At 52.0% G+C, this 136,775-nt stretch overlaps 11 protein-coding genes and 1 pseudogene across 13 annotated transcripts; 7 read left to right on the top strand and 5 right to left on the bottom strand.

Annotated features, from left to right (window-relative positions):
- Window positions 1-5,235: 5,235 nt before the first annotated feature.
- On the top strand, window positions 5,236-7,026 carry LOC132083030 (chymotrypsin-C-like; annotated as a pseudogene).
- Window positions 7,027-27,946: 20,920 nt separating this feature from the next.
- Window positions 27,947-29,441, top strand: LOC132083023 (chymotrypsin-C-like). Its single transcript, XM_059487532.1, is given in 8 exon segments — window positions 27,947-27,986; window positions 28,104-28,195; window positions 28,284-28,381; window positions 28,464-28,589; window positions 28,706-28,842; window positions 28,926-29,071; window positions 29,231-29,410; window positions 29,412-29,441. Coding segments are annotated over 8 exon segments (849 nt in total).
- A 16,912-nt stretch (window positions 29,442-46,353) lies between these two features.
- Window positions 46,354-48,326, top strand: LOC132083025 (chymotrypsin-C-like). Its single transcript, XM_059487534.1, has 8 exons — window positions 46,354-46,393; window positions 46,512-46,603; window positions 46,692-46,789; window positions 46,870-46,995; window positions 47,077-47,222; window positions 47,295-47,440; window positions 48,059-48,211; window positions 48,309-48,326. The coding sequence occupies exons 1-8, from the start codon at window positions 46,354-46,356 to the stop codon at window positions 48,324-48,326; spliced, it is 819 nt and encodes a 272-aa protein (XP_059343517.1).
- A 1,497-nt stretch (window positions 48,327-49,823) lies between these two features.
- CASP9 (caspase 9) lies at window positions 49,824-56,449 on the bottom strand. The gene is made up of 10 exons (XM_059487563.1): window positions 55,806-56,449; window positions 54,660-54,879; window positions 54,203-54,283; window positions 54,010-54,041; window positions 53,312-53,488; window positions 52,549-52,638; window positions 51,734-51,881; window positions 51,208-51,387; window positions 50,920-51,029; window positions 49,824-50,296 (listed from the first exon to the last, which is right to left on the bottom strand). The coding sequence occupies exons 1-10, from the start codon at window positions 55,935-55,937 to the stop codon at window positions 50,204-50,206; spliced, it is 1,263 nt and encodes a 420-aa protein (XP_059343546.1). The 5' UTR covers window positions 55,938-56,449; the 3' UTR covers window positions 49,824-50,203.
- A 2,108-nt stretch (window positions 56,450-58,557) lies between these two features.
- Window positions 58,558-69,951, top strand: DNAJC16 (DnaJ heat shock protein family (Hsp40) member C16). Of its 3 annotated transcripts, none has more exons than XM_059487636.1 (14): window positions 58,558-58,750; window positions 59,852-59,918; window positions 60,788-61,118; window positions 61,364-61,548; window positions 62,682-62,786; window positions 63,374-63,532; window positions 63,883-64,013; window positions 64,169-64,352; window positions 64,523-64,705; window positions 64,924-65,000; window positions 65,252-65,332; window positions 65,420-65,518; window positions 65,956-66,123; window positions 66,533-69,951. In XM_059487636.1, the coding sequence occupies exons 1-14, from the start codon at window positions 58,590-58,592 to the stop codon at window positions 66,927-66,929; spliced, it is 2,328 nt and encodes a 775-aa protein (XP_059343619.1). In that variant the 5' UTR covers window positions 58,558-58,589; the 3' UTR covers window positions 66,930-69,951. The 3 variants fall into 3 exon arrangements, with proteins under 3 accessions (XP_059343619.1, XP_059343620.1, XP_059343618.1); XM_059487637.1 differs by having other exon boundaries at window positions 65,953-66,123; window positions 66,536-69,951; XM_059487635.1 differs by having other exon boundaries at window positions 65,953-66,123.
- Window positions 69,952-70,372: 421 nt separating this feature from the next.
- AGMAT (agmatinase) lies at window positions 70,373-73,302 on the bottom strand. Its single transcript, XM_059487600.1, has 7 exons — window positions 72,911-73,302; window positions 72,590-72,792; window positions 71,803-71,851; window positions 71,472-71,667; window positions 70,979-71,158; window positions 70,636-70,720; window positions 70,373-70,529 (listed from the first exon to the last, which is right to left on the bottom strand). The coding sequence occupies exons 1-7, from the start codon at window positions 73,267-73,269 to the stop codon at window positions 70,456-70,458; spliced, it is 1,146 nt and encodes a 381-aa protein (XP_059343583.1). The 5' UTR covers window positions 73,270-73,302; the 3' UTR covers window positions 70,373-70,455.
- Window positions 73,303-74,588: 1,286 nt separating this feature from the next.
- On the bottom strand, window positions 74,589-84,078 carry PINK1 (PTEN induced kinase 1). Its single transcript, XM_059487441.1, has 8 exons — window positions 83,764-84,078; window positions 81,617-81,916; window positions 80,574-80,677; window positions 78,780-78,962; window positions 78,242-78,405; window positions 77,149-77,276; window positions 76,164-76,400; window positions 74,589-75,777 (listed from the first exon to the last, which is right to left on the bottom strand). Exons 1-8 carry the CDS (start codon window positions 84,076-84,078, stop codon window positions 75,517-75,519), a joined length of 1,692 nt encoding a protein of 563 aa, XP_059343424.1. The 3' UTR covers window positions 74,589-75,516.
- A 1,148-nt stretch (window positions 84,079-85,226) lies between these two features.
- CDA (cytidine deaminase) lies at window positions 85,227-87,556 on the bottom strand. The gene is made up of 4 exons (XM_059487316.1): window positions 87,365-87,556; window positions 86,977-87,088; window positions 86,676-86,733; window positions 85,227-86,045 (listed from the first exon to the last, which is right to left on the bottom strand). Exons 1-4 carry the CDS (start codon window positions 87,537-87,539, stop codon window positions 85,932-85,934), a joined length of 459 nt encoding a protein of 152 aa, XP_059343299.1. The 5' UTR covers window positions 87,540-87,556; the 3' UTR covers window positions 85,227-85,931.
- Window positions 87,557-90,824: 3,268 nt separating this feature from the next.
- Window positions 90,825-92,105, top strand: FAM43B (family with sequence similarity 43 member B). The gene has a single exon (XM_059487538.1). The coding sequence runs from the start codon at window positions 91,037-91,039 to the stop codon at window positions 91,925-91,927; it is 891 nt and encodes a 296-aa protein (XP_059343521.1). The 5' UTR covers window positions 90,825-91,036; the 3' UTR covers window positions 91,928-92,105.
- Window positions 92,106-93,294: 1,189 nt separating this feature from the next.
- On the top strand, window positions 93,295-97,044 carry MUL1 (mitochondrial E3 ubiquitin protein ligase 1). Its single transcript, XM_059487644.1, has 4 exons — window positions 93,295-93,447; window positions 93,546-93,633; window positions 94,606-94,726; window positions 95,696-97,044. The coding sequence occupies exons 1-4, from the start codon at window positions 93,328-93,330 to the stop codon at window positions 96,414-96,416; spliced, it is 1,050 nt and encodes a 349-aa protein (XP_059343627.1). The 5' UTR covers window positions 93,295-93,327; the 3' UTR covers window positions 96,417-97,044.
- Window positions 97,045-99,394: 2,350 nt separating this feature from the next.
- On the top strand, window positions 99,395-101,817 carry CAMK2N1 (calcium/calmodulin dependent protein kinase II inhibitor 1). Its single transcript, XM_059487578.1, has 2 exons — window positions 99,395-99,655; window positions 100,458-101,817. Exons 1-2 carry the CDS (start codon window positions 99,496-99,498, stop codon window positions 100,526-100,528), a joined length of 231 nt encoding a protein of 76 aa, XP_059343561.1. The 5' UTR covers window positions 99,395-99,495; the 3' UTR covers window positions 100,529-101,817.
- A 13,014-nt stretch (window positions 101,818-114,831) lies between these two features.
- Window positions 114,832-136,199, bottom strand: VWA5B1 (von Willebrand factor A domain containing 5B1). The gene is made up of 21 exons (XM_059487611.1): window positions 136,046-136,199; window positions 135,628-135,789; window positions 135,060-135,282; window positions 134,740-134,882; window positions 134,372-134,503; window positions 133,991-134,115; window positions 130,833-131,009; window positions 127,886-127,996; window positions 127,223-127,425; window positions 125,375-125,489; window positions 123,690-123,875; window positions 123,284-123,479; window positions 122,173-122,360; window positions 119,602-119,782; window positions 119,099-119,416; window positions 118,278-118,415; window positions 117,590-117,718; window positions 116,536-116,610; window positions 116,110-116,179; window positions 115,766-115,889; window positions 114,832-115,548 (listed from the first exon to the last, which is right to left on the bottom strand). The coding sequence occupies exons 1-21, from the start codon at window positions 136,182-136,184 to the stop codon at window positions 114,832-114,834; spliced, it is 3,852 nt and encodes a 1,283-aa protein (XP_059343594.1). The 5' UTR covers window positions 136,185-136,199.
- Between the last annotated feature and the right edge of the window lie 576 nt (window positions 136,200-136,775).

Below are 136,775 nucleotides of genomic sequence, written 5' to 3'. Positions count from 1 at the left end.
GAGGGTCTCCCATCCGCTTTCACCACTGGGACCACCTGAGTGCAATTTCCACACTCATATGTGGAGCTCTCATTCCCGCCTCTCATTGAGACCTCAATGTGCAGACTCTGCGTCCCGCACACGACTAGGCTCAGGCCAATCAGGATTCCCACCAGGCATACTCCTCTGCCTTTGCCTCTGCCCCCTGGGGTCCCACCAGCGGTGAGAAAGACCATCTTCACGGCAGCAGGAGTATTCTTTGGGGAACACGTTCTCAGACCTGGCCGCATACCTCCTTTTAAAAGCACCCCACCATGAAACCCTGGTGGCATCAGAGCTGCACGGTACTATGATGGATTTCTGGCAGTTCACATCCAGAATCTCTACTTTTGATCTCAGCTTCCCACGCACCCCATTCTGAAAAATTTGAAACCACTCCTGCGAATCTAATTCAATGATTCCCAAATTTGTGGCTAAGGTTAGGATTCGGTCAGTCAGCTTTAGCTCTTCCTCCAGACACTGGGTGCACAGCCCCTTCGGCCACTGTCCCCTTCTACAGTGAACAACAAAAACCTCTTGACAACATTCACACTTAAAGTGTACAAATGGATAGCATACACAATCAGACAATATACAACTTATCTGCTCACCGTCAGTCATTTACTAGGACATTGGAGTCTGAGTTTCAGGTCGCCTGGGGAAGAAGTGACCATCCAAGTGGAAACACCACTCGGGCGCTTCCTCCTGATGTTCGATTTTCTTCACCCTAGACGCGTGTGTCCAGCCTTTCTCTGCTGTCCAAATGGCCGTGTGTGTTATCAGGAGCACAAGAAAGGGACCTTCTCAGTGAAGAGAGAGGGGCACCTCCTTCCACACTTCCACAAGCACTCTGTCACCCGGTTGGATTTTGTGGATAGCAAATCCCAGAGGAGCACTCTGAGCCACTATCTGCTGTTTTCTGAGTTCCTGCAAATTTTTGTTGATTGCAACCAGATACGGTTGAATCTGACAGTCGCCAAACCTGGGGTGTCCCACTGACATTCCATGTCTACATGGCATCCCATATAACATTTCAAACGGCGAGAGCCCCGTCTCCGAATGAGGCATTGTTCGGATATTAAGCAGTGCCAAAGGCAGGCATTTCAACCAGGACATCCAAGTTTCTAAAATCAATTTAGATAACTGCGCCTTCAAGGTCTGATTCATCCTTTCCACTTGTCCTGAACTCTGGGGATGACATGGAGTGTGGTATTCCCACCGAATGCCTAGCGCATCAGCCATCTGCTTAATAATCTTCGATGTGAAACGTGCCCCTTGATCTGAATCAATGCAATTCACCACCTCATTTTGGGGTACAATTTCTTCCAACTATTTTCTGGACACCATCTGAGCCGTTGCCCGTGGGCTGGGAAAAGCCTCCACCCAATGAGTTAATTTGTCTATGATCAAAAGCACAAATTTGAATCTCCCCACTTTTGGCAACCCTGTGAAATCAACTTGAATTCTTTCAAATGGTCGGTACACCACAGGGCGGCTCCCCAGGGCAGCCTGTTTTGCCCTCGATTTGTTAACTCTCTGACAAATCAGGCATCCTTGTACCTCCTGTTTGGCCAATTCATAAATTCCTTTGCACCCGAAAAAATTTCAGAAATTGTTCTGCCAGGGCCTGTGCCCCCCAATGTGTTTGCTGGTGCGTCTTCCTCAAAATCCTCCTGGTAAATCCTTTAGAAACTAGTTCTCTCCCATCAGATAATCTCCACTTATCTTCTTTCAATTCACCTCCAATCTTCTCATAACATTCGATCTCTTTTTGGGAGGGCTGAGGAGGATCATCGGGGACCTCAGTCCCTTCAATCTCACCATCATCAATGCCGCAGTTTTGGCTTCCTGGTCCACCAAATTGTTCCCCCTGGTCCAAAACTGAATTCCTGCCTGGTGTCCCTTCACATGGACCACCACAATTTCCTTCGGCCCCCTTAGAGCTTCTAAGATTTGCCGGATTAATTCTCCGTGCATCAGTCACCTTCCCCTAGTGTTGATCAGCCCTCTTTCCTCCCAAGTTTTCCCAAACGTGTGAACCACCCCAAAGACAAACCTAGAATCTGTAAAAATTATTCCCTTTTCCCCTTTCAGTCCCTTCAAAGCCCTCAGAACTGTGTACAATTTGCATGCCTGTGCCGACCAACTAGCACTCAGGAGACCTGCTTCAATCATCTTTCTCATCTTTCCATCCATGACTGCGTATCCTGATTTCCTTTTTCCCTCGACTTCTCTGCTTGATCCATCCACAAACCATTTTTCTCCCTCATCCAATTGTTTGTGTCCCAAAAGTGAGTATTGTGGACTTGCTCAGGAGAAACTTGTGGGAAGTGTAGAAAAAGCTAGCATATAAAATGTTTCAATTTTCCCTTACAAAGCAATACATTTCCACTAACTAAAATTCCTATAATCTGATAATATACTCCTTTCTGTGCTGTGCTTAGCTTAGACCCCACTTTAGATGTAAAAGGCACAGCACAACTTCACACCAACCGAAACCAAACCCGAATCCGCTACTGATTTCCAAAAACCGCAGTTAAGAAGAAAAAACACCCAGATTTTAACCCTGCACAGCACAGCAGCCTGTGCAACTTTTAAAACTGCCACTGGCAGAAGCACAGAATTGGAACTCACCACACCACGGGACAGGCAGAGCCACCTGCCCTGCGGGAAAACCCGAAAGCCACACCTCGCCGCCCCAAGAGGGATCAGAGCCGGCCTGCATGGTGCTGCTGCGAAGGGGAGGGGCAGGCAGAGCCCCCCCACTCCCTCTGAGCTGGCATCGTGCCGCTGTCGCTGCCGCGCAGGGTCTAAACACGGCACAGCTGCGCCTCTTGGGGCTATACCCAACGCGCTATCGCTTCTGGCTCCACGGGGCTGTGCAGCCTTTCCGTGCTCTAAATAAGAGCGAAAATGAACAAATCTCTTGTCAGAGACTGGTTTTGAACCTCTCACCTGTTATGAGTAGAAAAAGCTACCCATTTTTTTAAAAGGTTGCAGAGTTAACGGGTTGGGCCAGTTGCTGCCAGGGTGGAGTTCTAACTGTTTCTTATTGTAATCACCTGTCATTTTCGTTAACTACCTGTTGTTGATGGTTAAGAATTCCCCCATTTGTTGAGTGACACCCTGCTGCTTCCTGGAGGATGGCACCCATATGGTGAAGGGGAAGGGACATTCAGTCTGCATGCAAATGACATCGGATCCAGCATGCAATGGGAGGGACCTCTCACCAAACCTAGCAAAAAGCCTCTAAAACAATGAGACATCAAAAAGTTGATGAATCAAAGCAATGTCTAGACATGAAGAACAAAATCTAGTAGCCACCAAGACCCTTTTTTACCCCTCACCCTAACCTAAAAGATGTCAGCTAGACAGAGGATCTTGAATGTTGACCCAAAAGGTAAGGGAATGTCCTGATGCTCTCGTGACGACAGAGCCCCCAGCTCTGTCCACAGACCAGCAGATGAAGCTGCACTCTTCTTCCTCCTCCTCCGAGTCACTCCTGGGATCTGCAGCAGCCTCAGGGCAGACGTGTCGGCTCTCCCCACCTGAGCTGATCACTTTTAATAAGGGCATTAAAAAGGAGAAAGCTCTCCTGCCTTTGTTTATTTCACCACCCCCCTATGGAGCAGAGATAATCACCCTCTCAGTGTGGTCGGTGCCCATGTCTGGCAGGGTCTTCTCTTCACCTGAATAGGACTTCTCAGGGCAGGAGGATCTACCCCATTTCCCCTCTCGGAAGGTCTGCAGACCAAAAAGGAGCTGCACTTCCCAGAGGCACAGAATGTCCTCGAGTTTTTTATGGATTAAATCCCAAAGTCTCTCCTGGAAAGCTACGTCAGCCAGAGCTCTGCCAGTAGACGCCAAGCTGCCTTAAAGTCTCCCCGTGGTCTTCTGATGCTCCGAGAGCTACGGAGTGTCCCTTCGGGGCTGCAGGATTGGAGCAGCCGCACGTTTGGGTGCCAAAATATTGGTATTACCAATATTGCATATGGGACATGCCTTAGCTTGTCTGGGCCCTGCAGCTGAACCAAATAGTGGTTACTGTGGTGATTCACCCCAGAGACACTTTTGGCTAGCTTGATGTTGCAGCTGGGCGTGTGGAGACAAGTCCAGGCATGCAGGAGCTCTGGTGGTGGCTGGATGGAGCTTCCTCTCATGGAGGGGCCACTCCTCAGCTTTACATCTGGCGGAGAAGCCTTAAGGCAGTAGTGAAGGAAAGAAGTTGGTTCTGATGGAGGGTTTCAATCCAGAGCTTTTATTCTGGCCCTCGGGCCTCTGCAACTACTCCAACAGAACTCCCACACTGTGTGCTTCCTCGGTCTTTTACCCAGGGGAGGGGAGGAGGGAAGGGGTAGGGAGCCACCAACCAGGTACGGGTGGAGAGGTTTTAAGGGACAAGGGACACCTGGATGGCCCAATGCCCGACCAGGGGAAGAGGGCATCTTGGAAATTGCCCAATCACTCAATGCCGTTCTGTGATTGGAGGGGTCAGGATGGGGAAAGGGAGGGGGATTGACAAATCTGGGAGGGAATCTTCAGGGGAGGACTTGAGGTTCTGAGGTAAACCATGAAATCCCACCACAACATGGCAGCCTCTGGCAAAAGTAGCCACACATGTCCAGGTGCTCTTCTCAAGCCACATGTGGTCATTGCGCCCCCCATATCTGCCGTGGAGCACCCACCACCAGCGAAAGATACAAATATACAAAAAGAACACCCAAAAATAAACTTCTACAGTTATCTTCAAACCATAAACAAAAAATCTAAAATGACACATAAAGCAAAACAAAAAGTCACCCAAATCCTCATGCATGCAATTGGCAGTCATACATGGGAGAGCCACTCACCCCCAGGCTTTCCTGAGTACAGAATGTACCACTGGCACCCACGACGATGCCACATGAGCCGAGGCAGCAGCCAGGAACAAGCACCCAGACATGCCAAAGATGGGTACACGAGGTGAACAAACACTGATGAGAGCTCAGAGATACTCAATGATAAGCACTTCAGGAAAGGGAACACCTTATCCCTGGGCGACTGAGGGGCTGGGGGCAGAGAGTGTCATGGGGAAGTCACTGCACGGGGCTGGGGACAGCAGGGCTGCCCAGCCCCTCACTGACAGCATCATGGGCGGGGGGCTGCCCCAGGAGGGAGTGACCCTGTGCCCCAGCAGGGACCCTGCCCCTTCCCAGAGCAGGGCCAGGTGTCCCTGCCATGTCCAAGCCATGTCCCAGAATGGTGCCAGCACATGAGGGGCAGATGTGGCCATTCCCAGGCAGGACCATGAGTGTGATAAGAGCAGGTGATGGGGCTGAGGAGCCGCTGTGCCCAGAGCGTGGGACAGTCCCCACGTGTCAGCAGCCGGCAGGGACACTCCAAGGTCTCCAGCAGTCCAGACACTATAAGAGGGGTGAGCAGCCCCACCACTTCTTCTTCCCTCTGCACAACCATGCTGGGTGCTGTCTGTCTCGTCGTGCTGCTGGGCTACGGTAGGTGCAGGACATGGGGAAGGGTCAGGGCAGGGAGAACAGGACAGGGGTGCCTGCCCTGGCCCTGGGCACGGGCACAGGCAGCCTCTGATGTCCCTTTGCCGGGTGTCCCACAGCCTACGGATGCGGTCAGCCGGCCGTGCCACCACAGCTGAGCTCCCGCGTGGTGGGCGGTGAAGACGCTGTAGCCCACAGCTGGCCATGGCAGGTGAGGGGCACAGGGACCGGGATGGGGCAGGGATGGGGACAGGGATGGGGACATTCCTGCTCTGACCCTGTGCCTCTGCCCTCGCAGATCTCGCTGCAGTACAGCCGCTCTGGATCCTGGAACCACTATTGCGGCGGGACCCTCATTGCCCCCAAGTGGGTGCTGACAGCTGCCCACTGCATCAGGTGGGTGTTGGGGCACTGGGGGGCATCTGTGCCATGCAGGTAAGATATCTGTGGGGACTGACACTCCCTCTCTCCCTGGCAGCTCTTCCCTGAACTACCGCGTGGCGCTGGGCAGGCAGGATGTGTCAGAGGCTGACGAGCCTGGTTCTGTGGCTGTGGCTGTGGAGAAGATCATCGTCCATGAGGATTGGGATGACTACTACATTCGGTAGGGGTTGGGTGCATCACGGCTGGGTCATGGGTTGTGTGGCCATGGAGCCTTGTTCTCCTGCCCAGGGACCCTGTTCCCATGGCCAGGGACCACCATGGTTCATGTCTCCTTGCAGCAACGACATTGCCCTGATCAAGCTGGCAGAGGAGGTGCAGGAGACTGACACCATCCGTATTGCCTGCCTGCCAGCTGCTGGCAAGATCCTGCCCAACAACTACCCCTGCTATGTCACCGGCTGGGGAAGCATGAGGAGTAAGTGGGATGTACCTGGGAGAGTCTCCAGAAAGGGGATGCAGGCAGAGGGTGTGAGGTACAAGCTTTGTCTCTCGTTGCAGCCAACGGGCCCCTGGCCACCATCCTGCAGCAGGCTCTGCTGCCTGTGGTGGACTATGAGACCTGCTCCCAGTGGGACTGGTGGGGCAGCACTGTAAAGAAGACCATGGTGTGCGCCGGCGGCGACGGCATCACCTCTGGATGCAACGTGAGTGTGGGCACTGCATGTGGTGGGAGCCCCAATGGTGTGGTACCGTGAGCACTGGGAGGAGAGGGGATGCAGCCATGGTGGTGGATGGCCAGGAGGGATGAGGGGAGTGTTGGCAGGGTGCCCAGGAGCAATGGCACAGAGAGTCTCTCTGTCTCTCCGCGCAGGGTGATTCTGGGGGCCCCCTGAACTGCCAGCGTGATGATGGGATCTGGGAGGTCGAGGGCATTGTCAGCTTCGGCTCCAGCCGGGGCTGCAACACGAAAAGGAAGCCGACAGTCTTCACCCGGGTGTCTGCCTACATCGACTGGATCAACGAGGTGGGTGCCTCTTCCTCTGCTCCCCACCCCCACACAGGGGCTGTTCTTGCCCCACTGAGGTTCTTACCGTGCCCCCCTGTGTCTTTTTGGCAGAAAATGAGCGCAAACTGAAGACGCGGCACTGTGGAGATACCACTGTTGATCAAAATAAAAGCAAAATATGCTGAGCTGGTCTTGCTGGTTTTTTGGAGGAGGGGATTTGGTGGAGCTGGGGACACATATACAGGGCTGGCCCCGCTTGTGTGCTGGGGAAAGTGGCCGTGTTGTGCACTGGAGATGGGCAGGACTCTGCAGAGGCTGTTGGACACATCCTGCAAGATGCTTCCAGTCCTCAAGCCATGGCTGAGGCATGGCCCTTGAGGGTTGGCAATTATTTTGGTGGGAGAGGGGCTGGGCTTTGTCCAGGTTATTCAGGGGAGCTCCAGGGAACCCAGATGTCTTTGGGGACGATCTGGAACACTTGGTAACTCCCAGGGTGTTTTCGGGGACCTCACTGGCACTGCCTAGATGAGGACTGACTTTCAAATGGAGCTCTTGAGGGAACTGGGTTGGCCTTGGGGAGCTTGAGAGTCTGACTGGTTTGGGAGGCGTCAGGGGTGCCTGCAGGAGCTCTCTTGGAGACAGAGCCCTTGGTAGCTGCATGGCACTGCCGGCTACAACAACAGGACCTGTGACATGGCCCAGGATCAGAGCATCTTACCATGGATGTCCTTCTGTTTTGGCTGGAGGAACAAGGTGGGTGATGGGCAGCGTGCAGAAACCCCAGCTCTGGGGTTCCCAGGAGGAGCCCGGGCTGCCCTGGAGAAGACTGGGATGTTTTCCAGGAAGAGGGCAGCGTGTTGCTGGGAGCAGATGTGAAGGAGCTCTTCAGTAAGGGGGGATGGGTGCCACACCATCAGCCCCTGAGCAGAGCCATCCATCACACCATCATCCCATCACAGCTGCTGCAGCCCAGTCAGGATCCTCACGGTGTGAGGAGGAGGAGCAGAGCGAGCAGGGACGGACGGCAGCAGCTCAGGCTGGGTGGGGGACGTGGTGGACGGTGCCGGGTTTAGGAGCCGTGGTGCCACTGGACCATTGAGCAGCACTGGCACCTGTACTGGGGCCCAAGAGCACTGGCACGAGCCCTGGCACCGTGGGACCCATCTGGGAACTCCCCAGGGACCCTCTGGCACTTGTCAACCTGACCAAAGCTTTAGCAGGGGAAGAGGGATGCAGGGTGGGAAATGGTTTGGATGGACAGGAAATGTGCTATGGCAAAGGAACTCTACAGATCATCCCAAAGGCAATGAAAGGCCTGCCAGTCAGATGATGTGTGGAGGTGGCTACTCTGCACAGCAGGATGGGGCCAGGTGCTTGGGACACTGGCGTGGCATTGGCAGCATGATCTGCTGGCTCGGCTGAAGAGCACCAGGCTGTCTGTGGGAAGCTGGGCAATGTGGGGTCCCCCTGTCCCCTCTGTGTGTACCCACATGTGCCATGGGGACAGTTGTTTGGGCTGGGAGTGCAGGACCCTGGTGTCACAGCCTGTTGTTCATGTTCTTGTGCATTGTGTCCCATCCTCAGAGGGGCTTCGGTGGATGGAGGAGCCTTGGACAAAGGCCCCAGAGTTCCTCAAGCCTCTCTGCTGGTGCGTCAGCCCTGCCCCTCCCAGCCAGGCATGAGCATCCCCCCATATTGCGTGTCACTCCAATAACCAGTGTCGCCTTGCCCAGGAGATGGTGAAGAGTTGTGATCCCTCTGGGAGAAGAACCTTTTTCTAACATCCAGGCTGTCCTTGGCCACAGCTCCAGCCGTGCCTTCGGGCCCTGTCTCTGGTCACAGAGAGCAGAGATCAGAGCTGCCCCTCGGGAGGAGCTGCAGCCTCCAGAGAGGTCTGACCTCAGTCTCCTCCAGCTGAACAAATTGACTGACTTCCACCTCAACTACTTTTAATCTCTATGGCTGCATAGAGTTTCATGAATATTTGTTACACTTACATGTTAATTGTCAATTATTGTTATATTCTGCTCATACAATTTATAACTGACACAGTAAATCTACAGGTTAACCTAAAGAAGTGCAATCTTTATTTTTATTGAATGGCTAACATCTTATGTACACCCTATAGGATGTGTCCATTATTAAGTATTTAACAATATGAGAGAATAAGGGGAAGTTTAAAAGAATACAACTAAACTTTGTGAAGTTCGTTACTTTTACTTCACTGTTGAAATATAAGTAGTCATACAATCCCTTCCATAAAAGTTTCATGTTATTAGTGATCTTTACGCACTCCTGGGAATGCGAGCTCGGGACGCCCAGGGACACATGAACAAACTCCCCTGACACTGAGCAGCATCCCAATGCTGATGGCCCAGAGCATAGGGAAGCACTGCCCTGACACGTGGTGCCAGTCCACATCCTGGGCTCCCCTCACAGGCATCGTCTTAGGTTGGAAATGGGTGGGTGTATTCTATTCCTATCTGTGGAGCAGTCATGTTAAATTGGCAAATTTCTTAATCTCTTCCACAACCAATCCTCCCTCTGGAGAGATAGTTTCTTTTAATGGGCCAATGAGTCTCAGCACATGTCTGGTAAAATTCCATCATCCCACTGTGAGATGTTCTGCCCAAAGGGAGAACCAAGTATTCCTACCTGGATATCATCAGAGATCTGGAACACCAGGGCAGCCTTTTCCCCCTGAATTCCCAGAGGAGTGGCTGTTTTCTCCACTGGATTTCCAGTGCCAAACCAGCCCTTCTAAACCATCACTGGACCTCCATCCTTCTCTAGGATCTCTGCTCCAACACACAAACAGATGACACGTCAGAAGGGCTGCAGACACCATGGAATGGCACAGCTACCACCACCCTGACGCACACCATGTCGGGCTGTGTTCTGACTCTGTCTGTAGTTTATTTGTGTGTACTATTACATTTGTGGGTTTTTTTAGTTCTCCTACTAAAAAACTGGTATTCCTATTCCCATATCTTTGCCTGAGAGCCTTTTAATTTCAAAATTATAACAATTATAACTATTCAGCAGGATGAGGTTTTATATTTCCATTTCAGGCAAGGCTCCATTCTTTCTTAAACAGACACCTGTCTTTTCAAGCTATGACAGATTTTAGGCGCCCAAGGTGGCGCTCGACAGCATAGAGAGAAAAAGAGTGAAAATAGGGAATAACAGTTCTTGAGTAATTTAATTTTTATGTGCTTATATAGAAACTCTCTTTAGTATCACCATGTGGTCCAGCTTACCCTAGTTTGGGTGACACGTGATCATTGTTGCATTTCTCTCATTCAGGCCATTCAGGCCCTTATCTAAACATGGGTCCTATAGTTATGGCTACTGTGGCTGTTTTCCAGCTTGTTTTATGGGTTAATAAGGTGAGGAATTCATGTGTTGCAGTGTGTTGCAAACTTCCTTCCCCAGGTGTGCCAATACCTCTCTTCCCCTTTCCCCCTTGCCCCCTGCTGGGCTGTCAATCAGGTTTAATATTACCGCGCCTGAGTGGGTCGCAGCTGGTGAGAGAGAGACGGTGAATCTTATATCTTGATCAGAAGGCTTATTTATTAAGATATTATATATAATACATTATTACTATACTAAATAGAATATAGAGAGAGGTTTGCAGAGCAGCTAGGCTAGCTAACAATAGATAGAAAAGAATCTACAACAAAGTTGTGGCCAAGGACTCAGTCCTCTGGCTTGCACTGGTGATTGGCCCTTAATTATAAACATAGGAAATGAGCCAATCAAGGTGTCCCTGTTGCATTCCCCTGCAGCTGATAATAATTGTTTACCTTGTCTTCTGAAGCCTCTGGCCTCCAGAAGACGCAGACATCCGAAAGAAAGGATTTCTGTGGAGAAATGTCTGCGACAGTTTAACATTCCAGCAAGGCGTCGTATGGTTGGTCAAGTTCAAAGGATGCCCCTCAGGCCCAGGGGTCATTGGCCTGTCTAGGTGTCATCCCCCCCTGAGACCCTGCCCCTCTCACCTGGTTGGGTGGCTCACCTGTTCCCTCCCCTTCCCCTGTCCCTGAGCTTAAAAAGGTGATCAGACCATGCGGCCGGGATTCTGTTGGAGCAGTTGCTGACATTCAGACCTCTGTAACTATGGAATAAACCTCTGGATATAAACCCTCCAGCAGAATCCATCTCTTTTTCTCTTCACCAGAAGCTCTGCTCCTGAGGTACATGGAGTTCCTAACAAGCCTGGACTTGTTCAGTGCCCAGCTGCAATCTCCAGCAAGCCAAGGTATCTCTGGGGTGATTACACCATAGCTGCTGCCTTTGGCCCAGCAGCGAGGGTCAGACTGGCCCAGGCACTATCTAACTGGTAATATTGGGATTCTTATTCCAATATTTTGGCATTCCTGAGGCGGGCAAAGCGACTCTGCAGCCTGAGAACGGACTCTCACTACCTCGGACAAGCTTCTGGCAGCCGTGCACCCAGCTGGAAGGGCTTTGGTTGCAACGCACTCAGCTAGAGACTTTGGGATTATTCCCAGAAGAAGTTTTGTGGACTGTTCAGCACCTCTGGAAAGCCCAGCTCCTTTGTGGTGAGCACATTTTCCAGAGGGAGAACAGGGTGGCCTCTCTTGCCCATAGAGAGGTCCTCTTCCGGTGAGGAGACCTGCCTTAGACCCCAGCCAGCTACAGCTTCCATTTAAGGTGAATATCTCTGCTCTCAGTGGAGCAGAAGCTCAAAAAAACAGACTCTGCCGTGAGTTCTGTTCCTTTTTTTGCCTTTGCATTTTTGGCTCTGCAGCCCCACAGACGGGAATTCGTTGCGTTCTAGCTTTTAGCTTTCTGCTGCGTGTGTTACTCTCTTTTGGAATTCGCACCGGAGCGGGAGTGCTCTCTGCCCTTCCCCCCGTCTCTGCAGCGCAGCGTGCTCAGCTCTCTCCACGTGGTCAAGGGATATCTCTCTCTCTCTCTCTCGGTGCGGGGTGGGGGCTGTTCTCTGTACACGCGGCGCGGGGGGCCCTGGTATTGGCTTGCCTGTGGTGTGGCTGCTCTCTCTCCTCCGTGGCGGGGCTGCATTCCACAGCGGGGGAGGCTTTGTTTCCACCTTGGCTCAGCAGGGTGTGCCCTGCTGCTGCTGCCCGGGAATTTTAAAAGCAGTATATACAGCTGCATTGTGAAGCTTTTGTCTGTTCCTGATCGCTTTCCTATCTGTGTTTTTTTTTAGAAATCGGTAGCTGATTTTGGCTTTGTTTTTGGTCAGGCGGGATTTAGTACTTTGCCTTTTACATCTAACATGGGTTCGAAACTCAGCATTGTACAAAAAGGGATGTATTATAATATTGTTAGCATTTTAGACAGTGGTAATGTTAAGTTCTCAAAGGGAAAATTGAAACAGTTTATAAGATGGCTTTTCCTCCACTTCCCAAAAATCTCCCCTGAAGAAATCCACAATATTCAATTCTAGGATAAAGTTGGGAATGAATTGATAACCTTAGGACAATCTGGCAATGCACCCTCAGCTAAATTTGTGTTCTGGAGTTTACAAATTCGAACAGCATTGCTCAAACAAAAGGAAATGGAGAAAAAGCCAAATGTAAAACCATGTACCTCTGCTCTCCCTGTTTCTCCCTCTCCTAGCTCTAAAACCCCTAAACCTCTTTCCCCAAAACTTGGTATTTTAAAGAGAGCACACTCATTGGGAAGTCGACTCCCAGAGTCTGTTGAAATGCCTGAGTTGCCCTGCCCACAAGGCCCTGGCCAGGCTGCGTGGAACCTTTCCCAATCCCCTGTGTCCCCTCCTCTGAAACCCACAGCCCGTGTCAGCTTTCCAGAGAGCAGTCATGCCCAAAATGGCCCCCAGTCCCTAGGGAGTCCACAAGATGGTGGATGCCACGTGGCATCTTCCCAAACCTGGTCTTCTTCTTCTTCCCAAAATCCTCTTAAGCATCCCAAAACTCCAGCCCCATCCCCCTCTCCTCCTGTTCCTCGTGACACCTTCCCCCCTCCCTTTCCTGCAATACCCTCAACTTCGCCCCTCTACTCCTCCCAGGGGGCGTCTGCTGATGTGATGTCACCAGGTGTCCCCGCCCCCTGCCAGCCCCTTGACCCCGCCCCTTGTTTCCACAGTGTCCCCTCCCCCTGCTTGCCCCTGACCCCGCCCCCTGTTCCCACGGTATCCCTGCCCCTTGCCAGCCCCCTGTCCCCGCCCCCTGTTCCCATTGCGTCCCCGCCCCCTCCCCGGATTCCCACGGTGGGGACACACCCACTGCCTGTCCCCAAATCTGTATCTGTGATCCCAATGCTTCTGATTCAAGGGATACAGAGCAGGGAACAGCAGACCAAATGCATAATCCCATGTTGTCACTGGCTCCTGTTACGTTTCAGCCTGCAGCTCAGGGAGGAGCAAACCCAACTGCTAATTGGAGTTCTTTTGGACGACAATTGATTAAAGAGATCTGTAAATCTCATAAAGAATATGGTCCACACAGTCCATATTTCCGTGGCCTTTTAAATTCTGAACTGAGTAGGACTGTAGTGATTCCACATGATTTAAAACAGCTTTTTTCCTGTCTCATGACCTCCACGGAGATTAAATTATGGGAAATAGCATGGAAACAAATGCTAAATGATGCTCTCCCAGGCTTGCATGCTGATCCAAACACAGCCAAAGACAACAGTGGTAACCCTATCACCATTGAGCACCTCTGTGGTGAGGGCCAATGGTCTTCTCCCTCAATCCAAGCTACTGCAATTCCTGCAGAAACACTCAAGAAAGTAAAAGAAGCAGCTGAAAAAGCGTTCTTTTCCCTACACCTGAGGGGCCTTTTGAGCCCTATAGTAAAATTAAACAGCTACCATCAGAGCCTTTTTTGAAATTTGTAGAAAGGTTAACTAGAGCCATTGAAATACAAGTTAAAAAAGAGAATGCTAGGGAAGCAATTTTAGAGGAAATGGCATTTACAAATGCAAATGAACAGTGTCAAGCAGCAATCCTGAGCCTTCCTATAGAACCTACCCCAATCCTAAAAGATATGCTCCTAGTGTGTAACAGGAAAGTGCCTCTGATGAGTGTGGCTGAAGACACCAGACCAAGGCTGCTGCCAAGACCACCTCAGTGTGTCGCCGTTGCCAGCCCTGCGCCTTTCCCCTCAGCACAGCAGTACCCTGGGCAGCAGCAGAGACCAGCAATGGTTGAGCCCACAAAACCATGCCTGCTTTGTAACAACCTTGGGCACTGGAGTAACCAGTGCTCCCTGAAAAGGGAATTTGATGAATTTAGAAATGACAGGGGAGGAGAACCACAAGCCCTCCCTGGGGGTCAACAACAACAAAAAACTGAAAAGGGAGCGCCGTCCTGCCAGGCGTGCAGACACAAAAAGAGCAGGCCAAGGGAAGAAGGGTACCAAAACAAATCAAGCACGCGATAATATTAATATTTGTGTAAGTGAAGCAAGTGCTTCAAAGACCATGTCTGCTGGTACACTGTTGAAAGTGAAACAAAATAACCTTTGTTATGATTTAGGTGATCCTGTGTTAACCACATCTTCTGTCAATGAGCCTTACAGGTTGCAGCTGACAGAGTCACTCCACCCGGAGGACACTGACTGGCACTTTGTCTCTGTCAATCCTGAACAGAAGGGTACTTGGAACCGAATTCGTTGTAAGTACATCGTCATTGGGGACACCAAACACACACCACAAGAGATTCAAAATTGCTCCAGGAATGACAACATCAGATCCTGAGCAATTCGTTCTCGGCCTGCACTGTTTCCACCCACCCCTGTTTCTTCCCAAGGGACAAATTGTTGCACAAGCTATCCCTGTGCCATCTTTACCTGAAAATATCGAAAAACAAGGGCCCACAGTCGCCCGAGTACAAGTTATTGGGAAAGACAAACCCAAATTATGGTGTAATGTCAGTAGGGGTGGGGAGTCAAAATGCATTGAGATGCTTGCAGACACAGGTGCAGACTGCACAGTGATTCCAGTACAAGACTGGCCAGCACACTGGCCTTTGCAAAATGTTGCCGGTCACCTTCGAGGTGTAGGAGGCCTGCAATTGGCAAGACAATCCAAAAGCATTATTCAATTCGAGGGACCAAACGGACAATTAGCAAATATCCATCCATTTGTGTTGGATTATTCAGAACCTTTGTTAGGGAGAGATTTAGTGGCCCAGTGGGGTGTCACAATTGATATTCCAGACTCTCCACAGCATTTTTGTGCAGCAGTCATTGAACAACAGCGCCCCACCCAAAAACTGAAGTGGAAAACAGACAAACCAGTTGATGTAAAACAGTGGCCGCTCAGTAAACAAAAAATAAAGGTGCTTGAGGAACTAGTGGAAGAGCAACTAAAAAAGGGCCACATTGTGGAGACCATGTCCCCATGGAACTCTCCAGTGTTTGTCATCCAAAAAGCTGACAAAAAGAGATGGCGACTTCTTCACGACCTCCGACAAATTAATAATGTAATTGAAGATATGGGTTCTCCCTAACCTAGTATGCCATCCCCAACAATGCTTCCCCAAGATTGGAATTAGCTGTTATTGATATTAAAGATTGTTTTTTCCAAATCCCCTTTCACCCTGACGATGCACCGCGTTTTGCATTCTCCGTCCCTTCCATTAATATGGAATCACCTATGAAAAGGTACCATTGAACTGTTCTTCCTCAAGGATTAAAGGTATCTCCAGCTATCTGCCAGTGGTATGTCTCTTCCCTCCTTTCCCCAGTACGTGCCACTGCAGAGAAGGCCATCATCTATCATTATATGGATGATATCCTTGTGTGTGCCCCCAATGATGATTTACTCACACATGCGCTTGACCTAACGATCGATGCATTGATTGTTGCAGGGTTCGAGCTTCAGGAAAAGAAAATTCAAAAGATGCCACCTTGGAAGTATTTGGGCTTAGAAATTGGAAATAGGACTATTGTTCCTCAAAAACTAGAAATCAATCCAAGGATCAAGACCCTTGCGGATGTCCACAAGTTGTGTGGGTCTTTGAATTGGGTAAGACCATGGCTCGGTCTGACTAATGAAGACCTTGCCCCTCTTTTCAATTTATTGAAAGGGGGAGAGGACCCAGGTTCTCCTAGGTCTATTACCCCAGAGGCACGGAAAGCTCTAGAAAAGGTTCAGATTGCAATGTCCACAAGACAGGCCAACCGATGCCAGCCTGACCTGCCATTCAAATTTATCATTCTAGGTAAGTTGCCACACCTCCATGGAATTATTTTCCAGTGGGAGGAAAAACAAACACCTAAGGCAAAGAACACACCAAAAAAGGACCGGGACCAGAGGGACCCTCTCCTGATTATAGAATGGGTTTTCCTCAGTCACAAAAGGTCCAAGAGACTGACAAAGCCTCAGGAGCTGGTAGCGGAACTGATCCGGAAAGCAAGGACCCTGATCAGGGAGTTAGCAGGATGTGATTTTAAGTGCATTCACATTCCAGTTAAGTTAAAATCAGGTCAAAATACTATGAAAATACTGGAACAATTGTTTCAAGAAAATGAAGTGTTGCAGTTTGCTCTGGATTCCTACTCAGGACAAATTTCAGTAGCGCACCCCGCTCACAAATTGTTCGAACAAGATGTTCAATTTACTTTAAAATTGAGAAGTGCTCTAAGTAGGAGACCTTTAAAAAAGGCTTTGACTGTCTTTACAGATGCATCCGGGAGGTCCCACAAGTCCGTTATGACTTGGAAGGATCCTCAAACCCAGCAGTGGGAGACAGACATTGCTGAGGTGGAAGGTTCACCTCAGGTTGCTGAATTGGCTGCGGTTGTTAGGGCTTTTGAAAGGTTCTCAGAACCATTTAATCTGATTACAGACTCTGCATATGTGGCAGGAGTAGTATCCAGGGCAGATCAAGCAATACTGCAAGATGTGTTTAACATCACACTTTTTGAATTGCTCTCAAAACTGGTAAAGTTAGTCACTCACCGAGAGCAACCATTTTATGTGATGCATGTCAGGTCACACACTGACTTGCCAGGGTTTATCGCTGAAGGCAACAGAAGGGCAGATGCTCTTGCTGCACCTGCAGTGATGGCCACTCTCCCAAATGTTTTTGAACAGGCAAAAATCAGCCACCAGCTTTTCCACCAAAATGCACCTGGCCTGGTTTGTCAGTTTAACATCACTCGAGAACAGGCCAAAGCGATTGTGGCCACATGCCCAAATTGCCAACAACATGCACTCCCTACAGTGAGTACGGGAGCAAACCCAAGGGGACTGAACAGTTGTGAACTGTGGCAAACAGATGTAACGCACATACACATACAGTCTTTTGGACGGCAGAAATATGTTCACGTTAGTGTAGATACCTTTTCTGGCGCGGTCTATGCTTCTGCCCACACAGGAGAATCATCTATTGATGCTATTAAGCACCTCTTACAGACTTTTTCTTTCATGGGCATCCCCAAGGAGCTGAAAACTGATAATGGGCCTGCTTATAAATCCAAGGAATTCAGGAGCTTCCTGCAGCAATGGGGAGTAGAGCACAAAACTGGCATCCCCTACTCCCCTACAGGTCAAGCCATTGTAGAAAGAACTCACCGTTATATTAAAAGGGTCCTGGACCAGCAACAACAGGTTCTGAAGGTAGAACCTCCCCACATCCAGTTATCCAGGGCGCTATTCACGACCAATTTTCTGAATTGTTCTTTTGACAGCCTGAACCCACCCATCCTACGCCACTTTTAGGGGAGTAGTCATAGGCTGATGAAAGAAAAACCTCCGGTTTTAGTAAAGGACCCTGAGACTTGGAAAATGGTGGGACCTTACAAATTGGTTACTTGGGGACGTGGATACACCTGTGTGTCCACCTCCTCTGGTTTAAGGTGGGTTCCTTCCAAATGGGTAAAGCCCTATGTTCCCAAGATCTCAGAGAAATCTACAGAAGTACCCCAGGTTGCTCATGCTGCCTGGAGAAGAAAACGCCACACGCGTTCTCTGGAGGAAATTCCATTTAAGCCTCCTATCTGGAATAGTTTGTAATATATGTTTGTTTCAAGTTTTTGTACCAGTTTAGATCCCACAGTTCATGTGTAGCCTCAAGATGCCATGAGACCGAGCCTGCTTCTCGTCCTACTCGTGATCATCCACCTGCGATCTCCTGCATAGTGCCGCAGCCCAAACCACATATGGAATACCTTGACAAAGGCTCTCGGACATCAACAGAGAAACTGACAACTGGCTGAATGGACTGTTCAAAAGGCTGGGGACTCTCAGGCTAGTTGGGATCTATTCTGAAAACTGTGGTTTAGTGCTGTTTATTTTTTCTATAGTTTTGTAGTTGTTAGCATTGTTTTTGGACTAATCAAACACATGGTTCTCAAGTTAATTTCAAGCTCATCTCCCCCTCCTGAGGTCTACCATTTGGAAGCCCTCAGTGCTCCAATGGATGACCTAGAAGCCTCAGTGGAAGACACTGACCCTCCTGTAGAGGAAGAACTGATTTACCAACCATGGTTTGGCAATCATTCTGCACCACAAACACAGTCCTCTTCTTTTTAAATAAAACTAGGGGGAGACATTGCAGTGTGTTGTAAACTTCCTTCCCCAGGTGTGCCAATACCTCTCTTCCCCTTCCCCCCTCGCCCCCTGCTGGGCTGTCAATCAGGTTTAACATTCCAGCAAGGCGTCGTGTGGTTGGTCAAGTTCAAAGGATGCCCCTCAGGCCCAGGGGTCATTGGCCTGTCTAGGTTTCATCCTCCCCTGAGACCCTGCCCCTCTCACCTGGTTGGGTGGCTCACCTGTTACCTCCCCTTCCCCTGTCCCTGAGCTTAAAAAGGTGATCAGACCATGTGGCCGGGATTCTGTTGGAGCAGTTGCTCACATTCAGACCTCTGTAACCATGGAATAAACCTCTGGATATAAACCCTCCAGCAGAATCCATCTCTTTTTCTCTTCACCATCGCCTGAAGCTCTTCTCCTGAGGTACACGGAGTTCCTAACAAGCCTGGATTTGTTCAGTGCCCAGCTGCAAACTCAGCAAGCCAAGGTATCTCTGGGGTGATTACAATACAGCTGCTGCCTTTGGCCCAGCACCGAGGGTCAGACTGGCCCAGGCACAATATAACTGGTAATATTAGGATTCACATCCCAATATTCATGGATCTTTAAGTTCCGCTGGATGGCAAGCACATGAATTCAGAGCTATCACACACTGACTGTATGTTTTTGGGGTTACTTTAATAATGGTAATTACTGCGAGGAAATGACACCAGGGGAAATTTTCTCCTAACCCTTCAACCAGCTCTTTGGGTCTACTCTACTGGTTTTCAAAGGGATCAGGTGCACGCTAAATGCTAATGATATTATACAATCGTTGGTGTTACTGATATGCCTGTTCTATATAGCATTTAGAGATCAGGGAAGATTAACCTGGATTACCTGACACCTACCTGACACCTACCTCAAATACTATAGATGTTGCTACTCTACAGCCTGACCCTGCCTCTCAGCCCACCTCAGAAATGAACCACCCAGATTGGGTGGGGGCTCTGGTGAAGGAGATACACGAGATGAGCCAGATGTAAAGGAGTACATTTGCCCAGCTGCTGAGAAGCCCTCACCCTTCATCAAAGAGGGAGAATCTGATGGTGCAGCAGTGGAACCCACAGATATTACAACCACCCAAGTTCCAGCTGAACCACAAAGGCAGTCACAGCCAGTAGCAGTTGCCTCTGTAGAAACAAGGAGACCTAAGATGAAATCAGAGCACCCAGACAAGGAGAAGAATGGAGGGCCTTCAATATCCACAGGGGAGCCAAAGGTTGCGATCATCACCAAGTCCCTGATGTACAAAAGTCTCCATAATCTGCACAAAGACATTGTACGACGGGGACGTGAAACTTATACAAAATGACTACTTCAGGTCTGGGACCTTATGGGTACAGACATACAACTGGATGGTGGTGAGGCAAGGAATTTGGGACCCTTGACCCAGGAATCAGGTATGAATCAGATTTTTGTAAGGGAGTCTGACACTGTTGAGTCAGGGATGGTAAGAAAGTCTCCAGTCTTCAGGTCAGAAGGCTCAAGAATAATTCCTTTATTAGCAAGAAGTTGCAAGCTTTATAATCTCACTCGCTAAGATGAGATCTGATTGGTCTCAAAGTAGAAACATCTCACATTATTGGTGACTATGAATAGCACCCTGTGGAGAGCCAGAACTATAAACAGTGGTTCCAGAAAGAGAGATAATAATTGTTTAAATTTTTTCATCTAAGATTCCCAGGCTCAGTCTGGGAGAAATTGTTTCTGTTCTCTCTTCAACTGAACTGAGAATATGCCCAGGAGTCAGAGTCCCTTTCCCTCTGGGAGCAGCTTTTAATGAGTGTCAGAGAGACGTTTATCCATAGGGAGAGAATGCAGGACCACCACCACAGAATGTGCTGGAAGGCCCTTGAGGAAGGCATACAACAGTTGGCATCATTGGAGGTACTCTTTGGGAGGGATGGACAGCATGGTAATGACCCTGACAAGGTCGAGTGCACAGGGCAAATGTTGTCTGGCAAATCTGGGGCCATCCCAATACACCACCTTCATTGCAATGATTGATGCCAATACTAACTGAGAGACAGTGGGCTCTGTCGCCAACAAGCTTAGAAATTATGAGAATATGATCAATGGTCTGATGCAGGCTCATGTCTCTGCTGCAAACAAGGAGTTCAAAGAGATGAGGGAGATGAGGGAGGAGGTGAGGAAGATCAATGCAGCACCCGTGGTAGTCACATGCCCCAAAGTCAGAGCCCAACATCCCCCAAGTGGAGAGAGAGGGTACACCCCACGGCCTGACCTGTGGTTCTTTCTGTGTGGCCATGGGGCAGACATGGGAAGGTGGGATGGGAAACCCACTTCTGTCCTGGCAGCAAGGGTGCGACAAATCAAGGAGAGAAACACTAACTGAGGGAATTCCACTAAAGTAGTCTCAACCATGACTGAGCTGCTGAGTATGATCTGTCAGATCCCCTTGAAGGTACATCTACCGTGTATGCCCAGGAAAGAAATAATAACCAGGGTAGGACGGGCCCTGTCTCTAGCCAGGGAGAGGCCAGGGAAACCGGATCTTCTGGACGATGTGAATCCAATGGCCTAGGACATCAGAGACACAAAAATACAATGCCTTAGTTGATACTGGTGTGCAGTGTACCCTAAAGCTATCAGGACATGTGGGGGCAGAACCTGTTTCCATTGCTGGGGTGACAGGGAGATCAGACAGCAATTGACCCTGTTGGATGCCAGGGTGAGCCATCCAGAAACATCCCATTGTGACTGGCCCAGAGGCCCTGTGGATTCTGGGCATAGATTTCCTCCAGAATGGCTATTACAAAGACCCAAAGGGACTCAGATGGGCTTTTGGCATAGCTGCTGTAGAGGCAGAGAACATTGAGTAGTTGAACACCTTGCCTGGACTATCAGAAAACTCATCTGCAGTAGGACTCCTGAGGGTGTAAGAGCAAAAAGTGCCAATTGCCACCTCAACAGTGCACCGTCAGCAGTATTGAATGAATTGAGATGCCGTGATCCCCATCCACAGAATAATCCTTGAACTGGAGAGCCAAGGGGCACTCAGCAAAACCCACTCACTCTTCAACAGTCCCATCTGGCCTGTGCCCAAGTCTGACAGAGAATGGAGATTGACTGTGGACTATTGTGCCTTGAATGGAGTGACTCCACTGCTGAGCACTGCTATGCCGGACATGGTGGAATTCCAGTACGAGCTGGAGTCCAAGGCAGCAAAGTGATATGCCACTGTTGACATTGGTAACGCGTTTTTCTCCATTTCTCTGGCAGCAGGATGCAGGCCTCAGTTTGCTTTTCCCAGGAGGAGCATGCAGTACACTGGAACCGACTGCCCCAGGGGTGGAAGCACGTGCCCACCATCTGCCATGTGAGAGACTATGGAGACTTGTAGTGCAGAAAGCATACAGGCTTGGCTGATAGACAAAGGGCACGGTTATCTGCAAGGAGTGCATAACCAGGCCTGAAGGCAGCAGACAATCCTTGAAATGCCCTTGGCCAGGCGATAAAGAGAAGTTGGTCAATTACACAATGCCTCCAGGCCCGCTGGCAGACTATCATAAACCGTAAGGCAGAACTATTGCAGAGGTAAGCAGAAGCATGAACAGCTGGCTTGCACCAATCATAGCATTAGTAAAGCTGCATGAGCAGATATTTGTAACCAATAAAATGTAAGCTAAAGCTGCATGGACAACAATAAAAGAACATATCAAGCAGTAATAAATTGAACAAGATGCATACCTCATATTGAGTCACTTCTTGATTCCAGACCCCTTCTAGACCCCTTATCTCTACAGCCATGGACTGATCAAGGCTGGTCTGAAAGAGGGTGAAGCTCCAGAACACCTGCAGTACCTCAATGACATCATTGTGTGGGGGAACACAGCAATGGAAGTATTTGAGAAAGGAAAGACAAACATCCCGATTCTGCTAGAAGTTGACTTCACCATCAAGAAGAGTAAAATCAAAAGACCTGCCCAAGAGAGCCAGTGCCTGGAAGCAAAGAGGCAAGATAGACGGCATCAGATTCCCATTAAGGTCATCAACAAAATTACCACGATGTGTCCACCAGCCAGCAAGAAGGAAACACAAGCTTTCCTAGGTGCCATAGGTTTTTGGAGAATGCACATCGAGTACAGCCAGATTGTGAGCTCTCTCTATCCAGTCACTCACAAGAAGAACAATTTCAACTGGGGTCCTGAAGAGCAACAAGCCTTTGCCCAGATCAAGCAGAAAATCGCTCATTTGGTAGCCCTTGGGCCAGTCAGGATGTGATCAGAGATGAAGAATGTGCTCTACTCTGTGGCTGAGAACAATGGCTTGTCCTGGAGCCTTTGGCAGAAGGTGCCTGGGGAGACTCAAGGCCAACCACTGGGATTCTGGAGATGAAGTTACAGAGGATTCAAAGCCAACTACACCCCAACAGAGAAGGAAATCTTGGCTGCCTATGGAGGAGTTCAAGGGGCCTCAGAGGTGATTGGCATGAAAGCACAACTCCTCCTGGCACCCTGACTCCCAGTGCTGGGGTGGATGTTTAAAGGAAAGGTTCCCACTACCCACCACGACACTGACGCCACATGGAGCAAATGGATTGCCCTCATCACACCCATGTTGGAAACCTGAATTGCCCTGGGATTTTAGAGATAATTACAAACTGTCCGGAAGGTGAAAACTTTGGTCTCACTGAGGAAGAGGAACAAGAGCAAGTGGCACATCCTGAAGAAACTCCACCATACAACCAACCACCAGCTGAGTAAACACACTACACTCTTTTCACTGATAATTCCTGTCGCATCATAGGGATGAACCAGAAGGGGAAAGCAGCTGTATGGAGCCCCCCAGGACAGGTTGCACAAGCTACCACAGGAGAAGGTGGATCAAGATAACTTGCTGAACTCAAGGCCGTTTAACTGGCCCTGGACATTGCTGAAAGGGAGAAGTGACCAAAGCTCAACCTTTACACTGATTTGTGGATGGTAGCCAATGCTCTGTGGGGCAGGCTGGAAAGGTGAAAAAAAGGCCAACTGGCAGCCTAGAGGAAAACCAATCTGGACTGCTGATGAGTGAAAATACATCGTCACTCAGGTAGAGTAGCTACCTGTGAAAGTCCACCACACAGATGGCCATGTCCCCAAGAGTCGGGCTAATGAGGAACACTGCAACAACAAGTAGGTAGATCAGGCTGCAAAGATAGAGGTGTTGAAGATAGATTTAGACAGATTCTTATCTATGACATTGGCTCAGTATGATCATAAGGGCGAGTTCCTAGCTCAATGGGTCCATGATGCCTCGGGTCACCAGGGCAGGGATGCCACCTACAAGTGGGCATGGGACCGAGGGGTGGATCTAACCATGGACAGTGTTTCTCAGGTTATCCATGACTGTGAGACGTGTGCTGCCATCAAGCAGGCCAAGCGAGTGAAGCCCCTATGGTAGGGTGGGCGGTGGTCCAAGTACAAGCATGGGGAGACCTGGCATATTGACTACATCCCACTGTCCCAGACACGCCAAGGCAAGCACTATGTGCTGACCATGGTGGAAGCCACCACTGGATGGTTGGAGACCTACCCTGTGTCTCATGCTACAGCCCGGAACACCATCTTGGGCCTTGAAAAGCAAGTCCTGTGGAGACATGGCATCCCTGAGAGAACTGAGTCGGACAACAGAACCCATTTCACAAATGGCCTTATAAACACCTGGGCCAGAGAATGTGGTATTGAATGGATATATCATATCCCTTATCATGCACCAGCTGCCAGGAAAGTTGAACAGAACAATGGACTGCTTAAGACTACCCTGAGGGCACTTGGCTATAACGGCTTGGGGTTTTTGGTGTCTGTCTGACCCCAGCAGTCGTTGGTGTCCTGGATAGAGGAGTACCGCTAAGTACATCCTGTCCAGGTGCCTCAGGCAGGCTCCCAGCCACAGGCAATCTTAGCAAGCAGCTCAGCTCTTTGAGTGAGATCAGCTCTTTGATTAATTCAGCTCTTTAATAATTTCAGCTCTTAGCTTGCTAAGTGCCTCAGCAGATGCAGGGATGAGAGAAGAGTTGTATGAAGTTCCATAGATTTTTATAATAAGCCTTATTGGCAGCTTCTGCTAAGGGTGACAGTGACAGCTCTTCTGCCAAACTGGGCAGAAGTACGGGTTATATGGGGTATGTGGGTTTTGGGAAACAGTCCAACAGAAAGGGTCACAGTGAATATGACCTATGGTCTCACAGAGAGATAACAAGGGTCCGAAGGTGGAATAGGGGTTTCTTGGTGCACTCATCATGACTAGGCATTTCTTATCTCGGGCAACTGACCACCAGGGAGGCCTGGCAAGCCCTGTAGCTGCTACACTTGGGGGAAAAACCTTTAGAAATTGGGAAATGGACTTAGCAAAAGTGACCTGGATGGTCAATACCCAAGGGTCCATCAATCGAGCTGGTCCTGCCCAGTCTGAACCCTTGCAAGAAAATGTTCCTGTGGTACATATGAAAGATATTTTAGGAAATACTGTTTGGATTAATCCCACATCAGGCAAAGACAAACACATCCGTAGGATTTTTTGCTCAAGGACCTGGTTACACTTGGTGAGTAATGCAGAAAAATGGAGAAACCCATTGTGTACCACAGGGAAACCTACTTTTAAGTGAGAACTGTGTGTAAGATTTCATTGAGCAGAGCTTATTTATTTGGTTATGATGCAGATAGTAATAGAATAAGGAGTGAGTAATGCCTTAGGCTGGAAATGGGTGGGTGTATTCTATTCCTATCTGTGGAGTAGTTCTCTGTTAAATGGGCAGTTTGATTTATCTCTTCCACACCACAACCAATCCTCCCTCTGGAGAGACAGCTTCTGTTAGTGGGCCAGTGAGTCTCACCACATGACTGATAAAATTCCATCATCCCATTGTGAGATGCTCTGCCCAGAGGGAGGAGCCAAGCATTCCTACCTGGATAGAATCTGACATTTGGAACACCAGGGCAGCCTTTGCCCACTGCATTCCCAGAGGTGTGGCTGTCTTTCCACTGGATTTCCTGTGAAAGACCAGGTGCATCTCCAGCAGCCCTGGATTTTCAGAGGAAAACTCCACCATTCCACAGGATCCCTGCTCCAACAGAACCACCCCTGGCACTGCAGGAGGGCTGAGCCACCATGGAATGGGACTGCTGCCAACAGCCTGACCCACAGCGTTTCAGGGCCTATTCTGACTCTGTCCACAGTTTATTTGTTTGTACTATTACATTTCTATTTTCTTAGTTTTCCTAATAAAGAACTGTTATTCCTATTCCCATATCTTTGCCTTAGAGCCTTTTAATTTCAAAATTATAACAATTCAGAGGGAGGGGGTTTACATTTTCCATTCCAGGGGAGGCTCCTGCCTTCCTTAGCAGACACCTGTGTTTTCAGTCCAAGACAGGCGTCCAGCACTCAAAAACAAGGAGGAGGAAGAAGAGCAGTGGGGCCCATAGAGTAAGCCTAAAAGAGCATTTCCCCGTCTCTCCCTCAGCCCCGACTCTCCTCCAGCTCCACCACAAACCTCAACACTACAGCTGAGCCACTGCAATGCTCTGCTCTGCTCTCACCTCCACCAAGGATGTCCCAGGAAGGGACAAGCCACTGCAGTCCACATCATGGAAGGAGGAAAAGGACAAGGTGGAGCCATCTCTGCCCAAACTCAAGCACCAGCTCCCTGCACCCCAGCCCATGGGACAGCCCAGTCCCAAGGCTCCATTGACAAGAGAACTGGGGAAATAAAAAAAGGGGGAGAGTGCAGGGTCACCTTTCCCAAAGGAAAACTGGTTCAGGGGAGATGGGATCAGCCCCAGCACTACCGGTACACCCAGGTGCTCTGTGCAGAAGTAGCAACACAGAACAAGGCAACCCCGATTCTCACACAACCAGGCTGTGGGGAAGGGAGCACATGTGCCACTGAGTTCTTGGAAAACCTTAGGCAGAGGCAAGGCCATTGCAGCCACATTCTGCCTCCTAATGGACCCCCTTGATGTGCTTGGCTGGCCCTGGCTCCCTCTGGCAGAAGTAGCCACACCTGTCCAGGTGCTCTTCTCCAGCCACATGTGGGCATTGGCCTCTACTACTCCCCTGGGGCACCCACCAATCAAAGATACAAATATACAAAAAGAAACCCCCAAAATAAACTTCTACAGTTATCTTCAAACCATAATCACAACAATCTAAAATGACAACATAAAGAAAAGCAAAAGCCACCTAAATCCCCATGCATGCAATTGGCAGTCATACATGGCACAGCCACTCACCTCCAGGCTTTCCTGAGCACAGAATGTTCCACCAGCACCCACGATGATGCCACAGCCAAGGCAGCAGCCAGGAACAAGTACCCAGACATGCCAAGGATGGGTACCCAAGGTCAGCAAGCACTGACAGGGACTGAGAAATCCCCAGTGATGAGCATTTCAGTAAAGGGAGCACCTTGTGTCTGGGGTACTGAGGAGCTGCGTGTTAGGAAGGATGAAAGTTTGAAAAGAAAGACTGACAGATATGTATGTGTGGCAGAAAGATTTTTGAATATAGAATCTATAGAAGGAATAGAAATGAAAGGAAGTTTGGATATAGAAGAATAATAGATGTGTAAATTGACAATTACTGATCCAGTTCTGCTGGACAACAAATAAGACAAAGGTTATGTCAAGATGGAAAGAGGTTTTATGACTTAGAGAAAAAGATAAACAGGCCTCAAAAAAGAAGATGAATTTACCAAGCTGAAAGATAGCACAGGCAAACAAATCTGCCAATCTTACCAGTAGAAAAAAGGTTTCAGAATTTTCCACAGAAAGAAAACTGAAAAACAAATTCGAGCTTAAACTGTAACATACTAACTTTTAGTGATTAGAGAATAGTAACACGAATCTGGTAATAACAGCAGTTATGATAGGCTACAGGAAAAGTAAAGGTATAGATTGCTTCTACTGCAGTAAGACACACAGCAAAGAAAAGTATATAATTAATTGTAACTAAAACCAAAGGGTCACCAGGCCTGCCTGCAGCTGGAGCTGACAGTTGTAGGCACAGCTCTGTCACCCACAACCCTGGACTGCTGTAACTTCTTGGATGTAATAAACATCAATTTGGAGAGCCACCTGGAGTCATGCATCCCTCATTTTCAGCTCTTACAGCTGGGGGCAGAGAGTGACCTGGGGAAGACACTGCTCAGGGCTGGGGGGCAGCAGGGCTGCCCAGCCCCTCACTGACAACATCATGGGTGGGAGGCTGGCCCAGGAAGGAGTGACCCTGTGCCCCAGCAGGGACCCTGCCCCTTCCCAGAGCAGGGCCAGGTGTCCCCACCATGTCCCAGCATGGTGCCAACACATGAGGGGCAGATGTGGCCATTCCCAGGCAGGACCATGAGTGTGATAAGAGCAGGTGATGGGGCTGAGGAGCCCCGATGCCCAGAGCGTGGGACAGTCCCCACGTGTCAGCAGCAGGCAGGGACACTCCAAGGTCCCCAGCAGTCCAGACACTATAAGAGGGGTGAGTGGCCCCACCAACAGCACCTTTTCTCCACACAACCATGCTGGGAGCCGTCTGTCTCATCGTGCTGCTGGGCTACGGTAGGTGCAGGACATGGGGAAGGGTCAGGGCAGGGAGAACAGGACCGTGGCACCTGCCCTGGACCTGGGCACATGTCACAGGCAGCCTCTGATGTCCCTTTGCCGGGTGTCCCACAGCCTACGGATGCGGTCAGCCGGCCGTGCCACCACAGCTGAGCTCCCGCGTGGTGGGCGGTGAAGACGCTGTAGCCCACAGCTGGCCATGGCAGGTGAGGGGCACAGGGACCGGGATGGGGACAGGGATGGGGACAGGGATGGGGACATTCCTGCTCTGACCCTGTGCCTCTTCCCTCGCAGATCTCGCTGCAGTACAGGAGCGCTGGATCCTGGAGCCACACTTGTGGTGGGACACTCATTGCACCCCAGTGGGTGCTGACAGCTGCCCACTGCATCAGGTGGGTGTTGGGGTGCTGGGGGGCACCTATACAAGCAGGATGAGATATTTGTAGGGATTGACACTCTCTCTCTCCCTGGCAGCTCTTACATGACCTATCGTGTGGTGCTCGGCAAGCAGGATCTGTCAGAGGATGACGAGCCTGGTTCTGTGGCTGTTGGTGTGGAGAAGACAATTGTCCATGAGAATTGGGACTCCTACCTCATCATGTAAGGGATGGGATGCTTCAGGGCTGGGTCTTGGGTGTTGTGGCCATGGTGCCTTGTTGCCCTGGCCAGGGAGCCTGTTCCCATGGACAGGGACCATGGTTTGTGTCCCCCTATAGCAACGACATTGCCCTGATCAAGCTGGCAGAGGAGGTGCAGGAGACTGACACCGTCCGTGCCGCCTGCCTGCCGGCTGCTGGCAAGATCCTGCCCAACGACTTCCCCTGCTATGTCACCGGCTGGGGACGCATCAGGAGTAAGTGGGGTGTACCTGAGAGAGTCTCCAGAAAGGAGATGCAGGCAGCGGGTGTGAGGTACAAGCTTTGTCTGTCATTGCAGCCAACGGGCCCCTGGCCACCATCCTGCAGCAGGCTCTGCTGCCTGTGGTGGACTATGAGACCTGCTCCAAGTGGGACTGGTGGGGCAGCTATGTGGATGAAAACATGGTATGCGCCGGCGGTGATGGCATCGTCTCTGGATGCAACGTGAGTGTGGGCACTGCATGTGGTGGGAGCCCCAGTGATGTGGTACCATGGGCACTGGGAGGAGAGGGGATGCAGCCATGGTGGTGGATGGCCAGGAGGGATGAGGGGAGTGTTGGCAGGGTGCCCAGGAGCAATGGCCCTCACTGTCTCTCCGCACAGGGCGATTCTGGGGGCCCCCTGAACTGCCAGCGTGATGATGGGATCTGGGAGGTCGAGGGCATCGTCAGCTTCGGCTCCGGCCTGGGCTGCAACACGAAAAAGAAGCCGACAGTCTTCACCCGGGTGTCTGCCTACATCGACTGGATCAACGAGGTGGGTCACCCTTCCTTTGCTCCACACCCCCACACAGGGGCTGTTCTTGCCCCACTGAGAGTCTTACCATGCCCCCCCTGTGTCTTTTTGGCAGAAAATGAGCTCAAACTGAGGATGCGGCATTGTGGAGATACAACTGTTGATCAAGATAAAAGCAAAAAACGCTGAGCTGGTCTGGCTGGTTTTTTCAGGGACGAGATGTAGGGGAGCTGGGGACACACATGCAGGGCTGGGTCTGCTGATGCCAAGGCCCTGCTTGTGTGCTGGGGAAGGTGTCCATGTTGTGCACTGGAGATGGGCAGGACTCTGCAGAGGCTGTTGGGCACATCCTGCAAGATGCTTCCAGTCCTCAAGCTGTGGCTGAGGCAACGGCCTTGAGGGTTGGCAATTGGGACAGGGGCTGGGCTTTGTCCAGGTTATTCAGGGGAGCTCCAGGGAACTCATCTGGCCCTTGGGGATGATCTGGAACACTTGGTAGCTCCCAGGGTGCTTTAGGGGACCTCACTGGCACTGCCTAGATGAGGACTGACTTTCAAATGGGGCTCTTGAGGGAACTGGGTTGGCCTTGGGGAGCTTGAGAGAGTCTGACTGGTTTGGGAGGCGTCAGGGGTGCCTGCAGGAGCTCTCTTGGAGACAGAGCCCTTGGCAGCTGCATGGCACTGCCGACTCCAACAACAGGACCTGTGACATGGCCTAGGATCAAAGCATCTTACCATGGATGTCCTTCTGTGGTGGCTGGAGGAACAAGGTGGGTGATGGGCAGCGTGCAGAAACCCCAGCTCTGGGGTTCCCAGGAGGAGCCCGGGCTGCCCTGGAGGAGACAGGGATGTTTTCCAGGAAGAGGGCAGCGTGTTGGTGGGAGCAGGTGTGAAGGAGCTGTCCAGGAAGTGGAGGTGGGTGCCGCACCATCAGCCCCTGAGCAGAGCCATCCATCACACCATCATCCCATCACGGCTGCTGCAGCCCAGTCAGGATCCTCACGGTGTGAGGAGGAGGAGCAGAGCGAGCAGGGATGGACGGCAGCAGCTCAGGCTGGGTGGTGAACGTGGTGGACGGTGCCCAGTTTAGGTGCTGCTCAACAATTGAGCAGGACCATCACCAGCCCACAGAGCAGCATTGGCACCTGTTCCGGGGCCCAAGAGCACTCGCACGAGCCCTGGCACCATGGGATCCACCTGGGGATTCTCCAGGGACCCCCTGGTACTTGTCAGCCTGACCAAAGCTTTAGCAGGTGAAGAGGGATGCAGGGTGGGAAATGGTTTGGATGGACAGGAAATGTGCTATGACAAAGGAACTGTAGGGATCACACCAAAGGCAATTAAAGGCCTGCCAGTCAGATGATGTGTGGAAGTAGCTACTCTGCACAGCAGGATGGGGCCAGGTGCTTGGGACAACGGTGTGGCATTGGCAGCATGATCTGCTGGCTTGGATGGAGATCTCCAGGCTGTCTGTGGAAAGCTGGGTAATGTGGGGTCCCCCTGTCCCCTCTGTGTGTACCCACATGTGCCATGGGGACAGTTGTTTGGGCTGGGAGTGCAGGACCCTGGTGTCACAGCCTGTTGTTCATGTCCTTGTGCATTGTGTCCCATCCTCAGACAGGCTTTGGTGCACAAAGGAGTATTGTAGATCAAAGTTAACCCCGATGATGGGGAGAGATTCATGAGGAGGACTCCTAGGATATCAGAAGGCTAATTAATTACTTTATTATACTATTCCATATACATTTCATCTAAACTGCATCTTCCGAGCACTCACTCTGCACACAACGCTCACACTGCCCTGAATCTCCTGACTGTCAGCCAACATTCTTTGTGTGTGTTGGGACTGTGTGTGTTGGCTGACAGTCAGGAGATTCAGTGGCAACACTCACTCACTCACTTCACACCCTCAACACAGACAGTTCCGACACACACACACACTCTTGGCCCTGATAGGCCAAGGAAACAAAACATCCTCACTTTGGATAAGCAATCTCCATATTGCATTCTACTTTGGCACAACACAGGCACTGCAAGTTATAAGAATTGTGTTTTCCCTTTCTCTGAGGTTCAGAGAATATGAATCTCAGAAATTCTTGGGAAGAATTGTGCCTTGCTTGTCTCTGTGAAGAGAAATGTGGCAACACCTCACCCCTCTTCTTATAATAAAATGAAAAAGGAGCTGCGTTTGTAATTCTTCTGCTGGGCCCTTGGAGAAGAGAGAACAGTCACATCTGGAGAGGCTTATCCATGGCCAATTGAAACCTCAATCAAGTCCTGACATAGAATGATCAAGAAGATTTGTTGGAGAATTTTGCTCAGACATGGCTTATAGAGTTTTGTTCAGACATGCCATAATCATATACAGCTGATTGAACAGTAAAAGGCAGCTGTAGGCAGCAAATTCTCAAAGCCTGTTCCTGTAAACAACAAAATTCTCAGGCACGTTTCTGTAAACAGCAGAAGTTCTCAGGTTGTTTTTTAATAACAAGTAAATATCTTGTCCTTGGATAAGTATGGGAAAGCAAAGTGACAAACATGGAGACCTTGAGAACCGTTCATAACAGAATGAGAAAAACAAGTCTTGGTCTCAATAATAAACCACAGGTATTGAAAATAAAAGGAGGGATTGGTGTGTAATCTGTTAGCAATGATGAGCTCGGGTTTTGCAATATGTATGAACTTGATTAACACGGTTATAAAATGTGCATGTTGGATCAATAAATCGGAGTTTGATGCTGATCAAAGGATGGGTCGTCTCCCTTCGCTTCTACAGAGATTCTTTACCTGTAGAATATTTACTTCTAGTATATCACTAACACAAGGTTTACAATATCAGGAACCCAAACCACCATGCACAGAAAGTTCATTGTTTCAAGTCCAAACAGCTCCGTTTCAGGAGATGGTCCATTCATTCACTGGAGATGTTGCTGTTTGACATTCCTGAAGGTCCTGGTTCTGAAACAGACCTGCTGAATCCTGAAACAGAGAATTACTAAAGAAAATCATTATAAACTTTCAGAAATCCAAAAGTACTAAAAAATCTCTGGAAAACCATGGCCACAGCCTATAATTCAACCACTTGGGCCAAGTCTGACTCATGGCTTTCCAGCACTCTGGACTGAAAATGAGAGGTCAGCCTTTTTCACCTTTCTTTTTTTTTTCTTTTTTTCTCAGAAACACCAGCAGCAGCAGCAGAGAGGTTTTGGACCCTGCGTGGCAGAGTGGGGCTGAGCCCCTGGCCCTGGTCCAGGTGGGTGGACCAAGGACCCCAGACCCAGATCATGGGACAGCGGCCCGGGCCTGGTTAGGTGACCCAAAGCCACCAAACCCGGCGGTGGGCTGGGCAGGGGCTCCGGGCCAGGGGGATGGGCCAAGCAGCCCAGACCTGGCCCGTGAGGAGGGGTCTTTGTTCTCACAGCCCGCCCCCACCATGCTGCGAGTGTCTCGGCAACAGGAGTGGCCAAATGCCTTCTCCCTCTCCCCCCAGAACCACTGGTGCCAGCAGCTGGGAAGGAGAAGCTTTCCCGGGGATGGGGCACCCAGATCTCGGGGTCCCGTCTGCCCAGAGCAAACAAGGGCCCTCCACCCCTTGCTGCGCCATTCTCCCCCACAATACAAACAAGTGTTGCCCAGCCCTCTGATCAGTGGCACCATCCCCATCCCCTGGGAGCTTGGGACCAGAAGCAGCACCTCCAGAAACCACACCCTCCACGCCGCTGGCACACGCGCGGGGAACCAGGCACCCCAAATCCCAGTAACAACCCCCTGGCCAACCCAGAGTCAGCCTGTGAAAAATACTGTAGTATATGGTACAGATAATCATGCTATTAATGTATAAAATATTGTAAGATCCAAACTATGTCTTTTGACCACCCTGGCTGGGAGCAGTGTCTTATTCATATACATCTAGTTCCTGGACTACGTTGAGATAACATCGGGGTCTATAACATAAGAATAGAAGCTTCCAGGGCGATAATCACCGGCTTCCCTGGGTCCCCCGGACCACTCAAGAGTGATTATTGCCTCAAGGATTACATCTACCACAGCGCCACCCTGATACATGTGAATGCTGACTTCCCTGAAGTTCTCTGACAACATCTAGACACCTGGACTGGATCTTTGTCTACCTTTGCACATGTAAAGCCACGATTATGCATGTGAAGAGACACAAAGAATGTTTGGTCATCTCTGCCTTGGGCAGAATAAACTGTATAAAAACTCGCTGTGTGAAGCAGCATTCATGAACAGGGGGAGATTCTGACATTTGGAGGTCAGATCCATGTGTTCTCCCAGCGCTGAACCCGGGCTCGACACTGCCCCTTGGCTGTGGTGGTTTTTGACGACCGAATTTCGGTCTCGCAGACAAATTAATAAGTCTGCTAAATTTTCTTATAAATTTGGCTCTTGATTTGATAATTTATAACAATATCCTGTCCCAGGAAAACACTGAGTTTCAAAGTGTTCAGCCGAGAGGCGCCAGCTGTGAGCAAACGAGCCGTGCCTCCCCTGGGGGACAGGCTGGCGTCCCTTTCCTCGGTCCCAGCTCTCACCACAGGGGCAGCCTCGAGACAGCCTTAAAAACTCAGGGGGGAAGCTGGGCAGGTTTCAGGTGCCACAGCAGCTGCAGCTGGGGGTGGCAGGGGCGGTAGGATCAGCTGCAGGAGCGGCATAAGCACACAAGGAAGCCCTGCCATGGTCTCTCTTGGTTCCAGGTCGGGTGGTTCCAGCACGGGCTCTTCTGCTGAGGGAGGGGTTGGCGAGCTGTGTGCAGGCACTGAGGCAGCCACCACTGGAGGTGGAGCTGTGGGAGGCATGTGGGGAAGTTCTGTGGGCTGGTCGCCATCCTCAACCTCTTCCTGAATAGGAGCCGGGCTGGCGGAAGGCAGTGGGAGTAGTTGGAGATCATCTCCAGCTTCAACATTTCCCACCAGCATGGCAGGCAAGGGCGAGGCCACCATGGTTGGAGCCATGATGGACCGTGCTGAAGGTGGGGTGGCAGGTGGGGCTGGCAGGGGCAGCAATGCCACCACTGGAACAGCAGGCGGTCCCCTCAGCCCTGGGAGGGGCAGAGGAGGTGGCCCCTGCACATGCTCCAGGGAGTCAGATGAAAAACTCTCCACCGACACCTTGGGCAGAACCTCCTCTCCCTGCTCTGCGCAGGGGGACAAGCCAGCGGTGGCGACTGTCCTTGAAGAGTCTCTTCTCCCACCAGCCATGGTAGGGTGGGCAGGTGGATCCCCACACAGGGGGAGACGTCCCCCCACATCCCTGCCTGAGGCCCCCACAAAGTCAGAAATGCTCTTGAAATGAAGGTGGTCCCCTCTCACAAATACGAAAAGCAGCTCCCAGGTCGGCAGCTACCGAGTCCATTGGAAATGCCTCAGAAAATAAGCACCCAGGGCATTCCACACTGGGGGGTCCCAGGAGGAATTCATGCCCATGGGGAGCCCATGGCGTTTGGCCCAGCCAAAAAAACTCATAAATTTCTTGCTGGGGCACAAGAACTCCATGGTCACGAAGCGTGACCTCCCAGAATTCCAAAGTGAATCTCTCTCCCTGTGAAAATTGAGTGCTCATGTCCACACACGTCTTCCCAAGTCAAAGCCCACCCAATCGGGCAGTGTCTGCCAGAAGAGTTTCCCCCCACCCCTGCCTCCAAGGCTCGGGGCATAAACATGGTCAGAAAAGACCAGGTCTCCACCTAGGGAGACTTAGGAAAGGGGTAGTACCTTTCTCTCAGGGGAAAGCAGGCGGCAGCATCCAGCATCGGGGGCCTGCAGGGTCCTAGAGGCTTTTCCCACCCATTCCATGAAGATCTCTGGACACGCTTCCTGGGAAGAATTGGGCCTTGCTTTCCTCTGTGAAGAGAAGTGTGGCAACAAAGGAGCCCTGTAAAAGACCCCAGAGTGCCACAAGGCTCTCTGCTGGGGCGTCAGCCCTGCCCCAACCAGCCAGGCATGGCCACCCACCCACAGTGTGTGTCACCCCAATAACCAGTGTCGCCCTGCCCAGGAAGTGGTGAAGACTTGTGATCCCTCTGGGAGAAGCTTTTTCTAACATCCAGTCTGTCCTTGGCCACAACTCCAGCCGTTCCTTTGGGTCCTGTCCCTGGTCACAGAGAGCAGAGATCAGAGCTGCCCCTCGGGAGGAGCTGCAGCCTCCAGAGAGGTCTGACCTCAGTCTCCTCCAGCTGAACAAACCAACTGACTTCAGCCTCAACTACTTTTAGTCTCTATGGCTGCATAGTGTTTAATGAATATTTGTTATATGTTGTCAATTATTGTTATATTCTCTTCATATAATTTATAACTGACACAGTAAATCTACAGGTTAACCTAAAAAAGTGTAAGATTTATTTTTATTAAATGGCTAACATCCTATGTAGACTCTATAGGATGTGTCCATTATTAAGTATTTAACAATATGGGAGAATAAGGGGAAGTTTAAAAGAATACAACTAAACTTTGTGAAGTTCATTACTTTTACTTCACTGTTGTAATATAAGTACTCATACAATCCCTTACATAAAAATTTCAAGTTATTCGTGATCTTTATCCACTCCTGGGGATGAGAGCTCAGGACACCCAGGGACACATGAACAAACTCCCCTGACACTGAGCAGCATCCCAATGCTGATGGCCCAGAGCATAGGGAAGCACTGCCCTGACACATGGAGCCAGTCCACATCCTGGGCTCCCCTCAGGGGCATCCAGCAAGGAGGAGGGAGAAAAGCAGTGGGGCCCATGTAGTAAGCCAAAAAGAGCATTTCCCCATCTCTCCCTCAGCCCCCACTCTCCTCCAGTTCCACCACACACCCCAACACCACAGCTAAGCCACTGCAGAACTCCTACTCTTCTCTCCCCTCCACCCAGAATGTCCCAGGAAGGGACAAGCCACTGCAGTCCACATCATGGAAGAAGGAAAAGGACAAGACAGAGATATGTGGAGCCCCTGGGGGAGCATTCCCTGGTCTAGGGAGACACAAGAAACTTCCCTCAAAAAGCTGTTAGACCCCATTGGCTCTTTCCCCTGTTCCTATGTCTGTCCCTATGTCCCTGAGCCACTTCTTCCCTATTCCTTGATTGACCCTCATCTTTGTACTGCCTCGAGACCAGGGTCAGCCCCCAGGCTCCTGCAGAAAGAAAGCCGGACCCTCCATGTGTGTGGGTCTGGGACCTGATCATCTCACCGCGTGGCTGAATAAAACATTTGTGGATATTATGCAAAGGTCCTTTTTGCTTCCTTACCCTGGAGTATGCTAGCAGCAATTCAGCTTACTACAAATGGCGCCCGAACAGGGACCTCTTCTCCTAGAAAATATCTGCACTACACCAGCCCAACAATTTTGTTGTCTTACCCCAGTATGTTGAGTTTGAAATTTTAGTTCCTTCCTCCTTTCACTCTTGGGTGTTGGGAAGAGACTGGGTTAAGATGGAAACAACACTCACTCACCAGAACAAGAAGCTCACCTCCACCTTAAAAAGTCTTTTCTTCAAGAAGATTTTGGTTTTGCAGAGGGGGAGTTAAAGTGTTTTGTACACTGGTTATTTAAACATTTTACTTATATTCCATGGAACATAATCCTAACAAATGAGTTTCTAGAAGTAGTTTGGGAAAAATTAAGACCTGAAGAAGTCCATAAAGAATTCTATCCTTTTTTTAATATGATGATGATATGCATTCAGAATCTTGAGGTACAGTTAAAAAATGGAGAACCCCAGCTGAAAATCCCTTCTCCAAGCTCGTCCATCTTTACTCCTGATGCCCAGGTTTGCTGTCACTGCATGGCCACAGCCACGTGGTTGCATTCACATGCTCAAGATGGCAGAGACCGCACAGCAATGGCCATGGGGTCTCCCCTTCCACCCTCTAGTCCACACACCTCCTCCAACAGCTTTCACAGTCTCAGGAGTGAGGGAGGGGAGGTCAAAGGAGTGGCGTCTGATTAGCAATGTAAAGCTGCACCAGTTTCTTACAACAAAGGGGAAAGAAACCCCACGGGCACTTGCATTTCTGGAAAGGACAGAAAACAAAGAATGGATGTGTTTAACTCAGTTGCTATAGCACCACAAGATGTGGCATGGGTGGCGAGAGCCATCCCCGCTCACACTGAACAGCTGCCTCCTCGGAAAACCCGCAGCCGAGCCCAGGTCACAGCAGCCCACAGCACTAGGGCAGAGGGTGGGTGGGTGAGACCAGCAGGCGGGCAACCCTGCCGGGGGGGAGGGCTCAGAACTGCAGACCTGGCAGCGAAACTGCCACCCCCTGCCTGCCTGCAGAGCTAGCACCACTGCTGAAGCCCTGTGCCAGCAGCGCCCGTGGGCATCAGCTGAGAGAGACCCCTGAGACAAAGCCAGGTCTCAGTGTGGCCACCAGCCCTGGGAGCAGGATGAACCCCACACAGCAACGCACCAACCTCAACACCATCAGCACATCCAGCACCAGCAACACCAACACAAACCCACTGGCAGAGGTAAAAAGTCCTTGCCATGAATGTTTTGGGGACAGTAAAATGGTTCAATGTAAAAAACAGTTTCATCACCTGGTATGATAACAAAGAAGATGAGTTTGTTCATCAGACTGCTATAAAAAAGAACAACCACAAGAAATACCTCCAAGTCTAGGAGATGGAGAAATTGTGGAATTTCATATAATACAAAGAAGAAAAGGCCCCCAAGCAGCTGATGTGACAGGACCTGGTTATTGCAGCAACTTGTGAGGGTTCCTCAGGGTGAGAGAGATGGACGAGAATCTTGCTTCATGATCAGAAGGCTGGATTTATTAATTTATGATATATAATACATTATGACTATACTAAAAGGAATAGAGAGACAAGTTGCAGAAGCTGCTAAGCTAAGAATAGAATAGGAATCTCCCCAACAAGGTTCTATGTCCAGGCAGAAAGCAGGACAATCTCTCCTGTGAGTGGTCAGTAAATCCAAACACTCACAGAAGACCAATCACAGATGCGCCTGTTGCATTCCACAACAGCAGATAATAATTGTTTACATTGTTCTTCTGGGGCCTCAGCTTCCCAGAAAGGACAAATCCTAAAAGAAAGGATTTTATGAAAAAATGTCTGTGACACCTGGTGGAGTTCCAGTGCAAGGTAATAAACATGCACCAAACTGTAAACCTGCAAAATATTACCCACGTCATGGAAGTCCTCCACACTCCTACCAAGGAAATAAAATCCAAAACCAACAACCAAGCCCCAGCAACAGTCTAAAAGCTGAAAGAGCACAGAACACTGATGAGCCATCCTCCTTCCAAGAGTCCACCTCCAAAATGAAAGAACCTTCCAGTTCAGTAAGTTTCACTTCTAATACCCTTACCCAATTACTGTGGTCTCCCTGCCCTCCTCCCACTTTCCCCTTTGCCTTTCCATTGTCCTATTACCCCTTTTTTATGTTCCCACAAATTCCTACCACCTTTTCCTTCTTCCATGGTCTCCCTCCACTGAACCCTTTCCGCAGAGTTCCTTCATAATACCAGAGGGAGGGTGACTGGGAGAGAAAGAAATGAAAGTTTCCCTAAAGTAACCATCTTTTTCTTAAAGTTAATGATTTCTATTTGGGGTTTCCAGCAGACGCTCCACCACCTACACTGCCTTGTACAGAGCCAATTACAGCCAACAACACTGCCCCAGGTGGCAGAGAACCAGTCCCTGCTGAAGGCACCTTCTCCTGACTTGGTTTCCTGATAAGCCATACTAAGAAAATTCCACATCCCTCCTGCCAGCTCTGAGAAAATCTTTTTGGACACTGGGGACTCAGAATTGCTTGCATTTTGAAAATTGTCTTATGAGCACTTTTAATTGTTTTTGTCATTTTGTGTTGATTCAATTGATCCTTCAGAGAAGCTTTGTTAATAATATAAAAAATGGGAAATTGTGGAGACCCTGGGGAGGGGGGCATTCCCTGGTCTAGGGAGACACAAGAAGCTTCCCTCAAAAAGCTGTTAGACCCCATTGGCTCTTTCCCCTGTTCCTATGTCTGTCCCTATGTCCCTGAGCCACTCCTTCCCTATTCCCTGATTGGCCCTTATCTTAGTACTGCCCCAAGACCAGGGTCAGCCCCCAGGCTCCTGCAGAAAGAAAGCCAGACCCTCTATGTGCATGTGTCTGGGACCTGATCATCTCACCGCGCAGCTGAATAAAACACCTGTGGATATTATGCAAAGGTCCTTTTTGCTTCCTTACCCTGGATTATGCTGGCAGCAATTCAGCTTGCTACAGAGCCATTTGTGTCCAAAGTCTATCACCAGCTCCCTGCACCCCCAGCCCATGGGACAGCCGAGTCCCAAGACTCCCTTGGTGAGAGAACTGGGGAAATAAAGAAGGGCAAGTGTGAGCAATGAAGAGAGATGGGGAAGACTGATTTGGTGATCAGAATCTGATTTTAATAGATACAATTAGTAGCATGTGAAAAATAGAAGGGCAATTTAAAACAATGTGTTACCAATATCATACTATTACTTAAAGTCTGTACTATTTGGCAAGCTTTAGATTTTTAAAGTGAGAGCTTTAAAAATCATTCCCAGGTATGATTTCAAGTTCACTTTAAACGGAGATTTAGCTATTATAGGTCCAAATTCAGCAAGTCAAAATTACGTGAGTATAGTTTTGGTGTAGAAAAATTTCTCTACTAGTTAAAACAAGGACTTGACCAAGTGTCCAGGCTTATAGGTGGAAAAATCTCTTTATTTTAGAAACCTCTTAGTAATAGTAGTTAGAAAAATAATGTATGTCTTATATATAGCTATACGGAGATATATGAAGGTTTGTAAAGTAGCTGGTTTTGTCATTTAGCATTAGTTAAACAGGTAAACATACACACATAGCAAATTATTAAAGTAATGCTTGTTATAAAAGTCAGTGAATTGATATCATAAGATTAACAGCATAATCAGAGTTACTAATACATCAGTAGGAACTCATATAAGAAATTCAGGTTATAATTGAAGTCTTTAAGAAATTGAGGTTATATTTTCCTAGACATATATGACATTAAGGCAAAAAGATAAAAAATAAAGCATTAAATAACCCACAACTAATAGCAATCATAATATGGCAACTCATTTTCCAGTACTACTTATAAAAAAATAAAATAGCAAAAATTGTTCTTATTGCTATAGTAAAAAAGTTGTATCTTGTAATTTAAATGAGCAAATTTTGACAAAAAATCATTCAGGCATTATGTGATTCACTTCTATAGCCAATGTAATAGCAAAAGTAATTCAAACAGGTAAGCTTCAACAAAACTTAAAATCAACTTCACTAAAACTTAACCTTAATAAATATATCTAAAAGAACTTAAAGTTAGCACCACTGAGACTAAACAAAAATTAATCTTACTAGAATTAACTTATTTAAAATCTATTATTACAAAAAGGTTACTGAAAATTTGTCAAAGAGTTCAACATTGTGAAAAATGCATATTATATGATTGGCTCTTTGCAAATATTAAAATGAATACTCTATGTGTTATGTTGGAAAGTTATGCTGTATTAATCTCTTTTAAGTAGTGTGGTAAATATAGTTTTTAGGCTATAGCATAATATTAGATAGAAACTCTGTGATGTAAGATACTTTTTGTAACTAGCTCAAAGAATGGAAAAGATAGAGATAGAAGCAAACAGAGAACAAGATCCTAAGAAAATAATTATTGCCTCCTTATCAGGAAGGCCCAGAATTTGAGGAACCAAAGAAGATTGACTTACAAGATGGGGGAGGGAAGCTGAAATTAAGCAGAAACACCCTAGTTTGAAAGGAATTTTTGAATAATGTATGAGATATATGAATATGCAATAGGCTATTGCTTTTACAGGGTAATCCTTTGTTAGCAAGGTGTGCCTTTTGGCAGAATGCCAGGCACCCAGACATCTGTAGTTCTTTGCTTTTTATTGTCTCTTATTGTCCTAATTTTTATTACTATTTTCATTACTATTTTATTATTATTAAACTTCTAAAATGATAACACAAGTAAATGGCATTTTTCACAACATCAAAGTAAACAACATGCAAGTAAACAACGGTACTGAAATATTTACAATAAAATTATGTTGTTAGAACTATGAAGTAAAAAGCAAGCACTTAATAAAGCTGACAATGGAGTTAAGTCTGAAGTAATTACTGCAGATTTAGTTCAAAGTTTGTCTTGAATGTCAGCTAAAGATTCTTGAATTTACAATTTATCTAATTACTCTCAGTGAACTATGCAGGTTTGCTATGTTACTAATATGTAAGAAGACACCACCTCCATAAAAGCACCTTTGAATTTTTCTAGTAACAATCCTGTGAAAAACCACAAGTTATTAAAATTAGAAGATAAATCTCAACACTGGCTGGTGCCAGGAAGGGGTGGCTGCACCCCCTGCAGCAGCTCTAAATATTGCTTGTAGGACAGATTTAAGTTTGGCTTATGTGAGAGTCTGTCTGAATTTTCCCTCATCTGCCTCACGATTGTCATTGGGGGACCACTGAAGAGAAGACCCCCCCACCGTCTAGAATCTCTGGCTCTGAAGGAGAAAGTCACTCGCCAAAGGCCCTGGGACTGAAAGCAGTGTTATTTGTTTTCAGAGGTGTTGTTTGCTCTATGCTAAGAAGGGGGAGCACAGTGCCCCATTTGCAACAATAGCCTTGGAAGCTGTCCCAGCTCTCGGCCTGGCTGGACTTCTCCTGAGTTTCAGGTGTGTCCCACAGAAGATCCTCACCTGTTTTACAACCACCGTGACAGACAGACTGGGATGTAAGGAGCCTCTCCATCAAGGACTGAGACATGAAACCCCCATGTGAAAACCCCTTAGAAATGACATTTGGAGACACACGGGGACTTTGGTGTGATAGAGGCCAAATCCTGTGTATTCCTGACTCTAATGGCCTGGCTAAGAGTCAAAGTGCTTTTGGCTTTTTCCGAATTTATTCTTTGATTATTTAATAAATTTCCTTAATTATTAAATTGAAGTATTCATTTATAACAGTAATAGTGTATTTTTTAAAGTAGTGGGGTGAACATTTTAACATAATGTTAAAATAGAAACTGTGCGATGTAAGATACTTTTTTAACTAGCTCAAGAAAAGGATGAGACAATCAAGAAATTCTTTGCACAGCGATAACAGCAACAAGACACCTAAATCCCCAAGAGAAGAATTATTGCCTCCTTATCAGAAAAGACCAACTTTTTTCCATCTCCTTCCTGCCTGTGAGGAGCCAAGAGGATTAAGGGGGAAAAGTTGACAATAACCAGAGAAGACCCTCTGTTTGAAAAGAATTTATGCATCATGTATGAGCTATATGAATATGCAACAAGCTATTGCTTTTAAGGGTTAGTCCTTTGTTAGCGGGGGTGCTTTTGAGGCTTAATTGCCCTAGGAGAGCATCCGAACATCCATATTTCTTTGCTTTTTATTGTCTTCTATTGTCCTAACTCTGATTGTCCAAATTCTTATTGCTCTAATTTTTATTACTATTTTTATAACCATTTTATTACTATTAAACTTCTAAAATTTTAAAACAAGTGACTGAAGTTTTTCACAGGCCTCCCTCTTTTCAAAACAGTCCTTTTTGCGAATGCCGAGATTTCCTGCACACAAACAAAGTTTGGGGGTCCAAGTATTTTTCTTTAGTTCCATCCATTTATCACAAGGGTCAGGAGGGAATGGATCTAATAATCTGAGTCTATCAGCCCTGGATTGGCGACTTCGGCTCCCACTCAAGAAATTGTAGTTCCGAGTTCAATTCAAACGTGTCAGGTGCATGGAGACTCGGAGAATTCTTTTTTAGTAAAGCAAAAACCTAGATTTTCTGCTGTTTGTCAATCTATAGATTCAGAGAAAAAAAAGCTCACCTCCTCACTGCTAGAGCCACAGTCAGCAATATAATCTGCTAATGACTGTGAGAAAGGATGCCTCCCCCTCCCTTGTCTGGGCAGGGTTGATGGCTGCAGCTGGTCTTCAGACCCAGAGGTGCCAGTTTCAGGTGGGTGGGGAGACTCAGAGTGAGGAGAGACAGAGAGGGCAGGGGGCCTGCAGCATCGGGCCGCTCTTGCTTTTTCAACATCTTAAAATGCATTCTCCAGGACGGGAGTAAAAGTGACTGAAGGTCCTGCTTTGCCATGGGGGAGTCATGCCTGCCCAGAAGGGCGAGCATGGTTTCATAGACGTCTCTCTCTTTGGACATTTCCTTTCCCATTTTTAGTTCTTTTTTTAGTTCCCCTGGCTCAGTCACAGCAGACAGGCGATTGTGGGCCCAGATACAGTTCTCTCACCACCACGATCTCTTGGGTTTCTGTGGTTGAAATGGCTCCCAAGGTATTAGAAAGTCTCTTTTTTCCCAGCCCATGACCGAAGAAGTCGGGATTCGTCAGTTCTGCTTTTCAAGGTTATTTTCTCTTATCTGTTACATTCCTCTGACCTGCTGAGATCTGTCGAGCAGATCAGTTCATGCCACACTGACCACCCTTGGGGTGATGTTAGCTTTTTATACCAAGAACTTTATTTACAATAATTTTCCAATACCTATCACCTATGTTAGACAGTCTGTCTCTATTCTAAACAAATCAAACAGTGTCACCATCACAGCAGAAGATGGTGGACAAGAAGAAGAAGGACAAGACATGCCCAGATCCCTCCATCTTGCCTCCTGAACCCCCATTCTGAATCACCAAAATTCTACTTTTTCACACTGTGACAAATTAACTATCATTCTACTCGAACTCTTGTGGCTTGTAAATCTTCATACAAAGTTGATAATTGTTTCCATGGGATAAAATTGAAGGCACAGGTGTTTTTGACTCTGTGCCAATATCTCTAAGCCCCCTGTCAGGGTCTCAAGCCATCCAGGGCAGCCAGAGGAACATCCTGGGTTCTGACAAAGATCAGTTCAAGGGGCTCACCGACTGCTGCCATTGAGGCCAGTTTCATTTCCTCACACGGAGGCACCAATTGTCAGCGATGGAGAGAGACAGGGAGACTGACTCGGTGATCAGAATCCGATTTCATTGTGGCATACAAACACATATACTATTTTAGGGAGACTAGTAATGTGTACTACAATGATTAGGTTAAAATCACATACACTAACTTATGTGTGAAAAATGCATATTTTGCGATTGGCTTTTTGTAAATATTGAAATGAATATTATATGTGTTATGTTAGAAAGTTATGCTGTATTAATTTCTTTAAGTAGTGTGTTAAATATAGTTTTAGGTTATAACATAATGTTAAAATAGAAACTATTATATGTAAGATACTTTTTTTAAGAGAGGACTCACACCAAGATAGCAGCCACAGGACACCTAAATCTTTCAGAGAAAAATAATTCATTGCTCTCTTATCAGAAGAAACAAACTTCTTCCTGCCTCGCTCAGTCCTGAAGACACCATTAGGATTAAGAGGAAGAAGTTGAAACAGACCAGACAGAATCCTTTGTTTGAATGGAATTTATGCATCATGTATGAGGTGTATGAATATGCAGTAGGTTATTTCTTTTAAGGGTTAATCCTTTGTTAACAGGTGTCCTTTTTCAGGCTTATTTTGCCCAGAAAGAGGTACCTGGACTGTCTGTAACACTTTGTTTTTATTATCTTGTATTGTCCTAATCCCAATTGTTCAAATTTTTATTACTCTAATTATATTACTATTTTTTTAACCATTTTAATACTATTAAACTTTTAAACTTCTAAAAACAAGTGATTGGTGTTTTTCACATAAGAATATAACAGCATCTCTTGCTTGCAGAGTTGAATGGGATTTGCTTTTTCCAGTAAAGCCATCTGATGGAATCCTACTGCAATCTAGGTCTAATTTTCAAAGCTCCTTTTGCTTTTGCCAAGGCATCCTGTAATCAAATCTCTTATGTTAACTAGGTCTGAAAGCCATCTTCTGTCTTGTGTCTCCTAACATCCCAATAGGGAAGAGTGCAGGGTCACCTTTCCTAAAAGAAAACAGGTTCAAGGGAGATGGGATCAGCACCACCTGTACACCCAGGAGCTCTGCGCAGAAGTAGCAACACAGAACAGGGCCATGGGGAAGGGGACACATGTGCCACTGAGTTCTTGGAAAACCCTGGGCAGAGGCCAAGCCATTCCAGCCACATCCCAGCTCCTGCTGGACCCCACTGGGGTGCTTGGCTGGCCCTGGCTCCCTCTGGCAGAAGTAGCCACACCTGTCCAGGTGCTCTTTTTCCAGCCACATGTGGGCATTGGCCTCCACCACTGTCCTGGGGCACCCACCACCAACCAAAGATAGAAAAATACAAAAAGAACCCCCAAAAATAAACTTCTACAGTTAACTTCAAACCATAAACACAACAATCTAAAGTGATAACATAAAGGAAAGCAAAAACCACCTAAATCCCCACGCATGCAATTGGCAGTCACACATGGCACAGCCACTCAGCCCCAGGCTTTCCGGAACACAGAATGTTCCACCAGCACCCACAATGATGCCACAGCCAAGGCAGCAGCCAGGAACAAGCACCCAGACATGCCAAAGATGGGTACACAAGGTGAACAAGCACTGACAGGGACTCAGAGATATCCAGTGATGAGCATTTCGGGAAAGGGAACACCTTACCCTGGGAGACTGAGGGACTGGGGGCAGAGAATGTCCTGGGGAAGACACTGCTCAGGGCTGGGGGGCAGCAGGGCTGCCCAGCCCCTCACTGACAACATCATGGGTGGGGGGCTGGCCCAGGAGGGAGTGACCCTGTGCCCCAGCAGGGACCCTGCCCCTTCCCAGAGCAGGGCCAGGTGTCCCCACCATGTCCCAGCATGGTGCCAGCACATGAGGGGCAGATGTGGCCATTCCCAGGCAGGACCATGAGTATGATAAGAGCAGGTGATGGGGCTGAGAAGCCCCTGTGCCCACAGCGTGGGACAGTCCCCATGTGTCAGCAGCAGGCAGGGACACTCCAAGGTCCCCAGCAGTCCAGACACTATAAGAGGGGTGAGTGGCCCCACCAACAGCACCTTTTCTCCACACAACCATGCTGGGAGCCGTCTGTCTTGTCGTGCTGCTGGGCTACGGTAGGTGCAGGGCATGGGGAAGGGTCAGGGCAAGGGGGGACAGGACCGTGGCGCCTGCCCTGGACCTGGGCACATGTCACAGGCAGCCTCTGATGTCCCTTTGCCGGGTGTCCCACAGCCTACGGATGCGGTCAGCCGGCCGTGCCACCACAGCTGAGCTCCCGCGTGGTGGGCGGTGAAGACGCTGTAGCCCACAGCTGGCCATGGCAGGTGAGGGGCACAGGGACCGGGATGGGGACAGGGATGGGGACAGGGATGGGGGCATTCCTGCTCTGACCCTGTGCCTCTGCCCTCACAGATCTCGCTGCAGTACAGCCGCTCTGGATCCTGGAGCCACACTTGTGGTGGGACCCTCATTGCCCCCCAGTGGGTGCTGACAGCTGCCCACTGCATCAGGTGGGTGTTGGGGTGCTGGGGGGCATCTGTGCCATGCAGGTAAGATCTGTGGGGACTGACACTCTCTCTCTCCCTGGCAGCTCTTCAAAGACCTATCGTGTGGTGCTGGGCAAGCAGGACCTGTCAGAGGCTGACGAGCCTGGTTCTGTGGCCGTGGCTGTGGAGAAGACAATTGTCCACGAGAAATGGAACTCTATCCTTATCATGTAGGGATGGAATATATCCAGGAGTGGGCGGGGGGCAACAAAGCTGGGGACCGCTGTCTCATGGTTGATGTCCCCCTGTAGCAATGACATTGCCCTGGTCAAGCTGGCAGAGGAGGTGCAGGAGACTGACACCGTCCGTGCCGCCTGCCTGCCGGCTGCTGGCACGATCCTGTCCAACAACTACCCCTGCTATGTCACCGGCTGGGGACGCGTCAGCAGTAAGTGGAGTGTCCCCAGACAGTCCCCAGGGGTCCCTGGGCAAGGGGTGTGCAGAGTGTGAAGTGTGACTGTCCTTGCAGCCAACGGGCCCCTGGCTGATGCCCTGCAACAGGCTCTGCTGCCCGTGGTGGATTATGAGACCTGCTCCAAGTGGGACTGGTGGGGCAGCCTCGTGCGCAACACCATGGTGTGCGCCGGTGGCGACGGCATCGTCTCTGGATGCAACGTGAGTGTGGGCACTGCTGGGGGGCACCTGCCCCCAGCCCAGAGTAGGATTGAGAATGGTGCTGGAGCAGTGCAGGGCAACAGGTTCCATGAGAAGCACAGGAGGGGAGGGGATGGAGCTGCAGTGGAGTGTTGGAATAAATCAGCCAAGACTCCATTTTCTTCATGCAGAAAGTGAATTCTTTATCCACAAAACTCATATTTATAGGAAATATCAGAAGGCACTGTGTTAAACCTAGTTGGTCAGCAATACAGTGAAATTCAGGTCACTGGCTGGTAAGCACAATTGAATAAGTCTACCAAATTTTCTCTCTCTAGATATGTTTCCATTTTCCCTTTCTGGGTTCTCATGGGACAAATCTTATTGTTTACAGAGGTGCATTTGTTTTTCACCCTCAGAATAGATTGTTGTGTTAAAGGAACTTCTCATTCACAAAATAGCTTAGCTGCACTCAGAAGAAATGACAGGCCAGCTTTGGCAATTTTAGCAGAGCAAGGTCTGACTTCATAAGGCCTTTCTTTTATAATTCTTCCACCTGTCTATGACAGTGGTGGGTCCTATGTGGGGTGTGCCAACTGGGTGCCCAGGACTGATGGCCCACACTGTCTGTCTGCACAGGGTGATTCTGGGGGCCCCCTGAACTGCCAGCGCGAAGATGGGATCTGGGAGGTCGAGGGCATCGTCAGCTTTGGCTCCGGCCTGAAATGCAACATGAAAAACAAGCCGACAGTCTTCACCCGGGTGTCTGCCTACATTGACTGGATCAACGAGGTGGGTGCCCCTTCCTCCTGCCCTCTGCAGGTTGGCCACACTGCCCCTGCCCTGCCAGAGGTCTCACCATCAACCTCCCCGTGTCTTTCTTTGGCAGAAAATGAGCACGAACTGAGGACACAGCATGCAGCACAAGTACTGACTGTGATAAAAGCAATAGTGCTAAGCTGGTCTCGTGTGGTTCTTTCAAGGGGACACGATGGAGCAGAACCAGGGGGCTGCACCTTGTGGTCCTGGGCTTCTGCCTGTGTGCTGGGGAGAGCCCCCACATCGTGCAGTGAGGCTGGGCAGGCTCCTGGGGAGCCTAAAGTGGGCAGAGATCCCCCACAAGTTACTCCCAGCTATTGTAGATCCACGGCCAGCACCAAGCCAAAGGGTTCAAACCTTGACTGGTGGTTTGATGGGAGAGTGGCTGGAATGTGGCCTGGTGGTCCTGGGGGGTCTCTAGCAAACTTGGGGAGGGGCTATAGGGCACCTAGTTGGCCCAAGGAGTTTTTAGGTGTCTTGGCTGGTGCTGGGGTGTTTCAGGGGATCTTGCTGGTAACTTGATGGCAGCAGATTTATAATGGGGGTGTTGAGGTAACTGGGTTGGTCCTGGGGGTCATTCCCCAGCCCCACCACACTCCCTCCACCACCTGTGCTGCCAGAGTGCTCCACTCTGTTCTCATCTCTGCCAGGGATGCCCTGGAGAAGGAGCAGCCACTGCAGTCCATGTCATGGAAAGGAGAGGGACAAGGCTGAGCCATCTCGACCCAAAGTCACCCCCACCCCAGTCCCAATGCTTTCTTAGTGAGGGAAGCAGGGAAATAAACAAGGGAAGAGTGGAGGGTCACCTTTCCTGAAGGAGAACAGGTCCAGGGGAGATGGGATCAGCCCTGGGATCACCTGCACACCCAGATGCTCTGTACAAAACTGGATAACATGGGACAGGACAGCCCAGAGCCCCACTCCCCTTGGGGATGGAGAAGGAGAACAGAGAAGGAGACAACCATGAGTTCTCACAAACACCTGAGCATGGGCAAGGCCACCACAGCCACATCCCAGCTCTAGCTGGACCCTCCTTGGGGTGCTCAGGGCAGCCCAGGCTTCCTCCTGCAGCACCCTCAGGGCACCTGAAATGCTCCCACAGGAGTGTGGAAATACTCAGTGACTGCAAAAGCAGATTGGATATTCCCAAGTTCCAAATCCCCAAGCACCCCTCAGCACAGACCTACCCTAAGGCCTCTGCACCTCCCAAGGGTGGCTCCAAGGATGCTTTTCCCCCTCAAAATCCAACACAGATACAGGATTTCTGACCCAAGGCCATCATGGTAGCAGCTCCTTAAGAACTTTACCTCAGCACTGGTATTTCAATGAATCCTCATCAGTTTCCTGTAGTAACTCCCAACTGACTCCTCAAAAGGATCAGGATCATAGGCTGGCACAGCCACATTGGTAATGACCAGACAGAGCAGCACAGACATGAGTGAAGGTTCCTACTCTTCCCACTTCAGAGGAGCCTTCAGGAGGTGCTGAAATGGCAATGAGGAGATGGAACAGACAAGGGAATACAGCTAAAGATTTGCTCTTTAATTGCATTTATTAGAAACACTGAATGCAAAACTCATCCCATTTCACTTGAACATCAGACCCTGGTCCCCTCAATCAGTTACCTGGACAGCACAGGACACAAATACCATGATCAGAAAAGAAAAACCCTCTGAGGCCGAGTGTGGCCGTGTCAGGGTGAGCTGGAAGTGCTCTCCTCTGGCTCTGTTCTCCAGCAAAGGGACTTCCTGCTCCATTCACATTTCCCATTGGAACAGCACAATCTCCCTCTCATCTCCACTGCATGGCAAAGCCAACGCTCGTGGAACACATTTCTCCAGACAAACATCTGGACACACAGACAAAATCCACAGGGAGCACTGACACCAAGTCGTGGTGGGCACAGATTTCATTCAGCCACAGGAAGAATCTCCAGTGCTTGGCAGGGGGCTCGGAGCCCATGTGTCAGCGGCACATGAAGAAGAATTTTTTACGGAGGAAATTGAAACATCCTGGGATCTGCTTGTACCTCCCCCTGGCAGAGACAGCGTGTGCCACCTGGGAACAGAAGAGAGGCTGAGGAATGGGATGCTCTCCCCATCCCTGGGAATCAATGGCTGCCATGCTAAGGTGGCCAAAGAAGCACCGCAACAACCAGAAAACAACAACAAGGTGATTCTGTACATCCTCTCTCCCTCCACACTGGACTTTTCTCCTACCCATGGAGAACAGAAAAAGTATCTGGGGCACCTACACTTGTACACAACTTTGGCAATATTGAGTCAACAAGGCAAACAAAGAAAGATGTTTATCAGCCAGACTTATTCCATAGCCCTGTGCACTGTGCTCCTCCAACCCCAGGACAAGTTTACAAGAGCACCCAAATCCCATCAGCTTGGATAGGACAAGCCAAGACATTTTTAGCAAATTCTTCAGAAGGATTAAAGCCTGTATTGCCAAGATTACTTCTCACTGGAGAAGCCTCCAATGATTTTTGGTAGATTGAGGCTAGACACTTTCCTTGTAACTAAACCTCTCTGCAGTACCTCCAATGAGCCCATCCCTAAACTCAACACTCAATATCCTCACTGCTTTTTTGAGTGTAGGCCTCCATGCCTCAACTGATCACACCCCTGACTATTTCCTTCATCAGCAAAAAGCAGAACAAAAAAGACATTTACCCTCACTAACATGCTGAGCAGGTCTTCCGAATGGGCATACTGCTCCAGCACACTGTCCAGCGTTTCCACATACCACGAGCCACTTGACTTCTCCCTCCAGGAGACAAAACCTTCAAAGAAAGAAGGAGAATGTTATGCCAAAACCCATCTGCTGCTCTCACCCCAACAAGCTCATAGTGCTCCAACAGAGCTCAGTTATCCTGAACTGCCCCTATCTTTGGCCATGAAACTCCAACTGTTTTGCGAATTCCCCCATGCTCAGAAAAGGATTTGCACAGGCTGTTTCACCTGGAAAAGTTGAGTAGGAAACCAAGATGTCACTAGGTGTGGGCAAACTGGCAATGGCATCAGGCTCATCCATGTTATCTGATGAAACCAGAAACGGGGTCGCATCCGATTCCAATGAACCCCCAGGAGCTTCCTCTTCAGGGGAATCACAATCCACTACAAAGCCTTGATCCCTTTGTTCTGAAAAAAGCAGCAACAAGACAGCTCCTGACGTCCATTCCACCCAAGAGATTCACAGCTGTACATTAAGAAAAGATGGGGAAAGAAAAGGAAAAAGGCCCTAGAACAAAGTAAGGCTTTTTGGCCATTCAGCAGCACTGGTTGAGTCAAAGTCATTGGTAGTTTATACAAAATTCCTCACTGTGTGTGAAGAGCTGGAGTGGCCTCTCAAGAAATAAAAAAAGAGGCAGCTGGTGTGAGAAGACAGTTGGAGAGAGAGGCAATCAATGAACAGAAAGGGAGCCAAAGCCACAGCCTGACCACATCTCCACAGCCCAACGCTACCGGAGCCAACACAAAGATTCACCTCCACCACAGGCCTGGATGAAGAACAGTTTGGGTTTTCCTCTCAAACTCGGGCAATTGGACCCATTGAAATAGTTCACAATCTTTTCTATGGGAATGGGTTTTCCATCCGTTCCATAAACGCCTCCAGGAAACTGAATATGGCTCGTCTGCAAGAGGAAAATGCAGGAGCTAGTGACAGGGAAGGCAAGGCCAGTTCCAAGGGGGCCCATTTCCCATCAGGTGCTTCATGGCATAAAGGTATCAGAACAAATCCTGGTGTTTGTGGGAATCCCTGTGGCCAAGTCAGGGTGAGGGGACATCCAGGGACATTTGAAATGCACTAAAACCCAGCAATCCAACTTCTGTTATCCAACTCATATCCCACATCCTCCAGCAAAGGAGTTCTTCATCCTTTGGTACAATAGGCACATACCATACACCATTTTCCTAAGAATGCTTTTCCTCATCCTTTAGGAACTGACTTGGAATAAAGAGGCTTTATTGCTAATAGCATCTCCCAGTCAGAGCTGGAGAATGGGAAGGACTGAATCACCACAACATGAGGCTGACTGGGACCTCCCTGCAGCTCCAAATTATTAGCCCCAACTTCCAAAATGGAAAACATTTGTTCACTGGCACCATTGGATCAGACCACATCAGAGAAGCTCCTGTTTTCTTTAACACAGAATAATGGTGTAACTCTTTGAAATGCACTGCAATGGCAGAACAAAGTTTTGACAGACCACTTCCCTCTCACCCTGTGTGAGACCACAGGACAGGGAATTAACCCTTTCCCACAGCAAAGGAACAAAGGGAGAGATGGGACAAACCCACCTGACAGCCATGGGAAAGGATCACCACAATGCAGCAGGCCAAAGCACTGTGGTCCTGCCGAGACAGCTTCAGCAGCTCCAACACCATTTCCTGTGTAGAAAACATCACAAAGAGAGTCTTTTGAATCATATGTCAGCCACAGGTTACTGCCAGGCCCTGTTCTAACTGCACTGCCATGGATCCTGTCAACCTCTGCCACAGGATAACATGAGCCCAGAGTACAGCCATTGGCAGAGAGTGAGAGTTTCTGCATCTCTGCCCTTATTTAACACTGGCTGCTTTAATCACACAGATTTCTCACCTCTCTATACTCTTTACAACACAGCACCACAAACCAAAGCACATTTCCACATGATTTATCTGATGAAATCCACTGTTTCTGACCGGGAGCTGGTGGGTGAGCAAAGAACCATATTTATTTTCAGGTGATCAAGTTCCCTCCAACACTCCCAGTAACAGCCAAGGATGGCACAGACAGACATGACACAACTGTTCAAGCTATCCCAAAAACACAGCCTCACCAAATCCCTACAAATTCCAATGAGGATTCAACATTCATGCAGAAGGGCAAAAATGTGCAAGGTCCTCTCCCCACCTGCAATTGCAGAGCAACAATAAAGTAAGAGGATGCAAGTGGTTCATTGTTTCTTTGTGGGAGGTTTTTGGTGTGCTGCCAACACAAGACACATCCCCTAAAGCATTCCCACTGCTTCCAGGGGCTGACCTCTCATCCCTCGTGTCAGCAGGACACACCCAGGCTCACCTGAGCTTTCAGATCCCGCCGGGTCAGCACGGTGAAGCGCAAGGCCCTGAAGCGCCTCTCCAGCTTCTCACAGTCAATGTCAGAGCCCTCTCGGGTGGACAGACCCGAGTCTCTGGAGAAATTGACGTTATTGAGGATCAGGCAGTGTCCACAGGGATCTGCTTTCATCTCATAATCCTGGCAGGGACAAGTTACAATTAAACTCCTTATTCCAAGTGCTTGCTGGCTAATCCAGCAGGATACAATGCCAGTGAGGAATGGGAGTCCTTAAAGTGGCTCATTTCACAGCTTTTCAATTACTCTAGTCCTAGGGATGGGTAGAAGCACCCTTTCTCCACACACATCTCCTCATCAGCAGCTGGAAACAAGAAACAACCCACTAAACTGGGGAAAGCCTTTGTGGAAAACCAGCTGCTTTATCTGTAGCATGTCCAACAGCAAGTTGAAATTTCTGGGAAAATTTTCTAGGCATCATCATCAAACCTCACCAAAAGGAGCCAAGTATTTGTGTTATCACTGTGGTAATCTTAAGGAGGATCTGGCTAATGACTGATCCACTGTGAAACCATCAGCCCTGTTACAGCCTTGGAGCAATTGCTCAGGTATGACAAAGTGAGAACCAGCTCCTCCAGACATATTTTCTGGAGTCACCCATGAGGCACAGAGCTTTTGCAATTTTAGCCTTCTCAAATACTAACCTGGTCACGCCTCCTCTTGTCAACAGCAGAACCTACAACACAAAACAGGCACAGGATTCAGCTCATCACACTCCACAAGAAGATCACACTCCTAAAGTTTGCATCTTTCCCAATGCATATGAATTTCCCCTTCCCACCACACTGGAAATGAGCCTTTGGCATGCTGTGGCTCTAGGAGTGGAATGTGGCTTACCCCAGGCTGGCACAGGAGGCATTCGAGGTCTTTCACTCTCGGCTTGCACTGGGATAGACAAACGTTCATGAGGGGTCACATCTGTAACGGCATGGGATAAAAACACAGATGATGAGTCCAAGCTCAAAAGGTTCCATGGCTGAAAAGCAGGACATACAGACTGCCCCGAGAGGCTGTGGAGGCCCCACCCTGGCAGTGTTGAAGACCAAGTTGGACAGGGCTTGCAGCAACCTGGAATAGTGGAAGGTGTCTCTGCCCAGGACAGGGGATGGAATGAGATGAGCTTTAGGGTACCTTCCAACTCAAACCATTCTAGGATTCCATTATTCTTCCAACAGTCCCCTCTACCAGCATAATAAAAATCATGACTTCCTAGACTCTTGCCCACAGTGAGAGGGATCCCAGCTGCCACCCCTCATGCTGTTTGCCAAAAACACAGCACACCCTCAGCACTGACTTTTACGCTGTTTTTCCTCCCGCAGCTCCAGCTCCACGGGCCGCAGGTCCGGCAGCTGCGGTGGCACCGGCCGGGATTCGCACTCCTGGATCAGCATCTCAGCGAGGTCGCCCTGCCCGGTGTCCCGCAGGATGGAGAGGAAGGCAGGGAAAGCTTGCTTCCCTCGAGTCTCCAGGTCAATGATCAGCTGCCGGGCTTGCTCCGCTCGGCTGCCAGCGCTCTGCAGAGGAGAAAAACCCAGAGCAGGGGTTTGTGCAGTGCCTGGGCAGCCCTTCCAACCACTCTGAGCAGGGAAATGTGGGATCAACACCCAGGACAGGGACACGGGGTAAACAACAGCAAAATAAGTGGAAATAGGCAGAGACCCCCACCAGACCCCCAGCCCTGACCTCCCTCCAACAACAATGGTCACCACTGGGACACCCAGCCTGATGAGGGGTCTAGAGGGAATGGGGGAGAGAGAGCACCCCAAATCTGACCCCTGGGGACAAAATGGCACCCCTGGGCTGTCACCAGTGTGTAAGATGGGGTAGAAACACCCCCAGACCTGTCACCTGCAACCAAGGGGGGGAAACAAGAACACCTTAAGGGTGTCATCAGACTGGGAAGGGGACACAAAGAGAAAGCCCTACGCCAGGCACTGCCAGAGCTGGGGACAAGAAGGGAAAAGTGGGGGGGGGGGAGGGGGCGGTACTCAAACATCTGCAAAAGGACCAACGCCAGGCCTTGTCATCAGAGTGAAGGGACACAGTGCCATCCCTTTGGGCCTGTCACCAGGACTAAAGGGACATGGAGCTCCCCTATGAGCTTGTCACCAGAGTGAGGCGACCTGGAGTCTGCCTTGGACTTGAAAGGACACAGAACAATCCCTCCCACGTCTGTCACTAGAGTGAGGGGACTTGGGGGCCATCCCCCTGACCTGTCACTGGGCTCAGGAGACAGGGGTTCCCTCTTTGAGCCCAAGAGGACACGGAGCCACCCCTCTCAGGCCTGTCACCAGGGTTAGACATGGGGGCCACCCTTCAGTCCTGTCACCAGGGCTCAGGGGATGCAGGAGCTACCCCGCCATGCCCGTCCCCGGCTCTCAGGAAACATGGACCCTTCCCGGGCCACCCCCGGTGCTCAGTGTCCCGCTCGCCGGCCCACCTGCAGCTCCTCCAGCATTGGCCGGGTGAAGAGCCCGTGGTGCTCCAGCGGGTCCCAGAGCTGCTCCACCCGCAGCGCCGCCACCAGCCGGGCCCGCCCGCGCCGCAGCGCCCGCCGCTGCTGCTCCTCCATGGCCCCGGAGCCTGGGCTGCCGCAGCCGTGCTCTGCCCGGGACCGCCGCTCAACGCCCGGACACACCGCCGCTCAACGCCCAGGACAGCTGCTCAATGCCCGGGACCGCCGCTCAATGCCCGGACACACCGCCGCTCAATGCCCGGGACTGCCGCTCAATGCCCGGGACTGCCGCTCAGACCCGGAGCCGCCGCTGGTCCCTTCCTGACGCCACCGCTCAATGACCGGACCCACTGCCGGTCCCTTCCTGGACTTGCTGCTCTGCCCTGCACCGGCCCCTCTGCCTCAGACCCACCGCCGGTCCCTTCCCGGAGCCGCCGCTCTGCCCCGGAACCGCAGCTCGCTGCCCGGAAGCGCCACCGCCTCCGAGTTCCAGAATCACACACGGACTCAGGCTGGAAGAGCCCTGCCGTGGTCCAGAAGGGTCATCCCAGAGCGAACGGAACACGATTCCGTCCTTTTGTGTTTTGGTGTTTTGTTAGGTTTTTTTAAAATATCTCCAGGGATGAACACTCCACGCCCTCTCTAGGCAGTGTGTCACCCGCACAGCAAAGTTCTTCCTCATGTTCAGATGGAACTTCCTGTACATCAGTTCCTGCCAGTTGTTCTTGTGCCATTGCTGGGCCCCCCGGAGAAGAGGCTGAGCCCTCCCTGCAGACAGGGACAGACAGGACGGGGATGAGGACCCCTCTCAAGGCAGAATAGCCCCTGCTCCCTCAGCCTTTCCTCAGCAAGGAGATGCCCCCGGCGAGGAGATGCCCCCGGCGAGGAGCCCAGGGCTGGACACAGCACTCAGCTGTGCCCCCCAGGGCTGGGCAGAGGGACAGAGGGGCAGGGTCACTCCCTGACCTGCTGCCAGTGCTCCTCCCAGTGCACCCCAGGGCCCCCAGGACACTCTGCTGGCTCCAGGACAGCTCAGTGACCATGAGACCCCCAGGTCCTCCCTGCAGAGATGCTCCAGCAGGTCACCCCTGCCTGTGCTGGTACTTGGGGCTGTTCCTCCCCAGGGGCAGGACCTGCACTGCCCCTGTTAAGCACCATTAAGTTTCTCTTTGTCCAATTCTCCAGCCTCTCAAAGTCCTGCTGAATGGGAGCACAGCCTTCAGGTGGATCAGCCAGTGCCCCAGGTGTGTCACCCAGCCCCCAACCTTCAGGTGGATCAGCCACTTCCCCAGTTCCGTATCATCACCAAACCTGCTGAAGGGTACATTCCGTCAGTCTGTCCAGATCGTTGATAAACAAGTTGATTAAGACTGGACTACTGAACCCAGTATAGATCTTTGGGGAAGCCACTGACTGCAGACTTCCAAGTGGATGATGCCCTCTGAGCTCTGCCACCCAGACAGCCCTTGATGCACCTCACCACTCATTCATCCAACACACATTCCCTAAGCCAGCTGTGGTGGGTTAAGCTGAGCAGGAAATTAGGCACTACGCAGCTCCTTGCTCAACTCCCCCCTTCTCTTCCCCTCCCACCCTGTGGAATGGGAAGGAGAACCAAAGTAAAACTTGTATGTGTAGAAAATAACAGTTTAATAATTGCAAATAAAGTAAAATAGAGTAGTAATGATAAATTATAACAGCAACAACAACACAACAACTACAATAACAATTATAACAACAATAATAAAGGGGGAAACTGCACCATGCAGTTGCTCACCACCCACTGACTGATGTCAGATCCCCTTCTTGAACACAGACCAGCTCCTTCCCAGTCACTCCCCCCAGGTGATACACTGGGCATTCTGTGGTGTGGAATATCCCTTTGGCCAGTTCAGGTCACCTGTCCCATCTGTGCTCCCTCCCCGTTTCCTTTGTGAACCTCCTCACTGCCAGAACATGGGACAAGAAAGAAGTCTTTGACTTTGGATAAGCACAACTTAGCAAAAAACCAAACCAGAATCACAGAACATGCTGAGTTGGAAGGGACTCACATGGATCATCGAGTCCAGGTCCTGTAGAGGACACCCCAGGAGTCACATCATGTCCCCTGGAGCTCCTTGAACTCAGACAGGCTCTGTGCAGTGCCCATTTTCTGAGGAGTCTGTTCAGTGCTCGACCACCCTCTGAGGGCAGAACCTTTCCCTGATCTCCAGCCTAACCCTGCCCTGACAGAGCTCCAGCCATTCCCTGGCCCTGTCGCTGTCACCAGAGCAGAGATCAGTGTCTGTCTCTCTCCACGTCCCCTCAGAGGAAGCTGTAACTGGGATGAGTCTCCCCTCAGTCTCCTCCAGCTGAACGGACCAAGTGCCCTCAGCCGCTCCTCCTCCCCTCAAGGCCCTTCACCAGCTTCTTTGGACGCCTTCTAACACCTTAATATCCTTCTTATATTGCCGTGCCCACACCTGCCCTCAATATCCCAGGTGAGGCCGCCCCAGCGCAGAGCAGAGCGGGACAATCCCCTCCCCGGCCCGATGCCCCCCAGGACACGGCTGCCACCATCCCCATTCCGAACCCACGGCACGGCACTGCCGCAGCCCCTGAGCCGCCGCGGCCCCTCCGCAGGCCCTCACCTCCGAGCGCGCCGCCGGCAGCCCCGGTCTCCCGGAAGAGCTCGGTCTCCATGGGGACGGCGGGCGGGCGCGCCGGAAGCGGCGGCGCTCGGTGCGGGAGGGCGGCACGTCCGCTCCTCCGCCCGCGGCCCGCCGGACCATGGAGCCGGGACGGGCCGGCTGCCTCCTGCTCCTCCTGCTGCTGCCGGCGCTGGCAGCGGCCGCGCCGGGCGAGTTCGACCCGTACCGCGTGCTAGGGGTCGGCCGGAGCTCCAGCCAGGCCGACATCAAGAAGGCCTACAAGCGGCTCGCCCGGGAATGGTACGTGCTGCCCTTGCACCCCCTCCGCCCGGCCTCGGAGCGGATCCCGGCCCCGGCTCGGTGACAGCGGCAGGCCCCGCGGCCCGCGGTGCCGTGAGCCGCCTCGCCTGGCGGTGCGCCCCGGCGTCCTCGCAGGCCGGCCGTCAGCCTGACGCACACGTAGATGCTGCATGCCGGCGATACTGCTGTAGAACCCTCTGGAGTCCGGCTGCGGGGGCAGAAGTTCGCTCAGAGTCTGCTTACGAGGGGAAAAAGTTGTCCCAGAATCAGGCTACAGGGAGAGAAGTTCTCCCAGAGTCTGGCTAGGGTGGGAAAATTCTCAGAGTTTGGCTACGAGTGGGGGAAAGTTCTCCTGGAATCTGGCTACAGAGGGAAAAGTTCTCCTGGAGTGTGGCTGTGGGGTGAAAACTGTCGCAGAGTCTGGCTACAGGAAAAAAGTTCTTCCAGAGTCTGGTTACAAAGGGAAAAAGTTCTCCCAGAATCAGGTGATGGGGGGAAAAGTTCTCTTGGAGTCTCGCTGTGGGGAGAAAAAATTCTCCCTGGGAACTTCTAATGCACAAGGGTTGAAGTCTCAGCTTGATACCTGGATGTCCAAGGGCCGTTCAGTCACTGTGCTGTGGAAGGGAAATGGGTTGGATGCACAAATGTCACGCCCCTCATGCAGGTGGTGTGTGGTAAGGGGCAGGCTTACAGCATAGAAATAAAATTAATAAAGTAGGCTTACCTGCAGCTTTTAGAGCCTGTGTTGTTCCATGTGAGACATCCCTGAGGCCATGGCAGGAGGTGATTCAAGGAAGAACCTGGTGGTTATGTAAAGCAGCAGCCAAGGGAGGCATTGCTAGGAAGGAGACACACTCCATGTCCTGGGCTCAGGCAGCTGGGGATGGAGCAGACAGAGGGACAGGTCCACAGGCACACAGCCCATATCCCAGTGCTGCATTTTGGGATGGGGTTTGGGCAGGAACAGCATGCGCTGGGTATAAATCTGACCTCAGCCTCGGGGATGTCAGTGCACACCCTCACTGCCCATGTCCTCCTCACCTCCAAACAGAGGCCAACAGCTCCCCCACTGACCCCTTTTCCTCTGGTTCTGCCCCACAGGCACCCTGACAAAAACAAGGACCCGGGAGCAGAGGACAAATTCATCCAGATTAGCAAGGCCTATGAGGTAACACATGCTTCCTGTGAACTCCTGGTATCGTTAACATTAAGTGACCTTAGTTTTCCATACATTGCTTTGTGTTTTTCCAGTGTATGTCTGTGTGGGAAAGGTGCTTGACTCTGTGGAGGTGGACATTACCCACCCAAATATTTGCTCAGCTTTGTTGACAGAGCCACTGGGGTCACCAGCATGGTTTCTGCTGTAAATACTTTGCTACAGGTCTGCCTTGCTCTGCCTAAAAAGCCTCAAAGAAGGAAGGAGTGGGGTATTCCCCAAGCCCTGCTCAGCTGACCAGCATGTTGACTGTGTCACATATACATAAAAGCATTTTGGGGTCATGTAAACAACATTCATCATCACAGGGATTTAGTCACCTCAAATTAGTCTTAGCAGTAGTTATTTGCACATTCTGGAAGTTGGTTGCTCCAGTTTGTGGCAGCCAAGCCCATGGAAATCAAAATAAATCTTTATTTCCCTGCTAAAAAAATGCAGTTTCTCTGCAGGGCATCTGGCTGCTCAGTGAAACTTTTGGCACTTTCTGAACCTTCCAGATTCAAAGAGACACCAGCAAAAGCCATTCCAGAAAAGTGTTTGTGCTCAGAACACAGAATGTTCAGACCCGAGGAGGTGTTGGTTACAGAAGTGGGTATAGCAATCTGGATTTAGGGGCTCGTTTTCTTTGGGCTTTGAGGGTTTTTTACCCTTATTTACCACAGTGAGCTGAGAAGGATGTGATGCTTCCTTTTTCAAAATATTTATCTGTCTGATGTGCAGCAAAGACTGCACATTGCTTATGTTATTTACTGAGGGATTACAGTCAGGGCAGTTCCCCCTCATGGTTTCAGGCAATCATTTTTCCATCATTTCCTTTCCAGATTCTCTCCAACGAGGAAAAGAGGGCAAACTTTGATCGCTACGGAGATGCTGGGGAAAGCCAGGGCTTCTCTCAGCAGCAGCACCGCCAGTTCCACCGCTTCCACGATGGCTTCTATTTTGATGAGTCCTTCTTCCATTTCCCTTTCAATTCCGAGAGGCGCGACACCTCCGACGAGAAGTATTTGCTCCACTTTTCCCACTACATCAATGAAATCGTGCCAGATAGCTTCAAGAAACCTTACCTCATTAAAATCACCTCAGACTGGTGCTTCAGCTGCATCCACATCGAGCCCGTGTGGAAGGAAGTTGCTCAGGAATTGGAGGCTCTGGGTAAGGATGAGGTTGTTGGGGTTGGGTGTGTGTCCCTCGCCTCGTAAGGCTGCGGTGGTTTGCCTTCAGGTTTGTGTGACCCAGTTTAGACCCGGTGGATTTCCTCAGGGTTTTATCCTAATGCTCTCCCAAACATTCCTAACTCCAAAGCAGGGTGCTGGGCAAAGGAGCAGGTCATCAGTTTTGCACTGGGCATTTGGGTTGTGGGGGATCTTAGACGTGAACCCGGTGCTCTCCTTTTCCAGGAGCAGGAATCGGCGTCGTTCACGCGGGGTACGAACGGCGCCTCGCCCACCATCTGGGTGCCCACAGCACTCCAACCCTGCTGGGGCTCATTAATGGGAAAATAACCTTCTTCCACAATGCTGTCGTTCGGGAAAACCTGCGGCAGTTCGTGGAGAACCTTCTGCCAGGGAATCTTGTTGAAAAGGTAGGTTCTAGCAGGGGTGTGAGATGCTGCTGTTCCTCTCTGCCTGGAGATCCCTCTCTCCTTGGCTGTTTTGGTGGTTAATCTGTTTAATTCAGGCTCCAAGCTGATCTGTGACACAAAGCTCCAAGCCCTGGAGCTGTCAGAAGCATTCCCACCCCACAGCTCTGTAACACTAGTCCTTGAAAAAAGGATCCTGTTACTGCATGGCCACACCAGTGATTCTAGTGGCAGCTGACCCCAGCTGTGACACCCCACAGCTGCCAGGGCTCTACCCAAGCTATCCCTAGAACAGGAACCTGCTGGATTTCACTTCTCTCCTGCTTTCTTGGCATTTCATCCAGCAAATTAGGGACCACTTGCTACCTCATAGGTCATGTCTGCTAAAACTCACTGACACAGAGTCCCGTTTGTTTTATCCAGTTTTCCTTCAGACCTTTGAAATGAACTAGCAGCATGAGCCCTTTCAAAGTCATAAGTAAAATCTCCTAACTGATAAAATATTCCTGTGTTTCAGCCTTCTGGTTATTTTTGACAGAGTCCTAAGACGCCCACCACCCCTGTGATGTGGCTGGGTCAGCCCCCACAGCACTCTCACCTGCCTGGCCTCTGCTCATGGCCTTGTTCATCTCACCTCATTTTCCCTTGGGTCACCTTCCCCAGTGGACTTTTCACTTGTATTCTGGTTATTGGAGTTATTTGATTTCTCGCCCCAAAAATAGGGATAATTTCCCCTTCCACAGTAACTGCAGCCATCTATGTCCTTTCTGAGAGGTAGCACACCTGAAACAGAGCAGGTTTACTGGAGTTCTCAGCCTTCTTTTAACCTTTGGGTTCCCATTTTTATGTACATATAAATAATATGGTCCCAACAAACAAGAGAATAACAGTGATGTTGGCATTGACTTGGAATGGCATCAACAGAGGCTGCAATAACTAAGATGGCTGAGGGAGGTCAAGACTGGTGGTTTTAATTCACTCATTAATCAGGAATATGTGTTGGAAAGACCAACCCACTGTTGGTCTGCTTCCTGCAACACCTGGACAGCATTTTCAGACTCAGCCCTTGTTCAGACACCTCATTGCTGGTGTCTGACAGCTCAGAGTTTAAACTGATGTTCTGCTTCTGTCTAAAGATTACAGATAAAAACTACATCCGCTTTCTGTCCCACTGGAGGAAAGACAACAAGCCCCACGTGCTGCTCTTCGATCACATGCCAGTTGTGCCGTTGTTATACAAGGTAATGTCATTTCTCTCACTGCATTGTTGACTTGCTTACAAATCCAGATGTTCCAAATTACAGCACGTCACTGCCATGAGCAGAGGTGGACTGATGCCTCCAGACACCACTGACTGGTCTGAGGAGAGCAAGCTGATTTGTGCAGGTTGTAAATGATGTAGCCAGGTGACCAGCTTTGTAAGGAGTCTTTTTCTTCATCCTGACACAGTTACCCTTCACGGGTGTGAAGGTGCAGGTGTGTTTCAGAGGTAGCAGCAACACAGGTGCACAACCTTTGTTGGGAATGAGAGATGTTTGTGGCATATCTAATTTGGGTTGCTGAAAATCCCATTTCCTAAGAAGCCCCTGCCACCCTACAACATGTCAGGCTGTAAATAAAGCCGTGGATCTGTGAAGACTCCTGGCGCAATGACTAAGAGGATGCAAAACTTGGTTCAGTGAGGGAGAGCAAGAGCTTGTACCTCTCACAGCACATCTGATGGGATTCAACCAGCAGGATGTGTTCTTGGAGCAAAGTCACCACGGGCACTTGGGGAGCAAATGCTTACACTGTAACATAACTGTGCTGGGGATTTCCTCCTGCCCAGCTGACGGCCTTTGCCTACCGAGATTACCTCTCCTTTGGCTACGTGTACGTCGGACTGCGAGGCACCGAGGAGTTGTCCAGCCAGTACAACATCAACGTCTACACTCCCACCATGATGATCTTCAAGGAGCACATCGACCGGCCCGCTGACGTTGTGCAGGTATCACTCAGAGCCCTCTCCAAGAGCTTAGGGAAAGGGGCACAGAGCTTTTCTGACCGAGCTGGTGATGAGGGCGTGGTCAGTGGTGCAGTTTGGAGGAAGAGTGTTTGTTCTCAGCTTAAACTCAGACTTTGGAGGAGGAGAGAGAGTGTTAGGACAAGAGAAGCTTGGGGCACTCCAGCCTGTTGGGGAGTGGGGACACTTGTAACTTTACAGTCTTGGGGCCTCAAAACATCTTGGGTGATTGCAGGGATGACCACAAGGGCTGGCAGCCTTCTCCAGGAACATCCGACAGCTTTCCCCTCCTCTTCCTGCTCATTTCCGACTTCTGCTTTCTTGGTCCTTGCCAGGCACGAGAAATGAAGAAGCAGCTCATTGATGACTTCCTTTCCCAGAATAAGTTCCTCATGGTGGCCAGGCTCACCAGCCAGAGGCTGTTCCAGGAGCTGTGTCCTGTGAAAAAGTCTCACCGTCAGCGGAAGTAAGTGAGGGGTTCCCATTTTGTTTCCCAAGGCTCTGGTGCTGCTCCTAGAGTCACTTTTGGTTTGTCACTTTGTTCTTCCAAGAGGAAAGGGGTTGGTCATTCCCTCTCACCTCCAGACTGGCTCTTAATCTGTATCTCATTGTGTCATCCAGGCACTGCGTGGTCTTGCTTACCGAGGAAGGAGAGAAGTTTGCTGAGGCTTATGAGGCATTTTTGACTTTTGCTGTGGCCAACACAAAAGACACACTGAGGTTTGTGCACATATACAGTGATCGGCAGCCGGAATTCGCAGACGCCTTGCTGATGGATGAGGAGAAGTATCGTGGAAGATCAGCTGTGAGCGTTTTATTATTTTTAATCCCTTCTTCTCTTAGCCTGTCATTTAATTGATGCTGTACCTTGATGTGGCACCTGATTCTGGGCAGTGGTTTGAAATGAATCATCTGTCTAGAAGAAAACAAAAGCCCCTTCCTCTCTGATGTGTGCCATGCTCTTGGCTCATCCAGGTGGTCATTCTGGAGAGACGCAATAATGCAGGGAAGATCGCCTATAAAGTCTTAGAGGAGGCCTGGCAAGGCAGCAAAGAGGACAACTTCATCCTCCTGGATCTCCTGGACCAGCTGAGGACAGACCCAGGCCTTCTGTCATCAGAGACCGTTGTGGCAGACCTGAATGATGAGCTCGCTCCTGTAAGTGCACAGCCTTTCCAGATGCCTGACATTCACGTCACCTTTGTGGACAGTCCCATTATGGTTGTTCAGAGGCATTGTTTTTATTTTAAAATAACAAGGCAAAACTCTTGAAAGATTTCTTGCTTACAGAAGGAATCTCATGGTATGCTGTGAACCCGTTGGGGCTCTTTATAGTTTTGTCATTTCATTTTTTGCTTTTCATTCTTTTCAAACAGATGTTCCTTATCCGATGGTTCTACTCCACAGTGGACTACATCTCAGACTGGTGGGACAGTTTGTTTCACAGTAACTGGTATGGATTGGGCATCCATTGTTGGTATTCATAGCTTCCTTGTCACCTTATTTTAAAACAGATCAAATTTTAGCATCCTTTTGGGTGGGAGCAGGACAGCACTCAAAAATATGATGGCCTTTAAGACCCAAGAAACAAGCTGAGTTTCTGGGGAAGGCACACTGCCTGTTATCTGACATAGGCAGGAACTGAAATCGAGGCAGAAAATGTGAACTCACAGATCTGACTGCTGTTTGCACATCTTCCCTCAGGCGAGAAATGATGCCACTCCTGTCCTTGCTCTTCTCTGCGCTCTTCATTCTCTTTGGCACTGTTATTGTTCAGGCTTTCAGGTGAGTGTGCACCAAAACGCCCTCAGGGATAGCTCTTCAGTCCAACCCCAAAGCCTTACACACGCACAAAATGCCTTTCCTCTGCAGTGATTCGAGTGACACAAGGGACGCTCCACCCTCGGGGAAAGAAGAAACGGCTGCAAAGACGGAGAAGAACGACGCGAGCTTCAGCAAAGAGAGTAACAGGTTCCCTCTCTAACTTTTCCAGAATGTTTTCTGCAAAAGCATTGCTCAGGGAGCACCTGTGCAAGGAGGGTTAGTAAAGAGCTGAGAAGTGCTGAAGTTGCACATAGTGCAGTTGTGCAGGGCAGTGCAGGCACAGCAAGGAAGGAGGACCAGTGTGCAGCCAGGACCCAGCCAGCAAGGACAAGGGGACACTAATCTGCTTATTAAACAATTCCCACCAAGTTTGCCCAAGAGAGCATCCTCAGGGGAAAGGGAAAGGTCTGACCCACTCATTGAGAGAGGTGCAAACCAAGCCATTGCACCAGTTACATTGGCTTTTGCTACAGGGCACAAGGATGGCTCAGCATAACGGGCTGGCAAATGCACTCACAGTTTCTCCATCCTCAGTTGCTCCCAGTCCTTTGCCCCCCTTTCACTCAGTGTTTTTGTTGCAGCAGGATTCCCAAAAAGAGCTTTGTGGAGGTGACTGAGCTAACAGACATCAACTACACCAGTAACTTGGTGCGCCTGAGGCCAGGACACATGAACGTTGTCTTGATCCTGTCCAACTCCACCAAAACCCCCCTGCTCCAGAAGTTTGCCCTCGAAGTCTACATGTTCACAGGGTAGGCTGGGCCCTCTCCCAGGTTTCTGTTGCTGTATTAATCACTTGTGTGATGCTGCTCTGGTGACACGTCAGGAGTGTGGGTGGCTCCATTGCCAGGAGTGAATGCTTCTGTTGATCAAAGCGGCCTCTGCCCTCATCAGTGGCAATGAACCACCAAAAACCAAGAGGCTGTTCCCAGCCAGACTTGGTGGTGGTGGCCAGAGGGGTTGGGTGCTGGTGCCACTTTGACTGGAGCCATGATTTGACAAATAGAAAGCATGACAGTGCTGCATACACTGAGCTGAAAAAGGAGCTGCAGCAACACAGCACTGCGCTGTCCTTGTTGACAATTCATTACCTGTCCAGTAGGAATCCAGCCAGACCCAGGACACATGCTAATCCCAGTATCTTCTCTGCTCTTCCCCCAGAAGCAGCTCTCTTCACTTCTCCTTCCTCAGCCTGGACAAGCACCGAGAGTGGCTGGAATATCTGCTGGAGTTTGCACAGGATGCGGCCCCCATCCCAAACCAGTATGACAAGCATTTCCTCGAGCGTGACTACACGGGCTATGTCCTGGCTCTGAACGGCCACAAGAAATACTTCTGCCTCTTTAAGCCTCACAGATCAGGGGACGAGGGGGGAACCCTGGGATCGTGCGAGGATTACGATGCTTTACAACATGCGGAAGCCAGAGGGAAATCCTCCTGCAGCCCGGGATCTAGATCCATTAAAAACAAATTACACAAATTGTCCTTTTGGATGGAACGCCTTCTAGAGGGTTCCTTACAGAGGTTCTATATCCCCTCATGGCCTGCACTAGACTGAGGAATTTTACAGAGATTCTAAGGGGACAAACTTTTTATGAAGATGACAAGGGACAGCTCTTTCCAGGAATACTCAAACAAGCTTGTTGAATGGACTTTAGGTTTTAGATGAACTTTCCTGGGGCTGGCAATTAGAACACATCTCCCGTGTCTGGAGCCCGGGAGCGCAGCCAAGCACGCCCGTGTGCCCTCCGCCGCCCCGCCGTGCGTTTGGACGCTGTACAACCCCAGAGCCAAGAAGTCCGTTGTGCGCCTCTCGTCCTGCCGCGTCTGCTTCCCGAGTCGCCCCCATCCCACCTCTTGTTTTACCTCAGTTGAAGAAATCTGTGACCTCCCTGGGTCTGGACCAGCTGTGGCCAGTGGTGCAGGCCAGGTCATGGTACTCCCTCCCCGTCCCTGTGTGCTTAGCCCATGGTGCATGGTGTAACTCTGGCAAGACCCTGCAGACCCTCCAGGCCCTGCCCTTCCGAAAGGCCTCCTCCCACCAGGCAGTGGTACTCTCTTGGCTTTCCCCATGGTAAGTGATGCAGAATCCAGTTAGGAGCATCTCCCTTGTAGCAAACCTTAGCTGGGACCCCCCCATGGTGCAGGCTCGTGGGCGATCTGCATGTTTCATGCTCCTCGTGTCATGGTTCCACCTGCAGCTTCACTGGCTGAACCATAACAGGGAGGGAAAGGGCACGGCCGTAAAATACTGTCAAAGTGTTGAGTCATTTAAATGTCATGTTGATTTTCCAGATGCCTTTTCTGCTTCTGTCGATTTTAGACGATGTATCCTAGAGCCATAATTTTACCTGCGTCCTCAGATTGTAGGCGTGAGCTGCTATGAGCCAGTAGATATGTAAAAAAGTCTACGTAGCTGCCAGGGAGTCACCTGGGCTCCTTGCAAACACCTTTCCAGCTGTAGTACAAACCAACCTTCCTTTGTATCAAGGAACCTCAACCTTCAATGATTGTATTCTTGAAATGTTGCCCCAGAAGTGCTGTATCATCAGACTGTTGCGTGCGTGTGAAGCTCCTTTGGTTTAGTTGGAGGTTGAGATGTTGGGTTTCAGCCTCTCACCCATTTCCTTCTTACCCCAAACCTCCATTTCTGCACACTCAGGCTGCTCTCGTGGCTTTGTGTTTGTTTGCTTGGGTATTTCTTTCATCTTTTGGAAGCATTGGGGGTGTGTGAGGTTAGAGCAGCTGCACAGCCCTGGGTTTGGACATTGCTTTGCTGTAGCAGTGCCCCAACAGCTGCTTCCAGCACCACAGGGAAAGGGTGCCCCTGGCTAAGGCAGAATGATGATAAACAGCAGCCTGGTGGCTGCTTAACACTCCTTGAGTGACACAGTGAGGCAGCAGGGCTTCTCTTTGTGGCAAGGACTGAAATCCTGTGAGGTTTGTTCTTCCTTCTCACTGCACTGACATTGGCACCCAGGCTTCCTCCTTCCATGGATCTGGAACCCTGGGGCACCATCAGGCTCCAGCATTGCCAAAGCACAGGGATGGGGGCCAGTGGCCTTTTGTCACAGGGCTTGGAGCACAGAGCACTCAGTGAACACATGGTGTTAATTCCAGACTCAGCCCTTGCCACTTTAGTTACCATCTTAGCAGAGCAGCTAGTCAGTAGGAATAACTGCCAACCCCTGAGCTAGCTGCTGATCCCGCAGAGAAGTAGGGAATACTCCAGTCATTGCACTCCCTGTGTGCCCTAATTGCTCCCAAAGCCTTGCCTCATTGCATTTCCCCATCCTGGGAGCAGACTGGCATGCTCCAGCCCCCACAGGTACCTCAGATCCCCTGTACAACGTGCTTCAAATAAAGGCTGCAATACTACAAACTATCCCTATGTGAGGTTAATTAATGTGAGTTAATTCCAGCCCAGTGCACTCTGGGCCATGGAATGAGGCACTAAAGTAGAGGGAAGGAAGGAAGGTGAAGTCTTCTCCCTGCCCTGGAGCTCCTGTGAAGGCACACAGGTAGCGCTGATAGAGAGCAGAGAGGGAGTGAAACACCAGCCTGATGCTTCTAGACTTCATTTCCACCTGGCTGGAGCAATCACTGCAGCACTCCTGCACTTTTCCCACAGCTTGCCATGCAGGATGTGGTTGGAATAGTTTTTACCCCAGCAGAAGGCTCCACATAACATCTTAAACATTTGCAGTAGCAGAAGAATGCTCTCTGTCTCTCTGCTGTTTCTTCAGCTGATCAGAAACAAGGAGAAAACCCTCAACTCATGAAAAAGTGCCTAGTTATGCTACAGTGAGGGAATTCAGCTCAACCCTGAGGAAGGGGGGAGAAGGCTTTATGGCCTTCACATCCATTGTGTGTTGCATGCTGCCAGAATCATTGGGTTTATTTTCTTTTTAACACAGGTAACCTCCCCTTTCAGCCAGGGAGTGTTTGCATCAGTCCACTGGTGCTGGCTGGGGCTGGACAGGAGCACAGCTCCTGGATTTTTATGGAAATTTTGCCTGAGTTGAAGCAAAAGCCAAGCTGCTCTGCCCCCTGATTAGGGCCAGCATGGCACTCCAGGTGTTTGCTGTCTTGAGACCACAGTCAGAGCTGCTTATCCCGGGATCTGCCCTCTCCCAGCAGCCATGAACCATCACCCCATCATTTTCTGAACACTTGTGATTCTGTTCCACACGCGGTGATTTGTAATCCAAAGATTGAGGAGATTGGGTCCTAGTGCACTTTCCTAGTGATATTTGAGCGATGGCACAGTGCTCAGAGCTGAGGCAAAGGGATACAGGCCCCAGAGTGGAGATTGTTCCCAAACTCCTCCCTGTCCCTGTCTCTGCCCTTCACCCACAGCAACCAGGAGCCAGGACACGAGCGCAGCCTGACAAGTAGGACTGAGAACTAGGTACCTATTTTGCACTTTTGATACTGGGAGGGGGGAAATTAACTTATTTGGCAAACTTGTCTTTTTTATTTTTGGGGGGTTTTGTTTTGTTTTTGTATTTGTGATCAGGCACTGATGTAATTTTGTTTTAAGACAATTACAGTTTCGCAACCAAAATAAACTATTTTAATGTGTGATGAGGTGGCTCTGTGTCTCCATGTCCAAACTAACCTCACCTCCATGTCCTCTCAGAAATTTCAGGAGCGTTAAACTGCTCCTGCCATAGGCAACTCCTGGTTATTCCACCAGCAGGCAATCTAGACAAATATCTCCCTACTCTCAGCAGGAGGCTCAGGCTCCCTCCATGTCCTCCCCTCTTCCAAATTCATTGTCCTGCTGCAGCATCCTAATGGGACAAATCTTTCACCAGTGACAGTTTTTCCAGGAGCCCTGTGAGCTGGGTGAATCATTCCAGAGGCAAAATGGCATTAGCCTCATCTGTGCCTTTCCCAGGCCAGCTCCAAAGCTCAAGACCCCAGTTAAATGGGGTGTCTAGCCTGTTCCCTACAGTTTCCCAGCTAAAAAAAAATGTTTCCCAGCTAAAAAATACATTTTCTAGTAGTAAATGGCATTTATTTCATGCTGCAAAACTCATGCTGGCTGCAGCTGTCTGAAGGGAAGGTGGGAAGTGCCCTCACAGTGTCTTCACTCCTGGGAGGACACACAGCATCTCAAACAGTAGGTTTGCCCCCAGGAGGGCTGTATTGCCTAAAAAAAACAAGCGAAGAAAGGAAATCTGTGTATATCCAACAGCTTTCACCCACAGGCACCTGTGCCAGGCACTTGTCTTGCCCTCAGGCATCGTCAGACTCACCAGAGACATCATACATTGGTGCAACTTCCACAAGGTCACACCCCACTATGTTCAGGCCTTTGCAGCCACGAATAATCTCCAAAGCCTAGGGAAAAACATGGATTTGGGATCAAGAAACTCATCTGACCAAACAGACCGGTCCAGGCTCCGCTTTCCCCATATTCCAGAAAGGAAACCCAGCCTCTACAGATGAAATCACATCAGTTCCACATTTTCCTTCCTCACCACCATGAGGAAACACTTCCTGGCCTCCCTAACTTCCACTTTGCAGTGCTGGTGAAACGACCTCCTTTAAGGGAGCAAAAGAGCCCTTTCCCCCTGGGCAGGGCAGCGTGTCCCTCACCTGTGCAGGTGTGAGCCCGGCTATCTCGGGGGTGCCGGTGCCCGGGGCGTAGGCGGGGTCCAGCCCGTCGATATCGAAGCTGATGTACATCGGCCTCTCCCCCATCTGCGCCCTCACCTCTCTCATCAGCGGCTCCAGGGACTTCATCCAGCACTGCTCAGCTGGGACCACGCGGAAACCCTGCGGGAGCACAGGGAAAGGGGGGGAGATGAGGAGCATCCCCTGCCCTGCTGGGGAATATCTACCGGGAACAATCCTCATTCCAGGGCCAAGCTGCAGAAGTGCACCGGGAAACACCTTCCACTCCCCTCACACACAAACTCCCCACTCAGCTGACATTCAGCGAGCCGAGAGTGCTTGTCCTGCAGACAAGCCGCTGGCATGGAACAAGAGGCAAAAAATGCATTTATTTCCCGTCTGAAGCCAAGTAATCGTTACTGACGTGGTATTTATGGCAGGGGGAGCACAGAGCTCTGTGGGCGGATCAGTTTACCTGCTCCCGGCAGTACTTGTGGGGATCTGGGTCATAGGAGGAGCCTCGGATGCCGATCTGCACCACGCGGGCGCAGTCCAGCAGCCCTTCCTCCGCACAGCGCCGGAACGAGCTCCCGTGGTAGATCCGCTGCCCCAGGGCCGTGTCCCCGGTGTCCGTGTGAGCATCCACGTGCACCAGCCCCACGGGACCGTGCCTGCTCGAGACACGGCGGCCACGCTAGTCCTGTCCCGTGCAAGGTGGCCCTGCCAACAGCAGGGGCAGCAAACCTGGAGCCTTGCTGAGGCTCCTTCCCAGGTCCTTCCTCTCCATCTCCAGATTAGAAACTTACTTTGCCGCCAGGGCCTGCAGGATTGGGTATGTTATGGTGTGATCTCCACCTGCAAGAAGACACAGGGAAGAGGGGAAATACGCTACAGGAGCTGCTCAGTGCTCATTACTTTTTCTCCCAAGTATTTTTTCCCCTCTTTGCATTTATCCTGCACTTATTCATTCCGGGCTTCATTGCCAAAGGAAAACTAACACTCCCATGTGCAGGTTGCTTCCTCTCCTGGGTCCTCTCTTCTCCTGGTCTTCCTTTTAGGGAGGACCAGGTATGCAGAACTGCCAGCAGGGACAGCCTTGGAGCAGGATCCTTGATTGGGCTTATAAATAGATATTTGATCAGCTTCTAGGACTCTGTAACTGGTGACTTGCCCCTCGTTACTCCACACACTCACTGCCTTCAGCAGCACTAATGCCAAGCACTAACAGCTGCGAACTTGAACACGCACCTAAATCAGGTCTCGTGCAAAGCCTGGTGCTCGCTCAGCTGGAGGGACACAAGGGAAAACACCTGCTCTTGCTTTGGGTCCTGCTCAACAGCACACCAAAAACATGTCAATGGTATTATTTGCAGACGGACCCATCCTCCTCATTTTTAACCCAAAGGAAGAGGCATCACAGAACATTCTGTTCAGTGAGAGCCTGTGAATTTACCCATGATACAGCACAACAGCCCAGGCAGGGAACAGATGCATGACTTGCCTTCTGCCAAGGCTGGATTGAATGACAGAGGAAGCAGAGGGAGTTTGGCAGAGCCAGGACGCAGTGGCAGGAAGGGAGACCGGGGCTCCTACCCAAGGTGAGGGGCACACAGCCCGAGGCCACGATCTCCTGGTAGGAGTCCCGGATGAGGCGGCAGCTGTCGGGCAGGTTGTAGAGGTTCACGTTCACGTCCCCGATGTCGGCCACCCGCAGGGAGTCAAAGGGCGCGGCCCCGGTGCTGCCGTTGAACCTCCTCAGCATGGCCGACTCGGCGCGGATCTGACGCGGGCCGAACCTGGGCCGTGACATGGCTGGGAAATGCCACCAGGCATTGTCCCCAGCACCCCTCTCACCACAGGAGAGCCGTGCCCGATGGCCAGAGGGAAGCATGAGCTTCCCTGGCTGGCCCTTACCTGGCTCCCGGCCGGTTGGACGTGCCTGTGTCCAGTGGGACACCCACAAACGCCACATCCAGTCCCTCCGCAGACGCCTGCACGGGAAGCCTCATCATGGAGCAGATTCCCACAGGCCGGGCCACGAGCAGGGCACTGGGGGGCACGTTGAACTGCGAGCTCCAGCAGCTGGGGGCTCTGCTCCCTGGGAGCAGGGGCTGGAGGAGCCCTGCAGACATACTGGAGGCAGCCAGAAGGGCTGGAGGCCGCAGGCTGTGGTGTGATGCTGTCACCATGGTGGTCACAGCTGGCTTGGGAGCACAGAGCCCAGCTGCCCTGGGCAGCAGCTGGCTGCAGGCAGCCCAGAGCAGAGGCCTCATCCTGACCCACACACTCCCACCCTCTCTCTCACTGGGAACGCAGCAAGGCGTGCTGTGGAGCCCGTTCCCAGCTTGGGTAGAGTGCCAGCTGCCTCTGCCAAGCCTCCCTCCAGGGATCAAAGTGCACTGGACACTGCACTGCCCAGGGAAGGGCAGAAATCCAGCCCAGCCTCCACAATCACCCTCCCAAGCAACCCCTTTCCCAATGGCATAGTCCTGGCAAACACTGGGAACAAACACAGGGGCAAGAACCTGTGCAGGGATTAGTGGGACAGGGTGGGAGGGACATGCTGGGAGATGTCCCAGTTTGCTCCCCTTGGGCATTTGCAGACAGCACAGTAGCATTTGTTGCATTAACAGCCTGTACTTTTAACCTGCACGCCACAAAAGCACCCAGAATGCTGAAAAATCATAAAAATGTCTTGTTAGCGGAAGGCAGAAGGGAAAGAAAACAAAAGGGAAGTCCGACCTCAGCAGAACCACAGGGGGGACAAAATGCAAGCAACAGGGGAAGCATTAACAGGGATTTAAGGACCTGAGGGACAAGCTGCAGGACAAGCATTTTAGGCCATTTTTGAGGACAGAATTGAAACAGTTTTCAGGGAAAGCAAGTTTCCAATGAGTGGAGTTAATCAGTGCAGATAAAACCCTGGTTGGGCAAATACAAACACACTTGATACTGGATGGCCCCAGCCCATAATTCCGCTCCCTATTTTTATAGAGACAGGACCTGGGAGAGAGGAAAAGGCACAGGAATTACATTCATGGCAGGAAGAGGGCTTAGAGATCCACCACACAGCAACAGCATTTACTCCTCAAAAGGCTCCACAGGGCTCGGGGCATGGGACTCACTGCCAGACCCAGGCACACAGAAAGCAAAAGCAGCAGAAACACACTGCAAGAGCTCAGTAATGTAAGAAATAGCAGCAGACACTTTGGTTGGGTCAGATCAGTGTTACAAAGGCCTTTTTTTGCAGCTTTCTCCCCGAGAGCTCATTTCCCCCAATTGCCCAGGCCCTGTGCTCTTTGCTGCACTGGAACAATGTGCAGAACCCTGAGTGCAGGTTACCCTGTGATGATTAGGGGTATCAGCCACTGTCATCCACCTGGAAACTGCAGGAGCAGACAGTGATTTACCACACAGCAGAGTACGAAACACATCCCTAGGGTAAGGTCTGTTCCTCTTTGGGAAATTCCCCTTGGAGTAGAACACCGTGTTCCACAGTTAGCACTGGAAAGAGCTGAATTTGCGTTTAACACACCCCGGAACCAATGCTCCACAGCCCAAATTGGATTGAGAGAACCCACGCAGCCACAGCCACATTAAATCTTTAATTTATTGTGCAACAAGCATAAATAACTTTCTCCCCAAGTTCCTCTAAACACAATTATAGCCATGAAATTGAATGCTGTTTCATAAACATGGCTGTTGTTATTTAAAGATCAATGTCTCTGTCCCCCACACCAAAGGATATTATTTCATTGAAGGAAACACAGACAGGTAAAAGAGCAGAGCATCACACTGAGCTCTTTAAGCAGGGGCTGCTGCCCAGCCTCACTCTGTTTGGAGCATTATCCCTAACTGGAGAGTCTGACTCAGCCTTGGACCCTGGGGCAGCCACCACCACAGAGCTACAACAGTTAAGAACAAGGATAAGCGGGATTTGAGGATGATGTGCTTCCACTATTCTGCATACAACTGCGAGGTTTTTACTGCTGCTGACGCTCACGTTACCAGGCAGCACCTCATCAGGAAGATTTCAGGCTGTCATTTCACAGCTCAGAAGAAAATGAGTTTCAAACCACCATGGTTACCCCAAGAACAGAGACTGCAGTTCCCTTTGTCAGCTTGGATTTCTGTGTGTTAAATTGTTTCTCTGTAAAATGCAGCCAGACAGTGCCTCCTCCCAGTCACCCCTCTGAAAGGAATCTGCTTCACTCAACACACAACTTACAAGTCAATTAATTCCCAAACGGGAGGAAAGCCAACCACAAACCTCTGGACACCTGCAAGGTCCACACTCCCGTCCCCCCAGAGAGTAAGGAAGCAAGAAGGGCATCTCCTCTAGCAGGGACACAAAAGCAGCGTGGTTAACACTTGCTAGAGAGAAACTCAAGCTCCTAAACACAGGCCTGCAGCTTGTTCTCTAAAGCACTACAGGACTGCAGACAGACAGAAAGGACAGGTTCCTAAGTGCCTTTAGAAAGTGCCATTTATGTGGGATGCTCGTGTTCCAGGTGGTTCCTTCACCCAGAGTTGCTTCTCCATGCCAGCAAAAGGAATATTGCTGCCCAGAGGTCTTCGAACTCGAGGTTTGCCAAGAAGCACATCTTCATTTTGGTTTCTACCTGGCTCTTGTCTGACAGCCTGTTGGTGAGCAGGGTGGCTGCAGACTGGCAGAGCAGCCAGGCGATCATCTGGTCAGGTTTCAGGGTCCTGGATGCCACAACACTGTCACCCCAGAGGCTCAGGTGCAGCACGTTCGCAGCCACCCTCGCAGACAACCTCTGCAAGAGGAAGGGGAGGGAAGGGGAGGGAGATTAGCTGATCCTGCTACACTCGGCCACATCACCAGCACGGAGCATTGGCACCTCCAAAACTCCCTGAAGCCCCCCCAAAGGCAACACCCTGTGAATCAGAAAGCTCTTTCAGACTACTACTGTACATATATAATGTTGTGTGGAACCCTCCAGTGTGAGGTCTGGTCCTGACACAAACATCTGAAATAATTCAGCACCACTCAGTGAAGACTTTTTTGGTTTTGATACTTATATGTCATCCTTTGATCCTGCAGTGAGATCTGGCCTAACCCCTGTACCCACAGCCCTCCAGGGTAAAAAGATCTGCCAGGGGTACTCCCAAAGAGGATATCTTGAAGGCAACAGCTTCTTACCTTGTTGGGATCTCTCTGAAGCAGCATCTTTATCACCTGCCTCACCTCGAAGGGCACGTGGTTGGGCAGGCTTGGCAGCTGGTCCTCCTGGTAACTTCTGCTTTCCAGACTGGAGTCCCCGTGGCCATAGAAAGGATTGGCCAGGCCCAGGATCTCGTAGGCAATCGCTCCAACAGCCCAAGCATCAGCTTTGCTGTAGTTGATCACCGTGCCTGGACCAGGTGATGCTGTGATCACCTGCCACAGAGAGGGGGCTACTCAAATAAACAGCTCGAATGCAGCCTCTATGCTGAAATTCAATTTTTAATGCTCAAACCTGCATTTTCCCTGTAATAAACTTAGACACTGAACCCAAAGGTGAGTTGCATCTGAACCTGTGCTGTAAATATTCCCTATTGGCATGCTCTAAGCCTCTGGCACTGCTCAGCCCACTGGGATGCTGGGAGGAGTCTGAACATTGCACTGAGGCTTTAGCTGTTGTCCCTGACCACCACTCCCAGAATTCCAAGGGCTATCTCCTGCTGGAATTATGGAGACAGGAGACCTGCAGATGAACAACCAACACCACAGCAAGGTGCTCCAGGTCCAGCAGACAGTTAAGGGTGTCTTGGCTTTTATTATTTCTTATCATCAAAGAAATAAAAAGGAACTGTAAATAATTTCACAACAGTCTTGAACTTTAGCCAAAAGCTACTGTTGCAACGGCTGCATAAAATTCTTAATAGGTACATGGAAAGGAGCCTGAATAAATATTACAAAGTAAATTTGGGGGAGGGAAGGAAAAGCTGATTCTGCCTCTTAACACCAACTGATTACATTTCACCTGTTAGAGCTCACAGTGTCTATTTGACATAGTTCAGCAGAGATGTTTACCAAGCCTAACTCAAGGTAGGACACAAACCTTCTATGCCACCAAAACTTTTAGCCCCAACAACAGGACAAGCAGAAAACCAGCACCACAAAGCACTGCTACAGAGGGATTTACCTCAGGTGCCATAAGGCAGCCGTTGCCACCCCGATCCACGTAGGAGCTGGTGAAGGGCAGCCTCAGGCCGATGTTTTCATCCGCCAAACAGCAGCCAAAGTCAGTGATGACCAGCCAGGGACAGCCAGCTGTGAACAACACAGAGCTGCCAGAGTTAGGGCTCAGTTTGGGAGGACCTGGCAGCACCAAACAACACATCACATCAACACCCAGCTTGGTGTCCTCTGCAAACTAACTGAGGGGGAATTCGATGCCCTCATTAGATTGTGAGCAAAGACATTCAGCAGAGTGACCTGGTCTAGTGGGAGGTGTCCCTGTGCATGGCAGGGGGCTGGAATGAGAAGAGCTTTAAGGTCCCTTCCAGCCCAGGCCATTCCATCATTTTAGGATTCTAAATCCTGAGCCCTGGGGAACAGAGAATCCTCTGTCAGCTCTTGGGCTGGTCTCCAGGAAGGCAGGGTGGATTCCAGTGGTCTCTCTGTGTCTCTCTCTCCCTGACAGTCTTCAACCAAATTCTTCCACTCCTAATCACACAGATCTGCCTGCCTCCTATTGCTCCTGCCAATTTGAATCTCAATCACACCCAAAAAGAGCTCAGGTAATTAAAACTGCTGTTAGAGGCTGACAGGAGAACACATAGAAGAAAATGCTGGATCCCTTCCCTCCCAACCCATGTTTCATCATCCCAGGGTGCAAGCACCATTAACCTGGCCATAAGGTGGGATTTTAAGAGGCTCTCTGTACTCTCTGGCTTGGGAAAGATGACAGAACCAAGAGCCTGAAGCAAAGGCTCCTGCAGCATCCCAAATGTGGCGTTCCCGGATGCTCCAGTCAATGCTGGCTGTGCTCATGCAATCCATCATCTCAGCAATACACTGTGTCCATGCTAATGATCCAAAACCTCAAGCACAGACAGGATCAATGACTTGCTGCACTCACAGCAAATACTAAGCTAAAAACTAAACCTGAGATTATTCAAAAGGTTTGATGCTTCTTCCCCCAAACACGCAGCTGGGTGAGACCTCCCCGAATACAAATGTGATCAAATCACTTCTGTGAATTAACTGGCATTTATCCTCAGGGATCTACGTACCAGAATCAAATTCAACCAGGATGTTGTCAGACTTGAGGTCTCTGTGTGCTATTCCATGTCGAACAAGGTGGTCCACGCCTTCCAGGAGCTGCAGAATCATCACTGTGGAGAGGCGAACATCCGGAGTGTTCTCCTGCAGATACTGGCGCAGTGTGAAGGGGTAGCTAGGCAGAACAGGGAAAAAATGGGAATTAGCATCCTGGAGGCTTATCACTGGCAGCTCAACCTCACTGTTGGCTCATCTCATTACTGATTCTACTCCATCTCTAGCAGTGTGCTCAGACTAGGGGTGAAGTTCAAGCTTAGAAGGGCAGACAAACAGGGACAAACTCCACATTTCTCACTTTAATTTGGGGTAATTATTACAAAGAACGGTTTGTCTTCATTGTGGAAGCACAGTCAGAACCTCAAGAACTTGGAACAGGTCCGGGGAGGCGTTTCCAAGAGCATACTCTGCTCTTTGGCAGCAGCCCAGACCCAAGCTTTGCAGGGACAGAGCGCCCAAGTCACATTAACCAGCTTCTTTCTCTCCACTTACTTCTTCATCACCAAGAAGAGCGTGCGGCTGTGACCGATCCCTCTGGGGTTCAGGCTCAATGGAAGCATGTCAGGATAATCAGCAAAGGCTCCAGGCAGCAAAGGGACAGAGGACGTGAATGCTCGGATCACCTGGATTATATTCGGATGAGGCTGCAGCTTCTTCCTCCCAAGGACAGGATTTCTGTGCAGAGGAAAGACACCACAGATTGCACCAATGCCTCAGTCGGTTCTGATGGATCCCAGGCACATTGCTGCTATTGCTGGAGCTACTTTTCATTATTGTGGCCTGTCCTCCACACCAAAGGGTTCCCCAGCAGAGAGCAAACATGTTTTCTCAGCACTGGAAGCCTCATCAGAGAGACATTAAAGCTGCACAGGGTGGATTACAGGACTGCACATTAAGCAAACAGTCAGACACTCACATCCTGGAATCTATTCACTGAGCAAGAGCATGGGCAGCAGTTTCATGGCCCATTTCCCAACCAGCACCTCAGCCCAGCACTTCCCAGGTGAATGCAGAGCACCCACAGCCTGTACGGACCCACTGCACCCACAGGCATCTCCCAGCACCTTCTCCAGAGCTCAGAATCAACCCCAGTGCCTCCCAGAGCAAACTGAGCCAACCAAGGTGTCACAGAGGCTCTTCAGTAACTGGATTTCCCTATTCACAATGGCCAAATAGGAAATAAGGTGCTTTACCTGCACTACAAACAGAGCTTTGATAAAAACCCTCAAACACAACATGCAGCCTTCATTTCACTCAAGCCCCATGAGCCCTTCTATGCTGCTAACAAAGGCAGAGCCAGGCACAGGCTGCTTCTCCATTCAAAAACAGCTACAGCAGCTCTAGAGAGTAACACCCAAACGCAATTACTTTGTTAGACATAATAAAGGTCAACTTCACGCTGGGAGTATCAATTTAGAACCTCTATTTTATGGCAGAGGCAGGAAGCTCTCCCTACCCTGAAAAGCAGGTTACCTATTTGTCTGCAACACAGATCTCTCATCCCCTGAATGTCAAATATCCCTTTGGCTGCTCTGCTGCATTCCCAGCCAGCCACGGGCACAGCATTTATTATTCATTTGTATTGGCAGCTGGGATGGATTTGAAATTTAAATCAGACAATCTGGGCTGTGGACTCCATTGTTTCAAATGGAAAAAAAAAGATACATTTCTGAACAAAATGATAGCTAACTTGAGGTAATTTAGAAGTTTCCATGAGATTTTCCACCTTCATGCTGTTTGCTCACTTCCCACTCAGGTCAAAGAGTACACACTAATCATTTCCATTTCCCTTCTCACCAGTTTTCCTGCACTAAAACAGTTTCAACCTACCTGTCCAGCAGCCATCTTATCCCACACCAGTTCTCAAACCTCACAGTCAAATTGTATTACAGTGAAATCATTTGATGTTTAATACACTCAAACTGTTACCGATTGCAGCGGTGCAATAAAAAAGCATCACAATACGAATTTAAATGGTGTTCACCCAGTGGCTCCTCCAGCCCTTACCTCAGCAAATGCCAACACATTTCAACACAGGGAAGCTAAGGCACAGCCACTAGACCCTGGTGGGACCACAAATGCTCCCAAATTCTTGGTGCACCCTTTCAACCTCCTCTGGACCACATACTTTAGCAATACAATTCCCTGCATGCCAACAAAACTTAACAATCCCCAGGTTTACCTGGTTTCAGCAGCTATTCTAGAAAGCCCTGTCCACCTCCTTAACAGTACAAATTGCTGCAAAATTAATCAAGGGATAAGACCAGCACCTTGGCACCTCCATACCTGCGGCCAGAGACAGCTCCGTATTCCCCGGACAAGGCCAGGCCTGTGGCTGGGACGAGCTCTCGGCCCATGGCGTCCAGGATGGCTTCACTCGAGGAACCAGCCTGCAACAACAACCACACCCATGTGGGCTCCAGCTCTGAAATCACCCCGTCCCAAAGCAAGCTGAGAGCAGATCATCCTGATGCTGGCACCACGTCTGGAGCTGGGTTGACTGAGATCAGATTCCAGGACTTCCCTCCCTTGAAAACCAAGGAAGGCAATTAACCACTTAAAGATCTCACTAAGGGAGGCCACAAGGCCTTTATTTGCAGAAAGAAATCTATTTGTCACTTCAAATGCACCCTTGACTGTCAGCAATCCAAACTACACCTTAGCACTCACTTTCAACTTCCAAACCCAAGTGGAAGAGCCCACAGCTAAATGCCAGGCTACATCTGGAGACTAAGGGATTCCAGATGTTCGCATTTTGGAAGATTCTCTTGAAATATTCACTTGTCACATCAATGGGGAAAGCCACGTAGATTTTTTTAAACATGGAAGAGCCACATTGAGGAACTCGATCTCCAGTCACCCAGGCTGGGAAACACTGGAGATCTTGGACAGTCACTGCACAGCAAGGGGACACAGCAGACAGGTTACTGTGCACCCTGAAACTACTGACTCTTCAGGAAGAAAACCCATCTCTGTCCTGACACTGACAGGACACCAACTCCTAAATCACTGGCAGTAGTGACTTTCCCCTTCTTAGACTTTTCCAATGGAGCCAGCCTCAGAAAACCTTTTCTTCCCAAAACATCACCCCCATACCCAAGAGCTCCAGCAGCAGCTCTCAGTGCTGATTCCAGAGGATGACGAATGCCAATTACCTCGCTCTGGGGCTCTGACCTAACACTCGACATCTCCAGTCTCACCTACCAACAGCTTTGTTGTGACACACTCATCCTGCACTCCATAATTAGTGCTTTCAACACTTCAGTATTAAACATTCCAGCCAGAATTCCCCAGCTACAGACACAGGGGATTCAGCGCCGACTCCTTACCGAAATGTTCCACATCATTTTGATAGCTAAGGGAAAAGCCCCTTGCGGTTGGTGCTTCACCACAGGCTCCTCTTCAGCGCCCTGGGAAGCTGAGGCAGGCTGCTGCTGCAGGGCTGGGAGAGGGCTGCTCTGAGCAGGATCCTGAGGAGCAGGGCAGAAGGGAATGGCTGCCTCGTACACAGCGGCACTGCAGCCCTTCCCGATGGGCTGCCCGATGAGATACTCCTCCAGCTTGAAGCCCTGCCAGCGCAAGGAGCTCAGGGGATCTTTCTGCGGCTTGTTCTTCCCAACAAACACGGTCTGAAAGGAACACGAACAGGAAAATCTGCTCAGTTAGCCCAGACTTCCCAGTGAAGGAGAACTTGGTGTGTCAGTGGTATTACACGTCCTGGTGGGATGGTCCAACCTGAAAGTTTCAATCAGACTCTAAGCATTGGGCTCAAATCACTGTAACCACACAAAAGATCATCTGCAGGCCATATATTTTGTATGATAAAATTTACCCCTAAACCAGTCTTTTCTAAAGGCGCCCTTTTTAAGGGAAGAAGAGGAACCAGGAGGGGGAGTCATTTGCCAATCTAGAATATATTTTCCCAGGGAAGCTGTGGCTGCTCCATCCCTGTAATTGTCCAAGTCCAGGTTGGACAGGGCTTGGAGCAAGCTGGGAGAGTGGAAGGTGTCCTTGCCCTGGCAGAGGTGGAAAGAGATGGGCCTTAAAGTCCCTTCCAGGCCAAACCATTCCATGATTCCATGGTTGTGTAAAGAGAAGTTTAACTGAACACTTCTGAAATCAGATGCATTATTACACTTTTCTCCCTCTCCATAAACAAACCCGTCAAACAGCATTTAAAAAAAAAATTAATTAAAAGCAGCAAGAGGAAAAACAGTGGCCTTTTTGTGGCAGTCAGCTGTGAGGGCTGGTTAGTGTGAGGAAGAGTGAAGATGGGAGGGAGCTGGGGCAGAAAATCAAGAGATGTGGAAAAACAGCACACAGGAGGCTGTTCTGGAGTTTCATCGCAGTTCATGATCCTACAGGTCTGGTGCTGCCCCACCTGTCACCATACCAATACAAACAAGTGGCCTTCTCCGTGAGCTGCAGCCCCAAAGCAGTGGTGACACCCTAGGGATGTGTCACTGGACACAGACCAGGGACAGCAAATGGAACAACCCAGCAAGGACAGAGGAGAGAAAGCATCCTCTTCAAAAGAAACTTCAGGAATGTGTCTGCTGGTCGGTGGAGCAGGTGACAGCTGGCTCTGAGCACCAGAGGTCTATTTTTACCCAGGAAATAAGTTCAGTACCATCCATGCCCCGTGCCCTGCCAGCACAGCCTGTCCCAGCGCCACAGGGTCCCCATGGGCATCAACATCAGTGTCCTGGGACATGAAACCCCCCCAACCAGGGCCCTGACCCCCTCCCTCTGTGGAGGGACAGGGAGTGAGGGTCCCTTGCTTTTGAAAGTACCTGCTTTAGGGTGATGAGGGGCTGCTGAGTGAGAGGCTCCCCCATGACCCTATTTTTGGGGAGAAAGAGGTGCCTGTGGGGCTGCTCCCAGCACCCCTCCTTTGGGGAGGTGCCTGAGGGCTGCTCACTGCAGCACTCCCAACCTTCCTTGGGGGGAGATGGGGAGGTGTCAGTGTGCCCTTCACAGGGGCTCTCGGGGGGCTCCCCACAGCAGTGACCCCCCTTCCCTTCATGAGGGGCTCCATCAAACACGGCTCTGCCCTTCAGCAAGGGAGTCTGGAGAGCTCCCCAGAGCAGTGACCACCCCCGTCCCCTTCAGAGGGGACATCTGAGGGGGTTCCTCACAAGAATCCCCCTTCCCTTTACGGATGATGTCTGACAGCTTCTCCAGAGCAATGAGCACTACCCTTAGTGGGGGTGTCTGAGGGACTCCCCAAAGCAAGGACCCCCCTACCCTTCATGGGAGGGCGTGTCTATGCGGCTCCCCCCAGCACTGACACTCTGTGCCGCTCATGGGGCGGTTCAAAGGGCTCCACACATCGAGGATCACTCTCTCATGAAGGATGTCGGGAGGCCTGCGACTCCCCGTGCCCTTCTGGGGAGGTGACTGAACGCCTCCCCCCCGGCAAGGCCCTCCCTCCCCCTCACGGAGTGCGCAGCGGGACCCCCGGGCCGCTTCCCACCTGGATGTGGCGACACGCCGCCTCAGCCCGGCGCTGCTCCTCCAGGCGCGGCTCCACCAGGCCCAGCGCCATGGCCAGCGCCAGGCAGACGCCGCCGCGGCCCCGCCGCGCAACGGCCGCCAGCCCGCCCGCCGGGCCGCGCAGGAAGAGGCGGCGGGCGGCCGGCAGCCAGGCCAGCCAGGGCCGCCATGGGGCGGGCGGCGCGGCGGGCGCGGGCCCGGGGCGGGGGTCGGGGCGGGGGGCGCGGGGCGCGCAGGGCGGGCGGCACCGCGGGAGGAGCCGCAGGGCCCGGGCCAGCAGCAGCCGCACCGCCATGACCAGCGCGTCACCGCGGGGGGCGGGGCGAGAGCGGGCCAATGGCCACAGGCCTCGCCCGGAAACCACGCCCACCGGGGCGCGAAACCACGCCCCCGGCACGGGACGGGGACGGTGCGGGAACGGGCGGGGAACGGAATGGGACAGGGAATGGGCATGGAATGGGGCAGGGAGTGGGGCAGGGAATGGGCATGGAATGGGGCAGGGAGTGGGGCAGGGAATGGGCAGGGAATGGGACAGGTAGTGGGCAGGGAATGGGACAGGGAACAGGGCATGTAATGGGACAGGGAATGGGCACGGAATGGGGCATGGAGTGGGACAGGGAATGGGGCGTGGAGCGAAGTGTGGAAACGGGCATGGAATGGGGCATGGAGACAGGCAGGGAGCAGGGCATGGGAGTGGGACATGGAATGGGGCATAGAGCAAGACACGGAGCGTGGAGTGTGGTACTGAACAGGGCATGGAAGGGGACATGTAGCAAGGCATAAAGCAGGATATGGAAGGGGAGATGAAATGGGGCATCAAGCAGGGCATGGAATGGGTCGTGGAACAGGGCACAGAGCAGGGTGCAACCAAGGTAAAGCCTTGTGCAATGCAGGTCATGGATGCCGCTGCTGGGAGTGCTTTGGCATGGACGACAGCACTGCCCTGGAAACAGCCAGGGCACAGCCCAGTGCGTGGAATCGTCAAATCACAGAATCACAGACTGATTTGGGGTGGAGGGGACCTCAAAGCTCATCCAGTCCCACCCTTGCCATGGCAGGGACACCTTCCACTGTCCCAGCTTGCTCCAAGCCCCGTCCAACCTGGCCTTGGACTCTTGCAGGGATCCAGGGGCAGCCGCAGCTGCTCTGGGCACCCTGTGCCAGAATCCCTCCCTGCTGCCCGTGCTGTGGGATCAGCCCCACAGCCGAGGCACATCCAGCCTCTCATCCACCAGCCTCTCCGAGTCCTTCCCAGCAGGAGTGTTCTCCTTGCCCCAGCCAGTACAGACACTGAGGGGTTCCCCTGAGCCAGGGGCAGCGCCCTGCACTTGGCTCTGCTGAACCTCATGAGGCTCCCAGGGCACATCCAGCACCCCCAGCCCTGCCAGGACAGCCCCAGGACCCCACTCCCTGTGTTTCATCACTTGCTACAACTGCAGGAGATAAACCAGAACTGCTTTTATTTCACTTGGCCATGGCAGAAATGCTCAACCCAGCTCTGGTTGGGAAATGTAATGAATTCATTTATCATTGTATTACAAATCAATATTCAATCAAGAAATGGCATTGTCCTGGAGGCACAAAACCCCCCAGAAGACCCCAAAAACTTGTCCTCTTCTTCACCCCAAACAGAATAAAAGCAAGGAAAACAAGCTGGAAAGAAAGGAGCAAAGGACATGGTCAGTGCAATAACCATCCTGCAATCCACGTAATCTGGACTGGGTCACTAATTACTGCTGGGGTTGATGGACCTTTTCCCTCTTGCTTTCACTTCTTTTTACAGCTGAAGGATCCAGCACTTTCCCAAGCAATGATTTTGCATTATTCAGGAGTGGTTTCTGTACCAAAGCCTGTTTGAGTTCTGCACCAAAGCCATGTCCTCCCTTGCCTACAGGGATGTCTGGACGCATTTTTTACTAATAACAGGGAATTTCTATGATGTGATTTTGCCATTTCCTCGGGGCAAGGTGGAGCTGGAGCTTGCAAATCAACACTGAATTAGAAGATGAGACAGAGGAACAGACAACTTAACAGTATAAACAAAATTCCCACTGTGTTGTCCCCAAAAAGTTGCTTACAGGCTGAGAAAATCAGGGAAAACCATTGTCCCCTGTGCCTAAGGGCAAAGGCTGGTGGTGGCCACACTGCTCAGACCTTCTTCAGGTCCTCAGGACCAAAGGAGGTAGGCAGCAGCTCCTCCAGCTTCTTGACAATGTAGGTGCCATCTCCTTTGGTCAGGTAGACATCCCAGTCTGTGCCAAACTAGAGGAGGAGAAAGAAGAGCCAGATGAGGGAGAAGAAGGGAAGAACCTGCATTTCTTCCCCAAATTACTCATATACCCCATTTTCTCAGGTCCACAGGGAGCATCCCCCTCTATTACATGTATTTTGGTTGGCTTATTAGCATTACCTCCCCCAGAGGATATTTTGGGCTCAGATCCTGTGTTTTTACCCCAACACTGTGAGCTCCAGTGCCTCTGAACCTGCTGAATCTGACCCTCGAGCAGAGCCCCACAACCCATTAAATATTAACAACCCCAAAACAAAGTGTGGGTGCTGGGATTCCCGTGCAGAAAGGAGACAAGAGCTGGACAGGATCTGTGAGAAGCTCAGCTTTTGCAGGAAAACCCCCATTTCCAGGCTTGCCAGAGCAAGGACTCAAGGGCAAATCCCTACACCTGGAAGGTGAGATAAGGAATTCCCACTGAACACCCACACAGGGCTGGAATAACCCTTTGCCAGGAGATAATGAAATTTGAGGAGCCTGGGGCTGAGGATGGGGGGCTTGCACCCTCCTTGGAACCTCCAGGTGTTTTAGGGGCAGATGCCTGGGCTCAGGGGATGGTATCTGGGGTCAGGGAATGAGCCATGGGGCCCCACACGAGCTGTCACCTCTCTCATCACTTGTCTGCAGGCGCCACAGGGTGTGATGAAGTCGTCCCCCATGTCACTGCCAAAGGAGAAGGGCACAGAGTCCTGAGGTCAGAGGAGGGGAGAACACCTGCAGAAGACCTTCATGCCTTGATAAATACAGAGCTGCAACAGATTTGCCCCCAATTTCTCCAAAAACACCATGCAAAAACTTCATTTCCCTCCCCAAACGATGGAGCTGCTGCAAAAGTAGCTGTCCCAGGGGTTGTCTGCTGGTTCCCCACCCCATCCCTCAGCACTGCAGCTCTCAGAGCACCCTCACCTGGCGATGGCCATGGCCTTGAAGCTGGTGTGCCCCTCAGAGATGGCTTTTTGGATGGCACCGCGCTCGGCACACATCCCCAGGCTGTAGCAGGCGTTCTCCACGTTGCACCCTGCAGGCACAACCCCAGCATCAGCCTCTCCAAACCCCACCAGCTCCTTTCTCCCCAGGGAATTGACAAAGAAAAGCCATTTTCCCTGCTTCCCTTATTTATTTTCCCATCAGCTGTGATCTTTGGCTCAGTCCGGGATGGCGGCTGCCAGCAGGCAGCGGGGGAGGACACACAACACCAGCACCCCGGCACGGCCCCGCTACACCCTCACAAGTGACCCAAGGCTGGCTGGGGGCTCCCCAAAATCCCGGGGGGGGGTGTCAGATCCCATCTTACCCGAGAAGATCTGCCCTCCGGCGGTGAGCAGCGCAGCTCCCACCGGGAAGCGGCTATAGGGGCAATAGGCGCAGTTTTTGGCCTCGCGGCTGCGGCGCAGCAGGAGCTGGAGATGGTCACCCTGGGGCTGGCCCGGGGGGACAGCAGGGAGCGGGTGCTGCCCGCTTCTCTGCATGGCTGCAGCTGCCTGCCCTGCCCGCTGACGCTGCGGTTAAATATTTCCTCGCCTGGAAAATAGGCTGGCCGGGAGGCCGGGATAACGCCCCGGCACGCAGCTGTCCCCACTGCTCCTCAGGGACAGCTGCTTTTGCAGCAGCTCCGTCGTTTGGGGAGGGAAATGAAGTTTTTGCATGGTGTTTTTGGAGGAATTGGGGGGCAAATCTGTTGCAGCTCTGTATTTATCGAGGCATGAAGGTCTTCCGCAGGTGTTCTCCCCTCCTCTGACCTCAGGACTCTGTGCCCTTCTCCTTTGGCAGTGACATGGGGGACGACTTCATCACACCCTGTGGCGCCTGCAGACAAGTGATGAGAGAGGTGACAGCTCGTGTGGGGCCCCATGGCTCATTCCCTGACCCCAGACACCATCCCCTGAGCCCAGGCATCTGCCCCTAAAACACCTGGAGGTTCCAAGGAGGGTGCAAGCCCCCCATCCTCAGCCCCAGGGCTGGCTCCAGGCTCCTCAAATTTCATTATCTCCTGGCAAAGGGTTATTCCAGCCCTGTGTGGGTGTTCAGTGGGAATTCCTTATCTCACCTTCCAGGTGCAGGGATTTGCCCTTGAGTCCTTGCTCTGGCAAGCCTGGAAATGGTGATTTTCCTGCAAGAGCTGAGCTGAACTCTGGGAAGCAGCCTCAGGGGCAGCCCTGGCCCCCACAGCACCGTGTGCAGGGATTCCCACATCCTCTCCCTGCCTGCTGCCTCATTTTCTCCATTTTCTCCTGGTTTTTATTTACTTTCTCCTTTCTCTGTCCCAGCAGAACATTTTTCCGCCGCCATCCTGGAGGTTTTTTTCCTCCTCAGTTCAAAACTGGTTCTGTGGCTCCAAAGGAAAATGTCCTTAAATCATTCCTGATGGGAAGGAACAACAGCTCCTGATCAGTGAGATCAAAGGAAATAAATTAATAAGATTAAAAGCATTAAAAAAATATAATAAAAATTATATTTTCCCAGGTCTTCTAACTACAAGCAGCAGGGGAATCTGGCTGAAGACACAGGTCAAAAGCCAATTTCAGATGCCCTCATGCTGGAGTCCAAATTCAGTTTGGCTGGTGCTTCCATGGGAATCAGCCCACACAAGGTAAAGGGCTCCCAGGTGATCATCAAATTGCTTTTTAATTAAAGATTTCTCTATTTTTCCCCTTGCCCAAGGAGCTTCCTGCCCCATTTTCTAGCTACAAGGACGGTTGTCACAGGTCCCAGGGATTTATCACTGGGATTTTTGTCCAGTTTGTTTGATTTTGGGAGGATTTTGACCTCACCTGCTGGTTTTGCCATCAAATCTTGCTGCTGGGTCACTGAGGAGCCACAACAGGCTGGGAAGCAGCATCCAAATTGGGAGTGGCTTCTGATAGGGCTGAAACTCCAGGAGCTGAAACTGTGTATGGGACAGTGAGACCACCACAGGCACCCCAAGAAACCAAATCTGGGATGCTGAGATCTGTATTGTCCAAGGGATAACCAGGAAATCCATCTCCCACACGCTGCCAGGGTGCTTGTTCCCTCTGGAATCCAGCAATGACAGTTCACTACCTGTCAGGGCAGGATGCTGAGATCCCTATTGTCCAAGGGATAACGAGGAAATCCATTCTCCCACCCACTGCCAGGGTGCTTGGTCACTCTGGAGCCCAGCAATGACAGTTCACTATTTGCCAGGACAGTGAGTGAGAGGAGGGATTGGCAGCCCTGAACCAGCCCACAACTCTTTTTCTCAGCTTTCAAGTGCAAATCCAAGTTGTTTTCTCCTATATACAGTGTGGTGCAGAGCCTCCCTTGCCCCCCAAAATCTGGGAGAAAATAGGAAAACCTATTTTCTAGAAAATAGGAAAACCAGTCCTAGGGCAACTTGTGGGTGGCACTGTGGGATCAAACCAGGGTAGAGGGACACCACAGCTCCCCCGACCCCAATAATGTGGGATCTCTAAATAAAGAAGCTTCCAGCGTGGGTGCACATCTGCCCTCTCAATATGAACACTGAGCAAGTAAACACAGCCCTCACCTCAGTCAACAAGAATAGAAATTATGAAAGACAGAGGCTTGCATGGATAGAAATCTCCCTCATCAACACTAATTCCCTAATTGCCATCTCCCCAAAACCATCCTTGCACTGGGAGCAAACCATACAGCCCATGTTTGCATCAGAAAAGCTGAAAAACAGACAAATTCATGCATTTTTTATTATTTTGGCTGCAAAATCCTACAAGGCTGTCAAGGCCGCGGCAGTGAGAGAGTGGGGCTGGTGCTGTCTGCCTGTGAAGCTGCTATTTTAAGGTTGTATTTGCTTCACTCAAACTGCAGAAAATCTGGGAAGCTGCTGGGAAATGGCTTCCCGTTCCCTGCAACACCCCACTCTGATTTTCTTCCCCAAGCAGACTGAAAGTGGGGGAACATGGTGTTATTCTACCCCTTTCTCCTCTCCGTTTTTTTAATCCCAAGGCAAACAGAGCATCCCCAAGCCCAGGGGTCTCCCTGCTTTATGTCCAGATGGCAAAAAAAAAAAAAAAAAAAAAAAAAAAAAGGTGGAAATCAGGGTTTGAGCCAAAGACACTGAATCCTGAGCCTCAGACTCCACTGCAGGGCTGAAACCTTGCAGTGCTCCCCAAAAAATTCCCCCCAAGCTGTGCCATGGGGAAATAAAATAACATTCCATTTCTCCGGGAGAGAAACTGTCCTAGGGCCTTGGCCAGAGATAAAAGCAACAGGTTAAAAGCCAGCTCAGCCCAAAAGGAGAGGAGAAGCAAGGAGATCTGACTGGCTTGGAAATAACAGGAGCAAATGGGAGGTTTGGAGGAAAAAAAACGCCAGCAAACCTGCAGGATCTGCAAATCCTGGCACACACCCTTGTGACACGTATTGATTTGGGGGGGAAGCCCCCACCTTTTTGTTGTTCCCGTGTTAGAAGCCATCATCTGACCCTCCCCAAATCATCCCTTCCCCCCCCCCGCCACCCGGGTGGGAAATGAGGGAATTTCCCCTGACGCCGGTGGGTTCGGCGCTGGGGGTCTGGCTGCTGCGCGGGGATGGGGGGCTGGGCTCCCCCCGGCTTCCTCTCCCTCCGGGGCACGGAGCGGGCGCGCACGGGGCCGCTCACCGGCGGGGGCCGCTCACCGGCGGGGGCCGCTCACCGGCGGGGGCCGCTCACCGGCGGGGGCCGCTCACCGGCGGCTCCCCGCGTGCTCGGGGAGGTGGAGCAGCCCACGGAGGAGCCGCGTCCCCGCAGCCGCCGCCGCTCCCGCAGCATCAGGCGCAGGCGGCACCCGGAACGCGGCGGCTCCTCGGCTCCGCATCCTCCTCCGTGGGCAGCCGGATCGGACACGGGGCCGCGTCCCGCTGCCGGGGTAGGGCACGACACCCCCTGCGCGGGGGGCGCGGGGACACCCCCCAGACCGGCTCCGGGGCTTGGGGGGGTGGTCCCGCTGCTTGCGAGCGAGGCCGGCGGTAGCGGAGCGGAGCCGAGATGCTGCCCTGGCGCCGGAGCAAGTTCGTGCTGGTGGAAAATGAACGTAAGTGCAAAGGCAAGAGCCTGGGGCCGGGGCTGAGCTACGCGGCGCTGCTGGCCGGCTTCCTCCGCTCCTGCCCGGACCTGCTGCCCGAGTGCCCGCTGGAGCGCCTGGGCAGCGTCTTCCGCGGGAAGCGCCAGAAAGTGGAGCTGAACAAGGAGGACCCGACGTACACGGTGAGGTACCTGGGCAACGCCGTCACCCTGCACGCCAAGGGCGAGGGCTGCACCGAGGAGGCGGTGGGCAAGATCTGGGCCAAGAGCGAGGCGGGCGCCGGCGGGGCCAAGATGACGCTGACGCTGGGCCCTCATGGCATCCGCATGACGCCCTGCGAGAAGGGGGCCCGCCGGCCGGGCCACGCGTACCTGCTGCACCGCATCACCTACTGCGCCGCCGACCGCCGGCACCCCAAGGTGTTCGCCTGGGTGTACCGGCACCAGGTGAAGAACAAGGCGGTGGTGCTGCGCTGCCACGCCGTGCTGGTCTCCAAGGCCGACAAGGCGCGCGCCATGGCCCTGCTCCTCTACCAGACCTCGGCCTCCGCCTTCAACGAGTTCAAGCGCCTCAAGAGACAGAGCGATTTCCGCCACGTCCAGCAGCAGCTCCTGGGCGACGCCATCGTGCCCTTGGTGCCGCTCCGCAGGCTGCTCAACGCCAAGTGTCCCTACCGGCCGCCGGCCGAGCGGGCCCGCTGCGCCCCAAGGCTCAGCTCCATCCTGGAGGAGGAGGAGGATGAGGCCTTCGGCGCCGGGCCGCCCCTGGGGGACCCCGAGCGAGCGGCCGTGCTGCGGCTGGCCAGCGACATGAGGGGCTGCAGCCTGCGCGGGCCCCGCGCCGCCGCGTGCTGAGCGCCGGCGGGACACGAGGTGCCCTCGGTGCGCCCCGAGCCGGTGCCGGACCCTCCTCGGGGAGCAATCTGGACAAGACGGCGGCTCCGTCTGCAGGAAGACCCATGGTGGGGGTGGGTTTGCACCCCAGGGACCCCCCCGGCCCCGCACATGAACCTGCTCTCGTGCCTCCTCCACAGCGGCCATAATAATAAAATGAATGTGTGTTTTCTGCGGTGTGACGGCGCCTGTGTCTCGCCCGGACCCCGGCGGACGACAGAGTAAAGCTCGGCTCTGAGGCAGTCTGGGGGGTTTATATTGCTTTTACCCCTCGAAAGGCAAGCCAAGGAGGGGGGGCTGCGGGGTCCATGGTGCTTTCCTGCGGCACCGAGGGCGGGGGAGAGCTGATCTGTGTAGTCATGGCAACTTGAATTTTTAAATATAGAGCTGGGGGGGAGGCGCTGCCGCCCACGTCGGGGGAGCAGTGATGGGGGTTTGGCCCCTTGGACCCCACTGGAGAGCACAACTTGCCTACACCCCCCCCTCCCACTCCAGATTAGCACCCAGGGCCTGAAGATCAATAATTTACAAAAAATTGCTATTTTTTTTCTTCCCCTTTTGCTGCTTTCCCAGAATAAGCGATGGTAAGGAGATGTGGGGTTGGGGGTGTGGGTGGCTTTGTGTCCTCCCCGGCAGGGACCTGCCATGGCCCTTTGTGGGGTGGGAGAAGGGACTCTGCAAAGTGGGGCTGGGGGCTGCGTCCTGAGGCTGAGCCCCCGCAATGGGGCCACGTGATGCTGCTGCCCCACAGCCCAGCAAGGGGTTTGTAAGCCCTTCCCCAAGGTGTTATAGGGCTGGGATTTGGAGAGATAAACCCTCCCAGCCACGGGGGACAGGCGCTGGTCTGACCACTGTCCCCTAAACTTAGCAGAAGGTGAGATTTGGATTGCCCCCCCAGCCCCAAGGTGGCAGGGAAGGTACGGGGGATGCTTCCCCCAAACACCCAGGAGCATTAGGATTTGGGGCCAGCTGCCAAGATCCTGATTTGGGCTAATCCCCCTCAGATACAGGGAGGCTGGAGTTTGATGTCCTCCCCAAGACCGCAGGGTGAAGGTGGCGGTAAAGGCGTGGGGAGGCTGCCACCTGTCCCGCCCCCCAAACTCCAAGGATGGCGTTTGTCCCCCTAAAGCTCCGAGGGGCCGGGCTCTGAGCCGCCTCCCCTGAGTAACAGCCTGTGTGGGGGGACAGTGTGTGTGACCCCGCACCCCAGCAGGGCTCTGCGGAGCCCCCGCGCCCCGCCCGGCCTTGGCGGACCCCTCGTCTCGATGGCGGCGCTGCGGCGGCCAGAGCGTCTCTCGTGACGTCATCGCCGGGCGCCGGCGCGGCGCGCGGTTGCCGTGGTAACGGCGGGCCTGGCCGCCATGGAGGGCGGCGGGCGGCCCTCGGCCGCACAGGCCGTGCTCTTGGCCGCCAGCACCGCCATCACCGCCCTGCTCTACTCCATCTACCGGCAGAAGGCTCGCGTGGCCCGCGGGCTCGAGGTGGGTGTGAGGGGTGCGACGGGGCAATGTATGTGCCCGGCCCCCGAGCCGCGGCCTGGTCGCGCCGGCTGAGCCGCGGCCTCTGTTTGCTTCCGCAGGGCGCCAGGAAGGTCCGGCTGGACGGGGACCTGCGGGCCGTGCTGCTGGAGGCACCCGGACGCTGCGTGCCCTATGCGGTCATAGAAGGTAAGGTCGTGTATAAACACCAGAGATTTATGTCCAAAGAGGAAACAGAGAAGTCCTATAACTTTATTCGAACTAAGGGAGGGGTCATAGGCATTTCCCATGGGGTCTCTCAGATTACTAGAGGGTGCAGCCTCCTTTTTATTCTCGCTTTCCGGCCGCATTTCCCTCTCTCTTTCCCTATTGGCTGAGGCACTTGAGAGGTGCAGACTGGCCGAAATGCCTGATACCTATGGCTCCCTTCTAATGTCCTTCCCTTCCCTTCCCTTCCCTTCCCTTCCCTTCCCTTCCCTTCCCTTCCCTTCCCTTCCCTTCCCTTCCCTTTCCTTTCCTGAACCTTCCCTTTCCTGAACCTTCCCTTCCCTTTCACTTTTGCTTTTACTTTCGCTTTCCCTCCCTTGTGTCAGTCAGTGGAAATCCTGTGGAATTTGTGGTTCTTCCCATGGTTTCTTTTATCTCTCAACATCTAGTTTTATCTACCAGCAGACCCACAGTTTGTTTGTAAAGAAAAATCCCTCATTCCTTTCAAACACGACCTGAAGTGGTGCCCCAGCTGGGGGTGGGGGGGGGCACCTCCTGCCCCACAGCTGCTCCTCACTGGGGGATTTCATCCCCAGCTCCTCCTCCTGTGCCCATCAGGTCATTTCCCCCACACCAAGCAGCCACAGACTCCTGACAGCACAAAACACAGGCTCTTAGCCCTTTTGCCCTCATCTTAGAATTCTAGAGTGGTTTTGGTAGAAAGAGACCTTAAAGCTCATCCAGTTCCACTCCTTCCACTGTCCCAGGGTGCTCCAAGCCCCATCTAACCTGGAGTTGGACACTTCCAGGGATGAGGCAGCCACAGCTGCTCTGGATACCCTCAGCAGCCTCACAGGAAGGAAGGGATTTCTTCCTAGCAGCCCAGTGAAGCCATTCCCCGTGGTGCAGGGTTTGTTTCATGAGCCCTCACGTGGCCCCTGGTTCCTGTTTCAGGTGTGGTGCGATCGGTGAAGGACACCCTGAGCAGTCAGTTCGTGGAGAACTGCAAGGGGGTGGTTCAGAGGCTGACACTGCAGGAGCACAAGATGGTGTGGAACAGAACCACCCACCTCTGGTATGTGCCTGGCACCCTCAAACTCCTGTGGTACCCTTGGGGGGGGTCTGACAGCCTGAAATGGCCTCAGGCATGGCCAGAGTGACCAAGTGCCTCAAAGCTGGGTGCCAAAGTAGCCTCCACAGTGACAGCTGCCATAATGGAGGGTTTGGCTGATTTTAGGGCTTTCACAGAGGGGCTGGAGGAGAAGAGAGCATCGAGTAACCCAACATGGGCTGAAGATTGATCAGCCCCACCTTGTTACCCCACCAGAGGATAGCATTTCAGAAAAAACCCACTTGCAGGAAAGAAATTAATTGCATTTGGTTGATCCCCACACCCAGGGGTCCCAGAACTGCTGAAACAGAGCCCAGCGATGCTGTTTGATAAGCATTTGGTAACACCAAACTGGGATGTGTGACACGTGGTGCTTCCCCTCGCGGGATGGTTTGTGCCAGCTGGGAATGCCACAGGCAGTGAGGAGGTGGGGATGGGGGGAGCCCCCACTTCTTGTGGAGCACTGAGTGAGGGTGGAGTGGCCTCGTGCACCCCTGACAGTGCCATGAGGGGAAAGGTGTTCTCCAGTGCAGCAGCGAGTGGCTACAGTGACAGTCGTGTCCAGGGAGGCCACAGCCAACAGCAAACAGACAGACAAGTCTCTTCCTTGTTTAGCACGAGAGTCCATTTTATTTCCCCCCCCCTCCACCCCGTGCCATGGGGGAGAGCCCAAACAAAGCCCAGAGAGCCGAGAACAGAGAGGGGGACACAGACCTGGGCAGGGGTTTTGTCAGATGTCCCGTGGGAGGAGTCTTGGGATCAGATTACAGCCTCCTCAGAACGGAAAGGCTCCACAATCCAGAGACCCCCATCAACGAAACTCCACTCACTCAGGGCGTGTCCCATCTGGCAGTCCCCAAAACCAGCAGGCCATCCCAGGCTGTGTTTCCCATCAGGGGCAGTCAGTTCACTTCCCCCCTCCTCCCTCCCCAGGAATGACTACGAGAAGATCATCCACCAGAGAACCAGCACCACCCCCTTCGACCTGGTCCCCGCCGAGGACGGCGCCGGCGTCACCGTGCGGGTGATGAAGCCTCTGGACGCTGCCGAGCTCGGCCTGGAGACGGTGTACGAGAAATTCCACCCCTCTGTCCAGTCCTTCACGGACGTCATCGGCCACTACATCAGCGGGGAGCGTCCCAAGGGCATCCAGGAGACGGAGCAGATGCTGAAGGTGGGCACGGCCCTGACTGGGGTGGGAGAGCTGGTTCTGGACAACGCCACCATCAAGCTGCAGCCCCCCAAGCAGGGCATGCCCTACTACCTGAGCTCCCTGGATTTCGAGTCCTTGCTGCAGAAACAGGAGTCCAGCGTGCGGTTTTGGAAACTGCTGACGGTGGTTTTTGGCTTTGCCACGTGCGCCGTGCTGTTCTTCCTGCTGCGCAAGCAGTACCGGCACCACCGCGAGCGGCAGCACCTGCGGCAGATGCAGGAGGAGTTCCGGCAGGCCCAGGAGCGCCTGACCGGCACCGAGGGCGGCGAGGCTCTCAAAAACGCCTGCGTGGTCTGCTTGAGCAGCACCAAATCCTGCGTCTTCCTGGAGTGTGGCCACGTCTGCTCCTGCCACGAGTGCTACCAGGCTCTTCCCACGCCCAAAAAGTGCCCAATCTGCAGGCAGGGCATCACCAGGGTGGTTCCTTTGTACAACAGTTAATTCTTTGTGGTTCTCGGGGGGGAGACTTTGGATGTAAAGCTGCCACTGGCAAAGGGGTTTTGTCGCCTCGCTGCTTGGGTGGTGGGTTTTGGGGAAGGGGAGGGAGCTTGAGGGAGCAGGTGCTTCACCAAGGGGGCAGAGCAGAGTCTGAAAAGGTGACTCTGCAGCTGATCAGGGCTCACGCTGTGCTATGGAGGTGTTTTTGAGAGAGATGATTCTTTGCAAAGGGTGAGGTGCTTGGGGGAGGATTCAACTTGAAGCTCTTCTGTTTAGGTTTGGACTCGCAGGGTTTGTGTCATGGTTACAGAGCCTGCAGCCCCTTACCCAGCTGATAAAAACATGGGAAAAACCATAATAAAATGTATTAAGGGTTCTGGGAGGCTCCAGAATTCCTGTGAGGCTGCCAGAGGGCTGCAAGGCCTAATGGAGCAGGAGGGGCTGTCGGAGAGCTCGTACCAGCGGGTGTGAACACAGGTAATTCTGTGATCCCCCCAAAATGGCTTTGTCACACCAGGGTGTGAGGATGGGGATGTGAGAGTGCTGTGGCTAATGGCTGATGGCTGTGCTTGGCTTGGCTTGGCTTGGGATAGCAATTGAGGTGTGAAGTAATAAAATAGGATGAAAAGTGTGTCTGTGTCGGATTATTCCAGGAGAGTGGTGAGGTTTGTCCTCCCTGAGGTGGACATGGTGAGCCTGGATCATCCCAAGCCATGATGGAGGTTGGCTGAGGGGGAAACCTGTCCTCCCTGCCCTGGACATGACAGTCACTGCTGTCTCCTCATGACACAGGTGGTGCCAAACCCCCAAACTGACACAAAAAAGGAAAATTCCCTTCCCTGACACTCCTATTTTGCCATAAATCCCATAAGCACCCAAGAGGGTTGATGGACCCAAAGTGCTGCTGCAGTGAACATTTGCTGGGGAGGACAATTAGAGAAACATTCCAGGGCAATGAGGGAGTCTCAAGTAGGAGCAGTTGAAAACCCCAAGACTGAGGCAGCCCCTGGGTAGCCCTGCTCCAGGCAGAGCTGTCCACATCCCCCAGGCACATTTAAAAAGAAACATTCTCATCGACTGGCATTTTAAACCCCCTGAATTTACAGTGAAAATGATGAGTTGTTTCTCATGAAACGTTAACCAGAGCAGCCAGGCAGTGTCCGAAGGCCGTTCTGGCTGTGGGGCACAAATCCACGGCTGGATTTTGAGGAGGAGCCAGTCCCTGGTTATTGCAGTGCTGGATTTTGAGGAGGAGCAGCTCCCTGGTTATTGCAGTGCTGGATTTTGAGGAGGAGCTGGTCCCTGGTTATCCCAGGGCTGGATTTTGAGGAGGAGCAGCTCCCTGGTTATTCCAGGGCTGGGAAAGGGTGTCCCACCAGCTGTAGATGGCGGTGGCTGCCTGCAGGGCGAGGCAGCCCGCAGAACAGAATCCCAGAGGGAACAGCAGAACAGAGCTCAAAAAGCCACACTGCAGCCCCAAAACCCAGCAGACAGATTGAAACGGCAGAATCCCATCTGCTGGAAGAGGTGTCCCTCCTCTTCAGGGGAACGAGCACCCCAAAAAGCCTCATCCCCTCACTGGGGACAGGGGGGAGGTCAATCCCCCTCAAACCAGTGCAGGGCACACCCTCAAGCCTCGGTGTTTTGCCCAGGAATGGAGCATCAGGCAAAGCCTAAAAATACTCCTTGGAGGGGCTGTGCTTCCCCATTACCCCTCGCCTCCTGTTTCCAAGCTTTCCCTGTGATTTCTCGGGCGTAGCCGCAACCTTATGTAAGGAGCTGACAGCTCGGGGGCGGGCAGGAGTGCAGGGGAGAGGGGCTTGTGCAGCTCTGGGGGCTGAGGATTTCAGCAAACGAGGGCTTTGGAGATGGGAGCAGCCCCAGGACAGCTCACCCCAGCCCTGGCACCACCAGGCACCCTGTCCTTCCATTCTGCTCAGCCCCAAATGAGCCAGGCTCCGATTCCAGAGAAACCCTCTAACTCAGCCTTGCACAAACAGGTTCTTTGCTGCTGTTGCTACTGTCCTCCTGCTCCCTTTTGTAGGAGATGCACCACAGATGCCTGAACACCCCAACACAGCTGTGGCCTGTCCCAAGATGTTATCCCCAACCTTCCCATCACTCGCTTTGCCAGGCAATAGCCCCAGTGACCCACGCTGCTGTGGTGACTCTGCATAGAAAACCCCACGGAAAGCTCACAGTGACTCAGGAGTGCTCCTGCAGTGCCCCAGGAAAGGTTCGTGCAGGGAGGGGTCTTGGGGGCCCCCAGCCACGCACACCCAGTCCCCCCCACCCTGCGGCCCCCCACACAGTGCCAGAGGCCCCCAGATGGCTCTGCAGGGCACGTGAGGCTGTGCCCAGGGCTCCTGGGAACGGGCGCTGGGCTCCCCAGGGCTGTGGAGGGTCAGTCCCAGACTTTCCAGGAGTGGCTGGGGAGGCTCACTCTGAACTCCCTAAACGTGGCTGTGGGGTGGTCTGGGCTCCCTTGGTGTGGCTGTTGGGGTAGCTCTGGGCTCCCCAAAAGTGCTGTGGGGCCACCTGAGCTCTCCGAGGGTCCTTTCAGGGCAGCTCTGGACTCCCCAGGGAAGCTGAGGGGCAGGTTGGGGAATCCAGAGCCCGAAGCCGTAGAGTGTGTCAGCCAGGCAGCTCTGGGATCTCCGGGGATGCTGTGGGACACCCCGAGGATCTCCGGGACAGCTCCGTGCTCCGCGGGGAGCCGGCGGGGCAGGCCCGGGCTCCTTGAGGATGCTCCGCGCTCCCCGGGGACGCTGCGGGGCAGGCGGCGGGGCAGTCCCGGGGATCCCCGGGGTGCGGGATCAGCCCGCGGGGCGGCGCCGCCGCCGGTGCCGGGGGCCGAGCCGGCCCCGCCCCGCCCCGCCCGGTCCCGCCTCCCGCTCCTCTATCGCCGCCGCCGCCGGAGCCGCCGCCGCAGCCGCGGAGCCGCGAGCAGCGCCGGCCGGGCCGGGATGTGACGGGGCGGCCGCCCCGCGCCCGCTGCGCCGCTGCCCCGGGCCCGCGGGCCCCGCGCCCCGGGAGGCTGTCGGGGGGCGGCGGCGGCGGCGGGTCCCCCCCCGCCGCCCCCATGTCGGAGGGGCCGCCCTACGGCGAGGGGCAGCTGGCGGGGGACGCGGCCGTGGGGCAGCTGCCCTTCCCCGTTCGCCTCCGCGGCGGCGACGGGCTCCTGGCCGGCGGGCAGGGCAAGCGGCCGCCCAAGCTGGGGCAGATCGGCCGCAGCAAGAGAGGTGGGTGCCGGAGGGACCGGGGCGCGCCGGGAGCCGCCCGGGATGCGGGACACGGGATGCAGCGGGTATCCCGCGGGGAGCTGGGCATCGTGCACCGGGAGCCTTCCCCGGGCATGCGGGACACCGGGGACCGTCCTCAGGGACCGGGCACGATGACCGCGCTCCCTGGGGATGTCGGGCATCGCGTGCCGAGGACCTTCTCCAGGCATGCAGGGCATTGGGGACCGTCCCCAGGGACAGGGTATGGTGCACCGGGCTCCCTGAGCGATGCTGGGCATCGTGCTCCGTGGATCTTCCCCAGGGATGGGGCACCGAGCGCCTTTCGGGGATGCAGGGCACCGGGAAGCGTCCCCGGGGACGGGGCACGATGCACCAGGCTCCCCGCAGGATGTCAGGCAGCACGTCCCAAGGACTGTCACCGCGGTGTTGGGTAGCCGGGACCTTCCCTGGGGACAGAACATTGTGCCCTGGGCACTTCACCGCGTATAGGGCAGCAGGGACCTTCCTCAGGGACAGGGGACATTCCTTGGGGACCATCCGCAGGGCACAGGGGTGAGGGGACCCTCCTTGGGGCCGTGTCCTTTGCCAAGTGTCCCCAGGGACAGGGCGCCAGTGCCGGGGCGGGCGGTGCTGGGGACGCTCCCTGGGGACGGGATACGGTGCCCGGTGCCCCGCAGCGTGTCGGGGCCGTGTCGCTTTGCCGGCAGCCACACCAGGGATGTGGAACCCCTCCAAGCCCCCCAGGGTGACCTTGTGCGGGGGGAGAAAATTCACCGCTCTTCTGTTTTTTTCTGCTTTCTAGTGGTTATTGAAGATGATAGAATTGATGATGTGCTGCAAAACCTCTCCGAAAAGGCCCCTCCCGGTGTTTAAAGCCTCCCTGGGGACGCTGGGCCGAGGCCCGGGCTGGGGTCGGTTTACAATGGCCCAGGTGACCGGCAGAGAATGACCCCAGCCCCGCAGCCAGCGCCGGGAACGCCGCCCGCAGCCCCGCGCCCGTCCTGCCCTCCGGAGACGCGCGGAGGGGAGGGCGGCGAGCGAGCCAGAGCCCAGCCGTGAATTCAAACATGATAATAAATTCAAATATAGCTGTGTAATCGGGAAAATAGTCACCTGCTTCAAACCCCCCGCCCCGAGGGACGGACGGAGGAGGCACGCCGCGGCTCTGAATTACTCGGGATGGCTTTTCTCGGGCTGATGAACCTTGTGCCGCGCTAGATCGGGGGGTAAGAGGGAAGGGGGCAGCGGGAGATGGGGGGAGCGGGGGGAACAGCCCCTGGAGTCTCCCTCCGGCCAGGCTTGTTCCCAGCGGGCACCTTGTTTACATGATTTAATCTTGCAAAAATGAATCCGTGCACTTGGATGTACCACGCTATCCCCTTCTGTATGAGTTTCTTTTTTTTTTTTTATGTTGATGTCTTTGGATGTTGGGAAATTATATAAAATAGATATATATATATATATTTAATTTTAGTCACGTTTTAAGGTTCTCAAGGGGGAAAACCAAAACTTTTATAAAGGAAAGGCCTGAAGGAAGAATTGCTGGTTTATTTTTTAAAGCTTGTACTTCTTGGTTGCTGTGAGCAAAGGGACAGATTTTATATGTATGGGGGGGCGGGGGGTTCGCTCAGCTTTTCTAACTACCATGCAGTCTGTAGTGTGGGTGATCTTGGTTTTCTTTTTTTTTTTCCTTATATTGTGGCAGTTTCCTCTCTTTAATAGACTGTATTAAAACATATATATAAAAGAAATTATTTAATGTAATCACAAGAGTGCCAAACACTTGGAGATGCTGGAGGGCAGCGATTCCCTCCCCGAGACGAGCAGCACTCGGAGCTTTCTGCTCTTTCCAGGGCTCGGTCGATCTCTCGTGGGGTTTTCTCTGACTTCTCTTTTCTAATCTTTCTTTTTAATATTTTGCATGACGTGCATAAAAACAAAAGGGGAAAAAAAAAAGTGGGGGGGGGGACAAAAAGCGCCTCTGGTGCCCGGGCTTGGTTCTTGTTTCTGTTTGCGATTGACTGACAGACCTCAAGGCAGGTTTTTCTTTCCTCCTTTTCTTAAATATTGTGTATGTTGCACTTTTATCCACTACACAGGGCTATTTCTGCAATGTCCGAATAAAAAGGAAAATGAAACAAAATGGAAAAAAAAATTATAAATGCGGATCTGCCATGTTTTCCCGTGGGCTGCCAGGGCCAAGCAGCACGAGCATCCGTCCCTGTCCCCCCAAATAATCCCAAAATAACTGAGGAAAACCTCCCCACTCTCTAGCACAGACCCCTGTTAATCTGAATAACTAATTGTGATTAATATTTATTTGTGGGATTTTTTTCTTTGATAGGAAAACACTTCAGAGGCACAAATTTAATGGAAAAATTCAACGTTGGGTCCTGAGAGTGGCTGTTGGGAATGGGGAATAAAAGGTGGCTTCCCCTTCACTGGTGGGAAAGGTGTGGAATATGGGCATTTCCCTTGCAGTGTTGCCTCCCTTCCCCCCAAACCCCAAATCCTGGTGTTAAAAAAGGCCATTATCCCTTCTGCCCACGCCACCGGGGGCACGAACCAACCTTTGTGCCCGGGGAACAAGAATATAATCACAGATGGGAAACAGGTCCAGGGGTGGGATTTTTATTGCAAAGAAAATCATATATTGCAATAAAAGCAGGATGTTGCTGAGCTGGGATTTGTACAGGATAACCTGGGGGGAAACAGATTAATTTGGGGTGGCACAGGGAGCTGGGGTGTGAAGGCTGCACAATGCTCCTGTCCCCACCACCTTTGCTATTTATTGCTCCATTTTAAGCCCACACAGGCTCTCCCACATCCAGGATATGATGAGGAGCTTTGTTAAATTGCTCCCTTGAAAAATCCCCAATTAGTTTCAATTTTTCCCCAGCGAGTTCAGCTCTGAGGTCGTGGCTGTGTGGGTTGGATGCAGCACACACAGTGTTGGCCCCCGGATTTTCTGTGCTGGGGGACCTGCTGCGCCTCCAAACCACGAGATGGCCCCCAGAAGGGAGTGTTTTCTCCCAGACTAATGGGTTTTTCCCCAGTCAACATCTGGGGATGAGCCCAGGGCATTGGGAGAGCAGACACAGCCAGAGAGGAGCAAAGCATCCCACATGTGCCAAGGACACAGCACTCGGGAGCTCTTAGACACAAAACCATGGGCTGGATGCAGCACTGGGGTAATTAAGTTCACCCAAACCCCCTCCTTTTTATAAAAACCTGATTATGGGTCTGCCAAACCCCATTTCCCACTTTATCCCATACATCAAAAGACCTCTGAGCACTTAAACCTCCCTGAAACCCAGACCCGTCTATGGGTCCTCTGAGGATGGGGCGCAGGCACAGCCCCAGATTCCCCCCAAAAACACCTGGAGGCCTGGGAGGGGCTGGAAATGCTCCAGAGAAAGCCTGGAGCCAGAGGGGGAAGGGAGGCTGAAAGAAGAGGAGATTCTGCTAAATTATGAACCGCTCTTTTATATGCATCTTTCATGCACGGCGCATAAATAATGGAGCAGGAGAGCCCGGCGCGATCGCGTACGGGAGGATGCGGGGTGGAGGGGCGAGGAGAGAGCGATTCACGGGGGATGGTGGCGAAAGATGCGCCCAAGAGACCGAGCCGGGCATCCCGCACGGCCGGGAGATGGTGTTCTGAAGGAGGATTTAAGGATTAAGCTGGCCCCGGGGCAGGAGTTTATTGCATACATTATTTAACAGATGGCCCAACGCAGGCGGCGGCTGCCTACGGTCTCCCCGGTGACCTTGGCTGGGAGATGCCGGAGCCGGGAAGGGAGCCCGGTGCCATCACCACGCTCCGGTTACAGGGATCAGAGGGAAAAAAGAAAAAAAAAAAAAAAAAACAGAACCAAACCCCAGAAGCCAGCACCCAGCAGCTCCAGAGCCAAATCCCCATGGAAACTGCAAAAATCCCCACCCAACCCTGCCCATATGGGCTGCTTGTTTTGGCAGGGGTGGGGGAAAAAAAGGAGGAAAAAATAAAATGCATGGAAAAGAGCCATTTGCAGGTTTATTTACCGGAGGAAACTTGGCACCTTTGGAAGAGCAGGGTAGGGGAGGGATGAGTGAGGTGCAAAGGTCCCAGCGGCACCCAGAGCACTTGTGAAATCCCACTGCCATGCCCAAACACACACTTGAATCCCATTTTCCCAGGGATTTTGGTGCTGGGGGAAGGGGCTAACACAGTTGCTCCTGCAGCAAAGCCAACCCTGACTGCTTACACCCAGAGCCAGGTGTATCTTCATTCACCTCTAAAGCTGCTCGTGTTCCACAGGCTTTGAGGCATGGAAACCCCCTGGCATGACACCAGTCCTGGGGGGCTCAGAGCAATGGACAACGATTTTGGGGCTGGATCGGTGTCCCCACCACTCATTTCCCACATCACCTAGGCAGCAGCTCAGAAAAAGAAACCGAAATTGAGGGCAGTGTGTTGCAGCCAGGGCAAAGAGGAGCAGGGGGAGTGGGTGAGTCCCCCAAAGCTCATCCCAAAAGGACGCCCATGAAGCAACTGCCCAAAATATTCTCTCTCTTTTTTTTTTCCTTTCCCCTCCTCCATCAAAACTAGGGCATGTTAAACTAGGCCAGCACTCCTAAAGTAATTTATTTATCGTGGCGGGGAGAGAGGAGGGACAGCAGCATGGGCTGCAGAAGGGGATGCTCCATCCTGCCCCCAAAGGTTGTGGGTTTGGGGAATAAAATGGGTCAGTTCTTCCCTCTTCCCTCGTTGAAAAGTCACAATTACTCAGAAGGAAGCAGCTTTAGTGACCTTTGGTGGAGAAGACACAAAAATGGTCATTTCAATGGAATCAAACCCTTTTTGATCCGTTGGCTCGACTGTTTTCACCGCTGGGGTTCATGTTGTGTACTGTGGCATCAGACAGAAAATACACTTTAGAAAAATGAAAAATGGAAAAAGGCATGAAAGAAATTTTACCTTCCTTAAAAACTTGGGTTTGTTTTTTTTTTTTTTGCTTTTTAACACAAGAATGAGAAAAACCCAGTGGTTGCCTGAAACCTCTCCATCCATCCCTGCCAGGGAATGGGGCCAAGAGGGATTTGGGGTGCAGCCCTGTCCTGCTGGGTGCTCCCCCATCACTCATGGCCTTAGAGCTTTTTTTTGGGCTTTACCTTTGCCTTTGGACCTGCCCATTGGAAGAGTGGATTCTGGTGGGATGGACCCCCAGTGCTGCTTGTTTGGGGGGCTTGGGGGGCTGTGGGTCCCCCTTTCCTGGGATCTTTGTCCCACAGCCACTAGAGGCCACTGAGGCTCTGTGCTCCCGGCTGATTTACCCAGGCAGGACATTTGGACACACACTGGCACCCAAAAGTCCAAAACAGGCACATCCCCAGGGGCAGCAGAGCTGGGGAAAGGCAGGGCAGGGAGGAGCTGTCCCTGAGCTCCACTGGGGTCTCCAGGGACATCCCCACATCAGGACCCCACGGGGAACAGGGGCACTTTTCCCAAATCTGGCCAAGCCACTCAGCTGCCCAGACCTGTGCTGAGCACTGGGGGAATTTTGTGGGTCCTACCCAAGGTAAACATCTCCAGAGGACAGGGAAATGCTGCCCCACGTGCAGCATCCCTCCTGGGCTCACCAGGAATTTTGTGAGAGGTCAAGAGGACACTCCCATGATGTGGCATTCCTTACCTTGGGAATATTCTGCAAGAAAATCCCTGGATCCCTGCTGCTGCTGCCTCGGGGAGCCTGGGAGTGGAGCTGCCTGCCTCCCCAGGCTCCTCATTTTCATTTTGCCTGGAGTTAAAATTTTCTAGGATATTCTAAACAGCCGTTCCCACTTAGGAGGGAAACATCAGACATCTTCATTTACACACAGCTCCAGGTGTCAAACTGTTGCATGACAATAACAAGTGGGAGACACCTCATCCAGAAAACAGAGAATTTCCAGCTGCAGCCAAATGCAGCAGCAGGTGCTCAGATAAAACCCAAACCTGAGAACAGCACCAGGCTCTGCAACCTGGCCAAAGCCTTCCCAGATAAACAGTCAGTGTTTGGGAGGGGGATTGTATTTTTTGGGAGGTTGGGATGTCTGTGCTGCCTCACATTTGGGTATTTTCAGACCCTTGGTGAGCAGGTGAGAATGGCCACTGCCTTCTCAGGGCTGCCTCAGTTCCCAGCCTCACTGGCTTTGGAGGAAGATTCCCTGCCACAGATTTTTCCAAGATAATTCCTCCCCTGAGTTTCGGCAGGATGTGCCTGTGATAGCAATTGCCCTGTTAAATTCGTGTTGGTAATGCAACACCAGGAACGTGGAGGAATACAAAGAAAACCAGAGGAATTTGGGCTCCTCTCCATGCTACAACACCTCAATTATTAATATATATAGTATTACATTATATAATACTATATAATATTATGTAATATAGATGGTATTATATAATACATACAATGGTATATATATATATGTGTATATATAAATATAATTTTTGCAGAGATAAATGTGACACCCGCACGAGCCCTTTCCTTTGCAAGTGTCCCACCCTGCTCAGCCTTTCCCAGGGGCAAAGGGCAGCAAAATGGGAACATCTGAGAGTCCCGGAGCTGTGCGTGCACACAACCCAAAGCATCAGCCCCTTCTCAGGGTGGGGGGAATAAAAGAAAATAAAGGAAAATAACCAAAGCACAGAAATAAATCCCCAAACAGGCCATGTGACACGAGGCTCCGAAATACCCGCGGTGAGTCACGGGTGTGGAGATGGGGCTGATCCAGCTCTGACTCAGCCCGGGCAGCCGGTGCAGCCTGTTTGTGTCCCCCCCACAACTCCTGTTTCCCATTTTTGCTCCAAACCTGCTCAAATATAAATAAATACTCTGTGACTAAGAGACACGTGGTGGGGCTCAGCCCGCAGCAGCCCCTTCAAGCCCCCCCCCAATTCCTGGTGGTTCCACAAGGGCTGGACACACCAGTGTCCCACAGAAGCCAGGCCTGGGGACCATTGAAGCATTTAAAGTGTTTTTAAAATATGCATTTTTGGAGGGGGAAACACACACACACACACAGGAGGTTCTTGCTGATGCCACATCAAGGAAGCACTTGGGATTTTCCAGCTAGCTCTAATTAATTAGTATTTTCTCAGCTTAGCATCATTTTAAACGTGAAGCACCAATTCCCATGGGTCACAGACAAGGGAAGCCAAGACAGAGCAGAGCCAGCCCAGGTGGGGTGAAGCCTCTGGGACACCACATTGGAGGAGCTGGGATGAGACTCAGTTCCCACCTGGGTGCAATCCAGCCCCAGCCACAGCATCCCACAGCATCCCCAGAGGGGGGGAAACCTCAGTTGATGCCTGGGTTTGGGGGAGGTGCCTTGGGAAAGCTGCTCTTGGGTTATTCCCACTGGATCTGGACAAATGCACGGGGGTGGAACTCCCCTATATTATTTACAGCTGGGTTTAACCCCCCAGTGTTTGACCTCCTGGGATTCTCCAGGTTGGTCCCAGCCTCATCCCAGGTTACAGCACTATCCCTGAGCCTCAGGGCAAGGAAAGGCGAAAGGCAGGATCAGGATGAGACCCTGGCAGCATCCTCAGCATCCATAACCAGTTTCCATAGCAACAGGTTCAGCCCCAGATCGGCAGCAGGTGCTGGGAAGCAGGAATGAGGAGGGAGCTCGGGGGGACCCCATGAGCAGCAAAAAATAGGGTTTGGTACAGAAAATCACTTTGCAACTCAGCACCTCGGGAGTGAGGGGAGGCTGAGCTGAGCTGTGGCCCGACACAAACCCAGGACAGCCCTTTCAGGGGCACTGGGGGGCTGCCCCCATCCCACCACCCCTGCCCAGCACAGATCCTCATTCCAGGGCTTTCAGCATTCCCAGCTGGGCACCAGGAGCTCTGCTGCACTCTTCCCTGGCTCTAGCCAGGAGCAAACAGCCACGAGACCCCAGAGCATCCATCCTACAGTCCTGAAGGCCAGGGAACTGCACACCTGGGGAGTGATCGGGAGGGAGAGCCTGGACAGGGATGCTGCTCCAGGTGTGCGGGGCCTGGCCAGGGATGATCCAGGCATGGGGAGCCCGGACAGGGATGCTGCTCCAGGTATGTGGAGCCCAGACAGGGATGCTGTTCCAGGTATGTGGAGCACGGACAGGGATGATCCAGGTCTGAGGAGCCCGGACAGACAGGGATGCTCCAGGCATGCAGAGCCCGGTCAGGGATGCTGCTCCAGCCACGGGGAGCCTGGACAGGGATGCTGCTCCAGGTGTGCGGGGCCCAGACAGACAGGGATGCTGCTCCAGGCATGGGGAGCCCGGACAGACAGGGATGCTGCTCCAGGCATGGGGAGCCCGGACAGACAGGGATGCTGCTCCAGGCATGGGGAGCACGGACAGACAGGGATGCTGCTCCAGGCATGGGGAGCCCGGACAGACAGGGATGCTGCTCCAGGCATGGGGAGCACGGACAGACAGGGATGCTGCTCCAGGCATGGGGAGCCCGGACAGACAGGGATGCTGCTCCAGGCGATGCTGGCGGGGCCTCGCCCCCACCCCGCGGCACGGTTACACACACACGGTTACACACGGTTACACACGGTTACACAAGGCTCCGGCTCCCGGCTCCCGGCGCCTGCAAAAGCGGCAGCAGCGAGTGCAGCCTCAGGGAGAGAGGAGAAGCGAGCAGGAGCCACGCCCGGGATGGGATCCCTGAGCAGAGCCCGGATCCCACAGGCGAGTGCTGCGGGTCTGGAGCAGGGCATCCCGCAGCCACACAACCCCCTGCAGCAGGACTGGCCCCATCCCCTCACCATCCTTGTGGATAGGCTGAAAACAGCAGGAATTCTGTCCTTAACAGCCATAAAAAGGCTGCCAGAACGCCCAAAGCCAGCGAGCAGCCTGCACACCAGCCCTGTGGCACCCAATACTCACCTGCTGCCACTTCCGGGCCTGGAAATGGGGTTTGTCCCAGGGGAAAAGCATTTTAAAAAGCCTTTTAACCAAACAGGTGCTGGGGAAGCATCTTGTGGGGCTTGGGCTCCCAGGGAGCCTCTGTGGAGCAGGACACCCACGGGTCAGCATCAGCCCTCAGCTCCCAGTCCTGCTCTGGGGGGAACCAGCATTGCCTCCAAAGCAGCACCCATCAGCACCCAGGTGCCTTTGGCACAGGGCAGCTCACCCTAAACCACGTTGCTCATGCCCAAAACACATTGTTCATGCCCTAAAACACATTGTTCATGCCCTAAAACATATTGTTCATGCCCCAAAACACATTGTTCAAGCCCTAAAACACATTGTTCATGCCCTAAAACATGTGGTTCATGCCCCAAAACATGTGGTTCATGCCCCAAAACACATTGTTCTAGCCCTAAAACACATTGTTCTAGCCCTAAAACCCATTGTTTATGCCCTAAAAGATGTGGTTCATGCCCTAAAACACATTGTTCAAGCCCTAAAACATGTTGTTCATGCCCCAAAACACATTGTTCATGCCCTAAAACACGTTGTTCAAGCCCTAAAACACATTGTTCAAGCCCTAAAACATGTTGTTCAAGCCCCAAAACACATTGTTGATGCCCCAAAACACATTGTTCAAGCCCTAAAACACATTGTTCATGCCACAAAACACGTGGTTCATGCCCTAAAACACATTGTTCATGCCCTAAAACACATTGTTCAAGCCCTAAAACATGTTGTTCATGCCTCAAAACACGTTCTTTATGCCCCAAAACACATATTTCATGCCCCAAAACACATTGTTCAAGCCCTAAAACACATTGTTCTAGCCCTAAAACATGTTGTTCATGCCTCAAAACACGTTCTTTATGCCCCAAAACACATATTTCATGCCCCAAAACACATTGTTCATGCCCTAAAACATATTGTTCATGCCCCAAAACACATTGTTCAAGCCCTAAAACACGTTGTTCAAGACCTAAAACATGTTGTTCATGCCCCAAAACACATTGTTCTAGCCCTAAAACACATTGTTCATGCCCTAAAACACATTGTTCATACCCCAAAACACATTGTTCATGCCCTAAAACACATAGTTCATGCCCCAAAACACATTGTTCAAGCCCTAAAACACGTTGTTTATGCCCTAAAACACATATTTCATGCCCCAAAACACATTGTTCATGCCCCAAAACACATTGTTCATGCCCTAAACCACGTTGTTTCTGCCCACTGTGGTGTTTTGGATCTGGCCCAGTTCCGTGGCTGTCAATGAGCTCATGACCAGAGAGGGTTTTAAGAGCCTGCAATGCCAACCCAGTCACCTTTCCCAAGGGATTTACACCCTTTCCAGGATTCCTTTCCAGGATTCCTAGGTTCTGTGCCCACTGCACTGGAGCTGATGCTTTGACTCCAACTTCTTCCCCCCCCCCCCCCCCCCCCATCCCTTCTTTTCCTGCCCGGTGCAAAGAAAGGATTAAAAAAACACAACAAAAAGTGAAGAAATCCACTAATTTAATGAGCAGAGAAGCCCACAGACCACTAGCTTGGCTTTTTAAGTATGAGCAATATCATATCTGTGTCTTGAGGAGATTTAATTATTTTAACAATTAAAAGGACCTCCCCAGGAGGCTGCACATGGAGGGCACAAGCACCTGCAGGACCCATGTGCATCCCAGCCCAAACTTCCCATGGCAAAGGTGACTTTACAGGTGGCACAGAAAGAGAAAACCAGGAAAGGTCATTGCACAAGAGGGGCTGTTTCTCCTGATTTAAATACAACCCCACAAACCCACACTGTAAAGCCACAGGCACACCCAGAGCTGCAGCAAACACTCACCAGTGACCCTTGGGCAGTGATGCTGCTTCCTTGCAGGCAAGGAGAAAAATTTCCATCCTCCTTCTTAGTGTAGGGAATGACTCTATGGGGACAGCAGCCACCCCAAAGGCACAACCCTGGGACAACCAGCTCACTGGCAGGGTCAGATACCCCAGCTCTGCACCCATCCCTCCCCTGAGACACCCCCAAACCTCTGCCTCAGGCCTTTTACTGCCTTCAGGATAACAAATCCCAAAATCCCAGCGCAGCTGCCCCGGGAGGGGAAACAACACAAAAGGACACAAGCCCCAGGTGCTTAGAGAGCTCCAAGCCCCAAGGTGAGCATCCAACCACCTGATTGCCTCTGGAAAGCATCGTTGAGGTGATTCTCAGCAGAGGACACGTGTGGCAGCCCCGGAGTCTGTGCTGTGCTGGGGTGAGGCAGAGCTGCGGGAGGAGCGAGGGCGATGTGTGAAATCGAGGGGCGGCCACAGCTATTTCTGCTCCGTGTCAGCACCCACTGACAGCAGCACCCTGCGAACACACAGAAGCTCCAGGCAGCTTTTTTTTCTGAGTGAACTTCACCTGTACATGACTGCGCTTCCCCGTGAACCCCCAGCACTGTGAGGTGTGGAGCTCGCTGGTTCTGGGGGCAAAGCTGGGGGGTTTGGGGTGGCAGGAGCTGCTGGCATCCTTGACATCTCCACTTAGGCTCCTGAGATTCCCCCTTATCTGATGGGCAGAAGCTTCTACAAATCCCTTCTCCTTCCTTCTGCTCAGGGTCACTCTTTTTTCCCCCGTAATTTCTTGGGACTTGGAGCGAGACCCAGGCAAATGCGACTGATTGTGTAACGTTTTGCTCAGAAAGCTTCTTAAACAGTCACATATTTCTATTGGATTTCCCTTGCCCTTCACTGCTGATTACTGGAGTATTTATATATAAATAGAAGCTGTCTTCCCCATAATCTGCTTGTTTCTCCTAATTAACTCAGGGCTGCTCTCCTTGGGTTGCTCAGCCCTTGGGTTTTGGGGGTGCTAGCACCCAGCAGCTCTTAGTGAACCCAAATGCACCAAATTTCTGCTGAAATTGTTTTTTTAGCTGGTTTTAAAGATGCAAAACCCTCCCTTCCAAACTTTATGTGCTCAGTATCTGCCCCATCCTCCCAATTCCCAGCTCAGGGAAATGCTCAAATGTGATTTCTTCATCTTCCTCCATCCTCGCAAAACTTTCCCTTATTCAAGAAACGTCTCTATTTGATAATTATTTTAATCATTATTACTCATCTTTCCCCTTTCTTCCCCCCCTCAAAACTTCGTCCTGGGCCTGTCAATCACTTTAATAGCTGTTTACAACCTATCATCAAGTCTTGCATAACATCCACATGACTTCACTCAGATGCCTCCGACACCCAAAAGCTGCCCCTGGGCTCTATTTCAGGAGTGATGGAGCCCACGGCACCAACTGGCTGCATCCCCCGCCGGCATGCCCGGGGTCCTGGGATGGGGAAAATCAAAGCCAAAGACATGCCCGAAGCAAAACTATTTTGTAGTTAACACAAGACAGCCCCACGCTGCTCCCCGGCTCGGGTTTTGGGGGTGAGGCTTGGTTCGGGTTTTGGGGGTGAGGGTTGGTTCGGGTTTTGGGGGTGAGGCTTGGTTCGGGTTTTGGGGGTGAGGGTTGTTCGGGTTTTGGGGGTGAGGCTTGCTCCCCAGCGTTGCAGGTGGATGTTGCACCAATTTGGAGAGCTCGGGTGGATGTTGCACCAATTTGGAGAGCTCGGGAGCTGAAGGCATTGGAGCTGCCCCTGGATGGCAGCGTGGCCTCTGCCCTCCGCTCCCCTCTCAGCACTGGGACACAGGCACACCAAACATGGCAAATTCTGATTAAAATGTCATTTTCTAGCCGAGTTCTGCACCCCGCGGCACCGCCCGTCGGCGGGGGACGGGGCAGAGGCGCAATCTGTGCCGGAGCGGCTGCCAGCCCTTTTCCTTCGGCAGGCGGCGGCTGGCTCGTGGGGCGGGGGGGGACACCACGGCTCTTTTTTAAGCTCTCCCTCTGTCCTCCCCCTCTCCCTGAGATTTCATAACCCTTCAAAGCACGAAAAGGCTCCTCCGGTTCCCGGCTAATGAGCCCTGCGGAGGAGGAGCGCGGCAGCCAAACCTCCCCAGCGCGGTGGGACGGGCAGGGGGACACGGAGGGGTCTCTGCGGGGTCTCACCATAACCCCAACTTGGCCAATTGTCTCCCCAAAACCCCCTTGGCACTGGGCTGCCCGGGATGGGACGTCTCTCCCTCCCCGTGCAGGCGCTGCATGTGAATGTTTATTTACACAGCATTAGGGGGTTATTTATTAAGCCACGGCTGACAACTGTATTCGAATTAATTTCTCTTAATAAGGCACTTGCAGTCACCCCGGCAACAGCACCGGAGTGCCCTTCCTTAAGGAAAATACTTACTGGGGTGAAATCCCCTCAGATGCCAAGAGGGTGTTCTGAGGGGGCCTCTGGAGATGCTGGGGCTGGAGACACCAAATCCCTTCTTGAGACCTGCTCCATCACCGGAGATGCAGTCCAGAGGGAGGAAATTGGGCTAGAAGTGTCTGTTTTATGTGATGTATGTATAGATAGAGAGGTCACCAAAAGCAGGAGGGCATCCGAGGGGATCCTTGCTTGCCAAGGGGAAAATAAGGGATGGCAGAGCTCCCATGTCCTACTTTGGATTGGAAAACACAATGGCTGCTTTACCAATTCCTGAAATTACAACACTAATTAAGGAAGGTGTGGGATGAAGGCAGGATTCCTGTCTCCTTGCACTGACCAAGGTGAGAGGTTAAACTATGCAGAGAAAGACAGCAGATTTCTCAGCTCCATCTCTGCCTCAGAGAATAATCAAATCATATTTCCCCTGGGTTTTAAAATCCTGGATGCATCAGTTTACCAAATGCTGTGCAATTCAGGGTTTGCAAAACACAGCTCCCCAAAAGTGGAAGGAAGCTCCTCATCCCCTCTAAAACCTAGACCTAAACTCACATATTAAAATCATCACGGGGTTTTTTGGGGGGTATTTTACTCAACAGTCACACAGTGCTCCAAGCAGCTGGGGTGGCCCAGGGAAACCCACCAAGAACGCACCCCAAAACAAAGGATTCACACTGGGAAGTAGAGCAGGCTGTGATTTACTGGGACAACAACATTTCTGCAACAACAGAGAACACAACTGTGCCGAGGTGCCCGGCCGGCAAACCCGCAGCAGCACTGAGCACTGCCACACTGGGGACCTCAGAGAGGGGACATCAGAGACACTGGAGGGGTGCTCGAGGCTCTGGGGAACCCAGAGAGCTGACACGGAGAGCAGAGACCAGAGGGAAGCTCATGGAGACCCGAGAGAGGTGAAACCAGAGCAGGGAGCAGAAGGATAATCCTGGAGACCCTGGAGAGGCCACACTGAGAGCAGACACCAGAGGGGTGCTCATGGTCCTGGGGACCTTGGAGAGGTGACACCAGAGCAGAGGCCAGAGGGGTGCTCGTGGTCCCCAGAACAGGTTTCCTGCCTGTGTCACCCCCAGACACACAGACACGAGACAGAAGCCTGCTGGGACAGGCAAGGCTGCTACATGCCAAGGGAGGGAGCAGAAGGCAGGGGGTTCCAGGCGGGCTCCACGGGAGACAGTGGCACACAACTCCCTCTGGAGGCACTTGATCCTTCAATCCCGGGCACCCTGGCTCTGCCTGTGAAGCTCCAAAGGCACACGTTGGCTGCAAGGGATCTCACAAACTCCTGCTGGGATTGCAGAGAGCCTGAAGGAGCCCAGCCCTGTGTGGATGGGATGGGGTTTGGTCCCAGCCTCCAACTGGCCTGGCTGGACTCGATCCTCCTGGCTGTGACAGCGGGGCTGCTCTTCACATGCTCATCCCCAGCCCAGATTCCCTTTTATCCATGAGATGAGCATGTTGTCAGACCTTTGCCTTCTCTGAAAGCCATCTGAGATGGCAGGAGCCAGGCAGGAGCCTCAGGAAAGCAGGGATTTGGGGCTGAGGGGCTGCAGTGGGGGCTTGGCAGTGATTCAGAGCTGGGAAGAGGCATCTAAGCTAGGACAGGGAAAGTGGAGCAGGCCACAAGATCTGCCCTGGAAACTGGGCTTGGACCAGAAGAAACCAGAATCAGAGGGAACTGCTGTAGCTGGAAGTGCTGATCTAGTTGAAAATAAAAAGCATCTACTGCAGGCAGTGGTGGGTTCCCTTCCAGGGCAAAATCCTGACTGCTGAGTGCAGGATTTTGCCCAGGCTGCTGTGTGCAGGGATTGCTCTAATAAACACACACATCCCTGCAGCAGAGGAGATGAGCTCCTTGGAGGCAGTTCCTTAAGGATAGATCCCTGCTCCTGTGCCCTCAGTAATCTGCCCAAGCCTCCCTCCTCCTCCTCTTACACACTGCCTGGGTTGTAGCACAGCAGGTTGAACTCCAGGTTCTCATCCCAGTGCCGGAGCAGCACAAAGAGCTGCTGGGCTGCAGCTTTCACCGTGGCCAGGCTGGATCCCTGGGGGAAGTCCTGCTCGCTGAGCCACAGGCTGGCTTTGGCAGCCACCAGCTCCCACTCGATGAAGTAGGAGGCTGAGCTGTGCTCCAGCCAGGCCAGGGCCACCGCCGTGGCCCAGAGCATCCCCTCGGGCTCCGTCTGCTGCTGCAGCTCCACGTCTGAGAGCACAGCCTGCAGCTCGGGGCCGCCCTCGGTGTCCCAGGCGCGGCTGTCGGCGGGGGAGGAGAAGCTGCGGATGGTGATGGCCGGGGGGCGCAGCTCCTGCTCCTGCTCGGCTCTCAGCGCCCTGGAGATGCTCTCGGCAGCGCTGCCCGACAGGTGCCGAGGGCGGCCCGTGCTCAGCACTGCTCCCCCAGCCGGGTCTGCAGCGGTGGGGCCCTTCCCCTGCCCGCTGGGGACCAGCAGCTGCCGGGGGCAGCTCAGGGCTTTGGGCGCCGAGGAGGAGGAGCTGCTCCTCTTGCTGCTGTAGGAGCCGGAGGGGCTGAGGGACAGGCGGTGGCAGGCGAAGGGTGATGTCCACTTCAGCTTCTCCATGGGGATGTTGACGGCGTCACAGAAGGCTGAATTCAGAAGGAAGGCACCACAGGCCAGCTGCAGGGACACCTGCAAGGGATGGTGGGCACAAAGGGTAGCTCTGGCACCAACCACTTGTGAGTAGCTCAGGAAAAAGGCAGGTATGGGTGAAACAGCTCTCCATCTCTGAGCAGGTCACTGGATGTGGTTTACAGAAGCAGCAGGAGGAAAATTTGGGGGGGGATCCTCCTCTGCTCCCCTGCAGTGACCACACAACCCCAACAAGGCCCAGGGAGGAGCTGCTCACCAGGGGAAGGTAGTCCATGCTCTCACTGTCACCCTCAGAGCTGGCTTTGCTCCCTCTGCTTGGAGATTTACCCATGAAGCCCTTGGCAGCTCGAACCAGCAGCATGGTTTTATTGAGGGTCAGCCTGTGAAAGGAATAAAAGATATCTGTGACCTCTGTGCTCACCCTGACACCCACCTTCCCCTCCAAACCATCCCTGCTCCCCAGACACCAGCACCATGCTTAGTCCCAGCTCCGGCTGCTGTCCTTGGGGGTCCCTCCCCTCCCCCTGGCCTGTGCTCACATCAGACCCACACAGGTGAAAGGCACCTGCTGGGGTCAGAGAAGGTCGAGCTGGCTCATACCTGGCAGCAAAGAGCCTCTCAATGGATTTTTGGGCTTGTGCAGAGGAAGCAGACAGGCTGTGGAGAGGCCCTGGGGAGAAACACAGTGCTGGGGTTACAAGGTGCTACAGGGGAGCAAAAGGGAGCAGAGTCAACGTTCTGGCTTGTTTGGCTGCTGAATTTTTGGCAAAACTCTTCCTTTCCCCTTGCCTCATTTTTCCTATATGGATAATAAAAATTCCTATACCTTTAAAAAAATGTACCTGGGGGAGATTTATACGAAAACCCACATCAAGTTCCATCCTTTTCACCTCAGAATGAGTCAGGCCCTGTGCTCAGAAGCCTAGTTTTAGGTCATCAATTTGTATAAAATTCCCCAAAACTCAGCAGAAGCCCAAACCATGGATTTGATGGAGCTGCACGAGGTGCCAGCAGCTCTTCCCCTACCTTCAGGGCCACGGCAGCGCTCCCAGGCAGACAAGGACGGGGTGCTGGAGGGTGAGGGGCTCCTCTCCTCAGCATCTGGAATCAAGGAAACACATCAGCACCCAGCCAAAGCCAGCACCTTCCCTCCCACGGCACGATGGGGTTAATGAGCCTCTCTGGGGCTCTGCAATTCAGCTCCAGCTCTGACAGTGCCAGACAAGGTCCGATCCAACTCGTCTTCATTAGTGGAGGATTTGGTGACAAGTGAGTGTCTCACATCCCCCCTGCCTCTAATTACACTCGTTTCATCCTGCGTGTTGCCCACGCTACGGCTGCCAATTAACTCCTGAGCGCTGCCAGCAGCACCCCTGCCCTGCCAGGGCTCTGGGGAAATCGAAGCTTCCTCGCCCTTCAAGGAGATGAGCCCCAGCCTGACACGTGTCTGGTGAGCACCGTATGCAAAGGGGAAGGCAGGATTTAAAAAGGACCAGAGAAGGTGTCCCCAAACCACTGAGTGTCCCAGCCTCCTGCTGAGAGCAGCTTTCACCCCGAGCAGGCTGCACGGGCTGGATGGCTCAGTCCCCTTTGGGGACAGACTGCCTGAAACCCGAGCAGCTCTCAGCCCCTGGCTACCTCTAGCAAGCATAAGGGATATCAGCTCTTTAGTGATTATCAGCTCTCTTGAGTTCAGCTCTTTTGCTTGCTAAGGCATTGCTGGCTGGCTGGCAGACACACAGAGAGAGAGAAGGAGCTCTGGAGTACCACAGTGATGTCTGTACTGGGGGTCTGTGAAGGGTTGCAGCAACGTCTCTTCTGACCAGAATGGGTTAAAACAACCCATTACATAGGGTATAGGGGTATCCAGAATTGTCCAATAGCAGGGGTTAAGGGAAAGTGACCTATGGGGTTACACAGAGATAAGCTGGGGTCTGAAAGGTGGAAGACAGGAGCTTGCCATGACTTGGCATTTCCTATCTTTAGGCTTCTGCTCTCCACGGGGCCCTAGCAAGCCCAGGGCCTGCTACAACTGAGATCTCTAACAGCAGGAAGGAGATAAACCCCCAGGCAATCTTACTCATGCTGCTCAATCCAAGGTCTCCATTCTGGCCACATGCTGACTGAGGATGTCCCGGGGAACAGCCACGATGCCTTCTGTGTCCTGAACTCTTCTGTTTCCTCTGGTTGCTTTGCTTGGATGTTGCCCCTTGGCATGAGAGAAGAGAATGACCAGTTTTAGAGACAGACTGGCACTGCATGATGGCAATGAAACCACAGAATGAGCTTGGTCAGGAACTGGAGTGACAGGACAAGGAGGAATGGTTTCAAACTGGAAGAGAGTAGGCTTAGATAGGCTATTGGAAACAAATTCTTTGATATGAGGGTGGTGAGGCCCTGGCACAGGTTGCCCAGAGAAGCTGTGGCTGCTCCCTCCATGGAAGTGTCCAAAGCCAGGATGGACAGAGCTTGGAGCAGCCTGGGCTAGTGGAGATCGTGGCAGGGGGTGGAATAGGATGAGCTTTAAGGTCTCCTCCAACCCAAAATATTATGTGATTCTCTGGTCGTCCCTGGGTATCCAGACCTCGGAGGAGATCTTTTCTCTGGCCATGGGAAGAGGTTTGTGCCACCAAGAGCTTGACCACAGCCTTGGGTATGGGTCTGGTGCCAAACTGCTGTGGCTTCACAGGGTTTGCCCTGAGAGAAGTTTCCCAGTGACACCTTCCCTGCCAGGACAAGGTTCCACCCCTGTGCCAGCTCCATGTTACCTGTGTGGGTGTACTGGACCAGGGTGGGCAGGTAGGAGCTGATGCTCAGGTCCACAGGCACGAAGGCTGTGTACTTGCTGATGATGTTACAGGCCTTGCTGGTGTGGACAGCACTGAGTTGGAACCGGCGCCCTGACCCTGCCACGGGAGGGACAGCGGGGTCTGAGTCCATGGGCCCCAAGGGTCCCCCACCCCTCACACCCAGCTCCCAGACCCTACTAGAGGAGGGACAGCAGGCTCAGAGTCCAGGGTCCCCAAGGGTCCCCACCCCTCACACCCAGCTCCCACACCCACCCCCATGCCTGGGGATCCATGCCCAGCAGGGCTGCATCCCTTTATCTCTCTAAACTCTGCCTACTGCTGCTCCTGCTGTTATTTTACAAGGCCAGAGCACCTCATGGAGGACAGGGTTGACATGTGTGGCCCATGGCAGTGATGTGTGGCTGCTGCTGGAGTTGGATGCCACTTCCCAGCTCCAAGTGACCAACTCCTTAAAAGTAACCATGTTACCTCATGCATGAAGCAGAGGGATCACAGAATCATGGAACATACTGAGTAAGAAGGGACTCTCAAGGACCATCAAGTCCAACCCCTGTTTCTGAGGAGGAAGGAACATGAGTTCAGGAATGACCATGTGCAGCAAGGCTGCAGAAGCAGAAGAGCACAAGGCAGCTGAAGGGAGCTGTTATTTGGGAGTTGTGCGAGACATTCCCTAATATTTTACCACCAGCAGCTTTTGTTTTCATTCCAGAGGCTGCTGAGACTGCTGGAAAGCCCTCCCGAGGCCAAGCAGGGTCTGCCTGCAGCCAGCTGTGCATTACCATGCTCGATTTCACACTCCCTCTCAGCGAGCTGCTCCAGGTCCTGGATGAGTGCCTTGGCTGCCAGGTGGTGGAAGGTCTCACTCCACAGGTCTGTGTCAGCATCCTCGTGGCTCTCCCGCTCCCGGAACAGAGGGTGGATGTCAAACGTGACTTCCCACTGCACAGGCTCGTTGTTCCTCAGCCCCTTCACCAGTGCCCTGCAGAGGGTCCTGGGGGAGCGCGGGGAGCCGCAGGCAGCGCCCATCTCCAGGTCCTGCGGCTCCCAGTCGGAGGAGGTCTCTGTCTCACAGGTGAGGGATGGATGCTGGGCAGCCTCTGCAGGGATGGGAGAAGCAGATCATCAATCACCTCCCCGGGAGCTGAATTCCCCACTGGCACCACAAAACCATAATTAATGCTCCCCAATTGTCACACGGTGGCACGGAGTGCGATGCAATGGCACCAGACCCCGGCACGGACAGGGTGAGATGAGGCTGGCCATGCCTCCCTCTCCCACTCACCCACATCCCCGGGGCTCCGGCTGTCCGATGAGGAGTGCAGGCTCCTGATGGCTTCCTGCAGCCCGTCCGGGGCGGTGGCGCCGTGGCAGAAGGACACACAGCTGTGCTGGAGCAGGGCGGGGCGCCGGGCGCCTGAGCCGCGGATCCTGCCGGCAGAGCCGGGCGGGATGGCCGGGAGGGGCTGGGAGCAGAGCGGGGGTTACAGCTGGGTCTGGCTGCAGGCAATGGCACACACCTGCTCTGTGCCTCTGCTGCATGCATGGACCTGCTCTGTGCCCTCTGGTCCTGTCTGCTTCCTGCATGGACCTGCTCTGCGCCCTCTGATCCATGCATGGACCTGTTCTGTCTCCTCTGATCCCATCTGCTCCATGCATGGACCTGCTCTGTGCCCTCTGCTGCATGCATGGACCTGTTCTGTCTCCTCTGATCCCATCTGCTCCATGCATGGACCTGCTCTGTGCCCTCTGCTCCATGCATGGACCTGTTCTGTCTCCTCTGATCCCATCTGCTCCATGCATGGACCTGCTCTGTGCCCTCTGCTCCATGCTTGGCCCTGTTCTGTCTCCTCTGATCCCATCTGCTCCAGGAATGGACCTGCTCTGTGCCCTCTGCTCCATGCATGGACCTGCTCTGATCCTGTCTGCTCCCTGCATGGATCTGCTCTGTCCCCTCTGATCCCATCTGGTCCCCACCCAACCCCTGTGAGGGATGCCACCACCCAGGTCCTTCCCTCTGCCCACCCCTGGCTGGGATCTGTGCCCAGACAAAGCTCTCCACCAGACCCTGGGGTGTCCCCAAGGGACCCTGGCCCCAGGGGCTCCTTCCCCAGACATACAGAAGGTGAAATATGAGTTTCATCCCTCCAGACATTTTAATGACTTTGCTTGGGAACCAAAGAAAAGAAGAGAGACAGAAAGATCAAGGACCAGTTGCTTAGTAACGAAAGGAGAGAGGTGCAAGGGATGGGAGAAAGGAATTTTTATCTTTTTATCTCTTTTTTTTTTTTTATGAGACTGTTTCTCCACTTTCAGGAGACATGAATCCCCCACTCCAGCACCTCTTGTGCCACATTCCACAGAGATGCTCCCCTGTGCAAGGTCTGGGTTTCATCCCTGTCCCCAGGGCTGTGGGAAGATCCATCTAACAGACAGACTCTATATTCCTAGGACATCACCAGCAAAGAACAGACATGATAGAAAGTAGTGGATGGAAGAATGGAGAATGGTCTCTGAGTGACAGACATATATGACTTCCACCACCACCTAAATTTTGTTGTTCTGTGACACCACCAGCAAAACCGGGAGCCAGGTGGCTCCAGGCAGGATTTACCAAGCTAATATTGACACATCCTGCCAGACCCTTTCTGTTCCAAACCTGCTCCTTCTCCTGCCTGAGCTCTCTCCCAGCCAGGGGAAGCCAGATGGGAATGGAGCTGGAGGTTTAAGCTGCCCGTGGCTGCTGCTGACCTTTTCTTCCCAGCATGGCAAGCGTGGAGATGAGCTGCGGGCTCGGCTTCACACCCCTGAAAATGTCAAGCCCTGGCAGCAGGACTGGGAGCTGGGAGAGCTGCTGGGAGCCCTGGCAGCAGGAGGGATAGCAAAACCAGGCTGCATTTAATTAAGAGCATGCTGCGTGCTGTTAACCATTTACTGCCCCCCAGAAGGGAGTCAGCTCCACCCATGCCTGCACAACAAGGGCAGGAGGATGCTCTGAGGACCTTCCTAATACAGGGAATGCTGCCAGTACCCCTAAAAGCTGCTTGTTCTTGGTCACTGATGCTATTCACCACCCTCACTGCTGTAGCCTGAGGGCAGAGGTCTCATCCCTCCCTCTGGAGCCCTGGCCCTGCTTTCCCCTTTGCCCCCTCATCTCCCCTCCCAGCCCTCACCCAGTGATCTCTAACCCAGAGAAGAGGGGAAATGAAAGTCCCTGCTCTGAGTTTCCATGGGAACACAAGTGCTGCTGGTCCTCCCAGCCCTGCAGATGCTGATTGCAGAGCAGAACATCCCAGCAATGCCAAGGATGAGAGAAAACTATTCCTATCCTTCCCAAAGATCAGCTGAAAAATCTCCCCAGACTCCACCTGCTGCAGGTAGGGGACAAAACCCTGTTCAGCAGATGTATCATCACACAGGTACACATCTCATCCCAATGCTGTGTAAGGCAATGGATCCAGCTGGGAATCTCCTTTGGCACTGAATTCCTTTTCCCTGCCAGGCACAGAAGTGCCACAGCCATGGGCAGGTTTGAATCCTAAATTGTAGGGAGGTAAGAAGGACCAGAGGAGCAGCACAGGCTGCTAAGGAGAAGGGGAGCAGGAAAAAGCAGGCTCCCATGGGGAGGGACTGCTATGGGATATCAGGATGGGATATCAGGGATATCAGGATGGCACTCTGCTCCCTGCTCAGCTCATTTCCCCAGTGTTTGGCATGTGCTGCAGAGCCGTATCTATTATCTATATCAATATTTTAGAGCTAGTATGAGTCAGGCCCTTTCCTTCAGGCTCTCATCCACCTGATATTTTCCTCCTTCTCCTTGCTGGCTTCCACCTGCAGGCAAAGCCTCACCTACCTGGAAATCCACCTGCCAGGGCTCGGGGCTGAGCTGCTGCAGGTCCTGCAGGTGGGTTTTCCTCAGGGGGTTCCTCACCAGGGCAGTGCCAGGGTCGCTGGCCGTGGGCACCTTCCTGCGGGGCTCGTGCTCGGAGATGTGGGTGGTGCTGTACGCCCGTCTCCTGGACAGAGCCTTCACATCCATTCCTGAACGGTGGGAGACGGGATCAGCTCCACTCCACACTGGGAGCAGCCAGCAGTGGGAGGCAGGGAGCCCTCACCAAGGTCCTGCCAAAGCTCAGGGGGCCACACTCAGCCCTGCAGAGTTTTAGGCAAAGCAACGAAACCACAGAAGGAAATAGAAACGCAAAATTCCTGGGGAATGTCAAGAGAGCAGGTTGGGAAGGTTTTGTCTGAGGAGTTTTCAGCCGAAAAAAGCCTGACTGCATTTCCCCAAACCTCCCTGGAGAAGACAAAGGGTTTACTAATGAAATTTAATTAGTGCAGACACGCTCCTGTCAGAGCAAGACTGAAATTTGCCTTGGAAAGACATGATTTCTCATTGCTTTTGACAAGTTTGAGGGGATGCACAGTACAGATCCTCTTGGAACAAAAGGGAAGAACATCCCATGAGTAACAGAGGTTTCCCCACCTCCAGGGTGCAACCAGCTGCTTCATGCCACATGCTGCTGAAACAAACACCCAGGCAGGCTGTGGTGGGGAGGAGTGACACCCTGGGGAGAGGGCTTTGGACCCATTCTCCTCCTCTCCTGACTGGGAAGCTGCTTTGCAGGTACAGGGATGGTCTAGCAGAGCTACCCATTTGCTCACTCCACCCCTCCTCACACTGCTTGGGAAGCTTGTAAATAATTATGTGGCCAAAGCTAAAGATGCTTTGAAAATCTCCAGGGAGCACAGCTCACCAGGGCTTCCCTTGATTTCCTGACAGGTTTGGATAAAACATCCAAACCAAACAGACTTGCTCAAGCCTCAGGAGATCTGTCATCTCTCCTGCAAACTCCTCCAGCTCTTTGCAGCTGAAGACGTGTAAATCAGGCAAAAAAACTGGGGGAGCAGTGACAGGAGCTTGATTAGAGAGACAGGGCATCATGTAGAGAGGGAAATCTGACCTGTGTCCGTGTCTGACTCTCCCCCGGGGTCTCTGCCCACGCCCAGGTGCTCGGGGGAGCGCTCAGTGGGGCAGGACCCCTCCGAGTCTCTGGAGTGGTTCCAGCTCTCCAAGCCTGCTCCCTCCTCCTGGGAGTGGAAGAAAACAGAGCTGCCCGACTCCTGGGAATGCATCGTGCTGTACTGCCACCTCTTGTCCTGGGGGGAAGCACAGAGAGGGAACAGCTCCCACCACAGTCTCTGTCCACCTGAGCTGAGAGCAGCACCCTCAGCCACTACTGCCCCCCAAAGTCCCTCCCATCACCTCCCTTAAGGGCACAGCTGGGAAGCAGGGGACACCCCCTGACCATGCACAGAGCCAAGAGTGTTGTGTACACCCCAACACCCCCACTCCTGGGACAGACTCACAGCTCTGGGGTTGGACAGGTACAGGGAGGTGTCACAGATGACACTGTAGCTGACCAGGCGGTCACCAGGGAACAGGCAGCTGCTGCTGACAGGGGACACCAGGACCTCAGTGCTCTCAGGAAAGACCCACTCCACGGACACATCGCTCAGGACAGGAGCCATTGCCTTCTTCAGTGACCTGATCATCTGCAAAGGGCAGGGGAGAGCTTCAACACCTGCTGGACACAGTGGGAGCCACGGTGCACATGCCATGTGCTGCAGGGAAGGGGAACATTCCCTCTAACAGTCCCATCAGCTGATTCCTACCCTCTCCTGACAGTCTGCTTCCTGTTAGTCTACTCTGACATCCATCCCAGCACCCCCATCTCCTTGGCACAGTTATACTTGACAGAGCAGGGTTAATGGTTGGTGTTTTCCAACCTAAATGACTCCATGATTCCATGATTTTTACCATGAGCAGATAGTGATGGGGCACAGGGCTGATCTCACACACACACTGCCAGCCCAGAGCAAGGTGGGTGCTTATGGCCTGAGGGATCTTTCTCTGATGTGAGGCAGCATCCCTTGCTCCCCTCTAGCACCCAGGATATGCTGTCAGCCTTCACTGGTCTGAGCCCCAGCCCCAGCCCTTGTCCCAAGCCCAGCACTCACACACTGATAATTTTGGAACAGCTCATTGCTGGCACAAGCCACTGCCAGAGATCAGCAATGCTCTGCCTGTTACACATGTGGAGAAGACCAATATTCATGAATACCTCACGGGCAAATCTCCCATGGAGCCATCTACATGAGCTTCCCTGCATGCCAAGGGAACTGAACACCAGATTTAGAGACAGAACAGCTCAAATATTCCCCATTGTTCCCTGCTTTTTCACAGGCTCGGGAAGACACACCAGGCTGTGTTTTATAAGGCCATTAATTGACGCCTCAGACTGCTGAAGGCACCGAGCTGCACAGCCTGCAAAGCTCTTATTAATAGCTCTTATTAAACACCTCTCTCTTCACTGTCTCTGCTTTTAATTTACATCAGAAATGTTGATGCCATTCTGTCTTAGGTTTTTGTGTGCTCCAGGCTCCTGCAGAGGGTGGAGTTGCCGAACTCCTCCTTGAGAGATCAAGAAGGTAGAAGCTGGCTTTTTGGAGATATTTAGGAGCTAAAGACCCAATTCTCTCTGGGTTTAGTCAAGCAGCAGGTGACAGGCTGGGCTCTGCATTCACCAGGGGACAGAGCCATCCCTATGCCAGATTTCAAGCACACAGTTTTACTCTTCATGGGGAGAGAGGGAATGGAGAGGCTTTAAAGCCAGCTTAACAAGCAAAGCCATCACAGCGCATTCCTCTCGCTCCAACCCCGAGTCCTTCTCGCCTGAGCAACGCCAGGGCTGAGCCCGACTTCAAAACTAATTGGCTGCTTTGATGCCGGTCCCACTGCCCTCGCCGTATGTGAGGCACGGCTGCCTTTGAAGGCAGAGCCGCAGCACCGCGGTGCCCAGCCCCAGGCGGAGGCAAACGCACCCTCCGCTCCCTCCGGACACCGAGGTGCGCTCTCATCCCCTCCCGCTGGCCCACCTGCTGCGGGGGGATTGGGCAGACAGGGCCAGGATGGGGCATGAGCGCCCCGGGAGCCGTGGCCTCCCCCTCGCTGAGGCAGAGCATCCTCCGAGCCCCGGGGAGCGGGGCTGTACCTTGGGCTGCAGCCTCTCGCCCTCCTCCAGGAACTCGGAGACGCCCCTGGACACGGCAGCCAGACCCCGCACCAGCCTCCTGCAGGCGTTTGGCTCGAGGCCGAAGCTGTAGCACCTGCAAAGGGACAGGGAGAATCAGGATCCAAAGGAAAAGCCATCCACCAGCCCCGTGTACTCACACACTCCCTCAGGCAGAAACTCTCTCTGGCTTTTTGCCACTGCTGTGTCCAGCAGAATAAACCAGCCCCTCTTTTAGGCATGTGGCAGGAAGGTTGAGAACCTCCCTGTGCCTAAAGGGGCTCCAAGAGAGCTGGAGAAGCACTTTGGAAATGGTCGTGGAGTGACAGGACAAGGGGGAATGGCTTAAAGCCAAAAAAGGGCAGGGTTAGACTGGATATTGGGAAGAAATTCTTCCCTGTGAGGGTGGCCCTGGCACAGGGTGCCCAGAGAAGCTGGGGCTGCCCCTGGATCCCTGGAAATGCCCAAGGGTTTGGAGCACTCTGGGCTATGAAAGGGGTCCCTGCCCATGGCAGGGGGGTGGAATGAGATGAGCTTTAAGATCCCTTCCAATCCAAACCATCCTGGGGTTTGTGAACTGCCAGCCCCCTCCTCTCAGCAGACCCCAAACCCCTTCCCCAAAGAGCAGCCTTCAGCAGTGACACTCAGGGGTTCCCAGCAGGACCTCCAGCCTTCCCCTCCTCTGCAAACACAAACAAGCTGCTTTGCTCTCAGTTCAGCTCTTTTCCCTGCTGGCTGTGGTCAATAGCACTAAAGATCCAGTAATTATCTCTGCTTGCAATGAAAATAAACATTTTCTCAAGGAAGGATGATCAAGCCAGGTGAGGCTGCTCCCCCCTCCACTGCCAGGTCTGTGAATCAGGATTTGGTTTGGGCTGAAGGCTGGAAGCTGAGCTGGAGCCCTGGCAGGCAGGGAGGGCAGTGCTAGGTGGGGATGGATGTGCCAGGAAGCCAGGAGGATGGGAATGGGTGGGATATGGCATTTGGGCAGGGCAGGGGATTGCTGAGAAAGAAAGCACCTTCAGCAGCAAACTGCATCTGCACAAGGGGCTTTTCTCTTGGAGGGTTTTAATCCTCAGCTGCCTGCAAATCCTAGGCCAGCCTCACACCCCTCCTAAATAAGGCTCTGATCTTCTTTTAAGATGGGCCATGCCCAGCACTCTCTGTTCCAGGGTCACTGAGACCACACTCCAGCTCTGATTGCATTTAACCCTTCCAGCCCTGCAGGAGCCAGGAGTGGGAGGGTGGGAAACAACCAGACCTCTGTGCAGTTACAAACCCACAGAGCAGCTTCCCTGATAACTCCAAAGTCTGAGAGATGGAAGAGGAATCAGGATTTCTTACATTTTTCTCATGTTTTGTGCTCCTTAAAGAGGCAGAGGAGAAACCAGAACAGCCTGTGATCAGGGCTGGGGAGCCAGGCTGGGAGCTTGTGCACAATTAGCTGCTTTTTACATTGCTGCCTTTCAGCATATTCAATTCTGCACAGCCCCATCCTGGAAGCAGCTGGGGCCAACCCCAGATGTGCTTTAAAAAAAAATAAAATAAAAAAAAAGCGAGGAAGATTGTTGGCGTGTCAATCTCTCCTAGCAGGAAGCATCAGCCGAGAGCTGTGAAGTTGTCAGCTCAATTATCCTGCTTTTGATTGTTTAAAAAGCATCTGAACTTCTGGGATTCGTTCCAAACCCTTTGAGGTTCTCCCATGGCTCATAGCAGCAATCTCTCCTGCCTCTGTCTCTGAAGTGGGGACGTCTGTGAGAGGGAGCTGTGCTCAGGGGGAGGCACATGGCAGCCTGTGCCAGTTCCTGGCCCTGCAGGGCTGAGCTGTACCTGGTGGAGCAGGAGTGGTCCCGCAGCAGCTCCAGAACCTTCCCCGTGTTGCTGATGGCCCCGGCTGTCAGCACAAAGAGCAGCCGGGGGTGGCCCCTGTGGAGGGGCTGGCGGAGGAGCCACCTCAGGGGGGACAGGAGGTTGGTGGTGCCCATGTCAGCCCGGATCCTCCTGATGCTCTGGCAGGCGATGAGCAGGCTCTCCTGCCCAAAGGAACAGGGGAATTGTCAGCACCAGCACCCTCTGAGCACCAAGGAGAGCCATGGGAGAGGCTGAGGGAGTTGAGGATGCTCATCCTGGTGAAGGGAAGGTTTTGGAGAGACCTTAAAGCCCCTTCCAGTGCATAAGAGGGCTCCAAGAGAGCAGGAGAGGACTTTGGACAAGGGCCTGGAGTGACGGGACAAGGGGGAATAGCTTTAAGCTGAAGAAGGACAGGGTTTGATTTGGTATTATAAGGAAATTTTTTACTTTAAAGGTGGTGAGGCCCTGGCACAGGCTGCCCAGAGAAGCTGTGGCTCCCCCTGGATCCCTGGAAGTGTCCAAGGCCAGGCTGGATAGGGCTGGGAGCACCCAGGTATAGTGGAAGGTGTCCCTGCCCATGGCATGTAAGGTCCCTCCCCACACAAACCAGCCTGTGATTCTGTGAACTGTGGGTTCACCCACCTCACAGTAGGCCTGGCTGACAGGAAAGAGGGTCTTGAAGGTGGATCCAAACCCGATGATATTGAAGAGACACGCTGGCATCAGGCTCTTGAGAATGACAAACAGGGCATCCTGAGGGGTGGAAAGCAAACAGACATCAGGACACTTGGATCCTCCCTGGCTGCCACAACTTCACCAGGAAAAGCTCTGCCCAGAGCCATCCCATCTTATTCCCACTTTCACCTGACAACAAACCAACTGCTTCTTTCCCATGCCTCCATATGACCAAGCTCTTTTCAAAGTCCCTTGATGATATTTGGGACGTGAAGCAGTGAGGAAAATGGGGAGTCTTTGGGAAAAAGGACAACAAAGAACGGAACAATTTTTTCTGTTTGTTTTTAAGGGATTCAATTTGTGCTGGCAACACAGTGCTGCAGCACAGAGCTGGTGGGTGAGAAGCAGAGTGTGAAATTGAGAAGTGCGACACGCAATGCATCTCAATGCCTAAACTTGCAGAAAATAAACAAACAGCTTAAAGTTACACAAAAGGAAAAGCCTCCCCCATCCCCAATTCTCTTGTATTCATAGCTGGCTTCAATTAAAATAACTGGGAGACAACAGATTTAAGCTATTTTCTTTACCAGAGGTGGTTATCTAATGTGCCTATTCCTGGGCTTTACATAAGGCAAGAGCAACTTGAATTGTCACAGTGGTATTGTGGACAAGTCCAGGACAGAGCCTGCGATCACAGGAACTGGGCAAGAGCTGCTTAAGGAGCTCTTGAACTTGTAGGAGCAATTATGTGGCAGGAGAGGAGACCCATTTAAAGCAAAGTGTTTATTTAAAGCAAAATGTAAAGCAAAGTGCTCAGGAGCAGCTCAGTTCTATTTAAATGCTGATCAAGGCAGACTCCTGCCAGTCTGCCAGGGCAGCAGAAACCCTCTAGCCAGCCCCTGGAGGAGCTGCCAAGGTCAAATGAGCAAGAATTGCCTCCTTGAGTTGTCCTACCAGTGGCAAAGACCAAGTGACCACAGAGGGACACAGCGAACTCCCTGCCTGGGTCCAGCAGGGATCCCAAAAGCTCCTCCTTACAGGCTCCCAAAGCCTGTAAGAATCAGCAAAAAACTCAGAGCTGGAGCACTGAAAATCAGAGGAATAATGTACAAGAGCAGGGCTGCCCTTTAACAGGCTCTGGAGTACTTGAATGCAAGCTGTTATCTCAAACCTACGAGGATATATTTATACCACTGCTCCCAGATGGCTCCCGGGATGCTGGCTCTTCCAGATCTCAGTGCTGACATCCCATCTTGGAACTCATTACAAGGGAAAAAATACAAATTTCCAAATATTTCTCTTAAAGCATTTCCCAAAATGGGCAACCGATGCCTGCTTGCTATTTCAGCAAGCAGAAAGATTTATTGCTTCTTATGGTAAATATTGATCTTGATCCTGTTGCACTCCATAGCTTTATGGCAACTCAATAAGGAGGGATGTTTGCTTCTAGAAAAGTCAATTCCCAGTTATTAGTGCAGTTTTGCCAGCGAGCACCATCACAGCCTGGCTCCTCTCCCTGGCTCCATCAGGGTGGGAAAGGAGCTGGCTGCAGGAAATTTAAATCCCTGAATTTTCCACTCCAGCTGCTTTGGACAGGTGCCCCCCTGCTCTGCACAGGCCCTTCCACCCCATCCCTGAGTGCATCCTGAGGCTGCACAGCTCCAAGACCTGTCATGCCATGCATCCAGCCAGCTGAGGATGATGCAGGAGGTTCCACCAACCAAAACCCACCCAAACCCTCTCAGAACAGATCCTGCTGTGAGGTCCCTGGTGTCTGCGAGTGACAAACAAGGACAGGACACTCAAAGGAGGGACAGTGGGTTTCTCCCTTGAGGCATCTCCTCCAAAATCTCCCTCCAAATATTTTTTCCTGAAGGGGAGCCATCCTTTTCCTGTTTCTACAGCCCTCCTGAGATGGGGTTTCTATTTCAGGAGCAATCAGAGAAGGGCTCTGATCCTGCAGGTCCCCATCCCTAGGGGATAATCCAGCCTCCACAGAGGCTGCAGAGACTGTGGTGACCAAACCCAGCCATGCTGGGAGTTGGAATGCAAAAATCCATGCTGGGAAAAGATTCTCAGACTCCTAAAGATGCTGGGGGAAGGGGTTACAAGCCCAGAGATATCCTGTTCCTCCTGGGAACAGCCTCCCTATCCCAGGGGATGTGCTGCAGCCATCTTCAGGCTCCCCGGCATCCCAATCCTTTTTGCTGAAGGTGTCTGTCCTTCTTCAGCAGTTCCCATGGAAACAGGAGACAGATGGGAAAAGAGATGTGCTAGAAGATGGACAAGTTCAGGAGGGGGTCTGTGGGAACCTCATGAGGTTCAGCAGACCAAGTGCAGGGTCCTGCACCAGGGCTGGCTCTGGGTAAGAGCCACATCTGACAGGGGAACCTCAGACCCACAAAATATCCTGACAATGCTATTTTGTATTCAGAGCTCTCAACACAACTCCCATAACTATCCACCAGGCTGCTGGTGGCCATTTGTGTTTGGAAAAGGGATGTCTCATATTTAAATCATTTCTGTATGTTCACAGAGATGTGAAAAACCTCTCCTAATGCATGGTCAGCACCTTGCTCGCCTTGGAGCTCCCTGGAGGTTTCCTCCTAGGCAGCCATCACCCAAAGCCCTTCTGGATACAGGAAGAACTGGAAAAAGGATGCACAAAACATGCCAGCAAGAGAGGGAAAGAAAATAATTTTGCATTTTATGTGCTGATAGGAGGAAGCAGAAGAGAACAGGGGAGAGTCACCTTTGTTGCAGGTACCAAAGGAGCACCACGGTTGAGATGACTGAAATGCAGCCTATAATTACCCCCCACGCCCTGATAATGAACAGTTATGCTCTCAGCAGCCCCACTGCTCTCTCTCACTCATCCCTGTTGACAGGCAGGTGCTTCCCCTCCTGCAGGTACCTTGGCACGGCTGATGCTCACAGCACTCATGCTCCTGCTGCGGTCCACCAGGAAGATGAACTCGCCCTGGGCTGTCCGGAGGCCTGGCTTCACAGTCCTCAAGTCAGGGCAGAAGTTGAGCATGATGACAGGGTGGTGGGGGATGTCCTTGTTCAGCCTCTTCCTGATGATTTCCGTCTGAAAGAAAGCAGGAGACAGCTCCAGAGGTTGATTTTGAGAGGTTGATTTTGAGAGGTTGATTTCTCCACCCCATTTCAATTTGAGGAGGATCAGAGCAGGGCTCAAATGCAGGTGCATGGCCTTTTGTGGGCCAGAATCTGCTAGTTCAGAGGTGACAACACCAGGGTGGGCCAATATCCAAGGGTCCTGTTCTGTCCATACCCACAGTATTCACCATCCCTGCAAGTGTCCAAGCTGGACAGGGCTTGGAGCAAGCTGAAAAAATGAAAGTTGTCCCTGCCCACGGGAGGGATGGGACAAGATAAGCTTTAAGGTCCTCTCCACCAAGCCATTCAGGGATTATATGGAGTAACTGCACACTCAGATAAAAGCCTGGAGAAAAAATCAAAAGACCTCGCCCTACCCAGCACCTTGCAAATCTGATTCTCCAAACATTTCATTAGATCCTTCCCGAAAACCTGGTTCATTAGCACAGCTTAGCATCCCACCGAGACACACCAGAGGTTTTCTCCATGGTCACTCACTAATGAAGTGTGAGATGCAGCCCTTGATCTGCTGCATTCAGCACTCCAATTCATTCCTGCCGCCCCTGGTTTGCTGCTTTTTCTGCCCATTTCTTTTATCACTTTTCTTTGTAGGGATTGAAAGGCTTTGGAAAGCTGAACCGTTTGCTCTGGCCATGGCTCTATAGGAACCTTCATGATCTCTGCACTGCACACAGCTCCAATTGCTCTCTGCATTTTCTCTCCTTCTATTTCAAGTATTCATTACAAATGGGATAAAATAAAACTGGTGAAAACCTCTTGTGTTGGGTTTATAATGTGCTGTTACGTGTGAATCAAGCAATAACGGGTTCATGGCCTCAGCTGCTTTGCAGGGAGCTCCAGGACCTCACATCAGCCCAGCCATGGCCTTTCATCCTGGGGTCTGAGTGGGGAAAAAACTCCTCAACAGCAGCTCGATCCTCAGGGGCTTTGTTTGCCTCTTTTCTCCTCTTTCTGGCTGCTTTTCTCGTTGGTTTCACAGGGAGTAAACCAGACCCCAGATAACTGGGCTTGTTTTCTCCAGCCATGAGTCACATTCCTCAGTTTATGAGCTGATGACCAACCTTTGTTTTCTAAAACTTACTAACTCCCTGTGGCTCAACACACACACACAAGCTCTGCTTTCAGCTCCTCTGCCTGAGCAAAGCTTCTCTGACCCAGTGAAAAGACAGGTCCCACTCAGAGGAACAAGCCAAGCTCCCGTTCATCCTCCTGCCTTTTCCTTCTATGCTGTGGGTAGAAGGGAAATCATAAATTAATCAGCTGCTGAGAAATCAAAGGGCTTTTTCCCTTTCAATTTTCCTCCAGCCACATGACATTATTTTCTTTCACAATTTTTCCAGTTTATCACATTCCAGACTAGAGTGGTCCTGGCTGCCTCTGTACAAATACTGAATCGTGGCCCTGGACCTATCCATAGAACTTCTTGGAAAGCTCTTGGATATCCATGACATAAATTTCCTGTGCAATCAAGATGAACCCATACTTTGGGATTTCTCACTGACTAGAGGGAATTTAGAGGCAAATCTTCAATAAACAGCTTCAGTGGAGCTGCTACAGGTTAGCCAGAAAAGAAAACATCTCCTCACCTCCCCTCCATTCCCCTTCACCCATTATCCAATTACAGTAAACTAATCAGATTTTGTTGAGTAAAGTTGATTCCAGTGAGCATCCATCCCCACCAACCTGCAGCTGACAGCATCCAAGCCTTTTGCATAACAAACAGAGGGAGGAGAATTACTTATCATTTACTGCTGAAATCTCTGGGCTAATTTAATTTAAGCCAAGAAGTGGCCAATGTCCTGCTCTAGGCAGCAGCAATTCCAGCCCATCATCTACCCCAGGTATTCCAGGCATTTTCTCTGCTCCCTGCCGTTGTTTCCCAGTCCTCCTGGGGCACAGGTGGCTTTCCTGCAGGGAAATGTCTCCAGAATGATCCCCCCTTAGATAATTTGACATGCTAAATGTGCAGAAATAATTAGGGAGCCATCCGAGGCGTAGCGTGGGAGTTTCATCTCGTTCCACCTGCCACACGCTGAACACAATTAGAGGAGACGCCTGCAGAGTCCCAGCCCTGCCAGAGAGAGTGGAGGGCAAAGGGAAGGGAGGAGAGGAGGGTTGACAAGTCTTTGGTGAAAGAAGAAATCTGAGCAGCACAGGGAGACACCCCTGCAGCAGGTCAGGGATCTCTGCCAAGATAGACCCAGGATCAGACACGTGGAGAAGGAGTTCAGGGGGAAATGAGCATCCCTGGGCACACAGGAGAGCCCTGGCTGTGTAAAACAGGAGCTGACACTGTCAGCCCCAGCTGTGGCCACACAAGCACAACCTGTCCCTTAGGAGAAGACGCCCACCCTGGAAATCCAGAGGGCTCTGAGCTGTCTGCTCCTCTCCGCTGATCCCAGATACACCAAAGAGTTGGGCTGTCACTCATTCCTTCAGAACTGCTGGAAGACAAGGCACAAATCCCAGCACAGATATTTTTCTCTTTGCTGCTCAGCAGAACAAAGAGAAGTCTCTCCTACCTTGTCTTCAGTTCAGCTCATTATTCCCAGGAAGATCACTTCTTTCTCTCTGACAGCTACCCAGAAACAGTAAACATTTACCGAGCAATTAAAAGAATATTTTATTCTATGTCATTGCAATAATTATAATACCCTTAATACTATCACAATGCACCTCTCTAATTATGCTATGCTAGACTAGCACTAATTATACACACAATAACCATCTCAGAGCTCCTTCCCCTCTCAGTTTATCAGCAGCACTGCTGAATTTCCCCCTCTTCCTCCACACAAGCCCCTCTCTGAGGGAGGATGCTGCAGGTCTCATTGGGACAATGTAATATCTGATGCTGGAAACATGGAATCATCTCCTAGCTCAGCTCCAGTCCATGGAAAGCCTCAGCTAACACCTGCAGCTTGTGTTTCTCACCTTTTTCTTGGCACTGGGGTCTTTCTTAGTGCCTTTAATGAAATCATTCTTCCCCTTCAGGTGTCGCTCGTACTCTGCAGGGGTCATGTCACCCTCTTCCATTAGGACGTGGGGCATGTGGGGCTCTGTAAATGCAGACAATTGTGTGAAGAACAGCTGTGGCTACACTTTGGGTCTGGCAGAGATGCAGGCAGCCTTGGTTGGGAAAACAGCAGTATCTGTGAGTTTGGAGAGCTCAGAAAACCCTGAGAGAGGCCAGGATTGGAAAGCCTAACCTTGACAATATTTGCAAAACCAGCACTAATCCAGCTGTCTCCAGAGCTACAGATGAAGATCCCAGGAATGAACAAGAGCAGCAGAGGGGAAGCAGAGCCCACCTACCACTTGGGTGGATCAGGATCTCCACGGGTCTGTCGAAGGTGTGTTTGTTGGCCAGTGTGATCACGATGCTCTTGGCAGAGCGAGCCGAGGGGTCGGCGTCTGCTCGGATCTCGTGTGTGGGGCTCTCAACTCCTGCAGGGAAAACGAGGTGCCAGTAGGGATTGAGGGTGGGGGACACCAGGGAGAAGGGATGACAAGGCAGTAGAGGACAGGAACCCACGTTAGCATCAATCCTGTGCTGGTAAATCCACCCCAGCACAGTTAAGTTGCCAACACAGATTTACATTGAGGAGGAGGGGGAGTGTGGACATTGCCTTAGGGAGGTGATAAATCAGCCTTGTGCAGCAGGACAGCCCCAGTGCTCCTACCTGCCAGCAAACATGGCCCCCGGATCTCCAGGTGGAAGCTGAATTCGTACTCAAAGGGGTTGGTGGGCTCACTGTCCAGCAGCTGAGTCAGGCAGAACCTGCTCCCTTGCTCTGGGCTCCCCAATCCACAGGGGTGCTTGTCCCTGATGGTGAGATAAATCCAAATAAACCCTGTCAACATGTTCTATGCCCCCAGGAACTGCAGGTCTGCCAGAGGTAAAGCCTGCAGCCACTCTCCAGCCTCCTGCAGCTCCTGCTTGTTCAGCCCTGCATTCTCCAGGATCAATCCCAGACAGAGCCCACCCCGTGGTTTTTCATACATTTGGAGCTGGTGGCTGGAAATGCTGCTGGCATTCTCCAGGCTGGGCTGGGGGACCCTGGGGACACACACAGCTGGCAGAAGGACCCTCACCACCCCGCTGGGCAGTGTCTGCAGCTCAGAAGAAGTGCTGATGAAGATGGAGACACTTTCCAGGGGAGGAATCATGCCCAGGTTGGCCACAAAAACAATCCTCTCCAGGTCTTCATCCATCATAAGCCTTCCTGCACAGAGATTGGACCATGCCAGGTATTGCAACCATGGAAAATGCTCCTTTCCAGGCCTCCCACAACCCCCAGCCCTGTATCAAACACCCAAAGCCGCCACCAATGCACACATATCAGCTTACTCTAAAGAGCCCCAGCTTCTGCATCACTCCTTTGGCTGCCCAGAAGCAGCAGTGCTTTCCAAGATGGATAAGACTGACACTTTTGGCATGAGCACCACAACCCCTCATCTTCCCAAAAGGAGCCCCCTTGGTGCAGCAGCATACACCAGCCAGCCACCCCCATCACCTCCCCACTCCCCTTCCCCTCCTTTTCTCCCTAAAACACCCTCAGCCCCCTCACCACTTCCATCACCAGCTCTTCCAGGGGGGAGGCTGCAGCTGTTGAAGTAGGTGTCATCCATCTTGGCTTTGTCTTTGATCTGCACTGTCACGGTGCGCCGGGACACGGCCGCCTCGAAGCCCACCACAGTTGTGCCCTCGTCCAAGGGGTACACAAAGAGACCTGCCAGCCAGGAAGGGTGTCAGCAACACCCACCTCTTCCCTGGACCCACCAGCCAGGTCCCTCTTGGCACTTCCCAAGTGGGAAAAAAGTCCCACTTGTGGGATTTTTCACACCTAAAAAGTTGTACACTTGGACACAATATATTTGGTTGTGCTTTCCACCAGCATCTAAAGGTTGAAGGCATGCCCAGAAACCCAGCACTGCCATATCCTGGCTTTAAACTTCCCATTCCAAGCTTCACTCCTTCAAACTTGCCTTCCACAGCCTGGGGGTCTGGGTTGTGGTAGGTGAGCAGGGCTGTCATCCCAAAGGCATAGCCACTGACGCAGGATGTCACCTCGGACGCAATGAGGGGCAGCCGGGAGAGGGTCCCACGGTCAATCAGCCCTGGCATCTTCCTGGGGGTCTCTGGGTGATGTGGGGAGCTGGAGAGAGAAAGGTGAGAATGGTTGTGGAGCCCTGAGTGCCCAAAATGTTTGCATGGCTCTGCCATCTCATTCTGAAACCCTGAGTGACCTGGGACAGGATGAGACCTGGGTTTGATGACTGCAGTGATGGGGATGAAGCAAGACCCCGATGGGAAGACAAGGCAAACCCTTGCCCCAAATCCCCATTGGGCACAAGGGAGGAGGTGCAGATGAAACCTCCCTGGCTGGGGACACAGCCCTGGAGGTGCATAGTCCCCACCTCCCACACTGCTGGAGTCTGAGCAGAAAAAGCAAACATCTTTTTCTGTCCTTCTTTCTCCTCATTATCCTCCAAACCAACAACTTTCTCCAGGATAAGACTATGATCATGAGAGTTTTCCTTTCTCCTGGGGAAGGAAGAGTAGGCAGGCAGAGCCATACACGCTGCTGCCCTCCCATGCCCTTGCCCATCCTCATCCTTGCTGATTACAGGGAAGTGCCATTGCTCTGCTGTCCTGCATCTCCAGATCCTTCCTGCACAGTCTGACTCATTCTTCCCTGTGCTCAGCCGACACATT

Source organism: Ammospiza nelsoni, chromosome 22, assembly GCF_027579445.1.
Source record: "Ammospiza nelsoni isolate bAmmNel1 chromosome 22, bAmmNel1.pri, whole genome shotgun sequence".
Classification (NCBI taxonomy): domain Eukaryota; kingdom Metazoa; phylum Chordata; class Aves; order Passeriformes; family Passerellidae; genus Ammospiza; species Ammospiza nelsoni.
This window is presented reverse-complemented; position numbering and strand designations above follow the sequence as displayed.

What these genes read in the sequence shown, in the direction of transcription:
- FAM43B (XM_059487538.1), top strand. Translation starts at nt 91,037, where the DNA reads ATGCTGCCCTGGCGCCGGAGCAAGTTCGTGCTGGTGGAAAATGAACGT.
- AGMAT (XM_059487600.1), bottom strand. Translation starts at nt 73,269, where the DNA reads ATGAGGCCTCTGCTCTGGGCTGCCTGCAGCCAGCTGCTGCCCAGGGCA. An exon ending in CTGTGTGCCCCTCACCTTGG is followed by an intron (nt 71,852 to 72,589) that starts GTAGGAGCCCCG and finishes GTCTTCTTGCAG; the next exon opens with GTGGAGATCACACCATAACA. An exon ending in ACCAATGTATGATGTCTCTG is followed by an intron (nt 70,530 to 70,635) that starts GTGAGTCTGACG and finishes TGTTTTTTTTAG; the next exon opens with GCAATACAGCCCTCCTGGGG.
- DNAJC16 (XM_059487635.1), top strand. Translation starts at nt 58,590, where the DNA reads ATGGAGCCGGGACGGGCCGGCTGCCTCCTGCTCCTCCTGCTGCTGCCG. An exon ending in AAGCGGCTCGCCCGGGAATG is followed by an intron (nt 58,751 to 59,851) that starts GTACGTGCTGCC and finishes TCTGCCCCACAG; the next exon opens with GCACCCTGACAAAAACAAGG. An exon ending in AGTTTGTTTCACAGTAACTG is followed by an intron (nt 65,001 to 65,251) that starts GTATGGATTGGG and finishes ATCTTCCCTCAG; the next exon opens with GCGAGAAATGATGCCACTCC.
- CDA (XM_059487316.1), bottom strand. Translation starts at nt 87,539, where the DNA reads ATGCAGAGAAGCGGGCAGCACCCGCTCCCTGCTGTCCCCCCGGGCCAG. An exon ending in CGGAGGGCAGATCTTCTCGG is followed by an intron (nt 87,089 to 87,364) that starts GTAAGATGGGAT and finishes TTGTGCCTGCAG; the next exon opens with GGTGCAACGTGGAGAACGCC. An exon ending in AAGGCCATGGCCATCGCCAG is followed by an intron (nt 86,734 to 86,976) that starts GTGAGGGTGCTC and finishes CTCCTTTGGCAG; the next exon opens with TGACATGGGGGACGACTTCA.
- CASP9 (XM_059487563.1), bottom strand. Translation starts at nt 55,937, where the DNA reads ATGGAGGAGCAGCAGCGGCGGGCGCTGCGGCGCGGGCGGGCCCGGCTG. An exon ending in GGAGGAAAAACAGCGTAAAA is followed by an intron (nt 54,284 to 54,659) that starts GTCAGTGCTGAG and finishes ATGCCGTTACAG; the next exon opens with ATGTGACCCCTCATGAACGT. An exon ending in TGCTCAGCATGTTAGTGAGG is followed by an intron (nt 50,297 to 50,919) that starts GTAAATGTCTTT and finishes TTCTGTTCCCAG; the next exon opens with GTGGCACACGCTGTCTCTGC.
- PINK1 (XM_059487441.1), bottom strand. Translation starts at nt 84,078, where the DNA reads ATGGCGGTGCGGCTGCTGCTGGCCCGGGCCCTGCGGCTCCTCCCGCGG. An exon ending in GGAGCTGTCTCTGGCCGCAG is followed by an intron (nt 78,963 to 80,573) that starts GTATGGAGGTGC and finishes TCCTCTGCACAG; the next exon opens with AAATCCTGTCCTTGGGAGGA. An exon ending in GCTGCCTTATGGCACCTGAG is followed by an intron (nt 76,401 to 77,148) that starts GTAAATCCCTCT and finishes TCTCTGTGGCAG; the next exon opens with GTGATCACAGCATCACCTGG.
- VWA5B1 (XM_059487611.1), bottom strand. Translation starts at nt 136,184, where the DNA reads ATGCCAGGGCTGATTGACCGTGGGACCCTCTCCCGGCTGCCCCTCATT. An exon ending in ACCTGTCCAACCCCAGAGCT is followed by an intron (nt 123,480 to 123,689) that starts GTGAGTCTGTCC and finishes GCTTCCCCCCAG; the next exon opens with GACAAGAGGTGGCAGTACAG. An exon ending in AGAGTCAGACACGGACACAG is followed by an intron (nt 122,361 to 123,283) that starts GTCAGATTTCCC and finishes CCCACCGTTCAG; the next exon opens with GAATGGATGTGAAGGCTCTG.
- LOC132083025 (XM_059487534.1), top strand. Translation starts at nt 46,354, where the DNA reads ATGCTGGGAGCCGTCTGTCTTGTCGTGCTGCTGGGCTACG. An exon ending in ACAGCTGCCCACTGCATCAG is followed by an intron (nt 46,790 to 46,869) that starts GTGGGTGTTGGG and finishes TCTCCCTGGCAG; the next exon opens with CTCTTCAAAGACCTATCGTG. An exon ending in TGGAACTCTATCCTTATCAT is followed by an intron (nt 46,996 to 47,076) that starts GTAGGGATGGAA and finishes GTCCCCCTGTAG; the next exon opens with CAATGACATTGCCCTGGTCA.
- CAMK2N1 (XM_059487578.1), top strand. Translation starts at nt 99,496, where the DNA reads ATGTCGGAGGGGCCGCCCTACGGCGAGGGGCAGCTGGCGGGGGACGCG. An exon ending in GATCGGCCGCAGCAAGAGAG is followed by an intron (nt 99,656 to 100,457) that starts GTGGGTGCCGGA and finishes TCTGCTTTCTAG; the next exon opens with TGGTTATTGAAGATGATAGA.
- MUL1 (XM_059487644.1), top strand. Translation starts at nt 93,328, where the DNA reads ATGGAGGGCGGCGGGCGGCCCTCGGCCGCACAGGCCGTGCTCTTGGCC. An exon ending in GCGTGGCCCGCGGGCTCGAG is followed by an intron (nt 93,448 to 93,545) that starts GTGGGTGTGAGG and finishes TTGCTTCCGCAG; the next exon opens with GGCGCCAGGAAGGTCCGGCT. An exon ending in AACAGAACCACCCACCTCTG is followed by an intron (nt 94,727 to 95,695) that starts GTATGTGCCTGG and finishes CTCCCTCCCCAG; the next exon opens with GAATGACTACGAGAAGATCA.